Source organism: Drosophila hydei, unplaced genomic scaffold (assembly GCF_003285905.1).
Source record: "Drosophila hydei strain 15085-1641.00,03,60 unplaced genomic scaffold, DhydRS2 tig00000250-arrow-arrow-pilon, whole genome shotgun sequence".
Classification (NCBI taxonomy): domain Eukaryota; kingdom Metazoa; phylum Arthropoda; class Insecta; order Diptera; family Drosophilidae; genus Drosophila; species Drosophila hydei.
In genome coordinates, this window is record NW_022045696.1 from 1 (window position 1) to 125595 (window position 125595).

The 125595-nt window shown below is 39.8% G+C and overlaps 8 protein-coding genes, 3 long non-coding RNA genes and 1 pseudogene across 15 annotated transcripts; 5 read left to right on the top strand and 7 right to left on the bottom strand.

Annotated features, from left to right (window-relative positions):
- Positions 1 to 7700: 7700 nt before the first annotated feature.
- On the bottom strand, positions 7701 to 9195 carry LOC111596582. The gene is made up of 3 exons (XR_002751255.2): positions 8949 to 9195; positions 8062 to 8174; positions 7701 to 7838 (listed from the first exon to the last, which is right to left on the bottom strand). It is a non-coding gene; the product is annotated as an uncharacterized LOC111596582 (long non-coding RNA).
- Positions 9196 to 16655: 7460 nt separating this feature from the next.
- Positions 16656 to 21470, bottom strand: LOC111596579 (transmembrane protein 41 homolog). The gene is made up of 4 exons (XM_023310853.2): positions 20884 to 21470; positions 20439 to 20751; positions 19532 to 19660; positions 16656 to 17506 (listed from the first exon to the last, which is right to left on the bottom strand). Exons 1-4 carry the CDS (start codon positions 20975 to 20977, stop codon positions 16996 to 16998), a joined length of 1047 nt encoding a protein of 348 aa, XP_023166621.2. The 5' UTR covers positions 20978 to 21470; the 3' UTR covers positions 16656 to 16995.
- A 356-nt stretch (positions 21471 to 21826) lies between these two features.
- On the bottom strand, positions 21827 to 23621 carry LOC111596565. The gene is made up of 4 exons (XM_023310838.2): positions 23219 to 23621; positions 22872 to 23162; positions 22630 to 22805; positions 21827 to 22564 (listed from the first exon to the last, which is right to left on the bottom strand). The coding sequence occupies exons 1-4, from the start codon at positions 23352 to 23354 to the stop codon at positions 21827 to 21829; spliced, it is 1341 nt and encodes a 446-aa protein (XP_023166606.2). The 5' UTR covers positions 23355 to 23621.
- Positions 23622 to 23725: 104 nt separating this feature from the next.
- LOC111596546 (mRNA-capping enzyme) lies at positions 23726 to 26574 on the top strand. Of its 2 annotated transcripts, none has more exons than XM_030223670.1 (6): positions 23726 to 24344; positions 24419 to 25399; positions 25473 to 25611; positions 25681 to 25954; positions 26098 to 26294; positions 26358 to 26574. In XM_030223670.1, exons 1-6 carry the CDS (start codon positions 24147 to 24149, stop codon positions 26474 to 26476), a joined length of 1908 nt encoding a protein of 635 aa, XP_030079530.1. In that variant the 5' UTR covers positions 23726 to 24146; the 3' UTR covers positions 26477 to 26574. The 2 variants fall into 2 exon arrangements, with proteins under 2 accessions (XP_030079530.1, XP_023166586.2); XM_023310818.2 differs by having other exon boundaries at positions 24422 to 25399.
- A 144-nt stretch (positions 26575 to 26718) lies between these two features.
- LOC111596547 (tRNA-dihydrouridine(20) synthase [NAD(P)+]-like) lies at positions 26719 to 28714 on the bottom strand. Its single transcript, XM_023310820.2, has 3 exons — positions 28385 to 28714; positions 27364 to 28323; positions 26719 to 27297 (listed from the first exon to the last, which is right to left on the bottom strand). Exons 1-3 carry the CDS (start codon positions 28602 to 28604, stop codon positions 27047 to 27049), a joined length of 1431 nt encoding a protein of 476 aa, XP_023166588.2. The 5' UTR covers positions 28605 to 28714; the 3' UTR covers positions 26719 to 27046.
- A 378-nt stretch (positions 28715 to 29092) lies between these two features.
- LOC111596549 (F-box/LRR-repeat protein 4) lies at positions 29093 to 32922 on the top strand. 2 transcript variants are annotated; one of them, XM_023310822.2, is made up of 12 exons: positions 29093 to 29277; positions 29356 to 30060; positions 30573 to 30666; positions 30738 to 30942; positions 31001 to 31337; positions 31402 to 31652; positions 31728 to 31837; positions 31895 to 32059; positions 32124 to 32289; positions 32377 to 32568; positions 32641 to 32710; positions 32767 to 32922. In XM_023310822.2, the coding sequence occupies exons 2-12, from the start codon at positions 29743 to 29745 to the stop codon at positions 32839 to 32841; spliced, it is 1983 nt and encodes a 660-aa protein (XP_023166590.1). In that variant the 5' UTR covers positions 29093 to 29277; positions 29356 to 29742; the 3' UTR covers positions 32842 to 32922. The 2 variants fall into 2 exon arrangements, with proteins under 2 accessions (XP_023166590.1, XP_023166591.1); XM_023310823.2 differs by having other exon boundaries at positions 29134 to 29148.
- A 148-nt stretch (positions 32923 to 33070) lies between these two features.
- On the bottom strand, positions 33071 to 37756 carry LOC111596548 (nose resistant to fluoxetine protein 6). Its single transcript, XM_023310821.2, has 6 exons — positions 37350 to 37756; positions 35041 to 35443; positions 34847 to 34920; positions 34252 to 34781; positions 33522 to 34178; positions 33071 to 33463 (listed from the first exon to the last, which is right to left on the bottom strand). The coding sequence occupies exons 1-6, from the start codon at positions 37651 to 37653 to the stop codon at positions 33191 to 33193; spliced, it is 2241 nt and encodes a 746-aa protein (XP_023166589.2). The 5' UTR covers positions 37654 to 37756; the 3' UTR covers positions 33071 to 33190.
- A 9604-nt stretch (positions 37757 to 47360) lies between these two features.
- On the bottom strand, positions 47361 to 60612 carry LOC111596569 (histone acetyltransferase p300). 2 transcript variants are annotated; one of them, XM_030223674.1, is made up of 13 exons: positions 60532 to 60612; positions 59735 to 60223; positions 59321 to 59668; positions 55293 to 59252; positions 54837 to 55126; positions 54479 to 54636; positions 52233 to 52340; positions 51215 to 52163; positions 50904 to 51155; positions 50616 to 50846; positions 50109 to 50506; positions 48513 to 49938; positions 47361 to 48320 (listed from the first exon to the last, which is right to left on the bottom strand). In XM_030223674.1, exons 1-13 carry the CDS (start codon positions 60584 to 60586, stop codon positions 47427 to 47429), a joined length of 9558 nt encoding a protein of 3185 aa, XP_030079534.1. In that variant the 5' UTR covers positions 60587 to 60612; the 3' UTR covers positions 47361 to 47426. The 2 variants fall into 2 exon arrangements, with proteins under 2 accessions (XP_030079534.1, XP_030079535.1); XM_030223675.1 differs by having other exon boundaries at positions 47427 to 48320; positions 50904 to 51134.
- Positions 60613 to 61864: 1252 nt separating this feature from the next.
- On the bottom strand, positions 61865 to 64077 carry LOC115483009. Its single transcript, XR_003944202.1, has 3 exons — positions 64049 to 64077; positions 63435 to 63983; positions 61865 to 61971 (listed from the first exon to the last, which is right to left on the bottom strand). It is a non-coding gene; the product is annotated as an uncharacterized LOC115483009 (long non-coding RNA).
- On the top strand, positions 63698 to 64879 carry LOC111596570. Of its 2 annotated transcripts, none has more exons than XR_002751254.2 (3): positions 63698 to 63779; positions 64137 to 64243; positions 64513 to 64879. It is a non-coding gene; the product is annotated as an uncharacterized LOC111596570 (long non-coding RNA). The 2 variants fall into 2 exon arrangements; XR_002751253.2 differs by lacking the exon at positions 63698 to 63779 and adding an exon at positions 63947 to 64013.
- Positions 64880 to 77239: 12360 nt separating this feature from the next.
- LOC111596566 (transcription factor btd) lies at positions 77240 to 79430 on the top strand. Its single transcript, XM_023310839.2, has 3 exons — positions 77240 to 77293; positions 77384 to 77904; positions 78034 to 79430. The coding sequence occupies exons 1-3, from the start codon at positions 77240 to 77242 to the stop codon at positions 79409 to 79411; spliced, it is 1953 nt and encodes a 650-aa protein (XP_023166607.2). The 3' UTR covers positions 79412 to 79430.
- A 13690-nt stretch (positions 79431 to 93120) lies between these two features.
- On the top strand, positions 93121 to 95193 carry LOC111596539 (annotated as a pseudogene).
- Positions 95194 to 125595: the final 30402 nt, after the last annotated feature.

Genomic DNA, 125595 nt, shown 5'->3' on the forward strand with positions numbered 1-125595 from the left:
AAATATAATTTTTGGCCAAGCATTTGAAAGAGTCTAAACTAACTGTTGTTTTTGCGGTCAACACACAGAGTGGATGCTTCACACTCCATAGAATTTGCAACTGGTTAAAGCTAAGCAACTATAGCAACGCCAAGATAAACCCGAAGTCAATAGCAAAATCTGCTGATGATGAAGCCGAAGGAGTCTTAAGAGCCTATATCGACTGCTTTTTTTAGACTTACACATGTTTGAATTACAATAAAACAAAAACAAATATTTTATATATTAATAAAATGAGCTTTATTAGACAGAAAATTTAACGACATTAATGAAGGTTTTATTTTTTTTATTCTTTGTTTTATTTTAATTGTAATTAGCTATGATTTTGTACGGCACCATCTGTAAGCAATTTTCAAACTAATCACAACCATGAAAGTAGTTGTTCTTGAAGACTTATGTACCAAAGGTGTTTCGACAAAGGCCTTTGGACTATCCACACTACAAATGCGAAAATTCTGCCTAGTTAAGAAGCCAGTCGACCAAACCTGGGCCATAAAATGAAATGCACGATAAGTTTGACGAATAAAATATATTTTTTGATAAACTTCAACAATTTGTAAGCGTTACTCTGTTAATAATTATAAAATGTCAAGCCACACACCACAAAATGCAATAATAATCAGTTAAATGTATTGTCAAGTAAGTCAACGTTAGCAGCTCAAAGTTGCAAGGCTCTAAAAAACACACTTTTTACAAAAAATTTGCTCGCCTTTGAAACAAATCTGATCTGGGTTATGGCGTCTGAGATAATGAGTCCATAAGTGCTATGCTTTCCGAGTTGGAAATCGACTGCTGATCCTACTTTACGACCTGCTTTGATTAACCTGCTGGCTCAATGGGCCATAAAGGGCGCTGATGTTCCATGCAGTCGGCGTATGTAATGTGATACCAACATAAAGCACTGTTAATGACTAATTATTGGAGGCCATTGTCTGTTGGTTATATACCTCAATGCATGTAGACTCTAGGGCCAAACAGTGCCCGATGCAAGTGTCAGAGCTGACGGCACTCAATAAGATTTAAGCAAGAAAAGAAAATAATAATATTATTTTTATTAGAATTTAATAATGTGGCTGCAGGTGTAGCCAGTCTCACTCTCTCACTCACTGTCTGTCACTCTCTTTCATGATGCTCTTTGTCTGTCTCCGTATTTTGATTATGTGTGTGCCATGGACTGCGTGCTATTTATGCTAATCAAAGTAAATTACCTTAAATGCCAATCAAAACACTTAGCACACACACACACGCACACACACGCACACTCGCACACATCTTTCATGAGTAGGAATCAGACACAAGGCACAAATTGCCTTGGGCGCCATTAAAGTTATCTTAAATCACCCCGTCCACAAGCAACCCCTTGGCCAACCCCTTGCAGTGCTCCGAATTTAAAAGAACAAACAGACAGCTTAGCGCGAAGTTTTGTTGCTGCGCCCTCTAAACAGAGCTTTGTGCGTTGCTCCCGGCCTTGGCCTTGGCCTTGGCCTTGCCTTGGCCTTCTGCCCGTTTCAAGCGAGGCCCCACTGCAGGCGAAAGTTCGTTCCTCTATGACAACTGAGTGTCGCGGATGATTACAATTGAATATATGAGGATAAGCTCGATGTGTTCCCTATGCACTCTCTATAGACAGCAGCCAGAATAGGCCAAATTGTCAGGGCATTCCTTGCAAGCCATGTTAACTGACCTCTTACGCCTTAACAGCTTCTGCTATAGCTAATAATTAAATTATTTAATAATCTAATACAAGCTGGCAAATCTTGTCAGACCTCACTCTGATAAGCATCAATCGAGATCCCAGCAGTTGGTCAAGAGTAGCTGTCAGAGGCTTACTTCGCCTTGGGCCAGATCTCTCTAAGTCTCAGCAACTAAGTTAACGTTACACTGCCAATGACTCGCTTAGTAATAGTTATGCAAATTGTTCAAAATGCCAGCATATCTGCTCGATCTAGACCGAGGGATATGTGGGGGACTCAGCCAAGTCAGTGATTACGCAGACCTGGGCCAATTGATTCTCCCGATGCTCATCTGCTGATTGGCCGGTCGTCAATGTCTGGCGTTTGGCAACTTATCTCCACATTGTTTTCGTATGCTTCGTTGGACTTAGGACACTAAGCTGTCAATGTCGCGTTTAGTGCGTGCCACCCACACACGCACACACCCACACACCCACACACGCACACACGCACAGACACGCATTGCGGTCGAGCCATATTAAAGGCGCATTTGAAGCCAATTGCCGCATAAAACCAAAATCACTATAAAGAACTAAAGTGAATGCGAGAGCAGCGCTGCAAGATGTGTGATAGACGCCGGGTAGACACATGGCCCACACGTGGCCCGTGCCAAAGCGGCCTCTGCGCGCTTTTATACCCACTTAAAGGATATGTGTTATGGCAGTTTGGCACCGCAAATGCCACCTGACTTGCAGTGGATTTTGAAGTAAACTGAATGAAAGTTCAATTTGATGCTCTTCACTTGTTCGCAGCGTGTAAAAATGTCTAATCCGTTGCTCTTCCCTGATTCAAATCGATGGCCATGGCCTGGAGACGGGCAGCGGTCCGGAGCTGGGGCAAGCCGCTTATTCGCTTGAGTGGCAGAGCTGCAAACGGATTTCAATAGATTACACTAATGGTCGCGGTGCATGAAGGAATGAAAATCTGCTAGCGACTTAAAAAAAAGGAGAGCAGAAGAGATTTCCAATCTATTTATGTGAAAATAAATAAATGGAAAAGTTCTCATTTCTCAGGCATTTGGAGCAACGAGTCTTATGCAAAAACTATTAATATTTGAGAGCTGTAACTTCTGTAACTGTGTTGAGCAGTGTACTGCTGCAGAGCCTTTGTGCCCAACTTAACTCAAATTTGTATTATGATTGTCATTTTTTGGCTTTGTGTGATGTGGGGCTGCTAGGCAAGAGTCTCGCATCCTTTGGCCATTGGCAATTATTTTGGTAACAAATTGACAATAAATGAAAAAGGACTTTTAGATTACTTTAGCGCTGGCTGTTAACTTGCAGTCGCCTGCGAGGCGTCATCTCATTTACATAGACAAAAGCCATTGTCCGGCGCGGCTGTCCGGCAATTCGTTTAGCGTAGTTCGGCAACAGCTGCGTCATGACCGGGCCGCATCAGCGGCATCCTGGCCACTGTGATTGGCTTTGTTCGCATTGTGTCCGTGTCATTGGCAGACGATGCAGCAGCGTTTTGTAGCCTTTATTGGCCGGGCGGATAATTAATTTGATTTACGCTTTATGGTTTTAAGTTAATTTGCAAAGTTTGCTCTCAAAATATATTCAGTCACGCGTTCCAGCAGCTGCACAGCTGCTCAGCTGCGAACAGGCAGCCAAACTCTCGGCTAATCGTCGATCAGATGATGTCCTGCAACGGGAATCGAATTCGCAGCAAGCAAAAACTTGATTAAATCTCACCTCTCCCTCCCTCCCTCTCTCTCTCTCTCTCTCTCTCTGTCACTTAGATAACGTGCAACAGATGTAGATAGCCTCGTTGCTCGTTGCTGCCACCTGCGTATGTGGTGTGTGTCGCTGCAATCGATTCGCTTATGCAGCAGCATCAACCGACCCAGAGTCACGTTCGACCAGCTGCGCTATCAGTTCAAGCTGCCACAGGCGACCATTTTTTGTTCCCCCCCACAGCCTGCGCCACATTTAAGCGTTATCAGCTATTTGCTAGTGCGAGTAATCCATGTAACCATGCATGCCCTTGCCACACGGCCAGTTGGCCGGCCTGGATGTTGTTGACCGCCGCTGCCTACGCAGCCTCATTGCCGTCTCTAATGCATAAACTTGAATGTTGAGCTTTTAATACGAGTTACATGGCCAGTACGACATGGAGAAGGCAAGCGAGCCGCTTCGCATTGTCCTTTGACTGACTCCAAATACCCTTAGGCTGCAATTTTCCATGCACCACTCGGGCGCGTCAGGACGGAACATGCTCTGACTTAACTCGATGACTGCTCTGCCAGCTCCAGCTGCTGCTGCAGGCTGCAGAGCCCCAACCAGAGAGCGCTTCAGTAAAAACAGATCTTCATAGTAGACCACATTAGACTAGGCCCAGCACAGGCGAGCTGCATTTGGCGTGGTATGTGTTAGCCGTGCATTGCAGCGGGCTCTAAGCGTCTGCCACTTTTTTGTGGAGCTTACTTACAGGCGCAGCATAAAAGTTCTTCAACGATGACTGCTCAAAGTTTCTGCAGTTGCCGCCTATGTGCGTGTGCGTGTGTGTGTGTGTGTGTGTTGCCATACGTCAATTTAGGTAATATTGTCGACGTTTATGATGAATTTATATGCTGCGGTTTTGTTTCAGCCAGCCAAAGGCAAACAAAGCCATTAAAAAGGCAGAAAAAAGACAAAGTTACAGCGTTTTATGTTTATAAAGGCAACAGCAACATAAGCAACAACAACAACAATAGCTACAGAGTCTGCTTAAACTCAATTTGTACTAAAGCACGCACACAGACACCGACAAAGGCAACTTTTGACAGCGCATTGCCACTTGAACTTGAAACTCATTTCGCTAGAGAGAAGCCCAACCAACATTCAATTTATTTCATTTTTTGCGGTCAGTAGTTAGTTTTATAGAGTTCAAAAATGTCCTTTATTATAATGAAAAGTAAAAGCAAGCGACGGGCCTCCGGCCTGACTCAGACTTAGATATGAGACCAAATTGTCGCCTTTAGGTTTGGCCAATATCAATATCAATATCCAATTTAATTTTCAAACTTAACTAAAACTTAATAAAATAAACAAATCATGTCTCACTCTAGCTCACTTAATAACTAATAGCAAGCGAGACGTAGCACTTCAATTCAAGTTAGTCAAAACTAACCGACTAACAAATACCCGGACCACTTCACACACACACACAGAGGCGCTGCTGCGCTGGCTTTGCCTCTTTAAGGTCTTATATTTTTGAATAACTTGTCGGTTCTAGATGTAAGATATCAATTAAATATTGTCTGCATTTGAACTAAAACCATTTTTATTTTTAATTTTAAAATTATATAAAATATAAGTGGGGGCTATGCCAAGTTGGTCCCATTTCAAGCACATTTTATACTCTTACAACTGCGTGCAGTAACGAATTTGCTTTCCAGTCGCCTTCTCTTCGCCTCAAGTAATCATAACGGTCTATTCCGACTGGCTTCAATAGCCATCTCGCTCTGGCTCTGCAGCAATTGTGACATCTATCTTTGTCTCTCTATCTCGCTCTCTCTCCCTGTCTCTTACTGAGTGAGCTCTAGAGGATGCAAGCGTGAAATGAGACTAGAAAAACCGTTAAACTTGTAATGGCATGAGATATACAAGTATAAAGAGAATGATAATAATGAAAATAAGATTACATACTATAAGATTTCTGCATTAATATGGAATTATGTTATCTTTTTATTTCCTGCATTCATTGAAAATGCGTAACAGAAAATGTATGCAGCAGAGAGAAGGCGTGGCAGACCCGTTACTATATATGTTCCTGATCAGGTTGACTAGCTGAATTGATCTAGACATGTTCATCTGCCCGCCTGAATTTAGAATTAAGATTTACGCTTTATCTTTTATCTATTTTTCGATAACTCATTTCATTTGCCCATTATCGATCAAAATCGATCATTTAACTCATTTTTTGAAGCGTAGCTCGTATACCATAAGTATGGGAGAGTTCAGCTTTATTGTGCAGCTTTTTGTAATGTCTACACAGAGGGTTCAGGGTATCTGATAGTCGGACCGTCTCGACTAAAGCACTCAATACACTTAATATATGTATATTTATATATATATATGTTTTTTTTATAAATGACATTCTCAATATAAATTTAAGGCCGAAAAAAGTCCATGTAAGACTTCTCCCAGTATATATATGCATATATATATATATTGATATATATATTTATTGATACACATCTGTCGCTCGCTAGACATGTCAACTAAATTCTATTGTGATCAGAAAATTTAATTTTTCTTAATGTTTTTTTTTTTTTTTTGCTTTCGCACTGAGACAGGGAGGGAGAGACATTTCCAATGTTATACGTCAGATTTGTGTCTCATTTGTTTGTCTGCATTTTTGTCGTCTAATGTTGATTGTTGATGCCACAATGCGTTTGGTTTTTATTTGCAGATTGTTCGCTGTAATTGTTGTTGTAGGTGTTTGCTTTTTATTATCGTTCACGCTGTCAGCAGAGTATATTGGTTTGTTCAATGCCCGTCTTGCTGTCTGCCTTTTGACTATGCGTCTACTCGAGCTGAATGCTTGAACTAAGGCGTATTCGCTCTCAATTCAGATATACTATATATATGCTCAGCATATATCCTCGTATAGTGAACAGCCCGAATAATAGTAAACAGTCGTCTCTTCAATCAAAAGCTGACAGCTGACCACACACCATGTCTTGCCTACTGGGGGCGTGGCCGAGCCATATACACCTCAGTGCTAAAAGCCAACCGTTGACCTCACTCTCAGATTCATCTATGATTTCTATCTTCCATTGATCATTGTGATATTTGTTTAGTTGAAGCTCTTTCTGCACAGTGAGCGGGTATTACTTAGCCAGGCAGGCTCGACTGCAACGTTCTAACATCGTTTCGTTTGCATTTTTTGTTTGTTTTTTTTTTCGCCTTTTTGCAGTTTGCCTCTTGCCTCAAATATCTGAAGCATTATGCGTTTAAACGTTTTCACACCCACACAGACAAAATACAGCAATTAATATCCCATGTCAGCGAGGCGAATTTTTTACTTATCTTTCGTCTTCTTCTTCTTCTTCCTTATTTTATTGCAAATTTGTCTAATACTCTACTCGACTGGCAAGCCAAGATCGGACTGAAGTAGATATCGTGTAGGTTAATTAATGTATATATAAATATAGAAACAATACTCGTCTATATTTATATATATATATATGTATTGCTTGATTCATTATATATATATATATATTTATATATATATGTAATACATACATTTTATAAATTTATTTGTTCATAGCTCAAAGTCTCTTAAAAGTTTTCTTTTTAAAAAATCCGAAAAACATTTTTTGCTTGATTCATTTTACTATTTTATATATTTTATATAAGCTTGAGTTCAGGTAAGCGTATCCTCGCATTCGTTTGGCAATGCGACAGTTAAATTGTCGCGTTGAAATTAAATTCGGCTCCATAGATCAGAGCTGGCAAACGGGTCCTATTTAATCACTCGCGCATATGGGTCGTATGAGCAATATAATTTGTAGCCCTCTTTTGGGTTGACTCCTGCTGCATTGTTTAGTCATTTTCATTGGGTTGCTGCCCCCTGAGCTGAGCTGAGCTGGGTGCTGGGGGCCGGGTACTCGTCTCATTAATGTGCGCCGTGTGCGATTCAAATTAGGCACACAAAGCGCTGCCATTAAAAACGGCGACAAAAAAGGCGGCAAACAAAACAAAATAAAACAACAGAAAAGAGCCGACAGCCAGAGCCAGAGCCAGAGCCAGGGGTGCTGGGTGCTGGGGACAGGAGAACGGAGAATGGAACTGAAAACGAATCTGTCGCATAATTACAAAAAATGTGTCAGACACGGCCGTGTGAGCAGCTCGGCTTTTATGTGGAAAAGTCTAGACGAGCGCTTGCCGGCCAAAACCATGAGCAGCCGGCTCGGCTGCCATCTTACCCAATCCAGCAATCCAACATCCTGGCCATATGTCAATGCGAGGCGCACTGTCAGAGGAATGCCAGCCCGCCACCCACTCATGTGAGTGCGTGTGTGCGTGCCTCTGTGTGTTTGTGTTTGTGTTTGGCGGCTTAAAAGCAATTGGTGTCTGCCTGCAATTGTTGATGCTCTGGTATAAAATCAATATTTATCATTGTTGTGCTGGTCCAGTGTAAGCGTGAGGCCTGAAGCATCAACTCTGGCCTCATCAATGCTTGAGAATTGCAAGCAGACGTTGCTTTCTACTTGCCTAATATGTGTATATATACATATATATATATATATATATGTGTGTGTGTGTGTGTGTGTGTTTCTTTTTTGTATTGTCATACGCACAAGTGTCGTAATTGCCAGCTCCCAAGGCAAATCCTCAATTTTGGTAAGATCAAAGCAAATGTTTTTTCCATACTTAAAGCCAGCTAAACAAGTGATATCGACATGCATATACCCTGTAACTAAATACCAATAAATTTGTATTATTATAATATTTATATATATATATATATATATATATATATATATATATATATTCATTATGCCAACGTCTCTTAGCTGTCTACTACGAAAGCGCCTTTTCAAATATTACAAAGTCAAAGTGTTTGCCTAGCTGTATACTCCCTGCACTCACAGCCCTTTTCAATATTCCCAACTATTTTCAACTAATATTATTAACATAAATTGCACAAGTTTAACAACATAATGACGCCCAGATATTGACCTTGCCCAGGTTCACAGTGCTTCAACTTTGGATTCTTATTTATAGATCAATATAAATAACCATAGGCTTGCTGAGAGTGGAATGGACTTGCACATGGAATACCTCAGTTAAGTGCCAAGCGTAAATGAGATCAGCTCAGAGTAGGCGAATAAGTCATAGTAATACTTCAATAATGGCCTTAAGTCTGCGACCTTTAGCGCCTTAAACTCTATGACTAACTGCCTAATGCATATTGATGATCAATGTCTATCTACAGAGCAGCGCTTCCAAACTGGCTGATTCTAGCTCTAAAAACTGTATCGGACTATAGAGCAGACCTAAGCACTGCTAATCAATTGCAGCTGCGGAAGATCTGTCTAGCTCTTGACACTGTTAATTTTATGGCAATTTATGGCATTCAATATACTCTGCTGACTTATGAATGTATAATAATATGTATTTAGGCATTTATTATAAGATCACATATAAAACTGAAAAGTGTTTGAGATATTTAATTTTTCCTTACCCAAAAAAGAGAACAAGTTAGGCAAATAGTCAGTTGGCCATTTAGTTTTTTGCTGGCTGGCAGGCGCATTGATTTAAATTGGCCATTTCATTGCTTCATTATTTGCTCGAGATGTTCAAGATGGCCAAGAGGCTCCGATGCCAGCGCACAGATACTGAGATGTCCAGCTGAGCTGCTGCGATGCTTAAGTTGATTGTTTGTTTGGCCCTCGCTCTTTATTCGCTTGGCTCTTGGCTGTTGGCTGTTAGCTGTTAGCTGTTTTTTCACTTATTTATTTGCCTATTTCTAGCTTTGCCTGACTTTTACTAGTATTTATCCCATTGTTAGCTATATTTGACGCTTTGCTGTCTTCTTTATTTCGCACTTTAATGTGCTCAAGTGGATTTGTCACAGATTTAAAATATTCAATGCGGTCTTATCGACGAACCTCTGCCACTCCAGCTGTTCTCCGACTCAGCAGAGCTGCTATGGAATGATTCGCGTTTCCAAACTTCATTTCCTTAGCGGAATCAATTACGATTCTTAAGGCACTGCCACTTGGAGCTAGCAAGCCTTTATGCTATCCTTACTTTATACCAAGCCAAAGCCTCGTTTGCTCTTGACCAAATTCTCTAGGAAACCTCATTTTATGTAGTTTTAAATGTTCATTTGATCTTAAAGTGCCCAACTGAGGGTTGTATGTGCTGCCTTAAATTGGAATTTAGAGTAGTATGTTTTCTTTTTTCGAACATAAAATAGGCTGTATGAGGCAGGTGAGACCTTATAAAGTGTTTACATCTACCTATGCCCGTCCACTCCTCTGTCTATCTCTCTGTCTGTGTATGCAAAAATCTCGTTAAAAACAACAGATTTCAAATTTTACTTGTCTTGTATATCTCAGGCACAATACTATATACTGCAGATACAAATTAATTATTTTCTCTATTCATTCCATTTGCTAGCTCTCAGTGAGAGTCGATATTTTAAATATTTTTAGGATTGAATTAAATTTTTCTTGAATTTCATGCTCTACTTGAATATTACAGGCAAGAGATCGTAAATTCCTTATTAATTTTTTTATAAATAAAACTTAAGTTAGAAAAATTTAAGATTTTCAAATCTACGAAAAACTTGTTTCAAATATTAGAGTCGTTGCCCTAAGCATATATAAGAGTTAGTCTCAGTATAGCTACAGCTGCACATCTGAGCACACACTGCACAGAAGACGTAGAATGATAGAGCTACAGCCGTGCACAGAGTTCAGGATATATCCCAGTCGTATACTCCCTTCCGCTTGAAGCATTCTTATTTGTGTTTCCTTTTGGGCCATCTCGCTTGTGGCAGTAACTAAATTTAGTGAGGAGCCTTTGTTAATTTGATTTGACCACCGGCATGAAAAGATGCAATAACATTGATGGCGCTGCATGTCTGTTAGCTGTCCGTTAAGCAATTGAAGCTTTTCAATTTCATTTAATTAAACAGCAACACGAACATCACACATAGAGCGGCCAAAGCCCAACCAATCTTCTGTTAGGCAGTCGACGGACCGACGGACCGCCCGACCGCCCGGCTTAGGCTAGATTAATATGGAAACTAGTGGCTAATGGAGTCGACTCTTGTGTGCCCTAACCCACTGAAGAGGCTGACTATGAAAAGACTGTGTCTTTACTTCATGTTCATAAATGACAAAAGACAGCATTGAGCATCTAGGGTAAGTTCGACTAAAGATAAATTATCTATTAAGTAGAGTTAGGATATTTCAATTGCTATAAAGTGTAGTCAAGTTAAATTTGGAATGAGCAACGAATGAGCGAGACGCTGCTCATTTCTATTGTCTTAGGTCTGGACTTGTTTTCGATTAAGGCCAGTGAATCGAAATGAATTGAACACATACATATAAATATATATATATATATATATATATATATATATATAAAGGACTGTATGTGCACTGATAAGCATTAAGAAGGGGCGCCCAGTTGGCTACCACGCCCATACCACGCGCATCAGTTCCTACATTTGAGAGGCTGAGCAAATCTGCGTGCCAGCCGACGACTAGTTAATATCAAGTCTACCCTAATTGTTGCTCTATAAAAAATTTAACTAGCTGCTAATGGCAGCGCCAAGTGCAATAAATAGTCCAGAAAAAAGTTCAGCTCACGCAGCGACAATATAGCCACGAGGGTAGACCAAAAAGTTGCACAACTTTCATCTATATTAAATCAATTTACAACAAAATCTCTAGTTTTGGGTACGAGCAGTAAAAGATGGAGTCGCAGCTGTTGATATATATTACTATACTATATGTATACTATACTATATAGATACTATATATTTTTGACCAGGGTTACGAATATTTATTGCAAATTCGATGTTTCTAGCTTCCATTAAGGAACATTGAGCAAAGCCAATATACTCTTTTCACATTGCGGACGAGTATGGGAAAAGAAAAGGAACAGCGCCTACAGGGTGACCATTTCTTTCCACAACTCTATTTCAGCTGCTCTATAAATTAGCGATAATATCAAAGAGATTTGCCATTGAGCATTGAGAATATAAATTATAATATAAAATTTTAAGTTATATATATATATATATATATATGACAAAAAAGAAGAGATAATATGGAGAATTTACATAATTCAAACTTATCATGCTGCCCTCGTGCGCACCTAAATGTCTCATTATGCCATAATTAGGTAGATCGAAACGGGCAGCTGCATTTGCAGTCTAATATCCAGCATTATCTCGATTTGTTGAAGCCAAACGAATGTAATTAAAAACGCCGAAAAAGGCAAACAAAACACTTGGCCAATATGCGCCAGCAGAAACCCAATTACTTCGAAGTCTACCCTATGCAAAGCAAATAGAGTCATGGAGGTATAAGCTTCTCAATATATATATATATATATATATATATATATAAAAGGTAACGTTGACTAGAGTCACATTTCATTTGGTACTTCAGCTTGATTACAGGGTATATTGAGCAGAGCCTTCACTGGTATGGCAGAAGGGCCTTTACTGCATACACATAATGTTAATGCCTGCGCTATTGTCCTGACCCAAGCCGTTTAGCGTGTGTGAAGGTCATGGAGAGGCAGCCGGCCATCAGCTGGGGCGAGGACTAGGCCTTGGCTCGCCTAGTCCAGGCTGCGTGCTTAACTTGTCAATTAAAGGCAGAGAAAGTTTTTATTTTCAGGCGACGCACACACACACCTAGTACCAGGGGCGCAGGATTAAACACACACACACTCGCACACACTTTTTGATGCAATTAAAGCCAGCCAACGTCACGTCCGTCAATGTCGGCTGCCAATGCTGGCAGTGAAGCACAGCTCTTCCCAAAAATCGAACCAACACACACACACACACACATATATATATACGTATACGTATACATATTTGAGCCAGTGTTAGTTTCAGCAGCAGTTCAGTAACAGTTACAGCTACAGTTACAGTGCAATGCGCCTTTTGGTGTCGTTCATAAGTGGCCGATGCGACCAGCTGCTGGTCAGTCGCCCGCCGCATGATTGATTTGCATAATTTGGAGCTGTGCCGACATGAGCATAGTCGCAGCCAAGTCCATTTGGAGCTGACCCAATCAATTTGGCAGCACAGCGGGCTACTTGGCTGCCCAGTTGCTGTCACCTTTTCGGCTAAGCGGCCAGCAGATCAAATTTACCAAAAAAAAAACTTGGCAAATAACATTGTATCCATTCGCCAGCCGGCGTATGAGGTGAGCTGTAGGAGATGGCAGCTGCCAGATGGGGTATGGGCTATGGGGCTAAGGCTTAACCAAAATAGCTAGCGACTCGATCAACGACGCGTTCTGGCTAAGCTCTTGAGCACACGCTGGGCGCCATTGGCTAATGGAGTACACAAATCAATTTACAACAATTACCACACACACACACATGGTGAATATAAGTGTGCATGTGTGTGTGAGTGCTGAGATACACTGAAAAAAACTGCTAGCAAAGACAATTTGTCCATTTGTTGGGGTTCTTAAAAGGTGAAGCGTGTTCATGCAGGCTAAAAGCTTACATGAATTTGTGTATATATCTAAATATATAAATATTTCTTCAAGTGTATATATTTTTGTGTGCGAGTGTGTGTGCTTCGTAAGCTTAGTAGCCATTTGCATGCATATTTTGAGGCAATCAGAAAAACTTGGTAAGTCTTTCACACTTTGCCGTCCATCACATAACACATAACAGTTCAATTTACGATGCCTTCAATATAATTTCAGTTTGCACAAACACACACAAAAGTATGTATATATATGTATACAGAAACACACATACATACATATGTAGTGCACGGACCACACGTCAAATCACTCTCTCACTGTCAATTTTTCGCTCTCGCAACACCTAAGTAACTTTCTCTCCCCTCTCATCTCTCACAATATTTATCAAAGTGTATCTACCTCTCTTTATCTATCATTATCTCTCCCTCCCTGTACCTCTTAATCGTTTCTCTCATTCTCTCTCTGTCGTTCTTTCTCTCCCATTCTCTATTTACTTTTTCTCTCTCTCTCTCTGCATATCTTTTTTTTTTTTTTTTTCGTTTTTATTTCTTTATTTTGTTGCAGCTTATTGTCTTAGACTCTATAGCGCATTTAGCTCTAAACCTTAACTAATGGGAGGGCAGATATGCCAATTATTCTGCACTTGTAGCTACTATCTTAATTAGTTCTAATATTGTCTAGAGGATGCAATCTCTTCAGTCTTCGCCTATTGTTGTTTATAGCCAGGTTGCTTGCGAGATGGTTAGGATGCGCTGCAAGTCTGTCCGCGTATCTTGAACTGTGTCGCCCAATGAGTTCAGCAACTGTGGGAATTGCTAAATCCCTATGTAAGACTGAGTTTCTTACAAACCAGCTGGCTCCAGTCCATCTGCGTAGTGCTTTATTCTGCAGGGTCTGAATTTTGTTCCTTGTAGTCTTCGCCGAGGAGCCCCATAGAGAGATACCATATACGAAGGTTGGGACAACTATTGCCTTGTAGATGGCGGCCTTGCTGCTGTAAGACAACTTGCTTGAAGCTCTCAGCATCCAGTCGAGGGTTTTTAGCTTGCTTTTGCATTTTGAGGTTACTTGACTTATGTGCGCTTTAAAAGTCAGCCTTCTGTCAAGAGTGATACCAAGGTACTTTACTTTTGAGGCTTTGGGAATAGTGGGCCCCAATGCAACGCTTGGGCAATCTCCTCTTCTAGTGGCGAAGGTAGTATGTACAGACTTTTGTGCATTAATGGTGATACACCACCGTTTTGCCCAGCGTCCGAAAGAGTCCAGATATTTTTGTAGTGAGTCTGAAGCTTCTTGCGCAGATACGTGACGTGATAAGATGGCGGTGTCATCTGCATAGGTCGCTATGAGTACTGCATCTGTACTTCCTATATTTGGCTCGGGAGTTGGCATATCTCCTGTGAATAAAGTATAAAGTGTTGGGCCTAGAACACTACCCTGTGGTACTCCAGCCATAATTGGTCTAGTCAAGGATACTGTTTGCCCCCTTGACACTTGGAAGGTTCTTCCAATAAGGTATGAGGATAGCAACGCGAAAAATGGGGCTGGAAGGGTGGTCCTCACTTTCTGCAGCAGTCCCAGGTGCCAAACTCGATCAAACGCCTGTTTGATGTCTAAAAAGACGGCAGAGCAGTACATCTTTTCTTCAAAGGCTCCAAGGATATGGTGCACAACTCTGTGAACCTGTTCCGGTGTTCCATGCTGTCTCCTGAAGCCAAACTGATGGTTTGGAATGGCCTCCTGGCGTCCCAGATGTGTCAGTACTCGTTCCAGAAATATTCTTTCGAATATTTTGGAGAGTACTGGCAACAGGCTAATTGGTCTGTACGACTCAATTTCTCCCACGGGTTTGCCAGGCTTAGGAATCATCTCTGCATATCTACTTTTTCGCTTTGTGAATCCCTCTTCCGCTGTTTCTGTCTCTATCTTTCAAATTTTCTCTCTCTCTCTCTCTCTCTCTCTCTCTCTCTCTCTCTCTCTGTTTTCCCCTCTCTGTGTCTTTTTGCCTATTTATTCATGTTCATCATAATATCACACTCACTCTCTCCCTCATTGGCAATTTTATTGTCTCTTTCTCTCTCTCTCTGTCTCCCTTTCTGTTTCTTTTTCTACAGGTCTCTATTTGTATCTACCTTCACCTCTTTTGCTTGCTATCTATACATACATATTGTCTTCATTCGCTCTCTCTATCTTTCTCTTCTCTCTCTCTCTCTCTCTAACTCTCACTGTCAGGGATGCAACCCTCCGCCTTTTTGCGTAGATCTCCGTATTTTAAAGGACATCTACGTGTAAAGAGACTAGAACTACGTACTTTAAAAACAAATTGCAAAATACTTTAAAGACTAACTAAACTATTAGGAAAAGGTACCGCCAGATGACATTATATTTCAAATGTTAAACAGGGAAATTTAACCCAGATGTTTCCGATCTTGAAGGGGCTTACTCAAAATTTGCTTAATTTGCGACTGAGCAGTGCTAATGTTGAGCGACTATTTTCTGAAATAAATTTAATTAAAACTAATAATAAAAATAAGTTAGAAACGGACACTTTAGAAGGTTTACTTCACACAAAAAGTGGGTTAAAGGAAAGCTTAGAGCCTTCTAACAACCACCTAAAATACTTTAATAAAAATATGTATACATTTTTGTAAAATTCGTACGTTAATGTGTATAAACAATTTGAACAATGTAATTTTCTTTTTAAAACGTCAACAAAAATGAATAACAATGAAGTACAAAGACAGTTAATTTACAAAATTATTGTTTTATTAATTTTTTTATTGTTTTTAAATTTAAAAAAAAAAAGTACGTATATCTACGTACTTCAGCAAAATTGTGCTACGGAAAAACACGCAGATTTTGCAGCCCGCATCCCTGCTCACTGATCCTCTTTCTCGCTATCTCTGCTATTTATCGCTCCCTCTCTCTTTCTTTTACAATTTCATGCACATAAAAGCTTTATTTACACACAACATACTTGAACTAGCCATTGCACAAAAGCTTTCAAAATATTTCAATCTTAACGAAAAATTCCCTAAGCATTCACCAATTGTTTTTCACCATGGGCAGCTTTTCAAATGGCAAAGCTTTAATTAAGCAGAATATGCACTATTCATGCAGCGTGCGATGTCAATTGGTCAATCAATGTGAAAGCTCAGCCTCAAAGAAAAGCTCAATCTCAACGAAAGCTATAGAGTTGCTTCCTGCTGGCAATTCGCATGTTAGTTAAATATAGAAACGGAGTTCAATTCAAATCTCAAATAAAAAATAAAATCCTTAATATTAGTCGAAAAATAAAAGAACTTGAATATATCGTATTTTTAGTGCAGGATACATTTGACTCCTTTTGCTTCCGTTTTAAGCTTTCCACCAGGACATTCACCTTCCTTGTCCCCTTGCCCGAACGAATGGTCTCTTGACCAAGATTGTACTTCAACTTAAAAGCAATACATTAAAGATCCATTTCAGTCGAAATTAAATAGACAAAAAGGCATTTTCGTTTTTCAAATATGTATTTGCTCACAAACATATAGAATTCATTAGTTTTTGCTAATTGATTTACTTATCGATAATATTTTTCGTAAATACTGCAATAGCACTAAACAAAAAAGTTTCACTAAACTTAAAACAATTACGGAAATATATGATGCAAAAGTTTAATATATTTAAAATTAGGAAAGAAAAAAAAAACGAATTATTTATATATCTAGGCCTATGTATAGTAGATACTCGGAGTTTTCGTATTTGTTCCACTTTAAATAACGCGCATTTATTATGTTTTGTGTTTCTTATGGATTTGTGTTTTTGGAAATAGCAGTTCGGTATACATGGTACATTCATTAGAACTAAGGAAAACCTAGAGAAATAATAATAAAATATATTTTTTTATATGTATATATGCAGGTTTCTATCAATATGCGTTAAAAACAACCCAATTCAACATAATGTGGGATGTTTTCGTTTTCATCTGCTTTTTGGTAAAATAAATCTATTTCAGCTGTTGCAACATTCGTAGTGATTCATCAGTTTCGAGTTTTACGCCGTCTTCTTCTTCTTTAATTTATTCTTAAGAAGTCCAGGCAGCAGCGAGGCGCACGCGCACAGTGTTAGCACGCCCATCGAGGTCCAGGAGAAGGCTTCACTCGAACTGCTCATCTTCTGCAACGTCTTGCCCGCTTGTATAGCAATTACCGATGGCGGAGCAACGCCACAGAAGGTGCCCAGTGCGAAGATGTGCAGCGGCACGCCAATGACTGGCGAGGCCAAATTGATGAACCAGTTGGGCAGGATCGGGGTCATCCGCAGAAAGAGCATGTAGTTGAACAGGCTGTCACGGTACTCCTCGACGTGCCTGGACCATTCGCTCGTTTTCTTTGGCCAAAAGTGTCGGATGAGACGGCGCCCGACCAGATTGGAGAGCGTATAGCAGAGTGTGGCGCCCAGCGCCGAGCAGAAGCAAATGAGAAACAGTGCGATGGGGAATTTGTACAAGAATCCAAGTAAGATCGACAGGAATAACGAACCAGGAATGGCGAATGTTTGTAGGCTATAAAACGCATTTAGTTAAGGCAACCAATTCAAGTAAGATATATGTATATATAATTAAATGTGTCAATGACTTGTCTTAAGCATACACACACAGACACTCGACTACATGGTGCCTAGGGTCTAGATAATTGAGGCTAAAAACAGATCATCAGATGAATTGCCAACTGTCTGGGCTGATCGCCAACTAACTATTAATAGCCAAGTAACACACAAGACGTTGACAATGGCAATCGTAATCGGAATCGGAATCGGAATCGCAATTGCATTCGTCTTTGTCCCAAAAGTTAAGACGTGCCCGAAGCCAAGCAAATGAACGATAACATAAAATGGCAAATAAAACGTTTTCAACCAAAAGCGTGCTGCAAGAGCAGAACAAATTTTGATCAAAATTGCTGACAAAAATTCAGCGCTGTCTGCAAAACACAAATTTGTACATTGTATAAAAACTTAATTTTGGATAAATTGAAAAATCAAAAACTTTCTACCTTTGCTTGAAACCTGACTTCTATCCTGTTAATTCAGTTTACATAAAAAAATTATCGTACAAAATTCAGCTTCATGTCTCAAGTGGTCAATCATGTATGTACATACATACATATGCATATATATATATATATAACAGCCAATGAGTATTTTTCAATGGAAATTGACACGTGTTCAAAATATTTTTGCATTGAAGTCTTATAAAAATAACACGTCTGTGCACGATTAGTCATAAAAAAATACTTTTGCCAGCTTGAATATAAATATTTGCGCACATTACGAATGTAGATTACAAGCCCTGAGTAAAATGGGTATCGTTCTTTGGTTATAATTAGGTATAGTATTTACAAACATATGAATGTACACGCGCACATTCATGATCACTAAATGCTTTACAAATACAAATGTAGCAACGCGAGTACAGCTACAACACACAAATACAATACTAACAGAAAAACGAGCTTACAATCATTCGATCGCTACGTAAAATCGTAATTGCGTCGCCAGCTGCTTTGACGAATTGTAAAAAATAAAACGAAAATATGTAAACACGTATTAAAACAGTGGAGCATTTACATACATATACATATATGTGCATACATGCATATATTTCGTGATTCCTAAAGAGCGAAGGCAATGCAAATGAAAGAGTGACCAGCTCTCAGCTGTTTTGGTATATTAGGCAAAGCACACACACACATAGACATCTACGCACACAGGCGTGTGTGCTTCGTTTTATACCCTTGCTCAAGTTGTTACGAAATGTGAAATTATAGACATTTAGAACTAAAAAAAATAATCTGCCGCTTTCTGCTTCTGTCTGTTTCAACGCGTGCTAATCTCGCAACTATTATACACATGCTCTTATCGAAACAATACATTAGAAATGGCATTGTTTTCTGTGTAACATGCCAAGAGTATTTTAAATTCGACATTTGCTATCTTGCTTTTGTTTATAAACATGCTTCGAATGCCTGAGAACGCAAATCAGTGTGATAGGGAGAGAGTTTCCAGCTATGCGTCAGCATGCGATTCCTCTCTTGCCACTGCAGAGAGTGCAAAGTGCACTTGCTCAATACCAGCAGCGTCAATCAGCTGATCAATTTGAGACACGTTCGCTCTTGTCGTTCTTTACGTTTTTCTTTGAAGTATATGTATATGTATGCGTATTTTGCTTCCTACATGCACCCAAAACGACGACGACGTCGTCTTCAATGCTAATTATGCGTGTCCGTGCATACTATTATAGAAATTTACGCGGGTGTATCGACGCACGTGTTCTGCGAGTGTGTGTGTATGCGATAGTCATTGTTGACCATGAATATTATTGTTGTCGTCGCACACTCTTTTCGGTCTAAACTGACCATTTGTAGAGTATTTCAAAATGGGGTCAAGGTTATAAATAAATACGCTACGAGCATAAAACTTGTTGCGCAAGCGCCGTTATCTTGACGAACGGCTCTATGCGTTTGCGTATGTGTGTGTGAGGTAGTTGATCAGATTAGTGGTTAATACTGATGTTTGATTAAAAAAAGGATACAATACGTAGGCGACGACAACGCCGAACATCACTTCAAAATAATACATGTCCTTGTAGCGATCCAGGACCTTTGCTAGCATCTTCGCATCTTGTATATCACGTGGTATTTTTAAATGTTCCTTTTCAGAGCTAAAACGAAACACATAAAAAAGCGTTACTTACGAGTGTAATAAATGTACAAGCTTCATCGACCGTGTCTCTGTGTGAGTGTAAAGTGGCGTGACTTTTAGTGAGCGCAAGCTCCGTGCAAAGCGCGATACAATGTCAGAGGGAATTGACACAAGCACAGGTGACAGCTAATGCTCGAGCCGTGAATGCCCCACTGGCGGATAACCTATTTAATACCATATAATAAAAACTTATGTGCTAATTGACCGACTTTGTGTAAACTAAAAAATTTACATGTACATATATATGTTCTAAAGATCAGGGTATATAACTAAAAATATGAGATACTTCTTAGGTTATATCTATATATCTTGTTTTAACTGAAATAGATGATAGTAAAACGGAGAACATATAGGCTATATACTTTATATAGACTAAAGTTTATATTGATTTACTTGGCGCTCATATCTAGAATAATCTTCTAGTTGACCTTTGATCGCATTTGGAGGCTAAACAGTGAGTCTTGTGGTAAAACAACAGATTTACGATTTATATAATAACATCTTGAACTATAGACAGCTTGTGGAACAATATTCCAACCTTGGCTAATTTAAATTTGCATTTTTTTCTATTAGACACAGACATTTGGTAATTGACGAGTTTCACTATGTCTGATACCTTGACATATTTACATACATATCTACATAGACCTTTGCTAATCCCATTTCACTCGTTTAGATTGCGGGCAGAGAATTGCACTTTGAGTATACACTAAAAAATAACTGTGATCAACACTCACGCATTCAATTCGGGAAATATTGCATATACATAGAACATGGTCATCAAACTGGCCACAAATATTGCAACCACGATGACTAGAGATTTCTTGGTGGCTTTTCGCTCGTCCGCAGACATTGCCTGTTTTTGTGGCGTCACTGGTGGTGGCTGCTGCTGTTGCTGTTGTTGCTCCTGTTGTTGTTGCAATTGCTGCTGCTGCTGCTGCTGCTGTTGTTGTTGTTGAGGCTGCCGCTGCGATTGCAGTTGATTCGGTGGTTTAGGCTTGCCATTTGCGGGAATCCGCGAACGCACGTCTGACATCTTATCAGTAATATCTGTGTTAACGTAAAAACAAACAGGTCATCAGAGAAACACGCCATGTGCAATAGAGAGAGACAGGGATAGAGTAAGCGAGAAGCAGAAGGAGCGAGGGGGTGGGGTTATAGCTAAAATTATTTACTACTTACCGCTGCTGCGACTACTACCGCTGATAAGTGTTACGACGCTGTCGCCGTAGCTACTGCTGCCGACGCTGCTGTTGCTCTCCGTTTTGCAAGACATCGCGTTAAAAGCGCTGGCGATGCGAGCGAATTCTCGATTTGGATTAACACAGCGTTTGAGAGCACTTTGCCAGTTTCCGCGTTTGGCTTTGTTTGCGAGCTTTTCAGGGTGCTCCGCTTCTAAATGTATACTGTTGTTTTTGTTGTTGCTATTATTATGATTGTTGTTGTTGTGGTTGTTGTTGTGGTTGTTGTTGGTATTATTGTTGTTGTTAGTGTTGCTGTTGCTAGTGTATGAGTATGCGTGTTTGCGCGCCAGCACGAGTCGCAACTATTTTTTCGTACATATACAATTTAATCGATAAAAAGGCGAACGTAAAAACAGACGATGCCCGACGACAAGTAATGACAATTTTAACTATTAATTTGATCTACATGTGGTACATGTATTATGCACACGATATAATGCAATTGAGTTGCATGTTTTCAAAAACTCATGTTTTCTTTCAGTTATATTTTTATTAATTAAACGACGAGCTCACATTCGTGCTTAGCGTAACACTCTTCTCGGTGTGACCAGAGATGAATTACTGTCAAAATACAGTGTGATGCATTTGCTGTAGAAGAAAAATACTGTTATAATACACAGCTGGCATAATGATCTTTAAAAAACCATTGCTGAGATGTTAGCACTAAAAATGTCAGCAATATTATTAAGGCACAAATGCATATCCGTTAATGAAAAATATTTTGTTTCTATTTATTAGAATTTCAATTTCATGAAATACTTTAAGATTATATATAAAAGTACATTTTATTTTTCTTACGAATTAATCCTTTTTTGTTTAAATAATTCTTCCTCTCGGCATAAACGGATACGATATGAAATGTTTTAATTTTTCTTGAAACTTTAAAGATCATAAGTATAGCTTTGTTGCTGCGAACTATTTTGATCACTTAAATTTAAAAAGAAATCATTGTTTGCATATTCTGATGCATTTGCGAAGTTTAAAGTGTCCATATTATTAACATTTATGATTTCGGATTCATTCGAATTATCATCGTTTCCCATTTCGTTTTTATTATCTTCGAAGTCCTGTTCTTGCATGGAGTCAGTAGATGGGAACATATTTTTAAAGCTTACGTTTTGACCAAATCTATTTGAAGCTGAAGAAATTGACAATGACAATGGTGGCAAAACTTCCACATTCTCCACAACACTGCGATCAGGAAAATATTTGCTCTCGGTCATATTTTCTACCTCTGACTGCGACGACTCAGAATTCATGTCAGATATATCAGCCATATCAGTTGAAAGATCGTTCATGACTGGGTCTGTATTGCTGACGTGAGGTGGCGACGGCAAAGGTGCAAAATGAACCTGTTTGTTGGGACTAATCATGTTAACTGACTCATTAGAACTGTCCATCGATCGATTCAGCACTAATATGGAGCGCAATGGTGGTCCCATTGAATTCTCCATGCCGATAGCCTTGCCAAAGATTTGGTTGGCCTCAGTATACCTCTCGATAAATTCCAATGCCGGTTGCAGCTTTATTGGCTCGTTTTTCTTACGCAGCGCTACAGCTTTGGCTTCGCAATCCTTGACCGTCATGGCCTTGATCTTGTGGCTGACTGGCATTTGGAACTGTGAAAAGTCCTTTGGGTTATGAGAAAGAATGTTGAATGCCGTCAATCTAACTTTATGGTTACCTCAGAGGCTTGCTTGCTCAGCTGCACCAGGGAGACAATCTTTTTGTTTCGCTGTTCTATGGCTCGGTCCAGCTTGTCGTTCCACTTGCGTTGCATTTGGGTATACTCCAAGGAAATGGCCGAATGTTCTTCCTCTGCCTCTTGCAATTCACGCTGTGATTCGCGAAGATCTTGCACTGCAAGCACACAATTTTATGAACAAAGATAAACAAATTATTCATTTGGCAGTTGAAATTACAAACCAATCAAACGCTGTTCCATCGCCACTTTGAAATCCAACTGCATCTTTTGTTCCATTTGAATGCTGCTGATTTTCTGCAGCACTTCTTTTTCCTTGCGCAAAACTCCGAAGCTTAGCATATTCTTTATCTTTCCATCGTCGAACAGGTTGCCTAATTCCAGTAGACGATCGTATGAGCCGTCTAAAATATTAGTAATGCCTTCGATCTGAGTGATTTCCTCATGGCGCACATTGTTCGCTTGACGTACCAGCATCAGATCGATGCGTAAATTTTGCACATCCTTCTGAAGCTCTGCAATTTGTTTTAAATACTCAGTGACATTACATTTATAATGGCGTCTAACGTACTTTCTCTTGCTGCCTTGAGCTCTTCCTTCTCATTGAGGGCATTTTCAAGGCGAATAAACACACTATACAATTCTTTATTTGATGCTGACAAATTCGTTATGTATTTGAAAACACGTGGAAAGTACTCGGTCGACATTTTATTTATATATTCTTATTAACTTGGCGCCAACTGCTTTTATGAATCAAAGCGCAAACAGCATTAATATTGCTCCTATCGACATGTACGTATCGATGAACTAAGCCATTTATCGGAGTCGGAATGCATTTGGAGTTATTTATTTTTTCGTACTGAAACAAATAAAAAAAATACCATCTCTCGTATTGGTATTTCAATTGTTGTAGCCTTAGTAAAAATGTTCTAAAATATTACAGTTCGGCAAAACGACGTATTTCTATCAAATTTAAGCTTCATATTTTTCCAATTAATTTGATACTTAAAAGGGTGTAGTTCTTGGGCCCCTTGGCGAGTATTGTTAATCTGCAATAACAGCAGTGGCAATACTCCTGAGGACAAATTTGTTTTCGACAGGCAAATTTTTTGAGCTTGGCGCTCTTATTTAATCGATACAATTACACTTGCAGTCAATTAATGTATGTATACAAAGTTATATATCGATGTTTTAATTTCTTCTTGCATCACTATTATAAATGATATCGCTCATGCGCGAAATCTGGCAATATTTGTCGTGACGCACACTAACACACACGAGTAATCAAGCTAAGCAATCACTTTCCGAAATTGTCTGCGCTGCCCTGAAGATGATGTGAAGAAGTTAACAACACAATCGAAACGCGATATTCGACGCGATTCATAAGCGCTTTGGCAGCAAACCCAAAAGCGAATCAATTTACGAGACATATTCACATGCCAGATTCATTCTCAGTTTTTTCATATCCAGTTAACTAGTCCGTCGTCTCCCCTTTCGGGATGTCACAGTTCGAACGTGAACGGGGCTCAGGCCCTCTGCCCAACCGTTGGCTTTACTGTCCACGAAAAAGTGACTCAATTATAGCGGAACGGTTCCTCGCGTTCAAAACGCCGCTAAGTCAGTCCTTCCAAGACAAGATGCCGATTGAATGCACCTTTCGTCCCGAGATGCTCTTCGACTATTGCAAGACCCTTAAGGTAAGAGTTGTCGCTAATGGCATACGCTTAAATACGCATAATAGATATTGTGTTAATGCATGTTGACCACATAGCAGTTAAAGCTGGGCCTTTGGATTGACTTGACAAACACAAAACGATTTTATGACCGCAGCACAGTGGAAGAGCGGGGCGCACAGTATATTAAGCTGCAGTGTCGTGGTCATGGCGAAACACCATCGCCGGAGCAGACGCACAGCTTCATTGAGTTGGTTGACAACTTTATCAATGAACGCCCGTTGGATGTTATTGCTGTGCATTGCACGCACGGCTTTAATCGGACTGGTTTTCTTATAATCTCCTATATGGTGGAGCGAATGGATTGCTCCGTAGAGGGGGCACTTGCCGTATTCGCGAAGTCACGACCGCCAGGCATATACAAACAGGATTATATTAATGAGCTCTTCCGTCGCTATGAAGACGAGGAAGATGCTCCCCAAGCCCCAGAGCAGCCCAATTGGTGTCTAGAATATGATGATAGCAATGGCAACGACGACGTCGGTGGCGACAGCAGAAAGCGTCGGTACGATGACAATTGTTCTTCCACTTCGCAGCAGGCTGCCGCGGCAGCTGCTGGTGGTGGACCGATTGACGAGGACGACGAGGAAGATGCAGATTCAAATGCAAACTGTGAAGACGGCGCCTCAGGCGATGGCCTCCAAAAGAAGAAGCGACGTCGCGAGTTGATTGTCAAGAATGCAGCATTTATGGCTGGTGTGCCCGGTGTACGGCAGGTGACAGACCAACCGCGAGTGACTGACCTACAGCGCAGGGTACAAGACTGGTGTAACTGGCAGAAAAATGGCTTTCCGGGATCCCAGCCCGTATCTATGGATAGGCACAACATCAAGAGGCTCAGCGAGATACCGTATAGGGTCTCTTGGAAGGCGGATGGTACACGATACATGATGCTTATTGATGGACGCAAGGAGATATACTTCTTCGATCGCAACCACTCCTGTTTTCAGGTGGAAAATATGTCCTTTGTCAGTGGCAAGAATCTGCACGATCATCTTGATGGCACACTGTTGGATGGGGTAGGTGGAAACTATAATTTGATGTGTCAATTCTATATCTATATTAACATGACATTAATTTATGAATTTTCAGGAAATGGTGCTAGACAAGATTGGTGACACAGTGACGCCTCGTTTTCTTGTGTATGACATTGTCCGTCTGGCGGGCCGTGATGTGCGGGAGGAACCATTTTTCCCACATCGTTTGGACTATATTAAAAATGATGTTATAGGTGCGCAAGAATAGCCCGATTCGTCTACATTTCATTTAGTAATATGTTTGCAAATCACTCTGTTCGCAGGTCCACGCATCCTTGCCATGAAGCACGGTATTATTAACCGCGCCCTGGAGCCCTTTAGCGTGCGAAATAAGGACTTTTGGGATATACGTACATCGGCACGTCTACTAGGCGAAAAGTTTTCACGTTCGCTAGCTCATGAGCCTGACGGTCTCATCTTTCAGCCCTCACAGCAGCCATACACAGCGGGCGTCTGCGTCGATGTATTTAAATGGAAACCGCATGAGCTCAACTCCGTAGATTTTCGTCTTAAGATAACAACAGAACGTGGCGAGGGGTAAATCATTGTCTTCAATCCCTATTACATCCCTTTTTTGTATAGTCAGTTTATAGGTCTTGACCGATATTAGCTATACTTTGTATGCTTTCTTGCTTAGCATCTTCAGACGATTGATTATTAACCATTTTTATTGCTTCTAGGCTGTTGACCAAAAAGGTTGGCTTTCTTTTTGTTGGCGGCCATGATGCCGCCTTTGGTCGGATGCAAAAACTTACGAAGGAAATTCGAGAGCTAGATAACAAGATTGTAGAATGCACCATGAATCAATATGGTAACTGGGACTTTATGCGTGAGCGAACGGACAAAAAATTGCCCAACAGCTTTAACACCGCCGTATGTAAGTGTCACACTATCCGGCTTAATATATTTCACAAATAACATGTCAAACGTAATATTGCAGCCGTCGTGGAGAGCATCAAGCATCCTATTACCAAGGATTATCTACTAAGTTTCATTTCAAATTTCGGCTTCCGTGATGATCATACAATGATGCCGCCGCCAGCCGCACAGCGACGTTAGCATTGCTCAGAGCAGCTATCTCCTCTCCTATCCTGCACCACATAGACACCCTTGACACACTCATTAGGAAATTAATAAACCATAATAAATAAAGAATACGTTTTTTTAAATTACATTCACCATTCAATTCAAATTGAATGTGGTACATTAAAAAGGCGCTAATAGTACTTATTTTCGAACTAATTTTAATGTTTTTTTTTTTGTTTGCAAAACGTTATATTTGGCTTACTGCCAATCAAAGGTCGCCACCCATGATATCCATGATATCCATGTGTGTGCTCATAGCAAGAAAAGATTTCAAGTTAAACATTGTATTAACATTTTTCCCATTTGTCTCAATTCAATTTTTTTCAGGTGTAAAATTTGCTAAGCCTGAATGACAAATTGTCATAAAATTTTGTATATAAAAAGAAACGATTAAACTAAAAGATTAGATTTGGTTGTTAGTCACTAGTTGAGCCCCATTGCTACACGCTTAATTCCAAAAGTTAAAAGTTTTCTAAAATACCCGATGTGTAAGGAAAACACGTAGACAGTTATAGAAAAAGGGAAACTATGTTTAATCAGATTCTAGCTGATCAGACTGCCATTGTCGAAGAGCGTTTGCTCTTTGAGGTGTCCCAGTTGCAGTAACGCCACCAATGCGGCGCCCTGCTCAGCCTGCTTTTTGTTCTTTTCCCAGAAGCTGCTGCTAAAGCGCTGCCCGTCATAACTGCAGATGGACCGGAAGAGCTTGTCACAACGATGCGTCTCATAGCTAGGCGGCTTCTTGCCCAGTTTGCCCGCAAGTACGTAGAGTGCCATCTTAGGTAGTTGAGTGTCTGCAATGGGAGTATATCGAAAGTTAGAGTCTGCTACTAGGCTGCTAGGGTAGTAGGAACACTTACCGCTTGTGTAAGTAGAACGCAGAAAAGCCATGTTTCGGCAAATGACGCCTTCATATTCGTCCGTTAAATTGTCAGACAGCTCTAGTCGTTGCCTCTTTGCTAGACATTCTGTTAGTATTACATTAGCACGTCCACCGTTGCCGTGCTCTTTAAGCTCCTGCTGCTTACGTCGACAGTAGTCACCTAGATCCCATATGTCGCAGATCTGTTGCAGCGTCTGACATTGCAGAAATCGCTTACCCCGTGGCGTCTCTTGCAATTCTTTCAGGATGCTTTGTACACAGTACTTTGAATTGTGCGGGGCATTATCGTAATCAATACATAATCGCAGGTATTTGCAAATCACATCGTCAATTGGCAAAATGCCTTGTTTACGAAAGATTGACACATTCAGCTGGGCAGCACGGGCAACCATGACGCTATCAGCGCCACACAAGGCCTGAAATTTGTGCAGATCCTCGTATGTGTGCATATCCCGAGATCCCCCATTGGCTATAACAGGAATGTCTACGGCGCTAGCGACAGCTTGTAAAACATCGGGATGTGGGCGATGCTGAGGTCTTTCATCCCGAGTTCGCGCATGAATGCCAATAGCGGCTATGCCCGTTGCCGCCAACGTTTGTACGAGCTTGATGGTCTCCAAGGTATCAGGCAGTATCCTTATTTTACAGGTAATCGGTATGTCCAATTGCGAGGTAAGCGTTTGTAATATATGTGCCGCCTTTTCCGGATCAGCGAGCAACGCTGCTCCCATGCCGCCCTTAATGGAAAACTCCTTGGGACAGCCCATATTTATGTCGAGGCCAGCAATATCATTCTGTACCAGTTTGCCGACGGCTAGCGCTCGGGCTGCATCACTCGTACCCAACTGAAGAACTACTCTTGATTTCTCCAAAGAACACGTGCGAAAAACAATTGTGCCGTCAGAGGGATCCACGAAATCAATTGTATTCAAGGCGGCTAAAAAGTTAAACAGCTCATATTAACAGTTATGGTTTTTTAAATAATTAAGTCAACTTACGATTCGGTCGACGTAAACTTTTGATCAGTTTTAGATCGACTAGCTCCTCGGTGTAAACGATATCTGCACCCATTTCGAGGGCCAGCAGTCGCATTGGCAATGTGCCCACGCGTACCATTGGTGCCATAATTATTTTGTTTCTATAGTCTAGACGCGGTTGTTTCTTCATTTTTATTAATGGCAATTTACTGAGGGTGGATAACCACTTGAAGCGAGACATTAAAATGGGACAGCTGTTGCATGACAAATAACCAATCTTTTGTCAAACAGATTGTCAAACCATCAGCGCAATCAACAGGAGCTAAGGGCAGAGCATCAACAAGAGACAGCTGTTGCACGATGAAAAAAATAGTTTCTTATCATGAGACACGATTATCGCATCTGGTCGATTAAAATGCATATACAATCCTTAAATGTAACTACATATGGTAGTTGGGGCACATAATTAAAGGGGTCCTTACACGAGTTTACTTTGCTATCGGCGACCATGCAAATAGCGCAGTGCAAACATTTGCAGACCTAACATTTCTAATTTTAAATATCTATCAGTAAATGATATTAATTATATCGATATATAAATCATTTTAAGTCTTGTTATTCTTTGCTGCGATGATTCTTTCGAAAGTTATAATTGTAACGTGACTAGACCCCCACAACTTCACAGAGCTGCATTGGTAGCGAAAAAAATCGATACTAAAACCTGTGTCTGTTTGCAACGCTGTTACTGTTTTTATTGTATATATATGATCCAAACTTTGTTTCGGGTTTGTTGTCAAAATTCAATAGTAAATTATCAGAATAAACGCTTCAAGGGAATTTCTAATATTGATCAGAAATATTACCAAATTTAATGCCAGCACGTTGAAAGCATTCACCGACTGATTGGCGCCACGGTAGCACTAACACCACCTCGCCCAGCAAATACCAAAGAGGAATCCGTGATAGCTTTTAATTCAATTAGCGCCATATAGTGGTGCGCCTTTTGTTTTCATTTACAGAGCTCAGTGCCAACATTAGGCCCGAAAACGTGAACTTAAAACGTAAACTTAACGCTCTAACTGTCGCATTCGATCTATAACAGGACAAGTCGAACAACAACTTACGGCGCAAAAGTGTTCAAGGCGACATCAGCTCGTCTTCAGGGACGTTCATCAGTACTCCAGCACTCAAACACTAAAGGCAACTTACGTTTTGTGAATCATTCGTATAATCGGCTGGTCGAGCCTCAAGTTGTCTTTGGCGCCAGAGCGCGGTATGCGAAACATTCGCCTTGATACGCTAAAGAGCTTCAATTGCGATTTGCACTATCAAACGATTCGGTGAGGCTTAAGTAAACTGTCACACCATTGAAGAATATCATGTCCCTGCTGGCCTTCGGTGGCGGCGCCGAAGACGGTAGCTCCAGCGACACCGAGCCCGATGCACTCATTGATTTTACGGCAATGCTAATGGAGCGCAAACATGAGTGCAATGGCGGCTGGTTTAGCTGTGGCAGCAAGCTTCAGTCACAGTCCCACGAGGACCACGGCTACTACCTTGGGCAGTATGTACTTGGTGTGCTGGACTTTAGCTCGCAATATGGTATAGATTACAGTATATCCTACACGGCTGCTAATGTGATTGGCAGGCCAACCAAATTTCCTGCCTATGGCGACTACCCAGAGACCTTTACAATGGTGAGCCAAAACTATCTATTAATGCCTTTTGTTTTTCATTCATTTTTGCTTAAGAATCTCTAGAATCGAATGCTATTGTTTGTACAAATGTAGTAATGTAAAGACAATAGCAGTGTTTCCTGGGCAGTTAACAAATATATTATTTAATAGGAGTTAGATAGAATTTCGCCATCATCATCATCATCTCACATATAATTATATATATATATATATAAGAAGAGCATATCATGGTTAAGTGGATAGTGCATCGACCCATTTCTGTTGACTGTTGAATTTGGATAAAGCCCTGTACCTGAGTGTATTCCAGCACTCAATAGTTATTTCTTTAGCTCCGCTTTGGAATACGAATATAATGATTTACTAGCAAAAGGCTTAGGTTTTATTTAGTTTAGTGTAAAGTGCATTCTTAGAAAGAAAAAATAAAATATCGCCAGTTGGCTAAGGTGCTGTTCGAAATTTCTATATCGATTTCATTTAGTTTTTCAATGATTCTATTTTCATTGCATCTGCAGCGTACCTACGGTGATTGGTGGCAGCTGGCACCTTCCGCCACCCAAGAGATTCAGGCACAGAATTTGCCATCTCTGCCTACACATGATTTTATTGGTAAGTGTAGCATTTGCAGTTAAACAAAGCGCAAAGAGTTTTATCAGCTGACTTTACGGCTGACTATGCAGTTGTTTATTTCGAAAAGTTTGTGGTGCCAACGGAAGTAGCCATCTTCGAGACATTCAATCCCGGTGGAGTAGTGCGAATTTGGGCTTACAGCATCACCAAGCGTTGGACCTGTTTATGGGAAGCAAAACCCAGTGACCTAAATCAGGTGCCACACGATTCTCGACGTTTTGCCCCGCCTCTAAAGAAAACTAATATTATTACAAAGTAAGTTAGCGCCAGCAAAATTTTTGATTCTCACTAATATTAATTTTATTCTGCACAGAACGTTGCGTATTGACTTTAATCACAGTCGTCTAAATTATTATACCGAGATAGATGCTATTATGCTATGCGGTAGGACGGTCCCCATGCGTTGCATGCATCAGCTGCTGGCACCCGTAGGAAAGCGCCTGGGTAACACGGGAGAGGAAAGCGGAAATGGGCCCATCATCTGCAAATTGCGTACGTTGAAGTTCCAGCCCAGCTGCCAGGCGAATGATGCTGTCAAACTTCACGAATTTATAAACAACGATCTGAGCAAGTTTTTGATGGATAGCCATGTGGAATCAGAGCAACAAAAGCATAACAGCACAACAGAAATCTGCCTAACGGATCTGCCGGTTGGCCAACCAATTTGTTTTACCAGCTGCGCACTTCATCTCATGTGTAAAGTCTTTCTCGTAGTGTGAAATCCTGTTGAAAATACTCAGCTATCTGGACCTAAAGTCGCTCTTTCGTATGGGTCAAGTGTCGCACCTGTTCTACGATATTTCCACCCATCCGCTACTCTATTGTGACCTCAGCCTAAAGTCCTATTGGCAGTTGGCTAATTCTGAGCTCTTATGCACGCTGGCGCGACGGGCGACGATGTTGCGAAAACTGGATTTGTCATGGTGCGGTGGGTTCGGAGAAATTTCACCCACAGAGTTCAAAAAGTGAATAATCTTCAGCAGCTAAATGATAAGCCGAGGATTATGTGTATAGCACTTTCCCTTTAATTTTTTCCACAGATTTCTAACCCAACGTGGAGACAATATGACCCATTTGCGCCTTAATTCATGCAAGTTTCTAAATGCCAGCTGCATTGAGACAGTTGGTATAGTCTGTGATAATCTGATAGGCAAGTTAGCTGCATTAATTTTTTGTACTTTATGATTTTAAGTTCTTTCATTTATAGAATTGAGCCTACGGAACTGTACGACGAACCCACCTCTACTCAATTTTTCCTGCTTAGCCAATCTAAAGAATCTGGAGCGACTCGATCTCTTTCAAACTGCCTTTGAGTCGGAACTTCTACTAAGTATGCTAGAAAGCAATCGCAAATTAAAACATTTGAATCTTGGTAGGTTTTCATCGCATTTTTATGTATATGCTGTAGTAGTACTTAAAATTGTTCTATTTGTTAGCCTTCTGTGGTGTTTCGGTAAACATGGATAATGTCGCAACTCATCTGGCCACTTACAACACCCAACTCGTTTCACTGGACATGTGGAAAGCACACTTTTTGTCTGCACGGGGACTTCAATCGCTGTCCCGTTGCCAACAGCTGGAAGAACTGGATCTGGGTTGGTGGTTAGTAAACTAGCTATTTCTCAATATTGTGGCAAAATTACATTTAGATTGAGGAGAGTATGCATAACTGAACTTATTATGTTGCAGCATGCGCGAAGCCACTTTGGGAGATAGCCTATACCAGCTGCTGTTTAACTGCCCCAAACTTAAAAAACTCTTTCTGTCGGCAATGCGAGGCATCACTGAACGTGATCTCATGCATATCGCAACACTGGGGAAAAATCTTGAGCAGTTGGATTTGATGGGCATACTTAATATAACCCACGAGCGCGTTTATGAGTAAGTCTCTCAAATCTGATATATATTTAAAGTTGTCTCTGTAAAACCTGTAATGTATGCTTTTCTTTTCAGCATTCTGGTTCATTGTTCAAAACTGAAATTGTTGGATTTGTGCTTTTGCGACAACTTCATGGATCGTGATGTAGGTCAGAATTTATACTAAAATAGAATTCTACTTATCATTTGTGCTCTTTGCAGTTTGACGTAATTGCGGATTGGTCTCGACTCTTCAATGTGGATATTAAGAATAGCCGCATCTACAACTCCAGATAGTTTTAATTAAGCGGCATACCGTATGGAACAGTTAGATAATATTATCTATGTTTATAGCGTTTGTGTTTATAGTAACAGATAACTATTGTAATTGTATAAATATAAATAGTAATAAATTTGATAAACACTTATATGTCACCAGATTGTATATACTATTAAGCTGGGAAAGCCCTTATATTTAGGCGTGACTGACAGATCGTCGGAATCGTAAATTTTTTAGTTTTTTTTATTCAAATTGCCACTCAACCCTGCCAACGGCGGGTAATGAGTTCTAGTATATTATAAATAACAATATATAAAAAAAATATTTTCTTTCCTAACAAGAATTGAGTTGGCGAGTTTATTATAATTAGGCTTTTGATGGATCCTCAGCTCTGCTGGCTATAGGTTGAATTTCTGGCTCTTGCTCAACCACATTGGTGGCTGGAGCAATGTCGGCGGTTTGTTCGGTGGTTGGGACAACTTTTTCGCTTTCGGCGACTGCAGGCTTTTTGGGTGCTGGCTTGGCATCGCCGCGTCCGAAAATTGCCTTCTCAATGCCCAGAATGGGGGCCTCAAAGGCGAGCGTCGCAAAGATGGAGAGGGTCAGGGTGATACCAAAGTCGTGCCACCAGCGCAAGATCTGCAGATAGACAGACATTAGACGCAAAGAGAATACAATGCAATGAGAGCTATCTTACCGCATCGTAGTTGGAGAAGTGTGTATCCGTTTGCAGCCTTGCAGCATTCACGAGCTGAACGATTCTGTGTATTACGTACATGCAGTAGCACAGACGGCTGAAACCAGTGAAGAAACTCCAAGAGAGGAAGTCATTGATTAGGCCGCCATGTCCATTGTAGCAGGCCCACACAATCCAGCCGATGGACAAGGCCCAGGAGCTGCGACTGAGGGGTTCAAACAAGGCGCCCTCAATAAGCGGAGAGTCCGGCGTGTCTGGCAGAATGCGCCAGAAGGGACCCCACATGTCCGCTAGCATTGTGCCAAAGGCCACCACCCAGCCAGTAATCACCCAGTGCTTGGCCAATGGAATCTGGCGTCCACGGTTGCGCGTAAACAGGAAGTAGCCGAAGATGACGCCGATCAGCCAAGTCGGAATGCGCGTATGCGTCGGATAGTAGGTCAGACGCTGACGCAAATCAACATGATCGTCTTGAACGCGGAACAGTGTAAAGTCGTTTTGCAAGAAGGTCGCCACTGTGCAGCCCAGGCAAAGTATACCGAATATTGCAATAGGTATGAGCGCCTTCTTGCCCCACTTATACAGCGGTATCAGGAACAGCGGGGAGAGGAAGTACAACTGGGTGTCAACAGCCAGATACCACGACTGCGAGACGCACTGTAGTGAGAGGTACAACGTATGACGGCTAGATGCATATTGAACATGGATTAGTGAGGAAGCTTTCACTTACTATGCTGTAGGGGAAGGCATAATTCTGCACATAGAGCAGTGTGGCCCACCAGGTGTCCGCACAGCGCTGATCTTGGATGCCCAGCTTGAACCACATGGGTCCGGCGCCGGAGTAACGGTATAGCGACATAATGTACAAGACGACAACAGCGACGACGGGTGTCAGACGGATATAGCGATGGAAGTACATCATCGGAATGTTCAGCTTGCCCTTGGTGCGCTCCATCTCACGGAAGGCGCCCCAGCACATCAGCAGGCCGGACATGAAAAAGAACGTATCCACGCAGAGCGAGCCGTTCTGCACCAGCATCGAGTAGGGTGTCTGCACCCACGTGTAGAACTTGTTCCGATTGATGTGTGGCAGGTCGTAGAAGGTCATGTAGCCGTGGCCAAACACCACCCACATCATGCTGAAGCATCGCAGACCGTTCAGGCAGTGGATCACGTTTGGATTGTTTACCTTTTTGACCGTGAAAATCTTTGGCGCATTGTGTAGCACCGAGAAGGCTATGAATAGCGGCTTTTTAGGCGCTGTCAAATAGGAGAATTCACGTTTATTAGACTGCAAACAATTTCAGACCAGCTTTCAGACTTACCGCTCTTTTGGGTCTGCACATAATCGTAAACGCTGCTGGCTATCAGGAATACTATGATCAACGAAAAGAAGATGCTGCGTGAAGAGAAATCACAATTATTTTAGGACTGCATTACTCTATAATATTCGATAACACTAATGGCCCTATACTAGAAAAAAATATCTGCCTTGGTCGTTTAGTTGACTCTTACTTACATGGCAAATATATCCACACCGCGGAACTCGACTGGCGCATTGTATTTGCACCATTTCTCCTGGACCAGCTGATAGTTAAGATCGATGACATCGTTGCCATATAAGTGTGCAATGGCGTACTTCAGCAGAGCATCAGTTTTCTCAGCGCTGCAAGTGCTCGGCACGCAGACGCCCAGCTCAAAGATCTCGGGATCCGTTTGCTTGTAGCTGATGCGGGAGAATTCCTCATGTCGCTGCTTCACTTTCCTGTAGAACTGGGTGATGTTCAGGCGGGCCAGGCAATACTGGCCATTCAGATCATTGCCGTAGGTGGCTGTGGCTGCGACACACTCTTCGTACTGGCCCATGCTAATGAGATGGCCCCAGAAGAAGCCGACGGGCAGGCGACCCCATGTATCGGGAACTACAAGTAAAATAAATGTAAATTGTATTAAGCTTATATAGTAAGCTAGGGTAAAAAAAAATATAAAACTGGCTAATTCTTCAAGCACTTATCCGCTTAAAGTGCCATCGAAAGTTATCAAATTTTAAGTTTTTATAGATTAGGATGAATTTGCATATGGCTTATTAGTCTTCGATTATATATATAAATAAAAAAAATATATATAAAAAAAGTAATCATATTCAGAGAAAATTTTTTAATTAACATAAAAAAATACCCATTCAATATTTGTCTTTCCCTTTCTATGCAAACTCATGTCTCAGTCTTTAATCTATAAAATAAATATAATAAATATAATAAAAAGGCAAGGCTGCGACTTAGATTGAGTAGATAAAGAAGACATCGGGGTAGGAGGAGTTGAATAAGATCCCAAAAGATTTTTTTTAATGTGGTCTGAGGATTCAATACTTGGAAAGGAATCGAAAATGTGGCATAAATGAATAACTTTTGTTAAAATCACAAACAGACCCCTGACTAATATTGATAGAAAGGTATTTAATCTAATGCGTGCCTAACGATAACATTTTCCGCAATTTTTCGCTCCATATATTTATGCATATCAGTCAATATCAACAATAAACAACACTTGTGATATGCATACGCTGGCGAAAGTGCACGTTATTTTGGGAGTTGGCTATTTTTGAAGTAGTCGGTAAATAAACACTGAAGTTATTTGAGAAGCTCTTATCAGAAGCGATTGGTTGGACGCAGGCTGTCGGCGAGGCAAGAAGCACTTTAATCGCTGCGATATCAATCGCCTCGCAGGGAGCCTTTCCATTCACATTACTGGTCACTTAATCATGATTTATGATTGTTTGCCGGCTAAAGTGTCGCCTGGAAATCTTGCATCATAATCTAATTACCGCAATCTAATCGTTTATCAAAATAAACAAGTGCATATGGGCAATAAATTTAGATTTCGAATTTGATTTACGATGCAGCATAAAACGTTTGCGCTAACTTTTATGAATGGAAATTCTGCTCAATCTAGAACCTCGAACCTAGATTGCGTCATTTGTTATTACTTTAAGTAGTGTCCAAATAGGCCATTGTCTGTTTGCCTTGGCAACCGGCTAGCGGGATATTGGGTAACGCCAACAGAGCTGCATGGTGATTGACTAAATATGCATGTATATATCTTTATATATAGGCTTGTATATATCTTTACATATAGGCTTGTATATATCTTTATATATATGCATTTAAATAAGACTGATTAACTTCGCGTTTCTCTCTTCGCAAGGACGATATTGTTGAAAATATTTTACGAGTTATTAAAATAAATTATTTATAATTTTTTTATACACTGGGAATTGTGTTAGATATATAATAAAAAATATATTATTTATATTTTTTATATACTGAGAATTATGTTAACCTTTTTTTAAGACAAATTCTGCTTTATTTTGATTTTGTTGCCTTTTCTTTTCCTTTTAGATCTCACTTTATATGAAAACAAAAACTTTTTTGTTTTCCTTGCTTATTATGCAAGATGTAACAAGATTTAGCAATATTTCGAAATTCTTTAGATCAATACTTCACTGCATATATATATATATATTTTATATTTTTCGAGAAACTTCTTCGATACTTTCATGTTGTAAGAATTGAAGACTTTTCGAGTCTTAATTTTATACGATGATCGCGACTTGTTAGACACTTTGGATAAGTTGATATCGAATCTATATAGTACTATAAACTCTACTACCAACATATTTTCACACTCGAAATCACTACAAAATTTATATATAAAAATAATAATGAAATAACGAGAATAAATGAATGATTATCCGAATTTGAGCTTTGCTTTGCTGTCCTTCACCCATATCCATTTGATGGCTATTGAGTTAATTTGAGTATCGCTTACATTCGAGAGCCCACTCCTCCATGTTGTTTATGGCGTCACGTATGCGTGCCACGTCCCTATCGCACAGGACGTCATCGTAGTTGCCGCGGGCCGAGCTACTCCGTGCCAGCTGGATGCCCGTGCTGTTGGCTATGGCCGCCTGTTGCGAGGCCAAGTCGAAGAACTGAAAGGCCAAGCTGCCCTCCATGGGCGTTGAGTGTCCGGTGAGCAAATCTCTGTCGGTCTTTGCATATGCTTCGCTCCCGTTGGCCAGCAGTAGAAGCAACGCTGCTGTGAGCAGACCCAGCTTATGGAGCTGCGCCATAATTCCTATCCGTGCGGCTCCTTTTCGTTATCCTTGTGCGCGTATAATAGGGGCAGATCGCCAGCTAATTAGAGATGCGTGCGATTTTGAGCGAGCGGTTAACTAATTGTATTGCCAATCGATACTAGTGCTTTTATAGCCTAAAGTGTCCACTTCAGACGCTGTCAACATCGACGTCGACGGCGACGGCGACGGCGACGGCGACGACGTCGTCGTGTTAGTAATTGGAGTTGACGCGATGACCAAACGCTTTTGCCCATGAAATTTATAAATAATTTTTCAAATATACAGATACAGGCGCTGGCTAAAAAAGTGATAAGCAACTGTATAATCAATTGCTTATCTTTCTGACAAGCTCAGCGCTGGTTGGGTCGCGTTACCAGCGCGGATTTAACTGGGATTTGTCGCTCGCACGCTCACTCGTACCCGTCTCCATGCCACAGGTGTAAATTATGTCAAAGCAGCCTTTAAAACTGTACAGATAACTTGCAATTTATAGTTGAACGCAGCTAATTAAATTACTGGAAAGCCCAAAAAAGAAAACAATTGAACTTTGATCGCAGTGTGGACAAGGTGTGAGTAAACCTGCCTTTGCTTATTCTTCTCCTTCTTCTCTACTTCTTCTTTTCGCTTTGTAGTTTCAATTAGCCTTTGATCACGGCACTATCAGTATTTTTCATGAAACTTGTTGGTAATTCAGTAATCTCATCGCAATGCAGTCCACATACACATGGCACTAATAATTCATATACATACCTCACGTATGCCTAGACTTAAATGACGCTCGTTAACATCTCGAGTTCAAAGTATTTTGAAGAAAATCAAACAATTTAGTCAAATCAGACTTAACTCTGTCTACAGGACATATATTTAGGCCGGAGTTAAGCAACAAAAGAAGCTTTAATCTTTAAAATTCTTGTGTGGAAAGCATTGGAAATGGAAACTCATCGTAGTTTTGTGAAAATGAATGTAACTGGCAGAAGAAGGCGGGGCAAATCCCTTAAATTCTATATAAACTTTTGATCAAAACGACGAGCTGAGGCGATCGAGCCACTTAATCTGCAGGCTTGAAGTCTTAAATAAATATTTCTGTATATCCTACGCAGCTCTCGAGAACTCATTTCATTGCCTTACTACTACTGAAAGTCGTTCATCTGTAATAAATACACAGAATATATACAAATATATTGAATGATTGCCCTATTTTTCGTTTGTAATATACGTACAAAAAGCATAGAATGATTCGAATATCAGCTCTGCACTGGGCTCAGGGTATCACCTAGTGGGGCATTCCCGACAAGAGCACTCTTCCTTGCTTGTGTTACAATTGATATAACTGAACCCATGAAATGCATTCAGTCCTAGTTCTAATGCCATGTCGAAATATAAAAAATATTTAGATATTGATATAATAAAATAGAGAACGATCAAAGCGAGAGAATTACGAATTTTTCAATCCTTTAAATTTTAATTTAGGCGCGGAACTTCAACGTCGCCTTTGGCAAATTTGCATACGAGATCACGTCCTTCAGTCAGTCAGGGAGCATTCAGAATTTTGGTAAGTCGACAGAAAGCTACAAAAAAATATTGTTAGAAACTAGAAATGTTATAAAGAGATCCTTTTCTAATTTCAAATAATCAAGAATATCTCACTTCAGTTATTCCAGCTGAAACATGAAACTTGATATTGGTTTTCTCTTCTCTCTCACAAATAAAATTTACCATATTTTTTCGGGTCTGCCTCTTTTGACTATGTGTTCAAGGTAGACAAACGCATTGAAACCTTCGAATGATGCTACTACGTTAAACTCTTTAGTTTTCTAGATTTTCCTCCTTAATCACATGTTTGGTCAGATTTAAAAAGTTCAATCATATGCATACTATATTGGGGCAGCGTACCTAAGCTACTGTTGATCTTATCTATAATAAGGTTTTATGATCCATAGGCGGAAACTTTGGTCGAAAAGAAATACACCTTATTGCTTGGCGGACGCAATAAAATAATAAAACAAAACAAAAAAAAAAAAACAGATTAAACATTACGTAGACATATGATATAGAAATGATTCTATAAAAGAGATTATTGTTAATACGAACTGCTTAATATAGCGATTCGATTTTGCAAATATGGAATCAGAAAAAAAGGGTAGACTCGGAAAGAGACTGCTATAATTATATATCAAAGTAAATCTTTTGTATAAACGCATAAACTTGTATACTATAATAAAACTAAATTTATGACCGTTTGTTTCTTTGATTTACCCGTGCTGTCGACCTTGTAGCTGTATCAGAAGTACGGACCTATCTCAAAATTTCAGCTCAGCTTGGCATAGAAACAGCAAAAGTGATAATCAGACTCGAATATGCCGTGTAACCAGCGACAATTGCCTCACAGTCTGGGGTGAGCAAATAAGAGCAATGGCTCAAGAAATGGCTAAAGAAATTCGTGGACTCAGATATTAATATATATTTTCTGTGATTATTTTGCAGCAACATTATGCAAATGTTTGTCTTAGTTGTGCTGGCAGTGCTTTAAGCGTTTAGTATAATTTCTCTAAATTTCTCCTTCATAACTTCCCACCTTTTTATTGATTGATCTGACATGTTGAATGGCAAGTCTTATAGAATATTTCTGCAAATTAAACTTATCGACAACTGAAGCCATTTCAGAATTATGAATCGAAAAAAGTATCCCTCTTGCTTGTTCATCCTTTATAATGTATTATCCTGTGTAACTTACAAAACTAATAGTTCAATCTATCTCAATGTAGAATAGACACATCTTTTCTTTTTCCTGTTACGAACTCATGGACAAAAACAATAGACAATTTAATGTATTTAACAGGGTATACGAACTTTTAAGTTGATCAATTTCGATTTACTGTTGTCGGCGAGTGTTCTATCTTAAGCTTTGAGTAATCAATAGGTCTTTCTATTTCAAGGTATCAATGCAAATGGATATCAAATTTCAGCTCAAGGTATTCGCTAGTCGTTCACTGCCGACTAGAGGAGCACTTTTAACTGTTTGCAATGATTTACATGATTTTCGTGTAGTGTTTGACTATGGCTTAACATTCGATTCACAATAATATCAGGTAATACACTTCAGGCTGATGGCCTATTGGCACCTTACTTCTGATTTAGGGGCACGCCTGCAATCGATTGCCATAAGTTTACACAAAGCTCGTGCGTAGTATACGTCAGTAAATGGCGTGGGAACGGCAAGACCTAAATTCTGGCCAATAGAGCGTTTCGTGTATTTTAATCTTTAGCCGTAATCTTATCAATGGCGTTGCTCCCGCACGAGTTTTATATTGGTTCGTTAACCAAGATGTGAATAGAGTATATTGGTTTTGTGCAATACATATATTACCTAGGCATGGCATCTATTCAGGTATCTCTACAAATACACAAATAATTGATATTTTTTATATTTTGTAAATACATAAATAAATATAAATGTTTGTGCACAAGTATTAGGCAGTCGGTTATGCCTCACATATACGTGTTTATATACGGTTTCAGCTCAGTATAAAAATAATAAAGTCTAGCAATAATAAATTAAAAATATAATTTTTAATTTTGCTTTACTATTATTTAACAATAACCCTTTAATAGGCGAGTTATCAGTTTGTCGATTTAAATTTGCTGCGGCATTGAAGATATTTGTATAGAGTTCCTTTCGGGGCCGCGACGAATTTACTGGATAATTATGGTCTTCTCTTCTCTTCTCTTTTATCTTCTCTTAGAGGAGAGTAGAGGCAGAGGATGAGGAGAGGAGAGGAGAGGAGAGGAGAGGAGAGGAGAGGAGAGGAGGAGGAAGGAGGAGGAGAGGAGCGGAGCGGAGAGGAGCGGAGAGGAGTTGAGGATCTCGGGGCTCGGCGTTCTCGCTTCGAGCTGCTCTTGGGACGCTCTGCTGTTCTTATTCTCTTTCTTCTCTTCTGCTTCTCTCTCTTCTTATCTTCTTCTCTTCTCTTCTTTCTCTTCTTTCTTTTATCTTCTCTCTCTTCTTCTCTTCTCTCGTCTCTTCTCTTCTTTCTTTTCTTCTCTCTCTTCTTCTCTCTTTCTTCTCTTCTCTTCTCTTCTCTTCTCTTCTCTTCTCTTTTTCTATTCTCGTCTCGTCTCGTGGGTTATGGGTTATGGGAAGTACAAAAGTTATCTTCGTCATTTGGGTTCTCCAATTAACCGCAGCTTAATTTTATTAATCACATTAATCATGCGATTTATAAATAACACAATATGCAGCTAATTAAAATTCAGTGAATTGATAAGCACAAATATTTTTAGTATTCGAAAATAATAATGGTATTAAATAGAATTTATTTAAAGACAGACGTTTTATCAACAATTTCATAGTTAGATAACAAAACAATAAAAATGTGGAAACTTTTTACAATATTGTTTATCAGAAAAGTAGACTTCGGAAAGGCATAGAATTAGATTGAATGTCGACAGAATAAAGATGAATAACTTTTAAGTTAAGAAACTTTACAGCTATGTGTCGACAAGATAATTCAATTCAATTATTCAATAATTATTAAACAACTCGATCTAACCCTGGCCGACTCCTATATGTAGTAGAAGATAGCCAGACTCCAGATATTTCAAATTTCATATATATATATATATATATATATATATATATATATATATATATATATATATATATATATATATATATATATATATATATCAAGCACGTCTTCTAAAAAGAAACTATCTCTATGTAGACAACTACCATGGATACCGTAGGGAGTACCTTGGTGCAGCACAGCATATGGCGTGGAATGAGGAATGCCATCTTGATGATCTGTAAAGTCTGGCTAGCAATAGTATTTCATGAACTTTCCAGTATGATAAGGCTCATAAAACAACAAGAGATTAGCTACCGAAATGTTAAATTGCTCGACTGACTGCTATACTCGCCGTACATAAACATTTTTGAAAACATTTGGGAACTTCTTTCCAGGAAGTAGTACAAAGGTAGTGGACAAGTAGACGGTTTAACAAGCTTACCTAGTAAAATTAAGAAATACTTCAATATTGTAACGAGATCTAAATCTATGATATTGGACAATTCCAAATCCAGTTCTGCACGTTATATATATAAATCCAGATGTAGAGATAGAATGGATATTTCTTGAGTTGTAATTACTCACAGAGAGAAGACAATCATCTCTATATAAATATATAGCCTTCAAGCATTATCCATTATCCATCATTCTTGAGCTGTGAATACTCATAGAGAGAAATCTATTATCTTCAAGCATTATCGATTACCCATCGGGCAATCATCTTCAAATGTAGATATATTTCTGCAGTCTGACTTTTAAACACATACATTTTTATAATATATGTTAACAAATATTAAAAATGCGTTTTAAGGAAAAATTAAATTTCATAATTTTTATTTAAATTAAATTATTTTACACTTTTTAGCAAAGTATTTTGTTAATTACAATGTGTGTGTGTGTTGTTGTTGTTGGTGTTGGTGTGATTTATGTTTATATTGTTACAGTTTAATCATGTTAAATATATTTATATTAAGTTACAAAGTACAAAAATTAATCAATATAAAAAAAACACGTTTGGTAAAACAATGAAGAAAAAAAAAGTTGTAATTAAAAAATTAATTGATAAGTGACAAAATCGCAATGGTTTTTTCTTTTTGTTTTTTGTTTTTGTTTTCGTTTTGTTTTGTTTTGTCTTATATGCAGAAATACATTTCGAGCTATTTTACAAGTAATTATTATAATATATTGTAACCAGTGTTTAGATTATAAGTTATAGTATTTCTTTGCAGTTGTTTGTTGTTGTTTTTGTAATTATAACTAGTTTTACTAAGGCTTGGCTTACACTTGACTTAACTATGTTGTTTTCGTGGTTTTGTTGTTTACTTCATTTTGTTGTTATCGTTTCTTTTGTTTTTGTATTTGTTTTGCTATTCGCAGCAGTTTAAGAAATTGCATGTTTTATGCATAATAATAATAATAAACGTTGTTAGCAATGCGGACATATCGTTTCCACTTGCCATTCGATTAAATTATGATTTCGGTTTTTAAAATTTACAATCGTACTTAACTATTCCGCTGCTTGTATATGCATACATATGTATATATATATATATATTTATTTATATATATATTTTTGTAATATTTAGAGATGTCGCTTGATTTTAGGCTAAGACTTAGATACTATGTTATTACTCTCATTTCGCGATATACACAGTTAATGCATGTGTTTTGTGTTTTGTTTTCTCTTCATTTATAATTGTAATCACAAATAGTTTTGGAATATGCTCTCTCTCTCTTTTCCCATCCCTCTCCCTTTCGTTTCCTCTCCCCTTCCTTCTCCCTCTCTCACATAGGTGCTGTCTTTAGAAATCAGAGTTGTTATTATAATTTATCCCATGCACAAATCAATACACGCAAACACACATACATGGACACACGCACACGCACAACTCATTAAAACTTTGTTCATTGCTGCTGACGGGACCATATAACAAAACAGTTAGATAGCCAACATCGGATCTAACTTTTCCATTTTTGTTTTTGTTTTCTTTTGTTTTTTTTGGTTATTCAATTATTTTTTTTTTAATTTTTTTTTTGTTTTTCTCTTGTTTTTAAATATTTCTGGCTGTGCCGCATGCATGCCGCTCAGCGCGCCATAGCAACCGCTGTTTAAAGGCAGCGTCATGTTTCCGTTTCGTTTTACTTGTATCAATATTTTTACAAGGGCCCAAGGAGCTGGGCGGCAACTCCTAAGCCACTAATTGTGTTTATTTATATTATTATTATTATTCTTTTTTTTTTTGTTTTGATTGTGCGGCGCATATGGACGCTTAGCGGCAGTAACACAGGCACAGACACTACTTTCTTTTGGCTAATTTTTTTTGTTTGTTTGTTGTTTTTCTCTTCATTATTATTATTTAGTTAACAAACTAGTGGGCTTAAAAACTCAAACTGTATATGTACATATATATATATATATATATAAATATATATATATACATATACATATATATATATATATAGTGAATGGTTTAATGGTTATACATATGTATAGATATATGCGATACTAAGAACTAGGCCATTGGATTTGACTTACAATTGTTTTATACGTACCATATAGCAATGTACATACGAAGCTTAAGCGCCAGTATGTTTATTTACAATAAATGTTCAATTTGTTTTGTTAACGCATTTATGAAGGCATTTGCTATGCGCAGTTACATTTCGACTTAAACGAATGTTAATATACTCTGTATCTATGAATAGACATATGTATATATATATATATATTTGTGTGTATAATATGAATACATGTTTGTGTATGTATATGTAATTTACAAAATGTTTAACGCTCTTTCTCCCTTACACTCAACTTTCCATTCGATTTTCCTTTTGTTTTTTTTTTTTTTTTTTTTTTCATTTTCTTTTGTTGTTTATTTCTCTCTGTCTATACACGATTCTTGGGCGGCGGCAACTCTTGTAAAAAATATGGGCGTATTCCAAAGCTTATAAAAAATGTAGACTACAATCTAAATGCTAATCACCTAGTAAATAGTGTACGCCTTACGACTAGCTTCCTATGTCTAAAATGTATATGTCTAGCGTTAATAAATAGCAATTATTAAAATTTCAATATTAAATAAAATTAACATGGTATATTCTTCCTTGGGTATTTTGTTTTTGTTTTTTTTTTTTTGTTTTTGAGACAAACGTGAACAAAGTTGCAAAAAAAAAAATAAAATAAACAAAAGAAATTAAATATTTTTTAAATTAAGACCGATGTTTTCTTTTCTATTATTTTTTCTGGTTTTTCTTCTGCTTTGTTTTTCTTTAACTATCACAAAATGAAATACTAAATAAATTACGTTAGGTATTTACAATTGGTGGCAAAAACGTGTGTTTAAGTTTCATATATGCTTACGAAAAGCAAAACGGTAAAATGATTCAAAATGCTCAACGAATCTTTAGTTATCTATATGTATGTAAGGCTGTACTGTTTCGAATAAGTTGTACAATTCTAATTGGTTAATGAAAGCATTTGACTATTGCTTTAATTGCTTTAAGTGAGTGTTATTTGGTCGTTGGTGTTTTCGGGTTGCAAGTTGCACTTCTACTAATCTTATTGTTGTATGTCAATTGGAAGTTGATATAAAATGGAGCGTTGTTTTCTTGATTTTGTTTGATCTTTTCACATTCCAACATACATATGTAGATATATATACATATACATATATATATACATATATATATAACTTATATATATATATATATGTATATATGTATATTTATTCACATATATCGATTCATACTTGTTTATGTATATGGTGGTATCTAAAGAAAAATATTTCTAAGCGTGTTCCCAATTCAAGCTCCTATAAGGAGCAGATAATAAACTGACGATCGCCAACAACTAAGCTTTAGAATTGATAGCCATAAAACACTATTCGCATGCGTTTTATATAGTCTATATTCTTTCGATAGTTATGATAGTCCTAACACATGGTTTCTTTTTATTATTAATATTTTTGTTTTGTTTTGTTTTGTTGCGTGTCTCTTGATTTAGAATGATATTTTTGGACTTAAAGTTAGGTAAAAAAAATTAATCTTTTAAAATAAGAATAAATTAGCTTCAAAACTATTTGCATCGATGAAATGTTCGATTTAAGACATATAGGTAAAATCGCATTTACGTAGAATAGACGACTTAAATAAATATAATGTATAATAAAAATTGTATGTACTATTTTTCAGATATAATAATAATATAATATAATGTACTATTTTTCCATATTTTCTGTTACATTCTGTTTTTTGTTTTTTTTTTTTTTTTGTTTTTTTTGTATTTGTTTTTGTTTGTTTACTTTCAGCATCTTCAGAAATATATATATTTATATTGTGTTGAATATATTTTGCATACTAAAGAGAAAACATAATTTAACGTTTTACGTTTACAAAATATATAATATTACCCATTTGCCACGGTTGCGAGCAAGTCTCCTAATCGATTGCACTAAACATTGATAGAAAAGATTTTGAATAATACGTAGATATTACAAAAAAAAAAGTATATATATATATATATATATATCTATATATATACATATACATATACATATACATATACATATACATATACATATACATATATATATATATATATATATATATATATATCTATATATATACATATACATATACATATACATATACATATACATATATATATATATATATATATATATATATAGATGCGTGTGTTACGCTTCTGCGATAATAAGCATATGGTACATAAGAATTAGAATCGTAATGAAAATTGTTGCATTTGCAATTGCAGATGCTGTCTGTGCTTTACCCAAAAACTAAATTTATAATTAAAGGTGTATATTTGTATATAAACGCGTGGTTGCAATCCTCCTGCCTGTGCATGTTTAAGTGCCGATAGCACAACCTGAGGCGCAGATCCGAAAATAAACTAAATTACATAATAGTTGACAGCCGATTGCTGATAGTAAACATATCTCTACATAAGAAAGTACATAACGATTAACACACAAATTTTGTCCAAGCATTTTTGTATCAACATAGGAGGAGCACAAACGCCATTGGCAAACATCAAAAATAATGGGGTGACTGCGACGGCTGTTGCTGCTGCTTCTGTTCATTGTATTTATAGTTGTTGTTGTTGGTGATTTTGATGTTGCTGTTGCTGTTGCTGTTGCTATTGGAGTCGTTGCCTATGCCATTGGCATTGTTGTTGCACTAGAGCCGCTCCACAAACTTGCTCAGCTGATCAGAGGCATCGGGCAGAGAGCCACCAGCATTGCCCACGTTTCCGGCATTAACGCCAACTCCGACCCCAACACCGACGCCGACTCCACTTACGCCTACATCCTGGGGCACACCCGGCAGCGGCGACTGATGGTGCATACTATGATTGTGCAGGCCATCGTGTGGTCCTTGAGGCGCAGGTGAATGACTGCTCATGACGTGATGTGGCGAGGGCTGCGCACGAGGTGATGCAGACGGTCCGCGTGGAGACGGGGCTGATCTCGGCGAGGGCGTTGGCTGTGGCGACCGTATTGGTGGGGAGGACCGTGCCGACTGCATAAGCTGCTGCTGCAGCGTATGTGGTGTTGGCGGACCCATCACATTTGCACCGGGTCCGCTAGGCCCACCACCGCCACCAGCCAGCGTATTTTGAGGATTTGCGTTGCTCATGCCGCCACCACCAGCGGCGACAACCTGCATCATTTGCTGCTGCTGTTGTTGCTGCTGCATAGGCTGTTGTTGCTGCATACCTGGTGGCATAACACCCATCTGCTGTTGCTGCTGCTGTTGTTGCTGTTGCGGACCGGGCTTAACACCAGCGCCGCCGCCGCCTTGCTGCTGTTGCAACATGTTGGAGGCAGCTGCATTAGCCATAGAGTATTGGTCAGAACCGGGGCCGGACGCACCGCTACCCACAGTTGCACCGGCTACTGGTAATCCGGTAACGTTTCCACCGCCTCCGGCATTAAAGTTGCCACCGGTGCCACCTGGAAATGGCGGCTGTCCAGCAACACCCATGTGTGGGCCGCGCTGGCGTTGTGGATATGGAGGCGGATATTGATTCATTTGCATATAGCGCATTTTATTCCAGTTTTGGTTGGGAACCTGTGCGAAAGAAATAGCATTTAATCAGAAAATGACACATCAGATGAGGTGAGCGCACCCAGGATTAGGTCATATCGACTAGGAGCTGGTAAAGCTGGAACTTTATGTTACCACGTCTACTAGCTGTTTACTGATTTTATGTTCACAGTGCAAAATAAAGTTGTTAGATTAGGACTCGGCTTCTTCACTTACCATGCCTCCTTGAGAGCCTGGCGGCAAATTTGGCAGCATCATTGCCGTATTCTGCATGTTGGCCATGCGCTGATGCGGAGGTCCCTGTTGCTGCTGTTGCGCTGCCTGCATTAAGCTGACTTGCTGCTGCTGGCCGGGCCCCATTTGCTGAGGTCCGGGGCCAGGTCCCTGTTGCTGTTGATTCATCATATGCTGCATGTGCTGCTGCTGCATGACCTGCTGCTGTTGTTGCTGCTGCTGCGGTGTTTGTGGTCCATTGCCAGCCTGCAGTGCGCCTCCCGGGCCCCCAGCTCCGCCAGCGGCAGCATTTATCTGGCTCTGCTGGCGCTGTTTTATGATGGCCGCCATAATCTGTGGGTTTTGCTTCAGTATGCTGAGTATGTGCTGGTTGCTCTCATTTGTTGGATTGTTCTTGATCTTCTGCATGATCTGGGCCAGTGTTTGCGTGTTGAGGGGCGGGCCATTTCCCATGTTCGGCCCCGCTCCGCCAGCTCCACCACCGCCCACGCCTTGAGCTCCGGGTGGTCGTACACCGCCGCCAGAGGCTGCGGCACCGATTTGTGCTCCCAAGCCTATGCCATGAGGCGCTCCACCGCCGCCCATGTTCACACCAGTGCCAACTACGGGCATCTGACCAGCTCCAACTCCAACTCCCACTCCAACTCCGACGCCCAGCTGATTAGGTGGCATGCCCATCATTTGCTGTTGTTGTATATTCTGCTGCATTAGCTGATTGGGCTGACGCATGCCTGGCTGATTGGGCGCATTGTTGGTATAGCGCTGTTGCCCGGGACCGCCACCTCCGCCCCACTGTTCCAAAGGCAGCAGATTATTGGCGTTCAAAATATTGTTACAGTTTGCCCCGCTGGGCAATTGTCCACCGCCTGGCACTACGCCGACATTTCCAGCAAGCTGATTGCCGCCCACACTGGCGACCATTCCGCCCATAGCGCCTTGGTTTGATACACCCACTCCCATTGGTCGTTGCATGACAGGCGGAGCCATTGGCACACCTTTGCCAAAGCTTCCACCATGAGGCACCTGTTGGCGGGCTGCCTCCTCCTGCACTTGCTTCACCACTTGCAACACATTGGGCGACGGCGAGTGACCACCAGGCTTCATGCCAATGCCTGGTTGGTGCGGATGTGGCGATGTCATACCGGCCATAACAGCACCAGATACCGGTGACGGTACCGTCACAGTGGATGGACTCATGCCACCGCCACTGGCTGGCAGAATGGCAGCTTGCCCTGACATCACCTGCTGGCTAACTGCCACACCAGACATTCCGACAACTGGGCCACCAACACCAACTGCACCACTTGCCACCACAGGCCCGCTAACTGCCGGCCCGGGTAATGCAGCAGGAGCTGCGGTTCTCGACATAAGAGCGACGCGGCGACGAAGTAGTTGCTGCTGTTGCAATCTGTAATTAAGAGGTACACGAATCATTAAATGTAAAGTTGAAAATCAATAAAAAAAATGACCAACTACATCACTTTGAACAGCGTTAAGCTTTATCGTGATTATTGACCTAGTGGCACTAGTGCCCCACAGTCATCTAGAAAATGACATGTTTTATTTTCAGTTACTTACTTTTGTTGCAGCTGCTGCTGTTTAAGTTTGTGCTTAATATTGGGACAGAAAGGCACTGGACACTTTTGCTCCTGACAGTGTTTGGCGTGGTAGCAGCATAGGGCGATAAGCTGTTTGCATATGGGACAGCCACCGTTGGTCTTTCGCTTGCAGTTCTTTGTATGCTGGACGACACGCTTCATCTTTTGACACGAAGGCAAACGGCAATTGGCATCGCGACACTGGCACGCGTGCACCAGGGATTGAATGCATCGTTGAATGGACTGTTTGCGTGCCTCCTGTGGATTTGCCTGCTTAATATCAGCCGCCGCCGAGCCGTCATCCAGATCGAAGCCCAGTTTTTCCATCTTGTGTGGATGTCCAACCTTCTCCTTGCATACCGTGCAGAGATCAAAGTCCTACAATGCAAAAATAAAATAGAATATATGAAAAAATTGTTAATTGTTATCATAATGGTGGCTAAGACAAACGGATTATAATAGGAGTCAGCTTGGAAATTGAACTTACATCACAAACGGTGCAGTGATAGCGCGTCTCTACTGCCGTCTTACAGTTGTTGCAGGTATAGACGAACTTGTCCTGGCCCTGATTGTGCAGCTCGTACAACATTGATAAGGTGGAGAACTGTGCACGTCGCAACGATGAGAATTCGTAGTGCTTGTCGCGGGCAAGTGTAAGGAATGCATCACGTCCATCCATTAGATCACAGGTCAGCAACGGATCGGGGTCTTGAATAGGCTGTGAAAAATGAATTTTATTAGGCAAATTCAACTCGATTAGCGTGCTACGACATACCGCCAGACTTGCTGCTGATTGGGCAGAATGTAAACGTATAACAAAGAAGACCTCCTTGTGTTTTTCCATTGTAGCATAAATCTTGGCGGACAAATCATTGCCAGACTGATGCTCATTGGACTTTTTGCTATTTTTACGCTGTGCTGCTTTGGATTTATTAGACTTTTTGGCCTTCTTTTGGCCTTTCTTTTTGCCATCGCCACTAACCTCGTTATCCTCAATAGAAAAGAGCTGCAGATCATTTGAAAAAAGCTGTTAAGTTACACAAATTATTTTGTTAATAATTATATTAAAAAAAAAACGAAACGTACATTAGCGGCAGCAGCTGCTTCGGCGGCCTCGGCTTGTTTACGCTTCTCCTCTTCTTCCTGGTCAAGCTCTTTAATGCTCTCCTCAAGCACGTTGGGCCAAAAGTCACCCTCAAAGTAGGGCAATTCCGCGGCCGAACCAAGCTTATCTTCCATGGCCTGTTTAAGTATGTCCTTATAGTCCTGTATAATGCGCTCAATCATACCCTTATCAAGCATCTTCTTATACCACTCCTGCAAGCGCTTCGGCTTGGGTATTTTCTGATCTGTCGGATGACAATGAAATATATAGTCATCGCCCTCAGAAGGCGGACACGCCCAAATGTGTGCCATCGTATAGCCCAGCTGTTTCACGTAGTCCATGTAGCCTAACAGAATCTCATGATAAACTGCCGTGCGATATTGTCGCGGTCGAAAGAAATGCACTGAATCAAGGTAAGCAATATACACGCGTCGCGTATTTGGCGCCGGGCACTCGGACCCGTATTCCTGGACGTGCATGCCAAAGAAGCAGACATCAATGCCATCCACTTCTTCAAAGGCAAATAAGGCCTTCGCCCGATATGGGAAGTCTTGCATCATCTCCCCGCCCTCAACAAATCGACGTCGCATGCCCGGCTTTACCTCAACACACTTGTCCGATGAGGATACCACACGTATGTGCACCTCACCAGCACCAGCTTCCTTTTTCTTTAGGAAATTATTTACGCGCGTCTCGATGTAGACGCCCAGCTTGGTGGTGGGCAAACGCTTCGCATTGAATTTGTTCTCCTTTCGTTTGGAATTTTTCTTCTTCAAACAATTATCACACACAAAGCCGCCCGGCCATATCGAATCCAGCCAAAGCACACAGATCTGATGCTGCTTGCGTCCGCACTCCTGACAGTCGACAAAGGGCTCCAGTTCCAAGTGATCGTTCTTCATCTCTTTAAATTGATCCTTCTTGATTTGCCTAATGATGACGAAATTCAAAGTGTTAGCAAATTTCCATTCTACAGACTTGATCCTGCTGGTAACTTACGTTTGGGACTGCAGTTCCTCGCCCAAAGGAACAGTATCTCCTTGAATGTCATTAAAGCACTTTTGGCAGAACGTGTATCTATTTGAGGCGACACCGTATTCCTTTAGACTGTGGTGATTGATTTCATGGCAACAATTTACGAATTGATGGCGATGAGCAATGACGATAGGCGATGAACAATTGGACAATTGATATAACACGCACGATATACGAAATGATTGCCAAAGGCAGCATAAATAAACAAAAAATGTCACACAAACAGCAACAACAAGTACATATGTGTACATATTCGAGGTATTTTATGTAGATGTATATGAGCAACATTTGAATAGATTTAATAGTGGCCAAATACGTATGTGCATTAACATTTTGGTGGTGTTTGAGTATGTGTTTATGTTCGTTTTTTTTTTTTTTAACAATAATTTGTGTGAGTTTCGTTAGATTATGCAATTACATGAGCAACACATAAGTTGTCAACGGAGTGTAACGAAATGATTAGGAAATGAAAAAAAAATAAATAAAAGAATATATTAAAAATTAGAATCTTATAATACGCAATTATTAAATTATATTAGATATTTAGAGAAAAATAAATAAATAAATAAGTAAATCAAGAAACCAACGACAATATCTCTGCATGAGATGATTTCCGTTGTGCTAATGAGCATTGTTAATTGATGTCTGCAGAATTGTACATCGATACACACTTATACATATATAACATATGATTTATCAAATATAGAATAGATATAAACATTGATATAGAAAGCGAGCCAAATCGAAAGCAAATGAACACAGTTTTTATTAGAAAGCTAGGGTACACACACACAGAAAGTGGATTTTAATAGCTCTCAAATCACAATTATAAGAAGCTTCCGCTTTAAAGGACTCGTTTTTCTTTCTTTTGTTTTTGGCGAGCTCCGCTCATCCAGTTATTAACCAATTATCAATATTGAATCAGAATACATATTCTCTTTTAAATAAAGCAAGTCACAAATAGTTGTATTTAATGTCTTGGCAATGCATATTATGTATGTGTACTTTTATTTTACTTTTTTTTTTCAGACAAACAACATGCACCAGGCAGACTCGCAGGACATCAAACTGTGTGTTTTTTGTTTTTTGATTTTATTTTTTTTTTTTTTTGGCCACTACAATGCATGTGTGTGAGGCTGGCGAGATTTGTTGAATTGTATATAAATATATACAAATGAGACGATGCAACATAAATGAAAAGAAAAACACACACATATGCATCATCGATCGCATCGCATCGCATCTCATCGGATCGCATTGCTCCGCGTTCCCAGTAAATTTCAACTAATTTCTTACTTAATCATAGTGTGCCGAAGAAGCAACTTAATGGAGAATGAGGCCGTGATATGTGCTGTCATCGCTTGATGTGGAAAGCCGTTTTCAGGGCTCAGAGCAGCGTGTCGATATATGAAACATATTTCCATGTTTTTACTACTACATTTTTATATATTTGATAAATGTATTTCTGTGTGTTCGAGATGCAATCGAAATGCACAAGATATTCCGAACATTATTTGTATTATATAACTGGCGTTGTTTCAGTGTACAACATTCGCATAAAACCTATTAAATTTTCCTCTTTTTTATTGTTTTCTCTTTCGCTCTTTCTCCCTTTCTCTCTTTCAACAGTATTTGGTGCATAAAACAAACAAAATCGCACAAGAATTTTGCGTGTTTTTTGTACACTATTTTTTGGAATTACAAAAAACATTTGGCTTAAGCAACGCTTGTTATATATGTGTACTTGTGTATGTGTATGTATCTGTACCTGTATTTACATACAGCTGTTGACAACTAGTTAAAGAACAAATGCTCAAGACTGTGACTTTGTTAATTATATCATGTGCCAACAAATTATATATTACTTAAATAAAGATTTTAATCAGATAATATAACTCATAATCAGATAATAATTTATATATAAATATAAAAAAATGAGCTTTTAAAAGGAAATCAATTATCATTTGCTTCAAAAGTCAAAAATAAATTACGAAAAACTTCAATGTTGCTTGATTATTTTCTTCAAGTTTTCTTTGCATACAAAATTGAGTATTTCTTAGATATAAGAAACAAATTTGTTGGTACAAAATTCGTAAAAAATGACTAGATAAAAGGATATTAACAACAGCTGTATATGAACGCATGTATGTGTGTTATATGTATGTATATTTACAACTAGAAGTGACTTGTCACTTTCAATGGAAACGCACCTGTTTTGGTAGCTGTAGTATTTGGCATCGCGCGGTATCGTACACAACTGTTTGCCATAGCAGCATAGCACCTGCGGATTGAACGTGTACTTGCGGCCACAGCAATAGCCCAGCGCCTGCATCACAGGATCTATCTCAACTTCAAACACCTCCGACAACTGTGGACAGAGAGCAAACAAAAAAAAGATTGTTTAATTATGCATAAGCCTTTCAAAACTTGCATTTTGATTCGGGCGCAACGCCCGAATAATAATAAAAAGCGCGAAATTCGCATTTGATTTTACTAATGATCGAAGTAATGAAACAAGGATAGGCTAATGGCGTTTCTTTGTTTTAATGGTTGTTTGAGCAGTGTTACCTTTGTGCAGTAACGGTAAACACGCGATGTCTTGCGGTTGTAGAGCCACGCATTGTCGAACATTAGCCACACATCGTCCACGTACTCCCAGGGATCACTGTATTTGCCATTCAATATGTTGCTGCGAATGGTGCCCAGGTCCATTGGCTTCTTAACAATCTCAAAGTAGTCGGGTATACCCAGCGCTTGTGGATCGACTGGATAACGAAATGGCACCGACTCCGGCTCCTGACGGTACAGCTTATCCAGCGTGGGCATCAGTGCACTGCGCAGCTCTTCCGGGTTGAATTCTACAACGAAATAATTAGAAACATTAAAGCCACGATCCACATCTCTGCCATTGTATCGCCTTCTTCACACTATTGCTGTCTCTTTCTTATTAATGTCGATAGACAGTATGCCGCACTACTCTCCCATATCCAGTGCAGAAAATATTGGTAAGAAATTGAAACTTACGGCATTTCTTCTTTTTGTCTCCAGCGTTGGGTGCTAGTGGTTCAGGAACATGGGGTTTCGTCTCGGATTTGATTTTGATATCCGATGGCAGTCCCGAGGAAACGCCGTCGATGGCCCCTTTTATGTCGTCCTTGCTATCGACTCCACCCACACCTATCTTTCTATCACCGTTGGCGCCACCAGCAATGCCGCTGGAAACAGCCGATTCATCCACATCCATTGGGTCAGACTTCACAGTTTTCACATCACAAACCCCATCCTCGGATTTTATTTCTATTTTCAGCATGCTGGTGCCGTCGTTGTTGACATTCTTGCCTTTGCCACCAGTCGAGCAATCCATTTGTGAGCTGTCGCCATTGCCCCCGCAACTGTCGTCCATGAACTCCTTTTTGATGTCCTCCTGTTTGATGGAGTCCAGTTTACCCTTTGATGACATTCCACCACTGCCACCATTACTTCCATTCGTATCGTTTGCGCCAGCCGGCGATGGCGTTTCATCGTCGTTATCACGTGCCGCCGCCTCCAGTGCCGCCATCTGTGATGATAAACTGCTCGAGCTGCTCATCACACGGCCAGGAGCACTGTTCTCGATATTGCTGCGCGCCATCTGCAGCAGGGTGCTGCTCGCTGGCGTTGAGCTGCCATTGCCGCTTGTTGAAGTTGTCGTCGATGTTGGTGTTGCTCCTGATGACGATGCACAGCTCAGTGGAGTCGTGACCGCTGTTGTAACCGTTGTCGTTGTGACTGCCGAGTTGCTGGTACTGCTGATGTTGCTGCCACTTCCGCTGTTGGAGCAAGTAGCTGCTGCTGATGCGGGCGTACTGCTGGCTGTTAATCCTGAAGCGCTCGTTGCCGGCACAGGCGAGGTAGGTATATATGGCGGAGTTGCTGCACGATTACTCAACGGCTGCATTAGACTGCTGACAGAGGGCGGATTGTTCGATGGCGTGCCAATTGGTCCATTGGACATGAAGCTCGGCGATGGACTTGGAGCAGCCACAGTGCCACCACCAATACTACCAGCGCCTGCACTAGCTGCTCCCGCATTCAAAGCATCCAAGCTGGTGGGCGTTGGTGGCATATTGTTAAGCACACTACCAGGTGGCTGAGTCTTTTGTTGCATCGGCGAACTAAACGCATTCGTCTGCTGCTGTTGCTGTTGTTGTTGTTGTTGTTGTGGCTGTTGAATAGGCGTGGCGTTGCTGTAGGGAGACTGCGGTAATAGCATGGCTGCGTTCGTTTGCTGTTGATGTTGCTGCAGCAAACGCTGTTTCATAATCTCGCTTATCTGAGGATTCTGTGCACCGGAACTGCCATTGGCATTTATGAACTGCTGCTGTTGTTGCTGCCCGGGCACCGGACTCGTTAATATGCCCGGGCCACCGCCCACTGACGTAGCCGATTGCATTGTCTGCTGCGTGTTAAATGGCGACAGAACTGGATTAGCCACCATTCCGCCTGGACTTGGACCTGGCGGTCCAACCAACATATTGCCCTGACCAGGCTGCTGCTGTTGCGGGAATTGCATACGTTGCTGCTGCTGTACCGCGAGCATATTTCCGCCGGGTGAATGACTGCGTATGCTATCCGCTACAGCCACCATGTTCGGTTGACCGGCCGCCGTCTGCTGCTGCTGGCTGACACCGCCGCCCATTCCTGGAGCCTGGGGACGCATCTGTTGTTGCATCATACCACTCGGACCCCCGCCTACGCCGCCGCCACCGCCCATTGGACTAATAATGGGACGCACACCCTGGCCCGGCTGTTGTTGAAGCGAATTGTTGGCCACCGACGTTGGATTAACAACCCCGCTGTTGGGACCGCCTTGTTGCATTTGTAGCATTTGCAGTTGGTGTTGCTCCTTGCGCTTGAGACGCTTTTCCTCCAGTTCCTTTTGTATCTTGTAGATCTTCTCGGCCAGCAGATGATAGTACTCAGAACGCGATTTGGCCATCTCATACATATCTTTTTCCACTTTCTCAGCGTACGAGACGAGATTATGCATGCGCTTGTCCTGCATTGTAGTTGGATCCGATGTCGGAAAGATCGCTTGCACCAGTTTGTGTACCAAATGATTGCGCAAATCTGCAGTCACCGATTCTCGCCAGTCTTTCTCGTTGTCGCTGCCACTGCCAGGCGCCCCACCGCCTGCTCCACCAGCACCGCCAGCGCCTCCTGCTCCAGTGCCCGATGCATTCGAACCAGTTGATGTACTGTTGGCACCCCCTGTTGTATCCGCCGGCATCAATACGCTAGCACCAGATGCACTGTTACCAGTGCCGGGCGCCCCAGCTGAGACGACATTCATATGCGCCCGCGCTTGAGCCAGCAATTTAAGCTTGGTCATTTGATCAGACTGGCCAACTAATTGTTGCTGTTGCTTGTCGCCGACGCCAACGAAATTGGCATTGTTAAAGCCAACGTTGACGGACAATGGCGCTGGAATGTTGCCCAATTGCTGCTGTTGCTGTTGCACATTCTGTTGTTGCGCATTGGGCTGCTGCTCTACCATATTGGGAAGCGCGCGCCTGCGTCCACTGCCAGTATTGCAACCCTGCAGCATCAATTGTCCACTCTGCTGTGCGGCCTGCGCCTGCTGCTGCTGTAGACTGCTAACGTCGTTGGCTCCGGGCAAAACGTTTTGTCCGGGCACAGGCACAGGTACTGGCACTACGCCAGATATTGCACCACCTGGCTGACCAGGCTGCACGCCAAGCACACGCACCGATGGTGCGCCCTGCAACCTTATACCAGGTGTCATGCCTTGTGCTCCCAGCATGCCAGCTGTGACCGGTCCAACCTGGCCTATGCTGCCAACCCCCTCAAATCGTCGCAGCTCTTGTTGTTGCACCTGTTGGTGTTGTTGCTGCTGCTGTTGCTGTGCCATGTCTGTATTACTCTTGGGCACATTGGTCGCGCCGGGCGCCTGCTGCTGCGGCAAAACAATTGCCGTATTTTGTGCGCCGCAAGTTCCAGCGCTCTGCGCCACTTGTTTGCTATCTACGCCGACCCCAACACCACCAACACCAACTCCGACCCCTACGCCGGACGGATTTTGCGGAACCTGCTGTTGGCCCTGCGGTAGTTGTTGCTGTTGTTGTTGTTGCTGTTGCTGCTGCTGCTGTTGCTGCTGCTGCTGCTGTTGTTGCTGCTGTTGTTGTTGCTGTAAAGGTGATGCATTTGGCGCCCCAGCTGCACCTCCTCCCCCGCCGTTCTGTCGAAATGGGTAACATATGATACAATCGGAGCGCTGGCAGGTTTTGTAGTGGAGCAGTATCTGTCGCGACGAAGTGCAGTGCTGCATGGTACAGTCCTTGCTCTGCTTACACGTTGCCATATGCGCCAATACAGCTTTCATGGCTTTGCAATAGTTCACACTGCAGATTTCGCGGTTGGGATTCATGTTCTCGCGCCTGTTACACTTATGGGCATGCAGCAATAGCATGAGCTGTTGCTGTATTTGCTTCTTCCGCTCATCCGACATGCTGCCCGGCGCTGGAGCCGCTACGCTAACGGATGAAGCCACTCCCGATACTATTGTTTGCTGTTGAGATGTTCCTGGCTGCTGCTGCTGTTGTTGTTGTTGCTGAGAATGTCCTAAGAGTTGGTTTGGTTGCGGTGCGCGTGGCCCCAGTGCGCCCTGTTGCACGCCCGGTGGTTGCTGTTGCTGCTGGGAATTCATTTGTGCATTCGCTGCTGCCAGCTGTTGCTGCTGCTGAGGATTACCAACAAGTCCACCTGCGCCTGGTGGCGCACCATCTCCGCCCATATTGGGCATGGGCACAACTGTACCAATAGGTCGGTTTCCCTGCGGCATGCCGGCGCTCATATTGGGCGCAACGACACTACCGGCACCGCGCTGCGCCATCTGCTGAGCAAGTAGCTGTTGCTGCTGCTGCGTATTGTTGTTGCCTGGTGCACCATAGTTGCCGACTCCATAAGGCATATTATTGATTTGGCCTGCACACAATAGACGTAAAGACAATTAGTTAAGCCTCTCATTAGAATAATGCATGAGGGATACTCACCCAGCTGCATATTTGGATTTTGCATCCGAGGACCGCCGCCGGCACCAACAACACCACCCGGTCCATTACCACCGCCTGCTCCAGCGCCCATTAAATGCGGGCCACGCAGCAAATGTTGCTGTCCAACCATACGCCCCATCATAGGTCCATTTTGCATATGCATGCCCTGACTAGGCGCTGCACCAGACACAGAACTGACACCCACCGATCCGGGAACGGCGTTCATCATGGAAGCCCCACCTGGCTGTTTCAGTGTGTTGACCAGGCCGGCGCCGCCAATGGTACCCATGCCGCCACTATTCGTCAGCACCATGTTGCCCAGATTGCTCTGTGCAATGCTATTCATGCCTGGAACAGAATAATTTCAATGTTATTGCTTGTGTGCTTTAAGTGTTACTCTTGTATATGACTTACCTGGTATGGAGTTCATACCGTTGTTGCCATTATTCGATATGGACATGGACATTGAGTTGACCATGCCCATCTGTGTCGCTACTTGCATACCAGTGTTGGGCGATTGCAGGTTGGGCGACTTGCTACCCAGTTGATTCATGCCAGGCACAACCATGCCGCCACCGGCACCTTTATTTCCCTGCTGCTGATGTTGCAGCAACTGTTGCAGATGGTGATGCTGCAGTTGACGCAGTTGACTACCGGCAGCGCCACTACCGCCATTACCGCTGCCATCGTCACCGCCGCCACCGGCTCCGTTCATTTGTGGTGGCACTACGCCTGGACCAGGTCCCTGAGTAGGTGGTTTGTTTGGTCCACCAGCGCCGACACCGGTTGCTGTGGATACAACGCTAACGCCGCCACCACCACCAGTGGTCAGTTGATCCGACCATCCACTGTTGGAAGACACCAGCTCATCCGGTAGATTGTCTTCCAGAAAATACAGATCCGCTAAGTGGTAAAGAAAACATCCATCAATACATATCCATATACTGTCACAGACGCCTCAAAGAATTCTACTCTCTCAAATTTAGTCATTATCAAAGTAATCTTTGTCTAATCAACTTTTTCATTCAATATGTCATATTTATTTGCTTAGATTCATATGGATGGAGGCATCAGTTCCAACAAAGTCGTCCAATTTGCACATTCGAAAAACTCCAAAATAAATTAAATTAAATTATCTGAACATCTAAACCTATCATGACTAAATCTGGGGGAAAACTGAATGCTATTCAGATGCATTTGGAAGAACTTACTTTGATCCATTTTGACCCGCTTTTGTGGCGGTTCGTCCAAATGATCGGCCATCATATATGTAATTAGTTGCTAGCCTTTATTGGGCAGCAGAACGTGTCCTTGTGGAAATAAATATGTGTTTGTCTGCTATGGTTGCTTCTAGCAGTACGAAAGTCCGTAAAAAATATAAAAAAAATATATATATAACTCCGAATGACGACGAGTTGAGAGGAGTTGACAGTGGGGTATGAAAAATATTTTTGATTGCTTGCGTTTGTGGCTGCACAATTTGACAGTTTTCGCACGGATGTTTGATTTTTCGTTTTTCTTTTGCTCTTTTTTCTTTTTACTTATTTTGCTTATCTTCTCCTTCTGCTTCTTTTATAAATTTAAAATGTTGGTGGCAGTCAACAACACTTGCTCAGTAAATTGTTTTAGTAAAATTTTGCATAAACTAGCGGGAGTTGTGAACAAATGCAACTCCTTTGTTATTGTTTGCGCTGCTGGTGCTGCTGCTGCGGCGGCTACTTCTTCTTCTGCTTCTTCTTCTTCCTCCTCCTCTTCTTCTTCGTCTTCCGTTTCTATCGTCTGCCGCTGCGACGAAGACGTCGTCGACGTCGTCCGCGCTATCGTCACCGCGACCGTGCCAGCTGCGCACGTCGCTGACTCCGTTGGCTCGCCGTTGAGATCGTTGTTGTAACTGCTCCTGCTACTACTGGCGTCCCATGCGCCGCCAGTAGACGTCGTTACTAATGTACGCCTTTGCTTTAGATGCACCGCTTCCGCTTCTGCTTCTGCTTCTGCTTCTGCTGTCTGCCCAAGCCTTAGATACTTATGATGCTCCTGCTGCTGCTGCTGCTGATGCTGGTTGATGTTGATGCTTGTTATGTTGTTTGTCATACAGCAGCATGCGCACGAGTGCATTTTGTGGGTAGGCGCCAAATCCACCAAATTGGCCGAATTCGAATTCGAATAAATCGGCCTTGGTTAGGATTCGAAGTGGTTCCTACTATTTTTATAGCTGTCTGCAACAGCTGCTGCAAGTGAAATTTGAAGTAAAAGAAGACGGCTTGTAAGAAGAAAGAGCACTTAAAGCCAGCTAACAAATGCGTATGATGTTGCATTTGCCGCTGCCGCTGCTGCTGCTGCTACCGCTGCCGTTACTACCGCTGTTGTTGCTGTCGATTTGTTGTGATTTTGTGTTTTGTTGTTTTTTTTTGTTGCTATTTCTTCTGCTGTAACATTTTATCGTTGCGAATTGTTGATGTTTCGTTTTGTTTATTTGCAACTTGTTTTTATTTTTTTTAATGTTCATAGCATTTAGTTATTGTTGTTGATCTGAAACGTATTCACATTTCGGCACTTTTCTTTTCTTTTCTTTTTTGTTTTGAGTGACTGATGCTGTTGTTGTTATCGTGTTTACATTCGCTGTATTCAACATTGCACATAACTGTAAAAATCTAACAAAGTAATGCTCGACGATTAGAGTAAAAGTTAGTTACAAGCGTTCACACACACAAATATAGACACGCACACGTATTAATTAAATGACCTATAAGATTCACATTTGATACACAGTCTCTACCACGCACATCGGCAAAAGACAAACAATGTATTATAACAGCATATTGCAAATGAGTTTTTATTTTTCCGAATGCGGCTGCCGTTGCCGCTACCGCCTGCTCACCAAAAACAACTCGCTGTTTTCTGTTTTTAGGTCTTGTTGTTAGTCGTAGTATTCTCCATCTCGCTGATATTTCTCCTCTATCTCCATCTCGCACACGTCTACGTGTTTCACTCGCTCTCTCTCACACACTCTCACTCACAGACACAACACACACAGATGTGTCATAATTAAGTGTGCAAGTGTGTGTGTGTGTGTGTGCGCACTATTACTTGGCCAACACGCACGCACGAAATGGGCCAGCAGCGTGCACAAGTGCGGCGGCAACCGCTTTAAAATTGCGCGCAAAAATTATTTAACTTCGAAATAAAAATCGGCAAGCAATGGAAGCTTGAAAATGTAACATGTTTGTGCGTTTAGAGCAACGGCCTGTGATTGAGCACGGCCCTGGATGTCGCATTTCTTAAAAATCATAGTTTGTATTTATTTTACTTCCGCATGTTAGCGCTGGCTCCTCGTACATGTGAACATCAGTTGCTTTCTGCGCCAAAGATGAGTAGCGAGTAAATAGTCGGAATATACCAGCGGGCCGCAACAGCAGCTGAAGCTTTAAAGCTCTTTCGCGTACGAGCGACTGCTGTTAGTTAGCTGATTTTTTTTTTGGCGAGTACATCGCAACACAGCGCTCGCTCAACGCACATGTACATGTAGACATATTATATATGTATATTAATTTGTGTGTGTGTATGTCTGTGTATAAATATACATACATGCATACGTATGTATGTATAAACGATTATGTTGCGTCTCGCCCGAGACGCGCGACGTTTTCACTGCACACATGTATAAAATTCAGCGAGACAATACTGGTAGCGAGTAGAGAGCGAGAGCACACAATAAACTCTTGCGTTGGTATTGGTATTTTTCACAGTGGTGTGCATACACACAGCACAGGCATTGCCAACGAGTGCGAGCAGCATTGGAAAAAGAAAGAAAAACAGACGACAGAAAATATATTCCTTTTTTTTGTCGTTGCTCGTCCGTTTTCTTCTTCATGTCGTATCAAAGTTTTCTATTGCAGAAATTTTGTGTTGTAGGCGTATTTTTGATTTATAGCGTCGTGAAAAAAAATTATTAAATTTTTTGCACTAAATACGAAATTTGCAAAAATTGCAAAGAAAAATATAAAAAAATCGCAGCCAATTTTAAAACTTCGCTTAATAATTTTTAATTAATTTTTTTGCGGCACTTTTAATTTTTAAATATTTTAGAGATTTTTATTTAATTTCGGATTTTTACCTAAAAATTTTCACATTTTTCGTTGATTTAAGAAAATTTTAACAAATTTTTTTGCAACACTTAAACAAAAATTTTCAGTCCGCTTGTGTTGCAGCAGAAAGTCAACTGATTTCGCGAACGAGTAGCAACAGAACTAGAAAGAAAGACCGAAGCTGAAATGACTGTGACTCTGCGTTGTGTGTTAGTGTCAGACGACGACTACCAGTAACGCCAGCTAGTGCGACAGCGACGAGTAAGCGTACTCGACGAAGAGCAAGAGCGCACGCTTGCTCACGGACAGAGACCGTTGTCACAGTGCGGTGCTTAAGCAAGTGTTCGAGCAATTGCTATAGGCGGCATGCGTTAGTATGTGTGTCTGAGAGAGCGTCACTAAATAATAATGTAACGAGTGACCACAGTGTTGCATAGTGTGGAATGTGAATGTTCATGTTTTTAGCCGTGGCGGCAACACTCGACGCACTCTATATTTCGAAAAACAATTTAGTGTCGTCGTATTAGGAAGCGTCAGTGCTGCTGTCCTTGTCTAGCAGCTCAGCAGCCACTAGCAACCTGAGACACAAACAAATGAAAAATTATATAGTATTCAAAAATTTAATTTATGTTGAACAACTAACCGATGCAACCTTAAAATTTTGCGCTATTTTATACAATGCAAATGTAAATTGCAAGCACCTAATAATTCACAATTTTTTCTGTTAAAAGGTTTCGCGCTGTTGCACACTCGTTCTTATGTACGTATTTCAACACATACGACATTAATACGACAACACAGATGTGAAAGAGATGGGCAGGCTATACACAATACAGAGGTTTGTAAAGTGAGAGCGGGACAAATAGCAATGGCCGCACTCATTGACACGATTCAGCGAGTGCCCGTCTCCAATGTGTAGTGGCACGAAATTCATTTGCTCTAGGCATTTTCGTTGCAGCGATTGTACAAATTCTTAAACGTATACAATACTGTTTGTAAATAATTATTTGTGTGATGCGCTTGTGACAACTTTAGCCGGCAAATTGTACAAGCAAAACACAAAAAAAAAAAAAAAAAAAACAATTACATGTATGTATGTATTTACAGATGTATGCTTGTCCACACATACAAAGAACGCATCACCTTGACTCTGTAAATTGCGCCAATTTTCTTTACCATTTCTATTGGGTTTGGTACTAAATTATGGTAAATGTATTATGTATGCTCATATGGAATATATGCAGACACGGATCTTAACCAAGCGTAATGGTTTTATTAAAAAAAAAAACAACAAACATTTAAAAACAGACGAGTGTTAATTTTACAAATAACAAATCGGCATCAAAATCTATAAACACAAGAAAGCGTCTGCGCTGACTTCGAGAACCACAGTCATTAGTGATGTGTGTTTATCTTAATTATTTTTGTTTTTTCTTTTTTAGAAAAGAGCGGCAAAATTAGTTGTACAAAACAAAAAGCAAATATATAAAAAACTAACAACTTTTCAATTCAAAAAAAATATATAGAATAATTAAATAATTAAGTTAATATTGAAAACCATTTAAAAACAAATTGTTGCAAAGAATTAGGAATAAATTTTAAAATGAAAATAATAAAACTGTTAGATAATCTAACTACATAGATAGGTATAGCATAAGACCTAACAATCTTTAGAGTTGGAAATATTTACATTCATCCGTAACAAATTTTAAATCCAAACTGGTTTATTTATATAGAGATATATTTCTTAAAAATCATTGTAAAAAATTTAAGAAAACTATATTTATCAAAACTATTGTACAATTATTGTTTGTCCACAAATAATGAGTCGATCCAATCATGTCCTAGATTTAGATTTATTACAACAAACATCGATATAATCGATAATTAAAGACAATAGTTTTTCTCCCTACACTAATATTTCAAAACTACAAATGTGTCCAAAGATGTAAGTGAAGCAAAAAGGAAAGTTGAAATGTTGAACTGCGATCGCAAGCAGTTTTATTGGAAGCATTAGAGGAGAATCGTTTTCTAATTCGATTCGGTGCATCAACCAAAGTTAGCAACAAATTGTGCAGAAACATACACACATGTGCGTGTGTGCGCACTTGGCTGGCTGTGTGTTTTAGACATTTGTGCATTTGTATGAACATATAATGGAAAAGCGGGTATACATATGTATGTTTGCGCATACACCTTCAGAAGTTTGCTCATTTATATAGCTACCACATTCTCACGTATGTATGTACGTACGCATGCATATTTAGAGTTTGGCTGTTTTATAATATTATTAAACTCTTCCTGTAATTTGCTTAAAATTTAAAAAGGTATGTATATAAATGATTTCTCATCTGATTACAATGTGTTCAAATGTTTTATTGCTTTTTAAATGCAGGTTTGGCGTCGAGCGTCAAAGGTGTCTGTTCCACACGAGGATTATTATTATTGATAATTATTAAAGCTCTTTAAGGGAAAGATCTGAAGCAATCAAAATATTAATTCATTGTTCTTAACAATCAGAACCAGGCGTGCCAAAACTCCTGCATACTTGATCGGAATCAATAGCAGATTCTATCCCATCCTGGCCGTCTGATCGCGAGCTTGATATTTGCAATTTTGCACTTAGTTGATTATACAATATGCGCAGGTCAAGTATGTTTCCAATGAACTATAAATTATATGAACGTCGATATTATTGGAGCATATCACTAATCTAGCTTCATAAATATATTCTAAAGTAAACTATTTTGTGATATATAATATGATGTATTCTAAGTAGATGTAATATTGATTCAATAGCTTAATCGCATAAAGAGAGGCCTAAAGATTGAATAGCTTTAATATTTAAACAAATTAAGATTACTTTTAAGTACCTACATCTGCTTACCAAATTCCAAACCAAAAATATGATGTGGTCTAAGTATATGTTATATAGATTCAATAGCTTAACCGTATAAAGAGAGGCCTAAAGATTGACTAGCTTTAATATTTAAACAAATTTAGATTACTTTTAAGTACCTACATCTGCTTACCAAATTCCAAAGCAAATCCTTAAATTTAGCAAATATACTTAAGTGAATTGTTTGCAGTTTCCAGATTTAGCTTCTAAATGCATTTGTATATATTGTACATCTTTTAAGATTTTCTTAGAATTATACTGAAAGTATACCAAACATTTAAGTTTTCTTTGACTATCACTTTTTTTTAAATAAAGTTAAAGTATAAATTGCATTTGCAAAACTTTGGTCCTTTGAGACAACTCGATTTTAAACTGTGGATTTCTAAACATGATTTAGCTCATATATTGAATAGCATTAAATAAGTTGCCATCGACTTTGTATAAAGCAAATACCAGTTTCACGTTTAAGTATCCGAGTTTGAGATATTATTATGCACATAAGCTATCTTCAAGAGGATTTCAGGTCCAACTAGTAGTTCAAAGCTTGAAGTTCTTAAATCTGAAATGCTTTCTCTAAATAAATTTGATTAATCTAAAAGAAACTAACTCCCGAAAAATCGAAAAAGATGTAAATGCATCAATCAAATCTTAAACTGTTGATCCATTGCTGGTGTAATATTGTAAAGCGGGTTCTAGAATGCTGCGGCTAAGTCAGTAAGTCCGAAAGCATGATGCTCCAACCTTTTAAGTCTCTTGCTCATATTATGTCCGAGATAAACCAGTTTGTATAAATTATACTTCTGCCCGATGCATTGCATTCGCGCTGCCTGTAGATAAGACGCTCTTATCGCAAATGCTGTGTGACATCCGGTGGCCGTGTTGTTGAAGATGTTGGTTGGGAAAAATATTCTGTAGAAAGGGAGTATAATGTGTGAAAAATAAAATTATTTTTACCGACATAGCGATACAAATACTCATAATAACATTCTTATTTTGCAGTAGTTTATTTGACACTTTATTTATTCTACGATTTAGGGCTGCATGGATTAGCTGTATCGATTATTGTTATTGATGGTAACAGCAACAATCGCTGAGCACATCCGTCCTCAAGCCCGCAAACTGGTTTGGTTTAAAAAATTATGCTGATTTTCTGGAAATTAAATTTGAATTAATGCGTTATTTTTGAAAGGAGATCAATACTTTGAATATTAAAATTTGCCAGCATGTTTTCTATATTTCATTTTATGTTAAAAAACTTTAAGAGTTTAATATTAAAAATTGCTCTCAGTTGACACCCTCTAGCGGGCAAAGAGAAAACTAATCCATTGTTATGAGTTGCAGTAAGCATATCGATTACATAAAGTATAAACTGTCCTTATATTGTTGTTGCTGACTTAATTCCACTTTGTATGAATTTGTAAAATGTAAGGCAGACAAGTACATACAAATACAGCAATACCAAGGCACAGGTAATAAGGTACCATCTGGCGCCATCTATTGGTGCGGCACTAAAAACAAAATCAGCAGCTCTCCATATGTTATCACTGCCGTAGCACTCAGCTTTGGTGCGTTGCCCGCGAGCCTAAAAGTATGCTTCAAAAATTATGATTTTTCTTATCAGATATAACAGATTATGATTTCTTGCACGCTGACTTGGATATTTAGTCATGTGCCATGAATCCATATAACATGATTAGGATATATTAGTTTTGGGCTTAAGAATGCGACATGATGATGTATGTATATAAATATAAATTTACTAGATTTGAAATCTTGTTACATCAAATACGTTTAATGTATATAAAATTTTTATTATATTTATTCTAAAAATGTAAGAAAATTTTATTTTAAGTCTTAAATATTTGAGCATAATTTGAGAACTCCAAAAACTAAAGACATCGAAATGGGCTTATTAGGTTCTCATATGCTTAAGACAGATTTAGAAAATGCTATTTTCTTACTAATGTTTTGTGCCTAATAATAATACAGAAAAGAGTGAAATTATTCAAGATTGCATTTTCCCTATTGCCAGGGAAGTAATATATATATCGCAAATATCTATAAGTAAATTGGGTTTAACCGATTTCACAGTGGAAAACAATCAACTATTATTATTTAGTTAATGCCGGCCTGGGCACAGACAAAGGCGTGCGGCAGGTTCTAACGCTGAGGAGAACAAAAAAATCGTCGCAATTTGTAGTTCGAGCAATTAATGTGGCCATTGTCTTCGTGCTGCCTTTTTGATTTGTCGTCCGCTCGGCCACTTGCCGCATTATTTCGCAAAAAAAAGAAGAAAAGTAAAAAAATAGGAGAAGGAAAAGGAAAAACGATTTCAATTTACAATTTTCACATCGCCTGTGGCAGCAGAGAGCCGCTGCCACTGCCACTGCCACCGTTTCGATGCGGCCCAAACAGCGGCAACGGCACAGCGGGGCGTGCGGTGCCAGATGAGAGAAGCCGCCCACTGCGGGGCGCCTAGCTGATTATCATTTCGACACCCAATTTCTGTTGCTCGGCGTCGGCATTTCGTTCTCTGTTCTCCCTGCTCTGTCCAGCGTCTCCGTGATCTATTTGCTTCAGTGCAGCGATCAAGTGCACGAGCGAGCGAGCGCTTCTGCTCCTTTTAATATTTTTGTCAAGTGATTTCCAGGAATGTGTTAGAAAACTTCTTGTTTTCGGCACTCCAAGCAGCAGCAGCAGGCATATGGCTGTAAATTAAGGCTGTTGACATTTTTAGTGTAAAATGCGCATGCTTCGAATCTGAGAAACGCTCAGCCGCAGCCACGGCCAGGGCCAGGGCCAGGGCCAGACCAACTGTTGTCTAATCATTTGTTCGCGGTTTGTGTTACATCGTTGCGCACTTGTGCCCTTTGCCCATAACCGCAGAGCAGCAGAGAGTGAGCGAGAGAGGGGCAAATTTAATTTATTGCAGGTTGTAATTTAAGTCTTTTGTCTATGATTTGATCTACAAATATTTTGCATCAGAGATTGCGGGCTGCAGACATCTCAAGGAATGCATTTGAATTATATATTGACATAGCTAGTGTATTTATGCTTTTCATGCCTCACAACTCAGCTCGACTGTCAGATACCCTGTACCCGCTGACTAGCTAAATTTGAAGCCTAATCAAAATTTGCTTTGTGACCCAGCAAGAGTGATACTATTTGCATTGACTATAACTCCGCAGCTATTAAAGTTATTCATAAAATTTAAATAATAAATTAGGTTTGCCATTTCAATAATAGTCATTTTATGACCAACAAAATTCCTGTCAACAGGTTTGTATGCTACGATATACTTGCGAGTCACATGAGACCAGGCAGCCACAATTGGATCTTGTGGTTAGATATTATTATGCAATTTTAAATTATTATAAACTATATATATTTTACATGAATTAATCATTTGATATATAATGGCATGAACGTGGCTGTCAAATGAAATTGTAAACAATGTAATATTTGAAATCATTTTTGTGTTATTGTCATTTGAGATGCTATTGCTCCTATTTGGTCACCCGCTATATATATCGATTTTTGCATCTGTGCGAATCCGCAGCGCTCGTTGCTTTTTAGTATTGGCCAATAAACTATTTAAATGTATTTAAGCTTTATATTAAAACATTATACTCGTGCACAGCGTGAAAAGGGTATATTGGCTTTTTCGAGAGACGCCAAATATTGAATTTATATTCAAATAGAGCAAGCGAGATGGCCTCAATGACGAGATTGCTTGGGGCGTGGCAGGACATACCATAGCTTGTAGCTACAGTGATTTACAACTAAATATATGGATACATATATGCCTGTTTGAGGGCGTGGCAAACCAGAGGTCAGTATATCTAGCTAGAACTCCAAAATTTGATATTGATATTGAACTGCTTTTCAGCTGTGAACGAGTATTATGCAGTCGAGCACACTCGACTGCAATCCCAAGTGCTAAAAACAAAGTAATTGGTGTTCGACTCCATCAACACTGCAATTTAACCGATGTGAACACATTTTATACTACTTTTTTTCATCATTAGGAAGATAAACAAAATAAATAAAAAAATAGATTAGAAAACATTGATTAGGATTTGCTTTCATACAAAAAATGTTATTATAATTTTTATAAATAATATTATATAAATTATATAAAACTCTTGTTTTCCATGTGAAATGTGAATAATTCTGACCAATGCTAAAATAATATTATCTAAAGTCTAAAGATATTATAGAGAAAAATCATTAATTAATAATAAATAATATTCAAGTTGATTTGGATATGAGTTACAGCAAACCAGCACAGGGAAAGAGCCCAAGAAAGCATATCTAAAATATTAATAAATAAACAGAAAAAAAGATAAATTTAAACTATTTTTTTTTCAGTTTTATTTCCCTTTGCATTTGCCTTAGCTGTTTAGTGTAGTTTACACAGGTCAACTGCATTGAGGAACACAGAAACTACAGTCGGGAGTGGTCGACTAGCAGATGCCCTGACTACCGACTAAGGCGTTTGCATCTATAAAAATGTTATGCATATGACTCGAGGATTCGAACCACACGCTTCGCCTCCGCCACCCCTCGCACTTCACAGTCTCTTTGCGAAGTGTGTCTATTAATAGAATCACAGAATGCACGCATTTGTGTGTGTGTGTGCTCATGCATAGAGCCAATCGTCGCTAGGCTTTACCACTTGACCACAAATTTTGCTTAATAACTCAAGTGTTACTTAACGGATTTTAGTGCCATTTTCAATACGTGATCTTTGTATTCTCTTCTATATGCAGCGTAGCATGACAATGTCAATTTTTAATATATTTGCTAAAATTGCCGCTTAAACAATGTTGTCTACAATTTTGGAGTTATCAAAAATATAACAAAAACAAAAATTGTATAAAATAAAAAATGTATAAATAAACTAAATATTAAATTTGATTTGAAGCTATAAGAGATATGAATTAATAACTGTAATTCGATTCCAACCGATTTCATTGATGCAATAACAGTTATCGATTATTTGCAATAGATTGGATCAGTAACGAGATGATCTATGTAAAAAAGCAAGGACTAATAGCATATATGCTAGTTACCTTTTAGGTCGGCCACGCCTCCTTTTGCCTGTTTGACCCACTCATTTCGAAGCTGTCAATTGCACTAGCCCTATCAGATCAGGCTTTCGAGATAATCCCTGCCATATTCTCGTATTATTGCGATATCTGAGAGTACTTAGAGAGGATTACGACTCAAAGAGCGCAAGAGTCTATTAGAAAGGGACTCCCTATATCTATCTGTTATCTCGATCTAAATGAAAAAGAAAATGTGCAAAAGATCTCAGAGTTGAGGCCTTGCACCTGAAGATATCCCACATATACAATTCCATAATCCGATTCGTGTTTTATTTACGTTTGATAGAAAGTCGAAACTGATCGATCGCGAGTGCGAACTGTCTATGTGCAGGGACTTGGTGACTTAGTGACTGGTGCGACTTGGATTTGGACTCGGATTTGGATCTGTGTATTCTGACTTTAGGGCTCAAAGGCAATTGCTGCAAAAAAAACCACTAGATTTACGCCGTAATCTTGGAAAGTCTACAGCAGAGCGGGCAAAATATTTGCAGACAGTGAAAGGATTTAAATGTGAAATCCCATAAATCCAATTTACAGAAAGCTGCATATCGGGCAATGCTTGGGAATGGCTAAAGGGTAGAGGGCAGAGTGTAACGGGTTAGGGTTAGGGTTAGGGTTTCCGAGAGACTAACCCATGAGCGTGCAATGCAAATTTAATGAAATCTCAATTGAAGGTGAACACTTTTGCTCTTATGCTACCTGAGATGCTGCTGTTGCTACTGCCGCTGCTGCTGCTGCTGCTGCTGATAGTCATCGAAGAGGGGTGACGGTTAGATGCACAACCTTGCTTGCGGATTACCGCAGATCCTTTAAGCCTTTGACTTTTCCTGCTAAGCGATCGTAAAACGTGGGTTATGCATTTATGGCCCCAGCACCCACCCATCCAGCCATTGCTGCTGCCGAGCAACTTTTCCAACCTGGCTGGGTGCGGTTTAATCCGAGACCACCAAAGAGATCATGGCGCACTTATTTAATCTGCTCAGTTGGGTGCAAATTGTTTCTTAAGCGGGTAGCTGACCTCAGCATACCTTCGCTAGCTGCTTAGTGGGTAAGCGGATAATCCTTGGCATCGCTGCTTGGCGGGATTAGCATATCATTTTGAGTGAAAATCCAAGTAGACCAGCTAGAAGCTTTGTCTGTTTGTTTGACTGTTGTTGGTAATCGTGGAAAAGTCAAAGGCAAAAGCCAAATGAAACAACAAAAAATTAAAACGAACGAAGACAAACACAAAACTTGCACTACCTGTTTACCGACTACCTGGTTTTCGAGTTCGGGATCCCTTTCTGAAACCGGCTCAAGTTCTTCTACCTTGTGCCCAGGGATTAAAGTGCGTTGTTTGGTGGGCATGTTGTGCTAATCAATTGATTAGCGCAGCTTTGGGGATCGCTATGGGAGTGAGCGATAATGCCATGGAAACCGATGCACCAGATATTAGATCCTGCACAGGGCCAAGCTGATGTTTCCTGCTCAACGAACATCGCAAATGCCTTAAAGCAGGCGAGAGATAAGCGATGGGAGTAGGCAGCGAGAGAAGAGATAACATAAAATAATATATATATATTTATATAAATATTTATATATATATTATATATATCAATTATATATATATCATGAAATGAAAATATGTGTTAACTATGTGTAGGAAATCTATGAACATTCTATGCAGTTGTGTTCATAAAAATAGTAGTGCAAACATAAGCCAAGTGAAAAGCTGATTTTCAATAAAGAATTAAAAATATGTCAATTTTTAGCTAAAAACGGAAAGAAGGGAATTATAAAGAAATAAAGTTTGGTTTGTTCAGAACTAATTAGTTTCTGATGTTTTGTGATGCATTAAATATCAAATGTTCATAGAAATAGTAGTGCTAGATTAATAAATAAAAAATAGCCAATTTTGAGCTAGAAATATGAGTAAAAAAAGGGAATTATAAATAAATAACGTTAATTTTGCTTAGAACTGTCATGTTAAGACTCGGAAATACATAAAAATAGTAGAGCAGGATTAATAAATAACAGTAATAAATAAAAAATACGTTCCTTAGGAAGTGTAAGAAATGTATGTAATGTAAATGTATTTTACAAATTTCAAATTTATTTAAATTGCAAAATATATATATATATATATATATATATATATATATATATATATGTATATATATATATATATATATATATATATATATATATATTTATATATATCTTTTTATTTATTTGCAGTTGTGCTGCACCACACAAAGCTCAACTAAAACGAGTTTTTCCCATCAAAAAATAAAAACATGCCAATTTTTTGATTTAAAAAGAAATGTATGAAAGAGAATTGTAAATTAATAATGTTACTTTCGGTTAAAATTAATTTGTCTCTTCTGATTTCACAGAAATTCTTTAAAACTTGAGAATTCAAAGAAATAATAGTGGATTAATAAACAAATAATTAAAATTAAATGAATAATGATTTCCCATTTTCAATGGGATCAGGGTATAAAAACGAATCCATGCTTCAAATTTATTTAAATTAAAATATAATTTATATTCAAGAACAAAACTAAAACAATTAAATAGTTTTTAGATTAAAAGTTAGCAAAACTTTTGTTAATTTTTGATTGCAGTTGATAGGAGTCGAAGTTGAGCATAGATAAGTAGTATATAAACTGGAGGTTATCATCTATAATTATTTAAAATTTTAGAAATATGCAAATAAAGAAGTGAATTTATATATATAAAACATTTTTATATGTTTAATGCAAATAGTGAAAAAGCTTAAAATAAATTAAAATCTTTCCACCTTGAATTGGAGTATAGCTGTATATTAATTCATGTTGTTGATTTGATTTTCTTTCGATATTTATTTTCCTTCTTCATCGATATTTCATCAATTTTATTTCAAACTCTACAAAATTCGACTTTTTTAAACTCTAACTTTAAGCTCTTGAATATCTCAACATGATTTATCAAAAATTAGTTAAATATTTGAGGTAGTTACAAAGCTAAGTGCAGCTATTGATCAGGGATATATATCTATATAATAGATTTCTCACTTTATCCATGGATTCACATTGGATTTATTTTCTAAACAGCAGTTGGAAAAGTTGGGCCGCAACATTGCGTATACGCAATACGCAATCAGCCGCTTATGAAGGAAAAGAATTAGGCTAAGTCTTAAATAGAAGTAGTATTTCAAAAGTTAAAATTTCACAAGACATTTAAAATTTTAGTAAGACTAATTTTGGTTAGAACCAAAAAATTTTCTTTTATCAAAAATGTTTACTATTTCTCAAATATTTTCACTTTTAGTTTTGAAAGCTGTAAAAATTAGTATTTTAATTATTATGAAATATAGTATTATAATATATTTCTTAATATTTATTTGTTTTTTTTTTCTAGTGAGAAGAGTTTTTATTATTAATAAATATAATTTATATTTATTATTTTATTTTTTTTTCAAATTTTAATTTATTTTCTAATAATTTTTACTACAATATATAATTTTACTACAATATTTCCAATATTTCTTTACTTAGTGTCATAGACGTATTACATAAATAAATAAAGGCTCATGCAAAAAACTATTTAATTGTTTATTATCTTAAAAAACGAATTGATCTATTTTTTAACCAAGAAAAAAGGATTTTATCTGGCACAGTTCGTAGTCGCTGCCAATACATGCACTACGCAGCCTGCTGCGACTTCAAAGAGACCAATGCGATTAATATACACAGGCTCACATAAGTACATATACACAAGCATACACACACACACACATACACACACACAGAGAGACACAGACGCACACAGGCTTGTAGACGCGTGTGTTAAGGGCAGTTAGAGCAAGAGCGCGAAAGCAGCTCAGCCGACTTCGTCGACGTTGTTCTTGTCGCTGTGGTGCTCTGTGGTGGTGTTTGGGCAACGCCCCTTTAAATACAGTTATTTCATTGGGCCGCGACCACAAATTTATTAGTTTTTATTGTTATTGTATTGATATTTGAATTATGCGCGCCGCATTGAGACTTTTCCCTTGGGCTTTTACACGGAGACTTATGTATGTACGTTGTTTTTTTTTTATTCAAGATATTTGGGCTCTTTAACTTTTTGTTTTGTTTTTTTGGTTTTGGGAATTTAATGTAGCATGAAAGAAATGAATTGTATTGTAATTGGAATTAAATTAATTTTTAACAATTAAATGTGTAAATAATTATTAACCAAAAATTGATATATGTCGAAATAGATTTATAATTAGCTAATTGAGTTTAATTAAGAAAAATACTTTTTTGTGTATCTTTGACCCAATAAATCAAAGCTTTCTGTACTTTTACTTAACTCATATTAGTTTTAAGAGTTCAAACTGCAAGTTCTTCGAAAGAGAAAATGTCAAAGGAATTACATACACAGCTATGTGTTACTTTTCGATATGTTATACTTTCAGTGATTTTCTCAAGTTCATAGAATGCAGTTCGATATGCATAGACAAACCTACATGCATGCGTGCAATAAAAAGGCAAACAAAAAAACAACGAACTTTAAGTTACATATCCATATGTGCAGAGATATGTATTGAATGTTCTGCTTACCTACATACTGATATGTGTAGCATCATAACTAAGAATCAGGGTGAAGCCGTATGTGAGTTTCAAGCAAAAATACTTATGAGTAAGGCTCGCCCAATTGCTTTGACACACAAACCCACACATAGAAATTAAAACAAAACGCCTATACGGGCGCTGGTAGAGCTAACAACAACATTACAATGCACATACACCCATACAGATGCGCGCGCGCGCTCACACGCACGCACACACTGACACACTTGAGAAGAGTGTGCGCGCGAATGGGAGCGAGCTAATGGACGAGCGTGCGAGCGAGCGAGATGAAGAGCGAACGTTGTGTCGATGCATACAGCGGGCAAGCGCGGAGGAAACAACCACCAAGCAAGTTGAAGGCGCATGTTGCTGCTGATAGAAGAGCACAGCACGAGTCGCTGCTGGCGTCGCTGTCGCTGCCTGCTGCCGTCATCACTGATTCGTTTTGTACGTTGTTAGACTCTCTCGCTGCGTTTTGAATTCAGTCGACAACGATAATTACCGGTGGTTGTATCTCGAGCGCTGCGACTGAGGCCAAGAAGACCGAACTGACCAAAACAAGCAACGAAGCCCGCGCTCGCGTTTCTCGTCTATCAACCAAAATACGAACGCAGCAGCAACAACAACGAACAACAGTTTCACCAATTGAGTGAGCAGTGAGTGTGTGTACGAGAAATATAACGAAACGAAATTCGAATTTGTTGTGCCCGGTTACTTGTGGGTTGCCACTGAACGCAAATTATTATTAACTATAGCGGCGACTTCGATGTCAGCGCACTGTGCAATTATTAAAGAGAAAACAACAATAACAACAAGAACAAGAACAGTAGCAGCAGCAGCAGCAGCAGCAGCAGTAGCTGCGTCAGCTACATCACACACAGAACACAAACAGCAAGAAATTATTGCAGAGTTGGCGATCAGCGCATTAAGGCTATAATTATTTGAACGCATACGCGTATGTGTTTGGTACACCCTATAAAACAATACAAGTGAAAAGCGTGCCATAATTATAACAACAGCAACAACAGCAGCAGTAGCAGCGGCAGCATCAGAAGCCAAAACGAGGGCAGTCTAATAACAATAATCAAAAACGCAAACAAAATCAATAAACGGCAATGTGCGAAAATTGCTAAAAACAAAAAAGGAAAAAGCAAAGAAAAGGAAAAGGAAAAACAAAACAAAACAAAACACATCAGCAGTCAGCTAAATCAGCAACACCAATAACGACAGCAGCCATTAAAATTGCCAACATGATTGACGCCACCTGCAATTATTTGAATCCCTATACACTGTCTCAGCCAACAGTCATGCAGCAGCAGCAGCAGCAACAGCAGCAGCAGCAGCTGCAAATACAGCAACAACAGCATCATCAGCAGCAACAGCAACATCAGCAGCAGCAGCAGCAGCAGCAACAACAACAACAACAACAGCAGCAACAGCAACAGGAGCAACAGCAACCAAGTCATGATTTCATTAGCGCCACATTGCTGTCCGCCTCGACGTCCACCTCCGCCTCCAACTGTGACTCCAATGCCTCCTCTCCGCTGGCATTTTACGGCAAGCAGGGAAATGCATCGCCGACAGTTTCCGCAACCGCATCATCGCATCAGGTGGTGCCGCCAATGAAATTGGAAATGCAATATCCGCCGCAGGCATCATCCACGGGCAGTGCATCGCCCAACTCCAGCCTATCACAATCGGCAGCTTCCTCGGCATCGGTGTCGCCCAGCATTTTCCCATCTCCGGCGCAGTCCTTTGCATCGATATCCACTAGTCCGCCAGCCGCACCCGGCAGTGGCTCCTCCTCGGCCGCCGCTGCAGCCGTCGCAGCAGCCGCAGCCGCCGATTTGGGCGCCGCGGCCGTGGCTAGCGCCTACAGCTGGAATACGGCTGCATACACCGCGCTGCCAACAAGGTAGGTCCAACCCTCCAGCGATACACCTATCATTACTTTTTCAGGCTCTCCTTTAGCCGTTTCCTATTTTGGCCAAGTTTAACACGCTCTAATTGGTTGCCTTCGGTTTCGTTTGCTCTTCCCTTGCAGAACTCAATTTCCGTACGCGCAGTATGCAACGTATGGAAATGTGGCATCAGTTGGTGTTGCAGCGTCGGCATCGGCCGCGTGGTTTTCGCACCAGGAGCGGCTGTACCAGCCGTGGTCCTCACAGAGCTATCCGAGCTTCAATTTCGACGACATCGCCTTCCAGACACAGCTCCAGCGTCGCTCCGTTCGTTGCACCTGCCCCAACTGCACCAACGAGATGAGCGGCTTGCCCCCGATCGTCGGTCCCGACGAGCGCGGACGCAAGCAGCACATTTGCCATATACCCGGCTGTGAGCGCCTCTATGGCAAGGCCTCGCACCTGAAGACCCACCTGCGCTGGCACACGGGCGAGCGTCCGTTCCTCTGCCTGACGTGCGGCAAGCGCTTCTCGCGCTCCGACGAGCTGCAGCGCCATGGCCGCACTCACACCAACTATCGGCCATACGCCTGCCCCATTTGCTCCAAGAAGTTCTCGCGCAGCGACCACCTCAGCAAGCACAAGAAGACCCACTTCAAGGATAAGAAAACGAAAAAGGCTCTGACCGCCGAGGCCAAGGAGCAGGCGGCGGCGGCCATCAAGCAGGAGAAGTCCGAGAAGGCTCTGAACAGCAGCAAGAAGCCGCTGAAGAGCACAGCGGCTGCCACAGCGACAATGCTCGGCAGCAGTATGCAGTTCAAGCAGGAGCAGCCGGAGCCAACCAACGGCTTGGGCTATGCCCCCTACGCGAATCTCAATCAGCAATCGGCGGCCGCAGCAGCAGCAGCGGCGGCTGCTGCCGTTGCAGCCACCAATCTGCCCCCACCGCCGCCACTCTTCCAGCAGAGCGATCCCAATAGCAGCAGCAGCGCCAGCAGCTACGAGCCCTGGTGCACGGCCAATGCCAATGCCAGCGGCAGCGGCAGCGCCAGCGCCAGCAACAGCAATAATCGTGCCATGGAACAGAACCAAACTACCTCAGCGAATGCCAGACCCACATCGGGTAGTGCACCAACTATTTCCAGCAGCAGCAGCAGCAGCAACAGCAGCCACACGCAGCACTATGCGGCGCTGGCCATGCAGAGCGAGTCGCAGCTGGCCTCGGAATACGGCTTGACCATGTCCGGCCTGGCGAGCGGTGCCAGCGATAGCAGCACCAGCAGCTGCAATAACCTGAACGGCGGATACTCCGGCCTGGTTGGTCCCATGAAGTCCGATTACGTCGGCAATTATCCGGCCGAGTTTGCCAGCGGCTCCGGCTATGGCTATGCGCATCATCATGTCGCCCATGCCCATGCCCATGCACACGCCCACGCCCATGCCCACGCCCACGCCCACAATCACCATCATCATTACCACAATGCGTGGACCGCCGCCTATCATCCGCATGCCACCGCCTAGACATGAGGACATCGTTGCGGCCGGGTACCTTAACTTAATCCTTGTTGTTGTGTTGGTTCAATTGAAAAAAACTAAAATCGACCGAATATTTTACAATATATATATATATATATATATACATATTAATATATATATATATATATATCAATAATATTTTTTTCGATTTTTTTTGTTTTGATATAGTGCGAAGTATTATAAAACAGCCATAATCCTGCATATATGCAGACCTAATTAATATACACACATATACATATACACACATGCATATATATATATATATATATATATACATACATATATATATTGTGGTATGAACACCCTAAGAACTCATTCTAATCAATCCCGAAGTGTACGCAGCTCGAAGATATCCCTAAGTATTTTGTCTCGCTAGTGACCTAAATTGTTGTTGTTAAGCCCGTAATAATAAACATATTTATGTATATACATACTCTCACACACACACACGGACATGTACATGTGTATGTGTGTGTTGCATAAAGCGTCGAATTCAATAATACACCTAAGAAACAACTTTTTTTTTGCCTAGGCTAAGTGACATTTTTTTTTGCATGTCTGTAAATAATCAAACTTTATCCTAAACATAAAACTATATTTGAATTATTTGTTAACTGTCTTTAAGATAAAAAAAAAACATATATATATATATATATATATATATAAATATATATATATATATATATATATATATATATATATATATATATAGAAAAGACACAAACGGAATACCGTAATAAAAAAATTTGTTTGAAATTTTAATATAATTTTTGTGTATTGGTAATTGGGTTATATATATGGGATATATAGATATATAAGTATGGCAAAGAATTTCAAGGATCGTAATTGAGGATACGATATTCGATTGATTTTGTAGATTTTTTGGCAATTGGGTTAAACAATCGAATAGGCATACGACATAAATATATAAATATATAAATATATAAATATATAAATATATAAATATATAAATATATAAATATATAAATATATAAATATATAAATATATAAATATATAAATATATAAATATATAAATATAAATATATATTTCTGGGATTCGATTCGAAAAGATTTACGATGCAGAAACGAAAGAAAACGATTTCTAGGAATTCTATAATTGAGGATACAATATTCGATCTTGAATGGATTTTCTTGTGGCATTTGGAAATTGAGCTAAATAAGAGGAAAAAAATACGACATATCTATGTGGGAAAGAAAGCAAAGAATTTCTAGTACTATAATTAAGAATACGATATACAATTTGGATACGATATTCGTCTGATGTTATAGTTTCGTTTGACAATTGGAAAGGAAAGGAAAAAGGATTTCTAGGATTATAGTTGGATATACGATATTCGATTAATGCTATCAATACATTTGATAATTGGGAAGGAAAGGAAATGGTTTCTGAGATTATAGTTAGCATATTGATTAAATATTTGGTTTCATTTGAGAAAAGGAATAGTAAAAGGAATAGTAAAATAAATAAGAATTCTCCATAGACTGCATAAGCTTCAAGAACAGCTGAATATATTATTTGGTAGGTCTCAACCTGTCGTCTGCAGTACTTAAAACTGTTAAATTTTAGAGCTATAGCTTTAAAACGTAGGCAGATTTAATTTTTCCGTAAAGTTGTTAGTCAATTAATAGAGAAGATCAGCAGCAACTTAAGCCTTAATCTTAAGTGTAGAAGATTCAGTTTTATTCAGTTATATTTTTAGGAGTAATTATTTCAAGTTTCAAGTATAAAGTATTTCCCGTTTAGCCTAGTAGGAGTATTGGGAAAACTTAATACTTTATAAGATGAGACAACCAATCAATATATAATTTAATTTTTGATTCACTTCTAGCTAATTGCTTTGCGTTGCTCAAAGTCTATATACCTTTATCACTTTATGCACGAGCATAAATCTGTATTCACATCAATTTGCTGAAACTATATTGAAATATAGTTTTCTTATGGCTCTTAAGATTCCATTTATTTTCATGCGAATCTTTAACCACTCGACAGACTTAAAGAGGATCAGATTTTGGCATTATGCAAGCCAATTTATAACAGCATAGAGCTCTATTCGAACTCTTCTTGGCCCATTTCAAATTTGAAATATTTATACCCGTTAATCATACGCAGAACGAGTTAACCTTTTCCGTCCTCCATTTTTGTGGTTTTTAGGCACACTCGTATAATTTACACAATTGAAAAAAAGTTGAGCTTTTTTGTTTAACTTACGATCGGGCTATAAATAATGAAAGTTATTCATTAAGTGAATTTCCCATACACGTAGCTAAAACACAGTCGCTGCAAAAAGTCTGTCTGCCTGCCTGAATGGGTGTGTGTGTGTTTAGTGTCTAGGAGAAAGTGCGAATTTGTGTTAGACGCTGTGCTTAGGATATTTATTGAGTGAGCTGAGGTTTTTGTCTATTTTAAATTACCTCAAAACACATATTCCAAAAATGATTGCAGCCAACAATTTATGTATGTTTTTTTATGGTTCTTCTATTCACGGGCTTAACTCAAATGCTAGAAGAAGTCTCACATATTTCATCACATCCCATAAATTGTGTCTAGGGAAACTCACGGAAAAATCGTGTTTTGTTTTTCTTTGGGTGAGAAGGTTTTTGGCTTATGAATTTATACGAAAAGTCTTCAGCTTATTGAGTAATAAGCAAATAGGAAATATATCATATATATATATACATATAATGTATATACCGTATATGTAGACAAGCCGACCCGAAAGCCCACTTAGATAACTAATTGTCTGGCAGTTGGAAAGTGTAATAAGCTGAACCCTGTGAATGACTAAATCATGTTTATGCATACGCTGAATTAGTGCTCCATGTAATATAACTTATAACAACAAATTCATGCAGACAGTGTGAATGAGCGGTAAACGAGCTGCTACGCCTGTCAGCCCCATAATTAATCATCTACAAAATTGAAATTTGTTGGGCCATTAACTAAACTAAACAAAGAAAAACAAAACAAAACAAAACAGAAAGTCAAACCTGAAAACTTTACAACTCGAAAGACAAAGCAACATCGAAACATATTCACTATGATCATTTTGAACCATTAAAGCAAAAATTATTAAAAACAATTTCTTTAATGAATACAATATTTAGATATTATTATGTATTTTGGTTTCGTTCATACAACAATATCAAAATAGATCTTTGTATAACATTTGTCGATTTTTTTTTATATTTTATTTCATCTTCCTTCTTCATTCGAGTCTAAAAAGTAAAGTGAGCCAAAAACCTATGTCTGCCAGAGGAAAATACTCTATGAAAAGTTATGATAAAAGATCTGGGAAACTTTCATATATTATAATAGAAGATTTAGAAAACTTTCATATATTGTTATATATTCAGGCAAGTAGTCATATATTATAATAAATATCTTGAAAATGTACATATAAAATAATAGAAGCACTGACTAATCTACTTACATCATAATAGAAGATCTTGAAGACATTCATTTATTATAATAAAATACCTAGATAACTTTCATATATTATAATAGTATATCTGGCAAACTTTCTTATATTATAGTAGAATATCTCTAAAATGTTCATATATTATTATAGACAGTCACCATTTCGCTGCAAATCAAATTTGAATAATCTTAAAATTCATCTAAAACAATAAAAGTTATTTCTTAAAGATCTAAGCTTTATCTATAGATGAAGTAAAGGTGGCAAGTTCTGAATATTTACATATCCAAGTTAAAGCTGGAAATGAAATAAGCTGACATAATACCTATTAAGAATCTACATCTATTACTGACTGTAGCAATACTCTGTTAGGCACATATCTTGCCAGATATCTCACAGAAATTGTGCTGTCATTAAGGCTACTGCTTAGGCTATGGAGTCTCAGCTTAATCAGTGCAGGCATAGCACACTTTTAAAACTAATATGCCCATCCGCTAGTAATATACATATTTTAAGGGCAATCTATCATACTTTCGTATATATGTCTTCGGGCTGCATATAAAGTGCCACTCGCATACGACTCGAAAACCTTCTCGGAATTTGGCGCTAACTGACACCCCATGCGTAGCATTGACACATTTAAAGGCTGTCAAGGTGCTCTTGAAGACCGTGTCACACGTACTTAGCAAACGGGAGCAGCTCAATATGCATATAGCTGGTCCTTGGGCCAGAGCGAACCGCATCGACTGACCGTGACACGCTTGTTCAAGTGGAGGGACTTGTGATCGCTCTAATTTTAATCAAACTTATAAATAATATAAATGTTATACAACCACTTGACAGTTGCCCGGCAGTTCTTTGTGTTCATCTTTCACAAAACCGAACCGCCCTTTTCCACAGAATCGGGTTTGAAGTTACAGAGAGCATCGTCCAGAGGCCGTGATCCTTACCGACGATCCTAAACCACTTCAACCTGCAGCATTAGGACTCTGCACATTTAGTTCGGATTATCGCTGCTTAGGCCACAGATCACTTCTAACCGAATACCCCTTAAAAATATTGAAGTGCCTGGGTATCATGACTCGTTGTACCAATATGAAGAGGCAAGCAGCTCAGTACTCTTATATTCCTATATTCTTATATTCTTATATTCTTATATTCTTATATTCTTATATTCTTATATTCTTATATTCTTATATTCTTATATTCTTATATTCTTATATTCTTATATTCTTAATTCTTATATTCTTATATTCTTATATTCTTATATTCTTATATTCTTATATTCTTATATTCTTATATTCTTATATTCTTATATTCTTATATTCTTATATTCTTATATTCTTATATTCTTATATTCTTATATTCTTATATTCTTATATTCTTATATTCTTATATTCTTATATTCTTATATTCTTATATTCTTATATTCTTATATTCTTATATTCTTATATTCTTATATTCTTATATTCTTATATTCTTATATTCTTATATTCTTATATTCTTATATTCTTATATTCTTATATTCTTATATTCTTATATTCTTATATTCTTATATTCTTATATTCTTATATTCTTATATTCTTATATTCTTATATTCTTATATTCTTATATTCTTATATTCTTATATTCTTATATTCTTATATTCTTATATTCTTATATTCTTATATTCTTATATTCTTATATTCTTATATTCTTATATTCTTATATTCTTATATTCTTATATTCTTATATTCTTATATTCTTATATTCTTATATTCTTATATTCTTATATTCTTATATTCTTATATTCTTATATTCTTATATTCTTATATTCTTATATTCTTATATTCTTATATTCTTATATTCTTATATTCTTATATTCTTATATTCTTATATTCTTATATTCTTATATTCTTATATTCTTATATTCTTATATTCTTATATTCTTATATTCTTATATTCTTATATTCTTATATTCTTATATTCTTATATTCTTATATTCTTATATTCTTATATTCTTATATTCTTATATTCTTATATTCTTATATTCTTATATTCTTATATTCTTATATTCTTATATTCTTATATTCTTATATTCTTATATTCTTATATTCTTATATTCTTATATTCTTATATTCTTATATTCTTATATTCTTATATTCTTATATTCTTATATTCTTATATTCTTATATTCTTATATTCTTATATTCTTATATTCTTATATTCTTATGTTCTTATATTCTAATATTTCTATTGTTTCTTTGACTCGACTTGATTGGGTACAGGGTATCAGTTGGTCGGTCCGTCTAGACATGAGCTCTCTGTTGTTCCTAGTTGGGGGTTTTTTAAGGTGGGCGTGTATGACATGGTCATCGGTAATTATTTATTTTTGGTACGTTTTGTTTCTGTTGCTGTTGCTGTTGTTGTTGGCTGCTCTTTTGGCTCTTTTGCTGTTGACGTTGTTTGGTTTTTTGTTCATTAAAACATGGTTGCAGCACATTGCTCAGTTTGCTTAAGGTTTACATTCCGACCTTCCTATGTCGAACAGAAACTCTCGCTTGAGCAAACGCTTTGCCAAAGACTTAGAGCTCGGCACTTTCATATTAATATTAATATACCTATGGGAAACCTAAAGAAAAATGTTCGGCTAAGTGTGCAGATAAACGTCAGGTCTGCTTCGGACGCTAATGAAGTTAGTTTTGACCCAGTCATAAGCCTGATATCTAGTAATAACTTAGTATTAAGATGTCCATTTGGGGAATACTCTTGCCTAACTTGACTCCACATTGCTATTACAATATACAAATCTTATAGGCTAGCTGTCACTAGATGGACTGGCATAATTGCTAGTCTAGACTTCGTATTCATACGAGCCTATTTAGTATGTATTGGAAAATAGATTCTGGAGGCACCTCAATCAATCCACCTCCGCTTAGCGGTTGCTCCGGTCTCGAGTACGTGACTCAATCAATGTCTTGCACATTTAAGCGTAACAGTCACACTTGAATTGGAAGGATGTGTGTATCAGGGGGGATTCGGCTGCTTAAGTGGCCAATTGACCAACAATAACAACATCTCTATCGAGCAGACAGTAAATGCTTCATTGTTGACATCTGTGGCATACAAATTCAAATATTTTGTGCCGCCAGCTATTATGGAATTACATTGTTCGACGAGCCCTACCAACAGTTCAAGAAAACAGTGACATATGTGCAGTCAATAAATTTTTCCGCTTCTTCATGCTGACGGCACAGAAAACGGCGCACAGGACCAAAAGGACGAACGTCAGCTATGCGCCGCTAATGGCCCCACAATGAGTTGGCACCTTTCAGCCAACTATTTCACTTCGTTACGCGAGTTAAGTATATACATAGTACGACTCTACGCATGTAGATCTTGAATTCTTTGTCGGGCATGCGAGTTGCACTAAATTTGATTGAATTGTTTTGCGCTTAGCACATTTGCTTACCCCAAAAGTTACCGATTTACATTATTAATAGGCTACGCCCATGTCCCAACCTTCTGCTCATTGCTAGCAGACCCCAAATATCCAATCAGCTTCTACTACCTACACCACACTACAAAATATCAGTTCGGATACACTGTCGGATGTAGATATAGATATAGATATAGATATAGATATAGATATAGATATAGATATAGATATAGATATAGATATAGATATAGATATAGATATAGATATAGATATAGATATAGCATCTAGATATAGCTCTAGATCTCGATATAGATACTCGCTCTCGCTACCGCTCTCGCTCTCGCTCTCGCTCTCGCTCGAGCTCATCGCTATAAGCTCTACTCTAGCTCTAGCTCCTACGCTTATCGCTATCGCTCTCGCTATCGCTCTCGCTCTCGCTCTCGCTCTCGCTCTCCGCTATCTCTCTCGCTCTCGCTCTCGCTCTCGCCTCGCTCTCGCTTCCGCTATGCTCTCGCATCGCTCTCGCTCTCGCTCTGCTCTCGCTCTCGCTCTCAGCTCTCGCTCTCGCCTCGCTCTCGCTCTCTCTTTCGCCTCGATCTCGCTCTCCCCTCTCGCTCTCGCTCTCGCTCTCGCTCTCGCTCTCTCTCTCTCTCTCGCTTCTCGCTCTCGTCTCGCTCTCGCTCTCCTCTCCGCTCTAGCGCCCGCTCTCGCTCTCGCTCTCGCTCTCGCTCTCGCTCTCGCTCTCGCTCTCGCTCTCGCTCTCGCTCTCGCTCTCGCTCTCGCTCTCGCTCTCGCTCTCGCTCTCGCTCTCGCTCTCGCTCTCGCTCTCGCTCTCGCTCTCGCTCTCGCTCTCCTCTCGCTCTCGCTCTCGCTCTCGCTCTCGCTCTCGCTCTCGCTCTCGCTTCGCTCTCGCTCTCGCTCTCGCTCTCGCTCTCGCTGTCGCTCTCGCTGTCGCTCTCGCTGTCGCTCTCGCTGTCGCTCTCGCTGTCGCTCTCGCTGTCGCTCTCGCTCTCGCTCTCGCTCTCGCTCTCGCTCTCGCTCTCGCTCTCGCTCTCGCTCTCGCTCTCGCTCTCGCTCTCGCTCTCGCTCTCGCTCTCGCTCTCGCTCTCGCTCTCGCTCTCGCTCTCGCTCTCGCTCTCGCTCTCGCTCTCGCTCTCGCTCTCGCTCTCGCTCTCGCTCTCGCTCTCGCTCTCGCTCTCGCTCTCGCTCTCGCTCTCGCTCTCGCTCTCGCTCTCGCTCTCGCTCGCTCTCGCTCTCGCTCTCGCTCTCGCTCTCGCTCTCGCTCTCGCTCTCGCTCTCGCTCTCGCTCTCGCATCTCGCTCTCGCTCGCGCTTACCTCGCTGTCGCTTCGCTCTTCGCTCTCGCCTGTCGCTCTCGCTGTCGCTCTGCTGTCGCTATCGCTCTCGGCTCTCGCTCTCGCTCTCGCTCTCGCTCTCCTCTGCTCTACTGGCTCCTCGCTCTCCCTCTCGCTCTCGCTCTAGATATAGCTCTCGATCGATCTCGCTATATCCCTATAGACAATGACTGTTCCTGGACACACTTCAAACGCGGATTATCTATGTTTTTCAGTTAACTCATTGATGTTTCCTGGAAACAGACAACCTTTCCTGCTTTCAAGTCTCTACTCCTGCCTCTCTCTTTCTGTCCCCCTCCATTTTTGCCTCTTTTGTTCTTTGTTTTTTCTAGTCGTAAATCGATTTGTTGCGCCTGCTTTTCACGTATTCTTATCCTGTAATTTGTTGTTCCTTTGGCGCCACAATTCATTTGGTTCTGTGTTTTTGGTTAGTTGTGATTCGCTTGTTGGATTGTGGTTGCCTCCATAGTCTAAAATAAGTCTGGCCCTGACGTGTGCACCGATAATTACGTGAATGGCTCTCAGGATCGCCGTACTTCTGTGCTTACATGGCTGCAAAACCTGCCACCCGAGACCAAATGTTTTTTTTTGTTACTTGGTTGACATGTGGCCGACAATCCAAAGCATTTTGTGACGGTGTTCTCACTGTGTGTGTGTGTGTGTATGTGTGTGTGACAGAGTGTGTGTGTTTTTTGCAATTATTATAAATCAACATTTTGATTTATGCATGTAACAAAACTTGAGCCACGGCCACGACAGCAACATTGAAGTAGTATATGGTTAAATTTATGACCGAAACACTTACGAATACAAAGTGTGTGCATGCCAGATATAATGCCGGCAAGATGGTAATGGGCCATAGGTGTCAATAGTGTGGGCTGCACACTCTTAGTTTTATACACATTGCAGACCATAACAAAGTTTCTAGTTTTCCTGAAATCCGACTTAAAGTGCCGAGATTTGTTAGCTCTACAGCTGCAAATATTTATATATAATATTTTTTTGGTGAACAGCCAGTAGGGGGCGTGGCAGTCTCCATAAGGTATATATATTACTTGATGCAGACAACAAGCTCAGCCAATTTACGTTTCAAGTTTCAAATGTCCCGCAGTATTAGCTTATCAAGTTTTGGATAACTCATTTCATTCATTATCTTAGCTTAGGTCTTGCTTGAATAGTTCAGAGTTCAGGGTATCTCCTAGCTGGGCACTTTCTATTAGAGCAGTCTTTTTTGTTATTTATACATTTTATTCGTTGTTTAATAATATGAAATGATGACACAAGGATCTGATAGTATAAAGAAGGCAATATTACTTTTGCCAATTTAATGAGGTAGACAGAGGAAAGCTTATTCGTCTTCTATAACTTTTTCTACGATTTGTATATTATAAGACGATGAGTGCTGAGCTTATCTATACATTTTCGTCTATTACTGTATTTTTATTATTTTATTAAAGTTTTTATTCGATCTTTATTATGACATAAATTGAGTGCCAAAAGTTGATTTTATATTTTATTTTTTAATTTTTCAACTGTGTATAAGAGTTTTTTTTATAAGAATTAAGGCGTTGATAGGCTTTATATACATATATATATACATATATATATATATATTATATATTATATAAAATATATTTATATTTGACAGAGTACATTTTATTATTTAGCTATAAACTACTTTTTAACTAAGCTTGGCTCACAGACCCTGGCTTTATCACCACTTCATATATTCAATATATATATATGTATCCAATTTTTTTGTTAATTAATTTTGGGCATTGGGAGCAGTTGTGGGCTGCTCTGGCTCACTCTCGGCCCGCTGCAGAGCGAAAAAATGTGGCTGGTGTTTTTCATGTTTGGTCTGCTGCTTGTTACCAGGCACTCGAACGAACGAACCACCGAACACAACACTTCAGCACTCGAACAAAAACAAACTACTTGTGTGTTGACACACACAAAACAAACGTCAATTCATTGAAAAAATGGCCTCGCAGCAGAAATTTGCATAAACTTTTTTATATGCCCAACAACCAGACAACAGCAAAAAAGTAAAGAGCAAAAAAGGTTGCGGAAACGGAAATGGATGCCGCCCGGTCAGCGGCGTGCGCGATAACCAGCAATGACCAGAACTTGGCGCCAATATGCAAACATAACGGCAACAACAAACAACAGCAACAAGAACAACAATGGCAACAAAAAAAGTGCTCGCTGCATGGCATAAATCACTGCCAACGGAGGGGGTGCTCAACGGGCGGCAGTTCAGGGGTGTGGCAGGGCCTGAGGCTGGGACTGGGGCGGGGGCTGGCGGGGAGCAGTATACAAACATTTTATTTGAAGAAGCGCGTTTGCATTTTTTATGAACTTGTCGTACAACGTTACAATAAATTCATCTACTCGATATACATAAAAAATGCATAAAAAATGTCAGCGCCCCTTAACCAAAGAACTAATACTCCCCCCACGCCCAAAAGCAACACAAGACATATCGAATATCGGATATGATTGAGTAACATGCGTATTAGCGAGGGCTCTTAAGCTACAATCGATTAAGATAGACTTAAGTAAACAGTTGGAAAACTTTATAAACATATCCGAAAATTACAAAAATTTCTTAAAAATTGCAGAAAATTTTAAACTGAATTTGACTTGTGCTGAGGCTTTGAGCGCTTTCTAGTAATATAAAAAAAGCTGTATAAATAATTAAAAAAATATTTTTGTGTAACTGAAAACATAAACTTAAATTAAAATATGTATACGAGGTGTGTTCAAAGTGTATTGTGAATCTTGCAGTATTTTCAAAAAATTCGTTATTCCTTTTAACTTCTGATTAACTATTTGGTTGCTTTAAGTATTATCCTTTGGATATGACAAGCTTGAGCCAGCGTACTTTTAATATACGATAGACTTTAAAAAATGATTTCTCTTATCTTGGTCAGCTTTTCCAGAGATGTCGTCTTCATCTAGCCAATCGTATCATAGCGCCTCTCTTGCATGGCCCTCTTCAGTTACGGGAACTAGAAGAAATCATAGGGGGTTAGATCTGGGCAATACGGTTGCTGCGAATATATTCGAAATAAATTGTAAGGAAAAGCGTTTACGCTTCATATGCTCTAGAAAGTAACTTTAACAATGAGTTAAGAGTGTTCAAATCGGAAGTCAAATTGCGAATGTTGTTAGCCCGAAAACTGAGTCAGCTTTTGGCTTATTCTCCACACAAATTGTGCAAATGTTGCGTCCACTTTCTAGAGCATATAAATGTCGTGAAGTCTGCTTGGCATTTTCTTGGCGCATGACCGTCAGGGGGAGAACAGGACGCTTTATGTGTCAAGCTTGGGCTTCCTGCAGCACCACCATTTGAAGCTGGCGGCCGAAAGGCATTTATCATTTTGCGGGTAGCGGAAAAATTAAACACGCTCATACGCGCAAATATTTGATAGGTTTGCGCAGCGGATATCCTTGACATATCCTGTGATGACATGAGGGGGCTGTGGTGCTCAAGTGAACACATTGTATTCTGCGACAATTGTGTCAATGAGACACTTTTCTCGTTTCTATTAGCCAACTCAATGTGGGTCTGCGCGCTGAACGGATACTCCCTGTGATCCCGCTATCGTTGACAATCTTCAGTCTATCGCCTGGCCCTGCCATCCATTGATTAGCGTCTTGGCAGCTCTCGAGTTACACGACGAATCGAACACCGTGGCCACACCTGCCGGAAAGCGGTGTATCCGCCAAAGATGCATGCCTCGAATGTTTTGTGCACGAGTATTCCATATTCATTCACTCACACTCATTTCATACGCTCATTCACATGTCTGTCATATCGTAATTGTAGCCGTGATTGAAATCGATTGCTTGAGCACCTGGCACACATCGTTTGCCATGTCTTATACTTAAGTGTGTTATATATTATATAAAAAAAGTTGAGGTAGATTTGCGAATCGTCTCTAGGAGTGTTTGAATATCTTCAATCTATATCGCTTTTCAATTCGAGGGGCTGCCTTGGGAATTGACGCATTGGACATGGAGCAGTCACAGGTATATAGAAAGATATTGTTTGATCGACTCAGCTATGCACAACTTAGCAGTCCAGAGAGGTCAACATCCAACAGGTATTCAGAAGCCAACACGTGCCAGAGCACAGAAAACTGCTTGTAGCATAGATTTTGACAGGTGATATGCATAGCTTCGAGCTGAGAGAATCATTTCTAATCCATTTTAAAACTCGACCGTGTCAATCGCAAAGGAAATGACTCTCTCAAATACAACTTCACCCTTATTTCCATTTGTATCAGAAGGTGATCCCTTAAGCGAGATCAATATCAGCGAAACAAAACAAACCAGCTGGAAACTATTAAAAACCGAAGAGCCTAAAGGAGGTGGCCCCACTGCAGGCAACTTTGCCACGTGCGTGGCCAGCCACTAGACGTTGCAGTTGTGGAAAGTTATCGTTGAGTTGTGCATTGCTTAACAATGTTATAATATCTTAACTGAATTTCCATTCCATTTTCAATATGTATCAAATGTAAGCGGACCCTCAGTGTGCACAGTGGTAAGGAATCGTATTTCAGTGCGCAGTTTTACAGAAAATTGATTGAATTACATACATGAATGCATGAATGCCGAATACTTTTGCCTGATAGGATAGTAAAAGAAATATCATTATATATTATATAGAATTATTTGGGCTTAGTGATAGAATCAAAAACTGGGTTACGAATGCGAGACATTTACTCCAGTTCGTTCTATGATCTCTGCAGACACAGGTCTTGCTTCTTGCCAGGAAAACAGTACTCCAGCAGATCCTATGGTAACTGTTTATCAGACTCTTGACCCAAGCGCTGCAGTGAGAAGCTCTGGCTAGAGCCAACAATTGCTACAAACGATCTTCCATGATCATGGTGAACAGAGCTCCGAGAATGTAGTTTGAATGACCATTGCTGACAGCTCTATGGAAGGAGCCTGGCTTTGGCTTAGGCAAAAGCAGTCAGTAAAGAGGCGTTCAAGTTTCTTTGATTTTAACGTGACCCAGACAGGGCACACCTGAGAGGCAGTCGTAGAAAAATTAAATAAACGAATTTTTTATTTAATTAAATTAAATTTATCTAATATATTCTATAACTAGATGTTCGACTGCGTTCCAGAAACTTGTTCCACAATCGAATTATCTAAAATATTCAGCCACTTTCAGCAGCAACAATAATAAAACGCGAATATCCTAAAACAATATTCAGCTAGAGGTCAAGAATTATGAACCTAAAAAAACCAGGATAAGTATCTTCGTGGCAAACAGCTGACAGAATGCGAATGGAAATTTAAGATACGATCGAGGCAAAGTGACTTCTCCACAGGTAATTGTGCTCAGGTATTTTAAGCAAAGAAAAAGTAAATAAAACAAAGTTTAGTTATATGTATATAAGGTCGATATTCGTCCATAAATAAAGATAGCTGTAGTGCGATCCAGTAGACTGGTTTTCATACGTTTCATATAAATTTCTGTGGCAATTGTATACCTTTGAAAATTCGTTTAAATAAGTATTTCCGTTAACTTAACACATTTATTTCCATATATACATATTTGGATATCTACCACTGCTGTCTGGCATCCACAGATAAGTTCAAAGTTCCTTAGCTATTTTATATTTTGAACTATTGGCCGCATTCGGTGAGTAGCTGCAATACGCACAGCCCAATATAATATTGAGGAGTTGTTGCAGCGTGAGAGCGGATATCATCGGCTTGGGCAATAGGTACAGGCTCGACGGGAAAGGGGGATAGAGATAATTTGAAGCAATCGAGAAACCATGTTTCTTGGATCGCTGTTGGAGAAAATAAACCCTTTTGCGAAGCAATCGATTAAGCTAGAGAAGCTGCCCATATCGACGGCGGATCGCTCCAATACCGAGCAGGAAGAACAATTCATACAGAAGATTCGGCTGTGCTGCAATACATTTGACTTTAAGGATGCAACTACGAATATCATTGGCAAGAAAACAAAACTGGCTACACTCAAGGAGGTCCTGAAGCACGTAGACGAAAGGCAAGGTATGCTACCGGACTCAGTGTATGTGGAAATCGTAAAAATGGTTTCCTGCAACATTATTCGCACCTTTCCGCCAAACACTCTTGCATATTTTAATCCGGACGTGGATGATCCACAGTTGGAAGCATCTTGGCCCCACTTGGAGGTGGTATACAATGTCTTTCTTAGCGTACTTGACTCCCAAGATTTTAAGCCAATCACTGTCAAGGCCATAATTGACCGAAAGTTTGTTCTGCATCTGCTGATGCTACTCAATTCAGCTGATCCCCGGGAACGTGGCTTCCTCAAATGGGTTATTTTACGGATTTATAGCAAATTCTATAGCTTCCGTGGCTATATACGAACTCAGATTTATAACATATTTTATCAGTTTATCTACATTGTCGAAGACTTTAATGGCATTGGCGAGCTGCTGTGGGTCCTCACGACCATTTTGGGAAGTTGTTTCACATCGTCCTTGAAGGCCGAACATGATGAATACCTGGAGAAGATTCTAATGCCCCTACACAAAGTCAAATGCCTGTCGACCTTTCATAGCCAGCTGGAGCAAAGCGTCATACAGTTCATAATGAAGGATGCCCACTACATCGTGCAGATTGTGCGTGGCCTCATTAAGTTCTGGCCCAAGACATCTACGCAAAAGGAGATTCTGTTTCTAGACGAAATCGAAGATTACATCAAAGGAATTGCGCAATCGGAGTTCGTGGCCATACAGAAGCCACTGTTAACTCAAATAGCCAAGTGCGTGGGCAGCGCCCATATGGAGGTGGCTGAGCACTCTCTCAACATACTGAACAACAAACACATGATGTCGCTTATAAAGCCAAACTCGGCTGTCGTGATGCCGATCATCTGTCCGGCGCTTCTCAGCATTTCGAAGGGGCACTGGAACCAAACGGTTCTTAAGCGAGCCTATACCGCATTGCAGCTGTTTGTGGAAATCAATGCCGAATTATTTGACGAGCTGTTGGCCAAGTATGCCGACGAAAAGGAGAAAGTGAAGCAACGCCAGCACGATCGTGACTTGGCCTGGAAGAAAGTGCAAGAGCTGATCGCGAAACGCTATAAAACGAAAATCGAATTTCTACCACTAACAAAGTCCCCAAATGAAGGCAACATCATAAACTTAGAACACTAGACAAAGTGACTTCGAATGAAAGGAAGGATACTACGAACAAACTATTTAAGTAAAATGCTAAATTTCACGATACATCTGATGAAAAACAAAAAAAAATACTCTTCGAACTGAAAGCGTATAGCTCGAACAGAGCAAATACAGATACAGATTCAACATTCATACAAAGGCTTAACGAATTTAGTTTGCCCAATAGCAGATACCGTAGCGAAGTTTGTTCTTTAAAGTATTTTGTGTACTTCCCAACCCAAATCTAAATGTGAAAGTCACTCCCTATTCTACAATACAATCATAAATATTTTTATAAATCCCTATATTTTAAGATAAAGCCATTTTTGTGTGTTACCAAAACGTAAAATGATAAGAAAAATTAATAATCTTTGTGTTCAATTGTATTCGCTATGTTTGTATATGTATGTGACAATAATAAACAAAAGGCTTAAGTGTGGCCTAGTCGGGAGTACTCGACCACGAGATACCCGACTAGAACATATACTGCTGTGCAAGTGTTTTTATGGGAGTTTGTTGAATATGCTTTACGATAATCTGTATTGCGAACAACTAAGAGTGCTCTAGTGGGGACTGCTCGACTAGGAGATACCCGACTAGGCGATATCCTGCTGAGCAAGTGTTTTTATGGAAATTTGAAGACTATTTTGAATATACTTTACAATAATTTACATTCAAAATTTTGAGACGTACGAGATAACGTTTAATAATTAAATTTCGATAAGATCTCCAATCGATAACATTAAAACGGAAATAGTTATCTATAACTTGAAGCAACTTTGATAGGATCGTGCTACCTACAAGAAGTTTTCTACTCTCAAGTTCATAGGCTTTGATATCCACGCTTTCATATATATGGACAGGCGGATAGACGTACAGACGAACTTAGCTAGATTGACTCAGCTCGTCGTTCTGATCAAGAATATATACTTAACAGAATCTGCACGCCTCCGTCTGCTAATTACATACGTTTTCTGCATAACCATTATACCCCGAACTGCCCTTTCCAATGGGTATAATAAAATAAATATAAAAAATACTTGACAAACTGAAACCTAGCCATTTCAAGTGTCTCGTTTATATAGGTTCCCAGATCGGGGTTCAAGTATATAGTAAATTTCTTTTGTGAAATTGGCAATGTATCTTTCAGCCATACATACCTTGCTCACCTATGTTGATTAGACTTAGTCTATAACTAATTGATTTGCAACGAGACTTACGAAAGTCCCTCAATTTCTAGGGAAATGCGATCAGATCTGTGGGCTTAAGTGAGTCGCTTAATTGGCATACAGAAAATGAACTTGGCCCAGTCAGTTACTTATTAATTAGACTATATTATTGTCCGCATGAAGAGGAATAAATCGACATTAAATAGAGCGGATGAATGGAAAGAGAACATCCAGGCTGGCTGTGGCAATATGCCTTTAATCAAGCCAAAAAACACAAAGTAATTCAAATTTTCAAATTATTTCCACTAAAATGGTTGACAGTGATGATGCGATGATGATAATGATGATGATGCTGATAATATTGGGGTATGCGATACTAATGAAATGGGTGGTTGAAGGACCACGCCGCCACACATTCAGGCAATAAACTGTTGAGCAGAGTCGCTCTACTAGAATTTGCTCACAAGTATATGTAGATATATATGTGTACATATTTAAATTAAGCGCACATAAAGCCAATGAGGGATTTAGTTGAATTGCCAACAATTGAATAAATTTTCCAATTGCCTGCGTTTTCGTATTAGCATTAGAAGGATGCCTCTGCTTATACAACTCACGCACGTTCCCTCTGTCTGTGTGTGTGTGTGTGTGGGTTGGTTAAAGGAAGTGACGGCAACGCGAATACTCATACAAATCGCAAAATCAGTCAGTGGCGTCTATGCTGATGTTATCCTCGTCCTCGTCGACGCTCCCCATGCTCCTTTGGCTGTTGCTCGTCGCCATTCATTCAAATGAGGTTGACGACGTCGACCAACAATTTGAACCCTTTCGTGCAGCACAATTGACTGCCGGCCGAGGAAAGGAGACAGTGGTAGTGGCATAGCGCCCAAACAGCGCGCCCTCCACTCAGTTCAGTGGGCTCGCAGTCGCCCTCCGTTGGTTGTTTCAGCATTTGGCAAGCCTTTGAAGTTAAGTTCTGTTCTGTTCGGCTCTGTTCTGGTTTCTCATTTCTCGTTTCTTGTTTCTGGTTTCTGGTTTTTAACGGCCGTTTGCCGCCACACCGCAAAATGAATGTTTGTTTCATCATATGTTGACACCCATTTCTCAGCTAACTTTTAATTTATATTATATAAAGCTATGCCCACCAATTCGAATCAATCGAAAGAACACCTTTATTAGCTGAGAGTCTGAACTATCAAATTGTCATTGCCAAGGAATCGTTCGCTTATATTTCAACTCTGATTTGAATAATCCAATTCCAATGATCTAGTCTTAGTCTGAGTCTGATTACTTGAATAATCCATCAGTCTCAATAGCCGCGCCAAGTCTGTCCCTCAGCCTTGTCTGTTTCCTTGGAAACTAATCAATTGGCTCTAAAACTAGCGTCACGGTAGCTTCTTGGGTCTTTGTTGCATGTCAGACTCAAACGACTCAACTTATATAACTGTTATGCCAATTATCAGCAAAAATGTTATGTTTTTTGTGTTTTATATTTCTCGCTCTGATCGTTGATAAACATAAGAACGTCTTTGCGACTTCAGACTCCATTGAATTGCTTGAAAAATGGGCTTGGTTAATGAACAAAGTGCTAATATCTTTTAGATAACATATTTATATATCTGAGGTTTGTATAAAATTATAGCAAATTTAGTGTTTTTTTTCAAACAATTATTTATGAATTTTATTTATTTATCCCTTCAATCCTTCAAAAACATTTTTTTCTGTGATCTTGTTCAGCTTCTTATGCAATATAGTTTTTCGCTACTCCACTCTACTCTTCGAATTCGGGAACAAGAAAAGTCAGAGGAGGCCAGGACTGGGTAGTACGGTAGCTGTGGCATCATTGGTGTCTTCTTCTTTTTGGCTCACAGTTTTATACAGATTTGTTGTCTCACAAGTCGAAACACGTTCAAGCTAATTAGCTGTCAAGAACATTCAAAATGGTAAAAGCTGTCAGCATAAGTGAGGCACATGAGGATCGATTCGACTATAGATAATATTCGATATACTTTTGAACAGATCTCATACTCCAAGTAAATATATTACGGACTGGATAGACTTGAAATTACTATATCTTAAGATTCATTGGGACATATATGAAGCACTTGTGGATTGCATATTAAACTCATTTCTCGATATAGAATTGCTCTGCCTTCAAATGATAGAATTGCTTTGCCTTTGCATCTGATCTTTCCAATGTCAGCTAAGGCCAAGTTGAAGCTTCTGAGAGTCAAGATAAGATAGATCAGTTGGCTCATATGGCCAATCTCATTTTGGAAGAAAAAAGTCTAGAGCTCTGTCAGAGAGAATCTATTTCTAACTGGGCATTACCAACACTAGCATTTGACCAATCTGTCATTTTTGGGAGCAGCATGAGGTCGCTGACGATGTTCGATGCGCCGTATCTGTGTGCCGTATCGGCAAATGGAGCTTTAGGCTCGTCCCGAATCTCAACATTAAGGCTGTGTCTAAGCATTTGTTTTTATGCTCGTTTGCTTTTTGGCCACTCGACTTCTCGCTTTTGGCCTGAAATGAAGGCGAGTGTACCAAAAAGGGAGTTGTCTGTCTGTCTGCCTGACTGAGTGACTGGCTCCACCACCTTTTTACCCTTTCTATGTGTGGCATTGAGTAAGCAGACATGAAGGGAATACAAAAGGGTTGCGCTTTTTTATAAGTTCCCAGTTCTTATATCTCGATTCACTTGGTTGCATTCTTTCCATGGATTTGTGGCAAAATGTGTTGAGGCAAACAATGTTAGAAAAGTGGGTGTTTTATTTAGAGTCGAGCGCATGAGTGCGAAAAGGCCACTGAGCCTGATTGAGACTGAGGCTGAGACCGACACTGGCACAGGGAGCAGGGAACAGGGAACAGAGAACAGAGAACAGGGACTGCTACTACGACTTCGATTGAGTCTGGCAATGGGACCAGGACCGTCAGTGGGTTGCCTCTCAAGCCTATCAAAGCGAACTCGGCTGAGCTAACCCAGTGTCGGTCTCGGATTGCGCCGGGCGGGCTGGGCGGCTAAGGCGGAGGAGACACGCCCAAATGGTTTTTATTTCTTAGAAATAAGTAGCTGCCGCTGTGGCATCGATGTTGCCTTCCACTTTGATTTTCGTATGCCAATTTATGTCTGTTGTTTTTTTTTTTATTTTTATTTCTCTCTTTTTTTTTACAATTGTTGCTGTTTATTGTGCCCATTGATTAGCTTAATTTTAATTTGGTTTTTAGTGTTTTTTTTTCACCAAGTCCGAGGCTTTTAAATGTTATACAATCGGATTCTATGTCCTAGCAACATTTGAAATATATTTTCACTAGCTTTTTGAGCTTATTTCTAACTACTTTTGTATTGTTTCTTTATTTATTTATTTATTAGTTTCTCTCCACAATGCCTTTTCTTTTACTTTCTCTACATATTTTCTATATATTTTCTATAACTTTATTTATTCACATACTATTCATAGATACCTTTCCACTTAGCTGTCGCTGAGGTCAGCAGCTATAAATAGACTTTTAGCTGGCCGCATGTCTAAAATACTTTCATCCAGATATATTCAGTGCTTACAGTGCGTATTATCAGTATAGCACCAGTTCATGTTCTCTGTTAATAATAAGTAATATTTTTCCTATATGGAATATTCTACCATTTCAGAAAATATTTTTAAAGAAATTATGAAAAATAGAATACCAGAAGAGGTTACAATAATTCGTTTTTTTATTCATAAAATATTTTTATATTTTTACTTTTAAATAAACATTTACTTAATATTAATATTAATATTTACTATTTACCATTAGAGTTGAATTCTGTTAATATTAAAAGAAAATATTATTTTTAATGTGCGATTTGTCGAGATTTTAATTTAACGAGGTGCAAAGAAATTCGCTTTCGTATTAACAGAAATTTTATATTTTAGTTGTTCAACTTTATTTCAAATGAATATATATAAATACATTTACTATGAGAAATAAAATATTTGAAAAGGCTAAAAATATGTTTTTGACATAAAATTAAGCTTTAAAAAGTTTATAATATCTTAAAGATATTTAATAAAAATAAATCAAACAATCTAATTTGTTCTTAAAATCTATTTTATATTGAATCTATTTTGTACTAGAATATAATTAGAGTTCTCGAATTATATATTTTGAGTTTTTTCAATTTAATAACTAAAACTTTGCTTTGCTGCTCTAAAATTGTTCCGTAATGTAAAGCCAGTTCATTAAGTCTTCTTGATTGACCTTGGCTGAAGCTGGGCTTCAACACATTTCCATACATTCGGGCTTAATGGTGACGGCATTGGCATCGGCATCGGTTGATCTTACAGCGATAAGCCGTAAAAGGCTTAGCCGCCACTTGTGTTACTTTAACTTGACATCAATCACGTGAGATGCGAAAAGAGCTGAGGTTCCAGGCTGCTTTGCAGCAGATATAGACGCTGGCTTCTGTTAAAGACGCACTTAAAATGCTTTTAACTTTTGCTAAGTATTTATAAGAGTACCCTGGGCTGGCCATAGATAGGGTGTATTAGCTGTCTATATAGTATAGCCTAGCTATTAACATATGCCATAGCATCTAGAATTGTGCGCGATTCTTTCAGCCTTCTTGTATCCATAAAGCGGATATCTGTGGCCTACGCCCTCAATATATCTGTAGAGAGTATCCTTCCGTCGGGTTGGCAACGCAAAGCTCACTGTTTTTGTTCAGTGGCAGTTGCTGGCGCTCTTACAAGCGCGAAAATAAGTTGCTGATGTAAAGATGACCGAACAATAATTTTTGTGGGATTTCTGAAGAGCATGATTGTATGTGTGTCTGCGTCGCACTGCATTGTGAATGGTAATTTAATATCAAAGAGGACCCGCATGAATAGGGAATTATGCACAGGTGCCGGCACAGGCCGGCTGCATATGCCACTGCAGTGCAGCACATACCATCGAGGCCGGCGATCGACGACTTAAATGCCTCCAAATGAATAGACTGCTGAAAATTGTAGCGCCGCGGCGCTTTCTTCATATCCGCGTATCGCCTGGCTTAATTAAATGTCAGCCGGCTCTGGCTGCTCGCTCAATTGAACGCTCAATTGATCGCGTGAACGATCAATGATCATTGGATTTCAACCGATTACGCATTCAGTGACGCCTTAATCGATGGTTATCGATTGGGAAGTGGATAATCGATTTACAAAGATGGTTTGATCTTGGGATTCAGTCTTTCTCTATAAACAGAGAGAAAGAGAGAGAAAGCGGGATAGAGAGAGAGAGAGAGGGAGAGGGAGCGAGAGAGGAAGACAGAAAGAGACAGAGGCAGAAAAAGCGAGAAAGATAAAGGAAAGATAGAGTATGAGAAAGCGGCAGAGAGAACGTAGGGGAAGAGAGGGCGAGAGACGCACACACAGTGAGCTAGAGAGACAAATAGAGAGGGAGATAGATAGAGAAATAATATTGAGGAGAGTAAGAGAGAGAGAGAGATAGATAGATACTCAGGGTGAGAGAAGGACGCATACAGAGTGAGTGAGAGGGAGAGAGAAAAATACTGAAAACGAAAATACAGATAGGGAGAAAGAGAGTCAAAAGAGAGACAACAAGAGAAAAAGAAAGATAAAGAGAGAGAGATAGAGGAAGAGAAGGAGAGACATATATATATAGAGTAAAAGAGTGTATGTCTCTGAAGGAGAAAGAGAGAGAAAGTGAACAAAATTTATACAGAGGAAGTAATATTAACGGAGAGATAAATAGAGAACGACAAAAAGTGACTGAGAGAAAGAGAGAGAGCATTGATGCTAAATGATAACCTGTTTGACTGATCGCTGATCGACGCAAAATTGCAAAAATAGTCGAGCTAAAGACCATTTAAACTGTGAAATACGAAATATGATAAATACTACTGCAGGCAATGTCTCTCTTAAGAATCAGCATGTGTGTTACAAACACACATAGTTTCTAAAGAATATTCAGTTTAATATTATATATGATCAGGCTAGCGAGTTCAGGCATTTCAAGCAGGTGCGTCAGCATGAAGATCTAAGGAAGTGGGTAACGTTATATTTTAAATTTTGCTACTGCCTCAATGGGCTTTGGTTAAAGCGTGAACTACAAGATCTTGGAATAGCAAACTTAGAGTTTTTAAGCTTTTCGGCTTATTTTTCTAATATTAAGAACTAAAATTCTTGAAGCAAGCGCCAAGAAGTCTTTAAATATAAATAAATTTTTTAATTATTTATAGAGTGGGCTTAAGGAACAAGTAATCGGGCTGCTTCATTCAGGTGCTAAGCAGGTGGCATCGTGTGCAGGATACGCTCTATTCAAGCACAGTCAAGCAAAGCAGTTTTTCTAGTTTGCTGCGCTTGCACTGCGATGCAGTAACTCAGGAGACGTATCTCGTAACTTTTGTGGAACATCTCGTAGTAGTTGCCGGCCGTGCGTCTTGCAGACAGCCACATACTTATAAGCAAGACCTCAAGTCTTTTTAAACATAACCAGATAAAAATCTAATAAAGTGCAGACCGCCAACAAAATGCACGCTGCAGAGCTGCAGCTCGAGCCATGCCAAGCCAACTGCATTGCCGCCATGCACTGCGTTTGTGCTTGGCTTGTTTTTCTCTCTTGTTTTGTTTTTATTTTTATTTTTTTTATGAACTTAGTTTGGCGTTACGCTGCGTTTTTCTTCTTTTTTCGCGCTGCATTGAAGCAATTTCTTGAAATTATTTTTCAATAATTTTTTTCTGTTTTTTTATTATTATCATTTTTTTTTGTAAGTTTTTAGTGTGCCTGGTCGCTGCGCCGCTGCAGTATGTTTGCGGCACACTTTACACTATCGAATCATGCGGATCTGTCGACAATGTCGATTCCGCTGGCTGGCGACGTGGCTGCCTCGTCTCCGATGTTGCAGCCATGACACTTGCAGGTGTGTCTCCCCCAGTCAAACGGGCGGCTGTTGGCGCGCGGGGCTATGGGGGCGTGTCGCGGCTGGTTCTGCTTGCAGATGTGCTGAGCAAAACACGTCGCAAAATTAATTTCATTTTACATACTGCATGAGAAAAAAGAAGGAATTTTTAATTAACTTACATGGCGTATAAGTAATATTAAATTATTGTGCTCAAGTAAAAGTGATCCCAGCGGGCGTGCTCAACGTGCGGATACCACGTAACAGTTCAGCGCTGGCCTTCTGCATATCAACTCAATGCGACTCAAAGTAAGCTGATTTAAGTCATCAACTGAGCTGCCTCTTGCTTAAGTTGGTTATACCCTGCTTCAAATGGTCGCAGGGTATTCAAACCACCGAAAAGCTATTTCGCATTGAACACGTTGCGTTGGCGCATCTCAGCCAAATTGTATCCTTCCTGTGCTCATAAAGCAGCAGGCAGCAGGCAGCAGTCAGCAGCCAGAAGGCAGAAGTCAGTGCGGGGTTCTCTTGAAAGCATTAATACAATTTGCGCTCGTTACGCGGTTCGCAACCCTCGCCGATTGTGAATCTCAGTTTTAAGTCACCCCCGCCTGGCTCCACGTTCAGCTACCCCTGCCCCTGCCCCCGCCCCCGCTCATCGCAGCCGCTGCTCATTGTGTGTTGGTTGTGTTTTGTCATTAGTTTCATTTTATAATTTATTAACGTCAACATTGTAGCACAATTTAAACAAGAAGGCAAGTGAAGTGAAGATTTCTCAACTGTTTTTGAAAAGCGTACATGATGTGCTGCCCGATCACGTGCTGGCGCTTGTCTCTCTCTCTCTCTCTGTGTGTGTGTGTGTGTGTGTGTGCGTACGCTCTAGTTAGGGTGTTGAAGTTATTGCCAACATTTTTGGCTTTAAATGACCAACGAAGCGGATGCACTTTAATTTGACAACAATTGCGTAAATTGCCTCGTCATGCTGTTTGTCCTTTGACTTGCCACAGCTTCGTGTGCTGTCCGTGTGTGCCCTGTGTGTGTGCGTGTGTGTGAACTGCTCGACTTTCGATTTTAATGGATGCATCTCCCAGACAGCAACTGACACAAATGTCGCAAAGGTCACGTGTCATTCGTTTGCGGCGATTCTAGATTTATCTAGCAGCTTAAAACTTGAAAGTGTCTGTGGGCGTTCGTTCCCGTCTCACTCACTCTCACTCTCCCTGTCTCTGCTCCCCCTCCCCCTCACTCTCTATCACTCTCGCTCTGCGTGTGTGTGTGCGCCGCGCTAATTGTCATTGCTTGATAAATTTGTTGAATGCGTTGAAATAATTACAGCTAATCTATTAGTGCATATCAAACGGTTTATCTTGACAGACTCACTGACTGACTGATTAACTGACTGACTGACTGATTGACTGACTGACTGATTTGATTAGTGCACAGTGAGCTTTGTGTGAACTTTAATATTCATGCAAGACTTAGTTAATTCTCCTTTGGCAGCTGGTCAGTTCCAGCTGTGCTTGATAATTTTAACTAAGTTGAATTTAGTTTAGTCAAAAATATTTAAATTGCAGTTTGATTGATGAAAGAGCTGAGAGCAATTTATTTTCTTTTTTTAAGGCAAATGCAAATATCTTATGCAACGTCAGTCAGGTCCTACTTTCTCCGCTTTCTTGGGCTGCCTCCCATCTGAGAACCTTCAAGCTGCAGCCCTTCTAATGCTCTAGCTGAGCACTGTCATCCGTATTCCAGGTCCATAAATAAACGAATAGCTATATCTATATATATCTATAAGTTAACTGTTTTGAGCTAAAAGTTCAAGGCAGTACAACTAGATATAACAATTAGGTAGCTTAAGTGATGTCTTGTCGGGTTAACTGGCAAGTTTAATTTTAAATTAGCTATAAGGTAACGGCCTGGCTTGATAGCCTCCAATTGAAGTGATTCATCAGTTCACAAAAAGACACAGAAACAGAGAAGAGAATTGACCGCAAAAGTCATAAAAGTTCTATTGTATTAGAGGAGAGAGAGAGAGGGCGAGAGAGAGAGAGAGAGAGAGAGAGAGAATGTGACTTCTTAATATCAAAGTTGTGCTCACGCGGTCGTATGTCATACATAAGTAATGCGCGCTGCGGATGAATGCATTGAGTACATTTGAAGTAAATGAAAGATAATTTACTATCCACACCTTGTTTATATGAAATTAATGACTGCATTAGATAAATTACATTCGACGGCGCCGAGGCTGCCTTTCATTAGCTGCGACATATTGCAGGCAGTGTGTGTGCGAGTGTGTGTGCGTGTGTATTATTACAGTTGCGATACTAGTTAATAACAAGTGTCGGGGACTTGAACAACTTAGCCATTGACAGCGGGCCAAGAACTGTCCACAAAGTGACATGGCAAAGGCACAGAAACCGTTCACAAACAGCCACTAAATAATCAGAGACCTTCGATGGCACTGGCTGGGGGCTAATGTCTAGAAACTTGGAGCCAACCAGGACACTGAAATGGAGTAAGAAACAGACGTCTTGCTAATGACACTCCTGCTCGGTGCACGCTCTCTCTGTCCCACTCTCCCCCTCTCTCGCTCTGCTTTGTTATTGTAATTAGCTGGGCCCCTTTGGAACGCCTGGCAGCGAGCTTCTATGCAGCCCGGGGTGGCACATTAAAATATGATTAACTTTCTGGGTTATACCGTTGTCGTGTCTATTTAATTAAAAGGGAATTTCGCGCTCAAACTTTCTCTATACCCTAGCAAAGGATACATTGGCAAGGAGCAGAAGGCAGATTGGCAATGTTAACCAATATCTTCAAATAAACTTTGCCAGCTGACAAAAAGATAAAGAATTGTAAATTCTGCTGGCTTAGAGAGCTTCGCTATTCTCACATGTAAAGTCATTCATAAGAAGTGGGTAGAGTAGCAACCGTTCGTATTGCTTGGCAGGATGTGCGACTCTATGTCGCCACCCTCGTTTTTATTTCGGGAGCCGTAGAGCGCACGCCGTATCCAGCGCTAACTAATGACACTTAGACGAGTTTCGTTGTGGGCTGACAAAAGGCGCTAATCTATATTTTACGTGTTTAGCGTTTACGCTTTTCTTTCGCGGCCCCAAAGTATCTGGCCGATCTAATCATAATTATGTGATTTCAATTGTTGTACAATAATTGTATTAAAATGGCGGTCCTTAAGCCATTCAACGGGTCTGGCCAACCTGCCACACTCGCACACAGACACACTCGCTCTATCGCTGTCTTGGGCCGCGTCTGTTGTTCGGCATTTTGTTAAAAGGTGACAATTAATTTGTCAATAATGAAAATTGTCAACGGAGCAGGGCCGCACCATCTAGGTAAGGCTAATTGGAATACCAGTCTATACCCTCGGCGTTGTTGCTGTCTCTCTCTCTCTCTCTTTCTCTGTCACCGTATTCGTGCTCGTGCCACATTTTTGCCATTATGCTTTTGGCCGTGCTTCGTTTTTGGTCGTACTTCTTGCGCTGCGGCGTCATATCGTTATACTAATGATATATAGTCTAGCTGACGGGTCGGTACACTTGGTAATTTTAATTATTTAGTCATTTGTATAAATTAAAATATTTTTGTCGCTGGCGCATTTTATTGTCGCTAGCCACAAAAGGGTTAAACGCTGTCACTGTGTCCGCCTGAAACTGGCGTCTGGCTCACAGCTCACATCATGTCTCACGTATTGATTAATGATTATTTGCCCGTTGGCTTTAATAGGCTCTGTGACAACTCAATTTGGTTACATGTATGAACAAATAACTTCAGGCCCCCAATATATTTATACAAATTTAAATATTCAATCAATTGCAAATGGTAAAGCATGTTTTTATAAGAGCTTCCCAATTTTGAGTTGACAGCATTGGCTTATTTGATAATTTATTTCACAGAAGGTAGCTGCCTTCTGTTGAGTTTAGTTTGACATTATGTTAGAAATAAATTTTCACTTGCAAATTGCTGAAATTTTTAATCAAAATAATGTTTCTGCTCGTCAAGTCAAGATCATCGTACTCTTCTTGCATTATATGACGTACAACTTAATTTTTAGTCTGCAAAGACAATAATGATCATGCCTATAAAAATTAATGTTCTTCATCATAAAAAATAATGTCATTTAATGTTCTAGCCAATAAAACTCATTTCATTATTATTTCAAATATATTTATTTGTTTGATTATAATTTAAACTTGTGCAAGTCTAACAAAAACACCCGCTAGTTGGATCGACACTAATATTGAGATAGTTACAGACTTGCCTTATTGCTAACGTATTAAATTTAAGTATATTAGACTTTCCTTGACCAAGAGCTTGCCTACCAGTGATATGACTTAATGCATGGATGCACTTCTGGCCAGTTTTCTTTGAGAGACTCGCCTGCAGAGCGACAGACAAGCCGACAGCAGATAGATGAAGAATTTGTATTCTTACACTTATGCACAGATATAGATTTCATTGTATGCACATATATCATAATACCCCCTAGATTTGAAGTCTGCGGAGTGCGACGGAATTTGCTGGTGAAACGAAATTGTAAAGAAAAATGGCCAAAATAAAGCTAAAAAAATGAAATAAATTATAAAGTAAAGTGCATAGGTGGGAAGTGCTAGACTAGCAGATACGCTATAAAAAGTTTTCTCTTAACCAAAAAGTGCATCGATCCGATATAGAATCTGGTTTCTATAATTTCTATTCAGCTCTGCATATATCCTCCGAAGGCAATAGATGACTGAGACCTTTTGCAGAGTCTAGTGACACCTTTTGATAAACGCAGGGTATAGCGAGCACACACATACCACATGCAAACAACATTTTGGCTGACGCTGAGTTGGCAGGTCGCGCGGTCGAGCCGCAACGTCAAAATTGCCATGGCAAAATGGCCATGGACTTGAATTTGAGTTGGATTTGGAGGCTTAGGAATTCGCGCCAGCAGCTGAAGACCCCATACACACAAAACAAAGATACGAACAGTCCATGGACATGGACTGGGACCCGGACTCAGACTTAAAGTCAGACAAGTTGGCAATGGCAACGCCAGCAGCAGCGGCAGCAGCAGCAGCAGCAGCAGCGTCTGTGGCTAATTACAGGGCTGCCAGTAACAGAAACAGAAACAGAAGCAACAACATCAGAAACAGCAACAGCAACGGCAACAGCAATGATATATATAAGCCTTAGAGTGTCTGCTTCTTTTATTTGCAAATCCGCATTCGGACTTGGCAATGGAGCCATAAGAGCAGCATAAAAGCTGGGCTAGCTCTTGTCTTCTGCTCTCTGGAGTATCATTATGCACATTCAGCACAAGAACTTATATACCCAAAGCGCACTTTGTTCAGATGCCTAACCTATGTATAAATATATCTCATAAATTGAGTACCTTTAGAATAACTCTTAATTAGGCCAAATTGCTCGAAGACGACAACTCTGTTGAGTTGGCTATTCCCAACTAGGCACACTCGATTCTGAGCAATCCTTAGAAGATATATAGGCACATAGATAATTATAGTATAAGTAATATATAACAGATATGAGTCAAAGTGCTTGCTCTTCCTACTTTACTTAGCTTTTCATACTCTCAATATTTTTAGCAACTTTTTTCTATCTATGCTTAAGTATTTAACGTCGATTGTTATATGGAACTGCAGTTAGCTGTCTGAGAGACCTTATTTGTTATGTTTTTAATGCATCTTGTGTTTCCTTAAAATTATAATATATTCCATTATAATCTTAATGTTGCTTTTTATAGTTAAGCCAAGCAAATTGTGTTGATTTTTTAATACAAGCTCGAGTTATACTTAAAAGTATTTCGGTTTTTTTTATTAAAGTTTATTTATTTATTCATTAATATTATTATTTTTATTATATTATTATATGTTATTTATATTTTATGTTATTATCTTTAATGTAATTTCCCTCTCATATTATACACTTGTGTCAATGTTTTTCCAATTGTCGAATCAGTACAAATTATAATTTTTGTAATCTTGTTCAGCTTCTTCTGCACGTTCAAGCAAGTGAGAATATAAGCAACAATTGTGAATCAAACATATGATATAAAATATTTGCAATACTTTTCTTACTTACCTCGCGCCGCCATCTTAAGCGCGCACCTGCTTGATTTCAGTGCTATCAGATCGTTCTACAGTCTGCGTCTTAAATTGGTTTCATCTAGCTCTAAAGCTCTAAAGTTTACGATTTTTGCAAAAATCTATCAGCTTTAATAATGCCGACAGAAATTGATTTTACAATGAAAAAGATTTGGTTTTCTCTGGGAGGGATTTGTAGCTCATTTAAAGGAAAACAATTTATCTTTTCGCACATTTTAATCATGCTCAATCATTTTGCTGATGTTCTATGCCCAGTCTCTGGTTGCCTCTGCGCCTTTGCGCCTCTTCCCTCGATTAGCTGCTGGCTTGTAGACAGAGACGAGCCTTTTAGTGTGGGACTTGTGGAGCTCAACAGGTCCCACACCAAAAAGGCTCAACTTTTGAGGTCGGCTACGCAGGTTGCAGCGCATCAATGCAAAAACCTACACCGACACAGACGCACACACACACACACACACACACACACACACACTCTATTTCGTTACAGTTTCCAATGTTACCTCCTTTGTCTGGCTTTCTTTGTAGTTTGCCGCATTTTTGATTTAGTTTTTGACTTCATAAATGGTTATTTTTTGGTTGCTTTGAAAACTGATTTTGACCTGACTTCGAGCTGGTGTTCGACACTTTACGGGCCCATGCGGTTCTTTGTTTGCTTAATCATGGGCCAGCCTTGTGGCGCCAGTTCTAAATGGTTTTTTTCTCTTTTTTTATTATTTATTTTTGGTTACTTTCTAGGCCGTAGATCTAGCAGCTTGTTCACAAATTTATTAAGTCTGGCGCGTTTAATTTTCATCGTTTATTAATCGATTTTCACTTTTGAGGCTGCAGCGAATATCAATTATGGTTATTACTATTTTAATAAGTACTTAATAAACTTTGAATAGTCTTACAATAAAATTAATTTTCACACGCTACATTAGAAAGTACTCGATGCCAGAAGCCTAGGCAAACGTAGGCAAACGGCTTTTGCGCTTCAGGTTCAAGTTAATGGATCGCGAGCAGCTCAATAATTATATTTTTGGTCTCTGGCGTGCCAACGACGTGTTTAGCAACGATTGAGAATACCCTAGTCGAATGCACGCTTCACGAAATACCCTGCACTTTCATTGCCTTTAATTCCCACCTTCCTTAATTAAACTTACTTTGAAGAAGCACAGATTTAGTAAGCAGGCAAGTACAAGATATCATGTCACTTAGTAGATCTTAGTTTATATATGTATTTCCACACTCCCTTAATAAATATTCTCATGGCAAACAAGTAAAACGAAAAAAGGTTTCTCTGTTTCATTTCTTTTCCATTTTCACTTTCTTCGCTTGGAAATTTAAGATTTCTTCATCGATTTCCTTCGCTGCGCTGAGTTTTTCTTAACCTGTTTCATTTGAGCCGCACAACGCCGAGTGATTTCGACAAGTTTTCCATACATCTGTTCATACAACATTTTAGATTATTGTAATTCGCGAATGACTCAATTATTAATATCATCTTGTCACGCAACAAAGTCGACTTTTGTGCCCAGTTTAATGACTAGTTTGGCCTAAACGTTTGCGTTGTTATCAATCACAGAAACTCCATCAACTTGCAAACGAAACATTTTTATTGCTTATTTAACTAAATGCATCCAACTTTAAAGCTAAATCTAACTGTTGTTCGATAAAAAGTACCATCAGATCCGATAAAGATATTTTCATTCAACTGTGAAGAGAACAAATTGAATTCATTTCATCATGTTTTGCCTGATTATGGCCAGACTTTTGAGGAGACCTTGGACTGTGTTTGAGATCGAAGCTGATTTGCTTTTGGCTTGAAAGTATTGCCTATATATCTATATATATCTATAAATCTATACATCTATATATCTATATATCTATATATCTATATATCTATATATCTATATATCTATATATCTATATATCTATATATCTATATATCTATATATCTATATATCTATATATCTATATATCTATATATCTATATATCTATACATCTATATATCTATATATCTATATATCTATATATCTATATATCTATATGTCAATTTCAAATTTTCTTCACCAATTTGTTAGCAAGTTGTAGCTTGTTGATTTGGAGTACATTATATACCCCTCCAAATTTATTCAAAGTTATCGATTTTCCATGGTTCAGCTCTCATCAACTTCGATTAGTCTAGCCCCGTCATAGATTGGGTATATAAATAGCTATGAGATCTTCATAATCTTAACTATTGCCAAAATATGTCAGTTCGGCGTGATGAGCCTAAAATCAATTCAAGTTTGATCAACTTGATAATTAAAATCAAATTTGTTTACAGGAGGAGCTGACACTGACTCACCTGTCACAGGTGGGCAATTTAGCGCTAAACCTGAGACAACCAATATACTCCCCAAATTTATTGATTTTATATTTATATATCTTTCAGAGAGCTGAATAATATATACGATAAAAGATTCCTTTACTAATACAGGGCATCTGTCAGTCGAATATTCCTGCTGGAAGCACTCTTACTTGTTTTAATTTTTAGAAGTTTTTAGCAAGGCGACGCCTAGTTTCAGTGCCAGTGCCAGTGCCAGTGCCAGTCTCAGCCTCAACTCCAGTCTCAGTCCCAGTCCAAGTTTCAGTCTCAGTCTGAGTCGCAGTCAGACGTTGTGTCAAAGACGCATAATTATGGGTTAGCGGGCAGTTCGGGAAAAAAGAACCGAACCGAACGTATGTAGAACGCAGAAGAAGCGAGCAGCACAGAGATAATTTATATGAAAGATGAGCACAGACAAGTTGTTGTTTGTTTGTTAGGGGCTACGGTTGTGAAAGAGGTCGAGACCATTTTGGAGCTGATGTTAATGTTGCTTGAGGTCAGACATTGCGCAATGATGAATTATTTGTAGACTGTGCTGCCTGGGCTAACGGGTAACGAAGTCGGGTTGGCTGCTCGGCTGCTCGGCTGCTCGGAGTTGGCGGCGACTGGCTCGACCGCATGACAAACAGGTGTCAAAAGGTTGCTGGAGGCTGCCGTTCGCCTCTCATGCCTCTCATGCCGCAAGCTGCCTGCACATTCGCACGCATTTTCTCTAGCTGCTGCCTCGGCTGCGTTTTTCTAATCAAGTCGGCCGCTCGGCCGCTCGTCCGGCCTAATTGCCGGCAGGACCGGTATCAGACTTCGCTCTTGACAAGGACCATCTCTACAAACATTTATTAAATTTGAATGCCCAATCATGGGCGTTGTCCAAACTGGAGCAACGCAACGGGCCCAACTTCAATTTAATTCATTACAAACATTATTCCTTCTGGCAGCCTAACAATTTATCATAGAACTGCATGGCACAGGCCGATTGACGACGACTTCAATGCATTCTTCCACTGTAACACGTCCCGTTGCTACCTCCTGGACGCCGGACTACGCCTAATTAAACGAGACAGCAGCAGCAGCAGCAGCGGCAGTCAGTGCCAACTGCGAATGAATGGTTTTCACTCTCCGTTCGAGCCGGAAAGCTGAAAGCCGAAAGCCGAAAGCCGAAATTTGGGTTTGCGTCCTGCACTTGCATGTAATTAGTGCAATTGCTGAATGAATTACCCGTGCAGTTTCTGGAATTTCGTCCTGATGAGCTCTGTTCGCCTCCTTTGAAGGTGCAGCATGCACCTACAAGGTAAAAAAAACACTATTTATAATCCTGCTGCTGCCTTGATAAATGACAAGTTCTAAACAGCTGTAAGTAATTGGTGTACGAGAGCTACCTAATGAATCGTCGGTCTAACCAAAGAGCACAATTAAATTCAAACTGCTCCATTGTTGTAGATGTTGTTGTAGTTGCTGTTATTGTTGTTGTTGTTGTTGTTGTACAATTACCCTTACAAAGTATAACGAGTCGAGTCTGAAAACTTTCTATTCATAAAATGCAACTTTACAGTTGTCAACACGCTTTGCTGAACGCTTAGATATATATATATATATTGTATATATACTATGAATAATCACAGCTCAGTTCACACTTTTACCTGCTCAAATTGAATATATTTTAACGTGCGTCGAATCGCTAATTGTTATCTACGTATTCGTATATCTTTTGTCAAATAATTTGGAGTGAAATATGGCAACTCGTGCTTTCTGTTGGACGAAATTTATGTGTGGGCAGTCGCGATGGGCGTGGCTGTTGTGGCTGTTGTGAGAATATTTTTCCAGTTGATCAAATAGAGGTCAGCGCAAAACAATTGAGACGCTGGACGCTCGAAATGGCCGCCATAATCCGAAGGCGATGCGTGACAGGCCGAGTCGAGTTCAGTTAGAGATTTGGAACAGCGTTTGGCGGCTTTGGCGGTCGGCTGTGGCCTCTCGCTGAGCAGACACAAAAATAATTCACAAATTATGCGAATTAAATTTTTAATAATTCTCATGGCAGCGCTAAATAAATGAGCGCGAAAGGTAAATGCAAGCATAAATGCCTCAGCTCCAGTGTCTGCAAACGTCCCAAATGGCTGCATCGCCAGCTCTCGCTGCTCGCCTCGATCCTCGCGCCTCGCGCGCTTCGTGTCTGCCCGCCCGACTTCATCTTTTGGCTGGCTCGATGTGGCCAAAGAGTGGGATGATACAAAATATTTAACGCGTCAGGCATATCTGGCCATGAAGCTGTAGCAGCTAGTCAGCCCAGGCAGTCCGTCAGTCCGTCAGTCTGCCCGTGGGCCACAGAAACTTGCCCAGAACTGAAGTCAAAATCATCAAAGTCAAATCATCAAGTCGCAGTCATCGAGCCTCAAAACACTGACTGTTCGCCAGCGCACTCAAATTCAGGCAGGTGGTGTCTTGGCAGGCACTGATAAATGTCGACTTAGCCGTATTGATATTGCAGACGAGGTGCCAAGTAACCAACGGCAACGGCAACGACTTTGAGCTTTGAGATTTGGCATTCGCTTCAGAACTCTGAATGCAAAATGTAAGAAATCAGCGTCCAGATTGGTCTCTGTGCAGAGCTTCACTGCAGTTTTTAACATATTAAGAGTTATGGCCATCAAACTTTGCATATAGATTCTCCTAAAGTACAAACTGCATGTGTTCATTGTATATCTGAGTCGGTCATTCCCAACTCTGAGTATGTTTGGCTAAGACATCTATATACTACTAGTCTCTTCAGACTCAAACCTTGTGAATGTTGCGCAACTCTTTGAACAAACGTCTTCAGGGTATATCCAAGTCGGGCAGGCTTGGCTGTAGGCATCATTTGTCTAACCTTTGCTTAAGACAGCTCTAATACTATATAACACTAGCCCCTTTGGACTCGCTCCCAATGCTTGTTGTACAACTCTTTGAGTGACTGCATTTACAGTTTTAAAAAGGTCGTTTAAAAAATAAGGTCCATTTTAAAAATAACCTCTCAGAATTTTGCAGGTTGATCACTGTTGACTCACTTCACAGCTAGATCTTCATAGATTAAATACACAATTATTGATTTTTTTTAATTTAATGGATTTTGAACGCGTATTGTGCAATCGATCCCAGCCGATTCATAATTTCAATTTTTTTTTTTCTATGGTTAAGTTTTGGTCCTTGAAAATCCTATCTATCCGATCTATGACATATATATCTATGCACACATTTTAGTTGCATAGATAAGTTGCAATTTGAAACTTGACTTGAAGCTTGGAGCGCTAAAGCATCGGAAGAAAGTTTGCAGGCAGTCAATTAAATGGGTACAAATTACTTGGGGTATTCGGGAGACAGGACACAATCAAAAAAGGATCACTTGACCGTGAAGAAAAACGGAACTACAAAGTGTATTTTGTTAACAAAGTGTAATTAAGCTTGACGCTAATTAAAGTCCAACACAATAGAAATATTTTCAGCTAACCTTCCTGCTCGCGCTCACCTGCTCTGCCTCTTTCTCTCTCTGTCTGACACGTGCTCTAGTTTGAGGCTGCGGCTGGGAACTCGTCAAAGAGCTGTCACAACAAGTCAGATTGCTTGGTGGGCTCGATGTTGGGTCTGCTATTGCTCTTTTTACTTGGCTGCTGTGACATTTTTATTAGCTGCCAAAGGGGTTGGCGTTGCCTTGCGGCATTTTGATAGGCGGCCCGACAAGGCACAAGGCGAGCTCGTCTCCGTAATACTGCTGACAGTGTAATAAAAATTAATTGACTAGCTGCAGCTTAGCGAAGCCACATATCTTGCTTGCAGCAGTTGAAACACAGTCAACAGTCCCACCTACGCCCCGCCGGGGCATCTCCACCCACAGCTACCCCCCGGTAAGGGCCCGTTTAATCCGCACAGCCTGGCTGATGTTTGTTGTTAGCCCCGCTTGTTTGTTTATTGCACGCCGGTGGTTGACTTGCCGCCCCCTCTCTCCGCCCTGGCGAGCTGGCAACCCGCAACAATCAACATTGCCGTCCTCCTTCTTGTACGGCTCCCCCTTTAATGCGTGCATTTCTCTGAGTGTTGTTGTTGTCAACGGCAAAGGCCACGCCTTTTTTGCGTTAATTTCAATGGGGAAAATTGCTGCACTATTCCCACAACAGGCACCAAGCCCAGCCGAACGTAAGCCCAACCTAAAAGCAGCCCAACCCAACTAAAACCAGGCCAATCCAAAACCCAATCCATGCACATCCAAACCTCCCCCGCTCCCCCTCTCTTACTCTCTCCCGCTCCTGCTTCCTCCTCTCCTTTGTTTTGTTGCGTTTTATTTGTAACGCTTTTTCTCTTCATTTCTTCTTCTTTTAATTTTTCTTTGTCTTTTCTTGTTTGTTTTGTCATTTTTATCGCTGTCGTTGTCTGTTTATTTCATTAAAGATTTTTATACGCTGCACAAAGTGGATAAGAAAACTTCTTCGTAGTTACTGTATGTAACTTTGAGCTGTGGTTACAATTGTTTAAGATCGGCAGCCGATTCAATTCAGCTTATCCTGCCAGCATAGTTATATAGAGACATGCATATTGACCTTGAAAGCACCTTCTGCTATGCAGCACCTGCAGCGTCGCACTATTTTCATACCTGAGATGAAGTCAGACCAAATGCGCTGCTTTGCTGCAGAGCTTCCAATATTTCACGTTTCAATATCAACAATATATAAAAAGTAGAATAAAATATTGTAAAAGAAGAAATATATATGGGAAAAATTAAATGTATTTATATTAACATTTAATATTTTCCATTATTGTTTCCTCTTTTATATTTTATTCTACTTTTCATATATTTTTTGTGATTTGTTGTCATTTATTTTATGTCTATTTATATATACATGAATATTATATATATATAAAATGTCCAAGTACTGTAGGTATTACTTAGCTAAAAGATTATCTCAAGAATTAGAGGACAAACGTGATTTTACTACAAGTTAAAGTTGACATATAGAGAGCGATCTGTCTATATTGAAAACATATGCGTGCATCTATTGCAAGGATAAACGATATTAATTTTTAAATACTGAACAGTTTTAAAAATAAATCGATAGTTATCGATACGTTCTTATACTTGAATGAGAGATCTGTTTATATAGAATATATTTCTAGGCATCTATTATTAGGCTAAGCCAAATAGATTCTCACACATTGAAGACATTTTTAATAAATCGATAACTATCGATACGACAGAGTGTCCCAATAATATATGTGTGTATATTTGACACATTTCCGTGCATCTATTGCAGAACAAAATTAGCGTTGTTTTTAAATATTGAAGATTTATTGAAATATATCGATAATTATCGATACGTCCGCATATTCGAATGAGAGATATATAGAAATATATTGGATACATTTCCATACCTCTATTGCTATAGAGTAACCATCACATACGTGACCATCACATCACGTTTTTGGTTTATTTTTGGCATACAAATATTAATAAAATTTAATTATAATACAATTTAATTTTTTGAAAATGTATTATGCCAAATCAAAGATGTACATAACAAATATTTAGTTTGAAAGTATATATATTATTTGAAATTTGTATAAAGATCTGTAAGAACTTAATGGAATTACAGAGACGCATAGGAAATATAATATTTGGATATAATATATAGAATTTGTGGAAGGAATATGTCGTGGAACTGGATATGTGTTATATTCTAGTTTGAAGCGTTTCCAAATCACTTTTCTAATTATATTATCTTTGTTATCTTAGGATTAAGCAGCAATGGCTTTGATCAACATTAAAGTTAAGAGTTAAGAGTGTTAACTGGGCAATGGATGCATTTAGAATTCGTAAATAGTTGGGGTCTTTCGTAGTATCCAGGCAATTTGGAAGCCACCCAAGAGTGATTTTTCTTTCTTTTCGCTTTTTAAGTTAATTTGTCCGCATACGTTGGCATTAAATTTATCATCTGTATAACAATTTTTTCGCTGCCTGATTACATGACAAGATAATGCCTAAGATATATGCGCCTTGTCAGACAACAAATGCAAGCTGCAAAGCAACATGCAACAACAAAAAGATTACAAAACACAATGCAAAAAGAGAAATACATAAAATACTAATAAAAATAATTTCAGCACTAAAAATTGTTGCTGCAACAGGAAAAAGAAACACAACAAGTCGACTGGCTCTATTCGAGAGTGCACGACTAGCAGATACCTCGTTTCTTTGCCTTTATCTTTTGATCCAGAACTCCGCTTAGCCCTAAGCAGGAATACCAACTGCTAGCATGTTTCTTCCTAGATAGTTTTAGAGCATAGGTCTAGGATACTATCTCGCTTTCAGAGTGATGGTAGACGGGTATATGAGTACATAAACCTGTCTATTTTCCATTGCAGAAATGGTTTCGTATGTAAGTGTTTCGGCGATGCCAGCTTTACTGTGTTACGTACGTTGGGCGCCGATGAGTATGCCATTTGTTCGGCGTCTTCTATGGGTACAGGGTACAAAAATGTATGCGGCAGGACGGACGGTTTTGCCGCGTTCCGCCGAAGCTGACCAAGTTGGTAACAGCGGCAAAAAAAAAACACAAAAAAAATTTATTAATTCACAATAATAAATTTTAGTGTCTTTCGTTTTCGATTTGTATCGAATGATAATTACAGGTTGCGCTGTAAGAAGAAAAATGCCTCAGTTGCCGTTCCCAAGCCGAGTTTGCTGCTCGCGCCTGCCTTTGGAGTTCCAGCTCTGCAGCTCTCCAGCTCTCTGCAGCGCCACGCTCTAGTCCTGGTTTCGGCTTTGTCGACTTTTTGGCGCTGCTGAGCACAATAATTAATTGTGCGGATGAGGCAGTATGAAACAGCTGTGTGTAAGTTCGAGAGCATTCTGCTGCTGTCTTGAATATAATCACTTCAAGTTATGCCTCCCTAGGAGAGCGAAACTCTATGAGTGTAAGAAATATGCTATGCAGATAAATAGAGTCAGAGTCAGAGTCAGAGTCAGAGTCAGAGTCAGAGTCAGAGTCAGAGTCAGAGTCAGAGTCAGAGTCAGAGTCAGAGTCAGAGTCAGAGTCAGAGTCAGAGTCAGAGTCAGAGTCAGAGTCAGAGTCAGAGTCAGAGTCAGAGTCAGAGTCAGAGTCAGAGTCAGAGTCAGAGTCAGAGTCAGAGTCAGAGTCAGAGTCAGAGTCAGAGTCAGAGTCAGAGTCAGAGTCAGAGTCAGAGTCAGAGTCAGAGTCAGAGTCAGAGTCAGAGTCAGAGTCAGAGTCAGAGTCAGAGTCAGAGTCAGAATCAGAATCAGAATCAGAATCAGAATCAAAATCAAAATCTTGTAATTCTCTTTAAAAAGATCTACAATATATGTTAATTAAGCATATCCCCAATACAGATAAAATATCTTTAAATAGCTAATTTAATTCGTTTGATTGCCGTCCTCTTAACTGAATAAACACACAAATTTTTAACTGCTCCGCCAACTCACCTGAATAAGCATTCGCATTTCTTGCTCGGTTTGATTTATATTGATTTATTGTCGTCACACTCAATTGCATTCATTTAGCTTTGTCAACTGGCAAGCTATAATTATGGTTTATTATGCAATTAAAATGCGGTACAGAGGCCAAATAAGCACACAATCTGGCCGTGGCTGAAAGGGGCGTTGGGCTCGAAAGCTAGGAGCCACCAAATCGATGGCGCTTTAAAAAGAGAGAGAGAGAGAGAGATAGTAGAGGAGCGAGAGAGAGAGAGGAAAGCATAAAATCAGAGCCGCACCAAGAGAAAGATGTGTGGAAAGAGAGAGGGGAGAATGAAAGAGTTGATATGAAGTCAGTAGCGAACAGGCTGATTGACTGGTTAAGCATTAAGTCTAATTATGATAATTTTGCTAAGCGCCTCGAGCTGCAATCGATCAATTATAAGGCACAGAGGTGAGAGGTGCATCTCTCGGTGGGTATCCTGTCTTCGGTCTTCCTGTGGCCAGCCAACGCGCAGTTGATTTAAACAATTTACACATTCGACATTTCGTCAACATGTTGCTCAACATCTCATCAAAACAATATAAAAATAATAAATAACAATAATTAAGTGCAATGAAGCCGCAAAGGCAGAGGCAGAGGCAACGGCAAAGGCAAAGGCAAAGGCAAAGGCAAAGGTAGAGCTGGCATCACGTAGCTACAAGCACATGGAGTGCCAAGTGATGGGCAGGAGCAGCGCTGCGAGAAGTAGTTCCTTGGGGTGTGCGTCAGCCAAAGTACTGCAAGTATATATATATATTGCCGGCCCCTGCAAGTTGGCACCCTTTTCAGCGTAAACACAGGTTTTGGACCATAGCAGCAGCAGCGGCAGCAACCGCAGCCAGCAAGTAACACCCTCAACTTGCCACAGTCGGCGTCAGAGTCAGAGTCAAGCACCACCGAGAGTGTGTAATCAAGGTAGGTAGTCATTATATAGTAAACTCCATGGTCTTAGCTCGGGATTAATGTAGAGCTTTATACGATTTGCTGGCACTGATGCGCTGATTTAAATAGCTCAATTAGTTAAATATATTTCAACTAACTGAAGCTTCACATTAATTGTACTTAACAGTTGAATAGTTATTATAAGACGATACGAAACGATATACGATATAGGATACGATATTTAACAAATTTTTAAATTTTAACAAGTTTTTAATGATTATAAATATTTTATATTATATTGCATTATTTTGAATACACATATAATTGAAAAAGATCTGAATATTTTAGTTAAAGAATCTAATTAATAATATAGATATGGCAACAGTAGTTGGGAAATCGGAAAACATTGCTGATGAGTTTCTCTCGAGATCGATGGAAGTTTATGATCGTGTGCTAGGCAGCTGCAGCATCCTTACTTGTCCTTCTTTTCATAGATATTAGAAACTCGGCCTGGGTCTTTAGCGATTGGCAATAAGGTGATGAGCGTCAAGGCGTTTTGATGATTCACAATTTGAGGCTTAAGGTCGATGCTGAAATTTGATTGATTCGCGTTTGCGATCGATTTAAAGTGTGTTGTTGTTGTTGTTGCTTAGACACATTATCGCTACTGTGTGTCAGGACAAGCAGCGCCTAGCGTGATTTTTCCTGTCGCTGCGGGGCATCGAGGGGTCGTCCAACCGAAGCTTCAACTGGCCCTGGCCCTGGACGTGAATGGTAGATGCTGGTCGATGGCCTAGTGTCTGTTACTGTTCGTGTTGTTGTTGTTGTTGTTGTTGCTCTTATTGTTGTTGTTGCTGTTGCCATTTGTTGTATTAGCGTAAGTTTCGAACGCCGCTTGAACGTCTACGACCCACTTCAAAGTGATTTACGATTTTGTGACACGCCCTCGCCTAGCAATTTAGAGAACGAGTCCCCTTTCGAAAAAAGAATACCCGTATAACCAAGCATACACACACACACAACCTCACACACACACACACTCACACATTTATTCATGCATATGTATATTTAAACATATTCTATCACGTATGTGCTCTCCACACATACATCTAAATACTTGAGTGTATATGTATATGTATGTTTTTACATATTTAGCAGACTGCTGCGTTCGGACTGCGGTTGGTTAGTGGCTTTTGGCTACTGCTTTGTTATTCTTTTTATTCAACTAGAACTTTTACCCAGGTTCCCACAAATAACCAAGTTTTTTTCGCTTTTGAGCGTGGTCCTGAGCACCTCTATATAAGAGCTCAAATTGTGTTTGAGTTCGTTTATGGTTCATAGCAAGCAACATCACTCTACACACTATATATTAATCTAGCTAACTTAACTATTTTATAAAGTTATCTTCTCTCTTCTGTGACCTTCGCAAAAGCTTTCGCCTTGTTCATAAAAATAGTAGTGCGACTGAGCGCTGATTTTCAAAGCATTTCCCTAAAATCACCAAAAACATATGAATTCCGGCTGAAAGTAACGGGATATTTTTGTTAATGCTATTCTTTACATTTTGTTCTAAGCAAAAAGTGGGAATATTGCTATGTATTTTTATTTTATTTAGTGCTGTTTCACTTGATTAAAGTTTTGTGCACTACTATTTTTATGAACAATATTTTAAATTAAATTCTGTACAAGAAAAACGTTTCGACTTGGGCTAAGATTTAGTTATTAAAAAACTTAAGAAATTCTTATACAAAGACTCAAGCCAGCTTGGCTCAGGTCTTTGCTAGCAATATTAATAAATTCAATTTCAGTTGAAAAATAATTAAAATATTTCAAATTATTTCGCTTGTCTTGAGCAATGCAAAAGTTTGCATTTAATTTGGATGTAAAGTATCTCTAATCAAAATTCACTTTTAGAACAATGAGTAACACCAAACTTATAGCTCTTAATCGGTCTGAACCACCTGCTAATTGGTTGTCCGCTCAGGTGGGCGGAAAGAAAGTTCGATTTGAGAACTTAATAAAAAACAAAATTGAAAAGTGCAATTAACAATGGAAAATTTTTAGCGAAATTCATTAAAGGCGTGAATTGGCAAGCGGCGCGGGCGTGGCCGGCGTGGGTGTGGCCAGGTGCTCTTTGATTGGGAAACTTTTCGTGCAACAACTTACGCAAATTGCAAATGGTTTAATTAAGCACAAATGGCTGACAATAAGAGTGTCATTATAATTGTTGACAGCCATAATAATAAGGGAAAGCGCAAAACATCGACGGGAGAAGTTGCTCCAATTTGCGGGCGGGCCACGCCCAGCCCTAAGTTGAAGTTGAGCCAGAAGTCCGACTGCAGACGGTTTGCATTGCATAATTAAAATCGTAAATAAAGTTGTGCTGGAGTTGAGCATGCATGCATACAGTAGAGCTTGCCTAAAGGTAGCATTAGTCGAGCTCAACTAAGATTCGTATATTCGTTAATAGGATTAGAACCCGATTGAAATGCCACATATATACACACTATATATGTGAGCTCATATTGTTAGTTATTCAATGTGGCAACTGTACCAGCGCTAGCCGAGGCTGTGGTTGGCTGGATGTGTCGGACGAGGGGCTCAGCGTCGGCGGCTAGGCTATTGGAGGCTCTTCAAAATTTTAAACACCCACCGGCGCGGCGTTCGCGTTGACGACTTCTATTGACTAAGTGAAAGAGAAAACGAGATAGAGACTGAGATGTAAAGAGTACATGACGTTGATTCGTCTAAATAAAGGCGACGCATACGCACGCACAGACACCCAACCACCCACGCAATGCTCTCGAGTGGGCGGCCATATACAACTGAGCATGGTGAGGCTGGCAGCTCGTTGTCGGTCAGCTAATGAGACCCGACCGCAGCACTGCGCCACAAGCTGCGCCCCGAAAGCAGCAGCCGGCGGCGCCCAAAATGCTGCCATTCGGTAATGTCGCAAGACAGTCTCTGGGGCCAAACTGGGCAAACTGAATCTGAAGGAATCCAGAGTTAATGTTCTCAGGCGAGAGGCATGTGCTCTGCACACTTTCAACTTGCCCATGGCGCTCAGGCGCTTTGTTTGTCCAGGCAACGGCGCTGCAGATAGATTCAAATGCAGCAGCTGCCACTTGGGGTGTGGCTCAATTACAACAACGTCTAGGAACATGTGCGGCGTGCAGCGTGCGGCCAGTGGCGTGCGGCGTGCAGCGTGCAGCTCTCTTAAACACAAAACAACTGAGGCAAAAGTGTTTCGGCACTTTCTACAAATTTTGTGTTTGTTTGGATATTTAGAAAACATTCTGTACCATAATACTATATATACAAAGATGCTGATAAACATGTCACAGCCGACAGACGAAGCGCTTGTGGACAGCCTTGCCTTGTGCACATACAAATGTGCTCGAACGATAACTGAATTAAACAATTATCCAAAAAATCGAAATATATTTAAAATTGACTGCAAATATGTATAGTGACAGCCAATTGGCATCGACTTTGGCATACTCTTTCTGATCTAACTGCAATGCATTGAAATCTTAGATTTGTTCAGCTCACACAGTGCATCTGCTTAAGTCTATATAAAGCTATTTGTAAACTATTATTAAATATTGTTAGACATTCATTATATGATCGAAAATTGTCAATTCTTTATCATCATGCATACATATATATGTGAGGATAGCAGGAAATATATACAGCCGAGTCTAGGCGAATATCTATCAATGCCCAATTGGCACTAGCGCCACTGTGTGTCGCGATGGACAGCGTCAAGTGTGACAGAAGGAGATACTCAGAGTAAAGTGGCAAACAAAAGATATATGATAAAGTAGTATATATATACCATGTCTAACTAAGGAAAATTAAAGTAAAATAAGAGAAAGTTACATGAACACACATATGTAGAGCTATCTGCCTCGTTAAGATACTATATAAAGAACTCTCTGGTTTTAAAGCCAAAGAAGGACTTGAGTACTACTTATAGCGTCTATAGGCTGAGATAGTTTTTAATCTCTAATATATCTTGCATAGTAAGGTATCAATTGTTCGATGAACTCAACTATTTGAGACGGAAATATCTTTTCCTGTCTTATATGCATTCAAATATATTTTTATATATTTATTTTTATTTAATTGTGTATGTTTTTCATCAAAAAAAATAAATTGTCGGTTTTTATTTCTGAATAAAAATGTCCCGGAATCCAGTTGCATTAATTTTGAATTGAAATACATTTTGTATAAAAAAAACAGGACAAACCAGAAAAAGTAACCCAACCGAGTAACCCTAACACGCATTCAATTCTATTCACAAATACATTCACACAGATACTTCCCCAGGGGTTGTGCACCTACTCAGTCTCATATTCTCGACAAAAACTTCCATATTTAGCTATATTTATGACACTCTTATGCATACATGTACAGATATTTAATAATATTTTTTATAATATTTTATATGAGATGATGGGACTCAGTAACGAAGATTTGATTTGATTTATGACTGGCTCTGCGTGGATAGGCAGACGAAAGGCCATACTGATCCAGAATATATATAGTTTATAAGGTCACGCCTCATTCTGCTTGTTAAACAAACCCATTATAGCCTGCATTCCCACTTTCTATATTTAATAGTTATATATGAGTTGATTCGATTAACTAATGAACATTTGAGTTGCTTCACTTGTCTAGATCGATATATGCATTATGACGACAATCGGATACGAACAATCTTATGCTCTATATGCAGCATCGAATTCGTTTCATTATATGAAAACACAAAGCAGCTAGAATTCTCGCATTCCTTGTTCGAACAACTTTTATGGATTTCTCCGATAAAAAGAAAAAAAATATATAAATAAAAAACAAAAATATTGCATTATTCTTATGCTGGGTGCGGACTGGGGTAGCTATAAAAAAATAAAAGAAAGAAGAAAAGAAAAAGATATAAACTATTTGCTATAGCTACATACCCTATTCATTTGTTTTTGAATGGATGAAGGGATAAAATAAATTAATGGGATCCATAGGATAAAAATGCGCAACATTTTGGCGTATGCACGCGATGGGATTCCAGTGCAGGCAGCTACTAAGGGCTAGAGTTGAAGTTGCGTTCTCTTTGCTCTCCGACAGAGAGGACAAGAGCGCTATAGCGCCAGAGTGACAGGGTGCGCTAGCGCGATAACGCGCGTGCCAATTGTATTGCCATCTCTGTTGCACAGCGGCCATTGCTCTAATTATAGGTTAGGGCAAGCACAGCATAAGACAATGTTCGGATTGGTCGTTGCCATCGCGTCGGCGCGCAGCACGCACGCAACGGGGCGTCGCCAAACGAAACTCGTTTTGAGCGCGTGCTTGCTTGCTTGCTTTTATGAATGAAATGAATGAAAACGAAAAAAAAACACCAACAACACGGAGAGCGAGAGAGAGAGAGAGAAACGGCGCCCTCTGCTAGCCGGCTAGCTAATACATCATCATCATGAGCGCCGGCACAAGCAGCAACAGCGATGATCATCATAAACGTAGCTGGCATTCGGTGGTGGCTCGGTTTATTGCTGTCTCTTTTGTGCGCTCAGACACACAAGAGCTGCGCCAATGTTAGGTGTAACTGCGTCATGATGAATGGGAATGGCTGCTGCTTTGGCAGCGAGAGAGCGTAGCGTCGACGAGGCTGCGGTTTGGATTGCTTGCTGGCTGGCTGGCTGGCCGGCTGACTGGCTGGCTGGCTGCAGTCGCTGTCGCTGTCGCCGTCTCAGTTTGCCAGCGCACACAGCCAAAGAAGCAGAACACACAAATACAACAATTGCAAATCGCGCTCTCTCTTGTTTTGACGCGCCCTCTGCTGTTTGCTGTTGCTGTAGCCGTAGCTGAACGACGACAA

Excerpts from the sequence above, each read along its gene's own strand:
- LOC111596565 (XM_023310838.2), bottom strand. The coding sequence starts at position 23,354 with ATGTCGACCGAGTACTTTCCACGTGTTTTCAAATACATAACGAATTTG. Across the intron at positions 23,163-23,218 it reads GCTCAAGGCAGCAAGAGAAA|AGCTTCAGAAGGATGTGCAA; the intron begins GTACGTTAGACG and ends AACAAATTGCAG. Across the intron at positions 22,565-22,629 it reads TGAGCAAGCAAGCCTCTGAG|TTCCAAATGCCAGTCAGCCA; the intron begins GTAACCATAAAG and ends GACTTTTCACAG.
- LOC111596549 (XM_023310822.2), top strand. The coding sequence starts at position 29,743 with ATGTCCCTGCTGGCCTTCGGTGGCGGCGCCGAAGACGGTAGCTCCAGC. Across the intron at positions 31,338-31,401 it reads TCTGCCTAACGGATCTGCCG|TGTGAAATCCTGTTGAAAAT; the intron begins GTTGGCCAACCA and ends TCTTTCTCGTAG. Across the intron at positions 32,569-32,640 it reads ACCCACGAGCGCGTTTATGA|CATTCTGGTTCATTGTTCAA; the intron begins GTAAGTCTCTCA and ends TTTTCTTTTCAG.
- LOC111596548 (XM_023310821.2), bottom strand. The coding sequence starts at position 37,653 with ATGGCGCAGCTCCATAAGCTGGGTCTGCTCACAGCAGCGTTGCTTCTA. Across the intron at positions 34,782-34,846 it reads TGTGCAGACCCAAAAGAGCG|CGCCTAAAAAGCCGCTATTC; the intron begins GTAAGTCTGAAA and ends CCTATTTGACAG. Across the intron at positions 34,179-34,251 it reads ATGCCTTCCCCTACAGCATA|TGCGTCTCGCAGTCGTGGTA; the intron begins GTAAGTGAAAGC and ends CTCTCACTACAG.
- LOC111596569 (XM_030223674.1), bottom strand. The coding sequence starts at position 60,586 with ATGATGGCCGATCATTTGGACGAACCGCCACAAAAGCGGGTCAAAATG. Across the intron at positions 60,224-60,531 it reads GCGGGTCAAAATGGATCAAA|CGGATCTGTATTTTCTGGAA; the intron begins GTAAGTTCTTCC and ends TTTACCACTTAG. Across the intron at positions 55,127-55,292 it reads AGACAAAAAGAAGAAATGCC|AATTCAACCCGGAAGAGCTG; the intron begins GTAAGTTTCAAT and ends ATTTCGTTGTAG.
- LOC111596566 (XM_023310839.2), top strand. The coding sequence starts at position 77,240 with ATGATTGACGCCACCTGCAATTATTTGAATCCCTATACACTGTCTCAG. Across the intron at positions 77,294-77,383 it reads ATACACTGTCTCAGCCAACA|CAGCAGCAGCAGCAGCAACA; the intron begins GTCATGCAGCAG and ends CAACATCAGCAG. Across the intron at positions 77,905-78,033 it reads TACACCGCGCTGCCAACAAG|AACTCAATTTCCGTACGCGC; the intron begins GTAGGTCCAACC and ends CTTCCCTTGCAG.
- LOC111596546 (XM_030223670.1), top strand. The coding sequence starts at position 24,147 with ATGTCACAGTTCGAACGTGAACGGGGCTCAGGCCCTCTGCCCAACCGT. Across the intron at positions 25,400-25,472 it reads ATGGCACACTGTTGGATGGG|GAAATGGTGCTAGACAAGAT; the intron begins GTAGGTGGAAAC and ends ATGAATTTTCAG. Across the intron at positions 25,955-26,097 it reads ACAACAGAACGTGGCGAGGG|GCTGTTGACCAAAAAGGTTG; the intron begins GTAAATCATTGT and ends TATTGCTTCTAG.
- LOC111596579 (XM_023310853.2), bottom strand. The coding sequence starts at position 20,977 with ATGTCTTGCAAAACGGAGAGCAACAGCAGCGTCGGCAGCAGTAGCTAC. Across the intron at positions 20,752-20,883 it reads CGGTAGTAGTCGCAGCAGCG|ATATTACTGATAAGATGTCA; the intron begins GTAAGTAGTAAA and ends ACGTTAACACAG. Across the intron at positions 19,661-20,438 it reads ATATTTCCCGAATTGAATGC|CTCTGAAAAGGAACATTTAA; the intron begins GTGAGTGTTGAT and ends GTTTCGTTTTAG.
- LOC111596547 (XM_023310820.2), bottom strand. The coding sequence starts at position 28,604 with ATGTCTCGCTTCAAGTGGTTATCCACCCTCAGTAAATTGCCATTAATA. Across the intron at positions 28,324-28,384 it reads AAGTTTACGTCGACCGAATC|CCGCCTTGAATACAATTGAT; the intron begins GTAAGTTGACTT and ends TTAACTTTTTAG. Across the intron at positions 27,298-27,363 it reads GCGTTCTACTTACACAAGCG|ACACTCAACTACCTAAGATG; the intron begins GTAAGTGTTCCT and ends CTCCCATTGCAG.